This window comes from Notolepis coatsorum (assembly GCF_963971535.1).
Source record: "Notolepis coatsorum genome assembly, chromosome: 17".
Lineage (NCBI taxonomy): Eukaryota > Metazoa > Chordata > Actinopteri > Aulopiformes > Paralepididae > Notolepis > Notolepis coatsorum.
The window spans coordinates 56,062,377-56,186,927 of NC_140181.1; the positions used below are offsets into that span (position 1 = coordinate 56,062,377).

At 42.8% G+C, this 124,551-nt stretch overlaps 1 protein-coding gene across 2 annotated transcripts; it reads right to left on the reverse strand.

The window, feature by feature from the left end:
• Positions 1-30,370: 30,370 nt before the first annotated feature.
• Positions 30,371-119,031, reverse strand: mfn2 (mitofusin 2). 2 transcript variants are annotated; one of them, XM_084333324.1, is made up of 18 exons: positions 118,683-119,031; positions 93,525-93,706; positions 84,179-84,314; positions 81,296-81,458; positions 77,299-77,423; positions 74,740-74,848; positions 72,564-72,671; positions 69,975-70,128; positions 69,159-69,226; positions 68,736-68,857; positions 66,207-66,333; positions 57,386-57,490; positions 53,144-53,246; positions 52,772-52,992; positions 43,323-43,478; positions 39,735-39,931; positions 36,248-36,382; positions 30,371-32,535 (listed from the first exon to the last, which is right to left on the reverse strand). In XM_084333324.1, the coding sequence occupies exons 2-18, from the start codon at positions 93,700-93,702 to the stop codon at positions 32,466-32,468; spliced, it is 2,277 nt and encodes a 758-aa protein (XP_084189450.1). In that variant the 5' UTR covers positions 93,703-93,706; positions 118,683-119,031; the 3' UTR covers positions 30,371-32,465. The 2 variants fall into 2 exon arrangements, with proteins under 2 accessions (XP_084189450.1, XP_084189451.1); XM_084333325.1 differs by lacking the exon at positions 118,683-119,031 and adding an exon at positions 117,392-117,648.
• Positions 119,032-124,551: the final 5,520 nt, after the last annotated feature.

The following is a 124,551-nucleotide window of genomic DNA, read 5'->3' on the forward strand; positions in this document are numbered from 1 at the left end:
TTCAGATGGAAGAGAATGTGGCCCGAGACCGAGCAGACAGCCAGCGAGCAGCTGCTGGTGCTCTACGGGACGCAAAGCGCGACAGACAGCAAGCGCAACTAATAGAACAGCTGATCAGACGGACAACACCCTCTCCCTCCGCCAGAGGCTCCAGGAACTCGTCTAGACACACCTCCAGGGCGGCATCCCCTAGCCGAGTAAACAACCCTGAACTTGACCAACAGACGAGGTCTATACCCCCCACAGACCACCTCCCCCCACCGGTCCAAGCGAGACCTAGCAACCGGGAAGGAGCAGCATATCCTGTGGAGAGGCTAAACCAGAGACTACAAGCACTGGATGACCTAACTGAAGACGAAGAGGAAGAGGAGGAGAACCGCGCCCGAAGACAGCACAGTACTCTACCGGACCAGGAGGTCCGGTACAGCCCAGGCTATACTCCCGCGGAGCTGCGCTACAGACCCCCGACTCTATACACGGGTGAGCACGACGCACGACCCGCACCGAGGAACAGCACCTGGACAAGCGGGCCATGGTACACTGCCGGTACCAGCCCATACCAAGGAGCGGGAGGAGACTCGCCTAGGAGGCCTCTCCCCCAACGCTCGCCGATGTATCCACAGTCAGCGTCATACATTGGCACGCCTATGGTACCCGACTTCACCCAAGAGAACCGGGCCCAGTATACAGAACTCCGCATGTGTCTGGAGACCATGTTGGTGGATGTATTGGATGAACGCCACAAATACGCCATCCTACTGCAGCACTTAAAGGTGCCCCGCGCACATAATATAGCGCTCGCCTACGCGACTTCCACCACCCCATACACAGCAGCGCTGGTAGCATTGGACCAGAGGTATGGGCGCATATGGGATTACGTGATCCAGGAGATCCGACACATCGACCGCTTACCCCCAGCAATAGACAATCGAGCACTGGACGACCTGTCCATCAGAGTGCAGTCCCTGGTAGGGATGTTGGGAGCGCAAAGAGAGAAGGGGAAGTATGAACTTTACGCCAACTCAAATGTGGAAAGGATCCTGGAGAAGCTGCCGCCCGCTCGTCAGGAGCGCTTTAGGCGGCAGAGGGACCACAGAGACCCGAATGGCCCCGAACCGAACCTCCTCGATCTAGCAGACTTCCTGGCGAGAGAAGTCAGCAGCCTACGGCTAGATACATTCGGACGGAGCACCCCTGGCTCCAGAGAAGGAACCAGACGACTAAATGATGGAAGAAGATCGGTGACTGTGATGCACCAATCGGAGTCAGTACCGAGCAGCAGGAGCCACAGTACCCCCTCCAGAACGGAGAAGTGGAAGATAGTGTGCCCCTACTGTGAGAAAGAACACTGGCTAGCGCAATGTGACTCCTTCCCCAAGCTGAACGCGGAGGAAGCAGGTCAATGGATAAAGTCCAACAAGCGCTGTTTTCGCTGTGCGCGCTCACACATGGCAGCCGAATGCCGCTTAAAGAAAAGGTGCACCAAGTGCGATGGAGCCCATCTGGACATACTTCACGACAGTAACAGACGGCGCCCTTCACCTGCACCATCCAGCCGCAAAGCGAGCGTCATGTACATCGATCCCGCCAGCAGCAGTGGAGCCCGAGTACTCCTAAAAGTAGTGCGTGTGACACTAAGCTACCAGAATAAAGTCCTGGACACTTACGCCGTCCTCGATGACGGGTCAGAGAAGACCCTGCTGCTCGCCTCCGCTGCGGCCCAGCTAGGGCTGCGGGGAAGCGAAACCCGAATGACAATTCGGACAATAAGACGAGATTTGAAGACGATAAAGGGCGAGAATGTCTCATTCTCTATCGCAGCAAGCGGCCAGCCTGAGCGACGGTACCAGATTGCAGACGCTTTCACCAGCCAAGAAATAGGACTGTCGCGGTACACATACCCCGTCGCCAAGCTGATGGAGAAATATGCACATCTGCGCAAGTTACCGATCCCGCTCATAGACAATGCTATGCCGACCCTGTTGATAGGCTCCGACCATGCAGACCTCATTGTCCCGATAGACCAGGTTCATACCGGACCCCGAGGCTGTCCTGCAGCAGTCGAGACCCGTTTGGGATGGACTCTCCAAGGCCCGCTCGCCAAATCTCTCAACCGAAGTACAGCCACTAGATGTCTCCACTCCCGAGTCACAGAGGGAGAAACCGCACTCCTGCAACACGTAGAGCGGCTATGGAGCTTGGAACAAATGCCCTTTAAGAATGGAAAGAAAGACATTCGCTCTAAAGATGACATTTACGCCATTCACCTCCTCGAGACAGGGACCAAGAGAGTCCCGGTCAACGGCGTGTTGAGATACGCCACGCCACTCCTGCGGCGAGAAGGAATGCCTACTTTCCACGCCAAGACAGACGCCATAGAACGGTACCTGCTGAACACGGAGCGGCGCTTAGCCAAGAACCCCGCCCAAGAGAGTGTATACCGCGCTGAGATTGAGAAGCTCATCACAGCGGGACACGTCACAAAGATGGACATTAAAGAGGCTGACCAGACCACTGAATCGTGGTACGTGCCCCACCACAAGGTCCATCACAACGGTAAAGACCGCATAGTATTTAACTGCAGCTACCAGATCGGATCCCAAAATCTGAATAAAGAGTTACTGCCCGGTCCCACACTCGGCCCCTCCCTACTCGGCGTTCTACCCCGCTTCCGCCAGGAAAAGGTGGCCATCAGCGGGGACATTAAAGGAATGTTCCTGCAGGTGAGATTAGTAGAGGCGGACAAGCCCCTGTTACGGTTCCTATGGAGAGAGAAGCCAGGAGATGAGCACCCAGCCATCTACCAATGGGAAGTCCTCCCCTTCGGAACGACGTGCAGCCCCTGCTGTGCGACATTTGCACTACAGAAACATGTAGCAGAGGACCCAGCAGCGGACGAAGAGGTCCGACACAGCGTAAAGAACAGCTTCTACGTAGACAACTGTCTACAAAGCCTTTCAACCCAGGAAGAAGCCGAGGCTCTCCTGATTAAACTCCGCGCCTCATTGATCAAAGGCGGCTTTGATCTCAGACAGTGGGCCAGCAGCGATCCGCAAGTACTGCGCAGCCTCTCCTCCGAGGACAAGGCAGCCAGCAGCGAGACCTGGATGGCTACAATCCCGGGAGAAGCCCAGGAGATGACCCTGGGATTGGTGTGGCGATTCAAAACAGATTCGTTTCACTACAGACACAAGCCCCTGACTACGGAGCAGGGAAGGCCGGCGGCGGCGCCGACCACCAGACGGAGTGTGTACACAACACTCGCCCGACAATATGACCCGCTAGGATGTATTCTACCGTACACCACCAGGGCAAAAATGATTGTACGAGCATTGTGGGACAAGGACCAGGGCTGGGACGACCCCATTCCCGCACACCTTGCATCCACCTGGAGAGAGTGGGAGATGGAGCTCCACTCACTCCCAGGCGTTAATATGCGCCGAAGCTACTTCCCACCCAAGGTGAGGCCAGAGACATGTAAAATGGACTTACACGTCTTCAGTGACGCCTCAGAGGTCGCATACGGATCAGTAGCCTACTTGCGGGCCCAAGACCAAGGGGGAGAGATCTACACAGCATTTGTCCTCGCCCGCTCGAGAATAGCCCCACGCAAGCAACAATCTATCCCACGTCTAGAGCTCTGCGCAGCCCTAGCCGGAGCGCACCTAGCCACGCTCATCCAACGTGAGCTCACCATACCGGTGTCTAGAACAATCCTGTGGTCAGATTCCACGACGGTACTCGCCTGGATCAAATCGGACTCATGCAAGTACAAAGTCTTCGTGGGAGTCAGAGTCACCGAGATTCAAGACTTAACCGAAGAGTTAACCGGAGAAACAGAGTGGCGCTACGTTGATACAAAACAGAACCCAGCTGACGTCATCACCCGGGGGATGCCCCTGGATGACCTCACCCGTCGCAATGTCTACAGTGACGGCCCCGCATTCCTAAGACTCCCGGAAGGACAGTGGCCCATGCCTATCCCGAGGGAAGCAAGTCCAGAGGAGGTGGAAATTAAGAAGTCTGTGTTCTGTGGATTGAGCACCGTAGCCTCCACCGACCCTAACATAAACGATTGCACGTCCATAGAGAGTGCACAACAAAGAACATTCCTGCGGTACCACCCGGAGTGCAAGTCCCCCGCTGATATGTCAGCGGCTAACTACGAGGAAGCAGAATTGCTTCTACTGCAGCGAGCCCAGAGAGACTCGTTCCCCGATGAATTGGCCTGTCTACAGGGAGGAAAGCCCGTCCCATCCGACAGCAGATTAATTCACCTGGCCCCCGAGAGCGACGCTCACACCCTCATCAGAGTGGGTGGTCGCCTACGCAGAGCCCCCAATCTACCGGATGACATTAAATACCCGATCGTATTGAACAGCCGACACAAGGTCACAGAGCTGATTATAAAGAAATACGATGAGGATGTACATCACGCAGGAGCAGAAAGAGTCTTCGCGGAAATCAGACGTCGTTACTGGATCCTACAAGGAAGAGAGGCGGTACGACGCTTCCAACGAACATGTCTAGACTGCCGCAAGTGGCGCGCGCAGCCCAGCATACCAAGGATGGCTGACCTTCCTCCATGTCGCCTCCGAATCGGTGACAAGCCATTCCACTCAACGGGTATGGACTGCTTTGGCCCGCTGCACATAAAGAAAGGAAGAGGAACCGAGAAGCGGTGGGGTATTGTATTCAAATGCATGACCACCAGAGCGATACACATCGAGCTTCTCCCGACCATGAGCACAGACTCATTCCTTATGGCCTTCCGTAGATTCATATCACGGAAAGGAAGACCGTCTACCCTATTGTCCGATCATGGGACAAACTTTAAAGGCGGCGAAAGAGAGCTGAGAGAGAGCTTCCAAGCTATGGGCCCAGAACTTAAGACCCACCTCGCTCCAGCACAGGTTGATTTCCAATTCAACCCCCCAAACGCACCCCACTTCGGTGGCACTTGGGAACGAGAAGTGCGCTCCATAAAGACAGCCCTGTACGCAGTACTTGGGGCCCAGACTGTGGCGGAAGAAGTCCTAATGACAGTCCTCACGGAGATTGAGGGAGTACTTAACTCGAAGCCCCTCGGATATGTCTCCAGTGATGTGGCGGATATCGACCCAGTTACCCCCAACACACTCCTGATGGGGCGGCTAGATCCCACATTACCCCAGACAATGTACCGGCCTGAAGAAGCGAACGGCCGACGAATGTGGAGGTACAGCCAAGTATTAGCCGACAAGTTTTGGAACAGTTTCCTACTGCACTACCTACCGTCTCTACAGACCCGCCAGAAGTGGGTAAAGGAGAGAGACAATTTGACAGAAGGAACAGTCGTCATGATTATTGATCAATCACTGCCCAGAGCTATGTGGCCGGCCGGCCGCGAAAGCAAAGTGATCACCGGTGCCGACGGCAAGGTCCGAGCAGCTGAAGTGCTCGTCCAGGGTCGCACTTACACCCGTCCCGTGGCAAGGCTCATAGAACTGCCTCGACTCCCAGACACAATCGATGATGACCATGACCCTACAACCCTATAACTTTGTGAAGTTGACTGACCCCTACAGCAAACCCTTATGTGTAAATAGACAACGCGATTAATCTGTCTCCGTTTAACTGATTAGGTCTGGGACCTATTCAGGGGGTGGCTGTTGTGAAGGGCCAGATTAAACCGAATATATATATTTATTTATATATATATATTTAATTGTATTTGTATATTCTCTAATATTCCCTGATATCCCTTGTATATTCCTTGTACAATATGCATTGAATATCCATTCTAGCCTACTGAACATCCCATAATAGTCTCCATTCTACTATTGGTCGAGACCTTGGTGCCAGGCTGCCATACCCCTCAGACCCAGTTCAAACGTACCGCTCGACATGTACGAACAAGTCCTAGTTCCGCGTAGGAATTTGGCTACCGCACCACTAATGGGACTATTTGTTCATAGTGCGTATATATACTGCGCTACTAAAGTAGGACTTTCTTTTCAGTCCAGTTTCTTACCCTCCAATAGAGTCACAGACGTAAAGCCTCCCCGCGATGCCACGTGTGGGAGTAAGGCCAAGTTCGGCCTACCATCGGTATTGAGACATCGTGTATATTAATATTTGAATAGTCATATTTGGCACTATATCGTCGAGTTGGACGTAGTCTATTAAGCTAATAATAGTCTGTTAATATATAGTGCTTCGTGCGGTGAGAATACTACCGTAGTCAGTACCCCATCGTTTCGGGCAGAGAACTGGCTGCTTACCCAGGGTGGTTGACCCTATGTGAAGCTGCACCCGAGGAGCCCCAGAGCCGACGAGCGAGTGGACCTGTATACCGGATTATTCTACCGACGACAGCCCGCCTTCCCAGGCACGGATTATGCTTTGGATACTTTGATTATTCTATGGATAAAGACCCCCGACACTACCGTGTGTTGGAACCCCCCCCCCCTGGAGAGGACGCAAGGTGAGGAGACGCTCTGCAAGACGAGGTCTCTCCACATCTCTCCCCCGTGGACCGGAGAGAGCCGGCCCACAAAGAGTCCACCTGCTTTCATCTGTGGTCCAAGGATCGCCGGCGCATTGAACGGCACTACAGTGGGTTCTCCTGGGATACCCTTGGCCGGACGAGGCAGCTGGATTCTACCCCCCCCCCCCTCCTACTCCTGTCGGCTTACAAGCGACCGGATTAACCCCCTCTAGTGTATCCAGCCTATAATCATTAAAGTATCATTGCTGTTATTCCTTAACTATTCCAGGTCGTATATTTACCACCTGCGCCTTCAGAGATTGGACATTATCTATTGATATACCGACGAATACTCCTTGCCATAAAAGTGCATACTATTTCAATTCATAAATGTAATTAAGTGATTAAGTGCTTATTCTACACACCATCGCTGTGTAGGAAATAAAGACCTGTTTCTAATTCGTACATTTGTGTTGGATCCGTTTCATCTACGTGAGAGTGTTCATGATAATATATTTATGCCGTGTACTGGGTGGCCGAATATTAAGTACAAAGGTAGTGGTAGTAAGTATCATATCTAGTAATACAGTCAGGGAATTGTACCCCTCAGTTACAGTTAACGTAAACAATTTCAGACAAGATGATGACAACAACTATGTTTCACTATGCTCTGAAGACTTTCCCAAGCTTCCAAACAGAAATTATTGTTGAAAATAAAAAAGATTTGATAAAAAAAAATATGTATACTGTTTGTCCAGTGTTCAATACAGATGTTATTACATTTGGAGATTATAATATATTAAAATAAACATTTGTTTTGAAAATATGTGGTACTTGGGAAATGGACTGCACATATATAGCGCTTTCCTACCTGCACAAAGAGCTTTGAATGAATTAATGACTTTGATTTATATAGCACCCTTCACAGCACGAATGCACAGGGTGCTTTACACTACAGCTAGTATATAAAAACAAGAACAAAAATCAGAAATAAATGACAACAACAACAACAGACAGCAGTTAAAAACAGTGAAACCAAATAAAATAATAGAATAAAAGAATTTAAATAAAATCATCAGTCACTAATAAAAAAAAAAACTATAGGAACAGTGAGGACAAGAAAGAGTGCCTATGTATGACCATAGGCCTGTCTGAACACGTGTTTTTAGTTGTTTTTCAAAAGAGTTTTCAGAGGGGGCAGTTCACAGGTCCAGGGGGAGAGCATTCCAGAGCCTTGGTGCCGTCACCTCGAAGGCTCGATCACCCCTTGTTTTGAGCCTGGACCTGGGGACCACCAGGAGGTGCTGATCGGCAGATTTGAGTGAGCGGGTGTTGGTGTAGGGATGGATGAGTTCAGTGATGTAGATAGGGGCCTGACCGTGGAGTGCTCTGAAAGTAAAAGTGAGGACTTTGAAGTGACAAGTATATAGTGTACCGGGAGCCAGTGCAGGGATGCCAGAATGGGAGTATAATTGCCTCTCCTTCACCAATTCACACATGCACTCACAGAGCAATGGCAGCCAGATGCCATGCAAGGTGCTAGCCTGCTCATTGGGAGCAATTTAGGGTTCAGTGTCTTGCCCAAGGACACTTCGGCATGTGAACAGAAGGAGCTGGGATTCAAACCACTGACCAAACCATTGACCATATGATCATTAGTTGACCTGCTCTACCTCTGAGCCAGTATTTTGTGGTACATTGAGGTATTGGTATACTTTGTGGAACTTTGAGGTTCTTTGGAGGTATTTCGTGATACTTTGTGGTATTTTAGGGTATACTTTGGGGTACTTTGGGGTATTTTAGGGTATACTTTGGGGTACTTTGGGGTACTTTGGGGGTATTTTAGGGTACTTTGGGGTATTTTGGGGTATACTTTGGGGTATGTTGGGGTACTTTGGGGTATTTTGGGGTACTTTGGGGTATTTTAGGGTATTTTGGGGTATATTTTGGCGTACTTTGGGGTATTTTGGGGTATACTTTGGGGTATTTTGGGGTAGTTTGGGGTATTTTCTGGTACTTTGTGGTGATTAGTAGGACCCGTTTGGGGTTTGAAATGAAGCGAGTTAACGGTAGAATCTGTGATGTCGTCAAACAGTGCCCACTGCCGACTTTGATTGATTGATTGATTGATTGAAAACTTTATTAACAGATTGCAGAATGGGTACAATACAGTACAGCTCAATACACACAATTGTTAAGGGGATGCAGACCAGAGAAAGACTTTCGTCTTGTTTACATCAGGGTCCCCCAGGGTCCCCCATAGGCAAGAGATCCCCCCCGCCAAATATCAACCCAAAATAAAGAATGTAAACAAAGTGCAGTACCAAGTGGGTCTTTTTTATCTAGAGGGTACTGTTTGACGACATTACAGATTCTACCTTTAACAATCCTATAATAAATTATATTATATTATCGTTCCCCTCATATTTTCTTGTCTATTTTATAAATAAGAACCGAGAATGCCTTGTCTATTCACTGTGTCCATGGAAACACTGAAACACACACCATAAAGGTATGGTTTCCTTACGAAGAAAAAACATAGACTACATCACTGTATAACTAATAAATGGTTATTTGTGATACTCTGTATACACCCAATACACAATCAAACCTAATTCAACGTTATTATATATATATTTAGCTGCATTGTCTTTCAAACTAATTTGGTCGTGGATGTCCCTATTTGGTAAAAAGGTTTTGCTCTCTTGGGCAGAGAGTGACGTACAGGCGTAGAGGCGTAGAGACAGAGGTGTTTAGCAGGCTGTGACGTACAGGCGTAGAGACAGAGGTGTTTAGCAGGCTGTGATGTACAGGCGTAGAGACAGAGGTGTTTAGCAGGCTGTGACGTACAGGCGTAGAGACAGAGGTGTTTAGCAGGCTGTGATGTACAGGCGTAGAGACAGAGGTGTTTAGCAGGCTGTGACATACAGGCGTAGAGACAGAGGTGTTTAGCAGGCTGTGATGTACAGGCATAGAGACAGAGGTGTTTAGCAGGCTGTGACATACAGGCGTAGAGACAGGGGTGTTTAGCAGGCTGTGACGTACAGGCGTAGAGACAGAGGTGTTTAGCAGGCTGTGACATACAGGCGTAGAGATAGAGGTGTTTAGCAGGCTGGGACATACAGGCGTAGAGACAGAGGTGTTTAGCAGGCTGTGACATACAGGCGTAGAGACAGAGGTGTATGCAGGCTGTGATGTACAGGCGTAGAGACAGAGGTGTATGCAGGCTGTGATGTACAGGCGTAGAGAGAGGTGTACAGTATGCAGGCTGTGATATAGAGGCGTACAGACAGAGGTGTTTAGCAGGCTGTGACATACAGGCGTAGAGATAGAGGTGTTTAGCAGGCTGTGACATACAGGCGTAGAGACAGAGGTGTTTAGCAGGCTGTGACATACAGGCGTAGAGACAGAGGTGTTTAGCAGGCTGTGACATACAGGCGTAGAGACAGAGGTGTATGCAGGCTGTGACATACAGGCGTAGAGACAGAGGTGTATGCAGGCTGTGATGTACAGGCGTAGAGAGAGGTGTACAATATGCAGGCTGTGATGTAGAGGCATACAGACAGAGGTGTTTAGCAGGCTGTGACATACAGGTGTAGAGACAGTGCGGAATACATACACGTGTGCAAACGGAATATGACTCTGATATTTTGAGCTCTGAGCCTTGACATTTAGCCTTTGTCCTATTTTCATACTAGCGCTCATTTCCCTATGCTTTTTCTTTTGTTGTTGTTGTTCTTAGCTCTATTCTATTTAAATCTTTCAGAAATACCCAGTTGCTATTGCATGTACATATTTGTGTTTTATTACACGTATATGTACATACATACCAACTGTTTTATTCTCCACCCATCGATCATCCATAGCAACACTATTATCACCGACATCCAAGTAGGGGGATCCCCTCTTGAACGGCCCTTCTAAGGTTTCTCTCCTCCACACTGTGTGTGGTGCTTTTTTCCTATTGCTAGGTTTTTAGTGAGTTTTTCCTTACCTTTGCTGGGGTATGTCTGGGAGTGTTGCATTTATTTATTTACATTTATTTTGGATTTCATGGTGGGTTTTTTGTTCTTGATTTATTGTGATGTTTCTTCTTGACTTGTGATTTCGGGCTTTACAAATACATTTGATTAGAGGTGTTTATCAGGCTGTGACGTACAGGCGTAGAGAAAGAGGTGTTTAGCAGGCTGTTTCTGTGACCAGATTTATCACTAGTGATTATACCATGGTCTGGGTGAATACTCTTCTCTGATGGTCCGGCAGATGTGTGTTAAATGTTTAAGGCACTTCGCCTCCACATCGTGCTTTAAAAATGTTTAACGCACACCTGCTTCTTGCACTGTGTAGTATGTATTATCAAACTCTGTCCATCTGCACTGACATTATTTTACTACAAACGTTTCTTGTTATTAACCAATAGAAAATGCAGCTGTTACAATGTGACGTCATTGTAACCTAGTGAATTATTCGAATGCAAACAAGGCAGTGTGAGTGTGGAAGAGTTTGGTCGTGTCAGGTTTGTCTCCTCTGACCGACGCTCCAAGTTGTACATGCATGGAACAGATGGATGTATTACTCTGTTCTCTATAGCAATGCCCGCAGCTGCACTTCTAGTTTGAATAGGAAAAAGAAGCAGCTAATCTGATCACGTTGTTGCTCGTGTAGCAGTTTCTATATTATTGTGGTTACCAGTATAAGCACTCATGGGATGTCTTTCATCCAATCACAACAATTGGTCAGAATTATACAACGGCATGCAAATTTCTCGATTCTGATTGGCTGAAACAGTCCATTTACACGTCTTTATTGGCAACAATCCACGGTCCTGGGCTCAGGACCCGCCCACAACCGAATCACATATCACTCCGCCGGCTCACTCCGGGAGAAAACGAGATCGCGGACAACAAATGGATATGTTGATAGCGCCATAACGACTAAATATGAAGCGATTCTGTCACTGCGAATGTTTTAGTCCTTTAAACAATGTTGGATGATGTAATTGATGGGTCTTGAGTCATTCTAGAACAAAAGAAAAATCGTGATTTGATTGATTGATTAATTTGCATTTTTTTTTTTTTTTTCATTTTCCTTCTCTCTAGCTAGCTCTAGTCTCCACCCACCGCCCCCCCCCCCCCCCCCCCCCCCCACACACACACACACACACACACACTCCTGTCTGCAACGCGGGTCAGACTGAGAGAGAGCTGGGTGCTGCGCTGTTCTAAGTGAGCATGGCCTATTGAGTTGATTGATTGATTGATTGATTGCTAATTTTATTACTGTACGCTTGGTTTCCAACTGGTTAAGTTTAGGCCCTCTACAGTAGGTTTAAAAAAATAAATAAAAAAATAGGGCGAAGAAAAAGTTTTTTTCCTATAGGGCAAAGAAAACGTTTTAATTTGTTTTACCTACTTTCTATAGAAGCATCTAAGAATTAAGTTCTATGGAAAGTAGGTCTGCATTCCCTTAACACTTTGGCTGCCTAAGGTTAAATTCATGATATACCATAGATTGCCAGCGCTATTTGTCTATGGAGAAAGTCCCCTTCTTTGCAGGGCTATAACTTTTTAAATTCTATTGCTACATTGCCATTATTAGGGCCCATTCAAAGTCCTATATGTATTGTTCATTGTGTAGCAACGTTAAACGTTTTCATTCACATATTCATAGTAAAGTATGGTCTAATGTATAAGTATGTTTTCATCTCTTTCTGCAGCTTTCTCCAGAACGTGATATATAGCCCCAAATGCATTATATTGATGATGAAATACAGTTTGATGGCAATCAGCGCGATATAAAAAATTCCAACTAGACGTACTTCTAGAAGTTACTACACGTCATCTGATGTTGACCGGATGGGCGAGGGGGCGTTTATAATTCCGTGGGCAGCGTTATACCAATCATCTAATGTGGGTCAAATGTTGATAATAGCAGTTAGTATCGAAGACGGTAACGTTACACGCTGAAACTCACCCCAGTCTCCGCGCGCCGTTGGGCGATCATCGTAGAGTAGAAATCTTATCATTATGGGATATATTTTTACCCGGTCCATCTCCAGCTTGTATAATGGTATATACGTCCAAATCATGTTGTTTATCGAGTTATTGCCAATCGATCACCGTGTAGCGTGACGAGCCAGAGTCCCATGACCTATAGCGAGCGCCCGGAAGTACTACGGACGTCTAGGACAACCTCTATGCAACATCCTGTTTGGCGATTGCGCCGATCGGCCACCAGATGGCGCTCCTGAACCGCCAGAGAGCTCAGTGGGTCCTGCTGGTGGATCTCAGGCCAGCGGAGGGGACATATGAATCCGATCGCAGATTTTTGAAATATTGATATAAGGACGACGTAACGCATCCTCCGGCAACTTTAGCATGGCCAGCAAAGACGTCTAAAGACGGTTCCCGGCAGTCAAAGTGTTAACAATTGTGTGTATTGAGCCGTACTGTATTGTACCCATTCTGCATCTGGTAATAAAATTTTCAATCAATCATTCCAATAATACACAGTTGGATGTGTTAGTTGGTTGGATGCACTTCAAGCTGCTTCCACATGAGGCAACTTCTCTCAATCATTCCAATAATACACAGTTGGATGTGTTAGTTGGTTGGATGCACTTCCGATCTGCTTCCACATGGAGGCAAATTGTCTTTTTTGTAGTTGTGGGAACAACTTTTTCTGGCGGATGGTTTTTTCAATAAATCTTCGATTAATGTGTGTTTATTGTATAGAAATAAGGTTGGATGAATGTGGCAGTTGTATAAAAGCTTTACACCACTTGCAGTCGGCTGCGCCTCGGGCCTAACGACCACCCCTAGGCATGGTTTATTGTTCACAAACCACTCCTGCGCGTGATGTAATGCTTAAATAAATTAGGGCTGTCCCTTCTTTGGTCGATTGATTGATTAATCAATCCGTTTGGTCTTAGTCTACTTAGACGCTGTTAGTCCATTTCTGAATGCAGAACATTTCAGGTAAGCACTAGATTTATAGAGGTCTTTCCACATAATTGGATGTCAGAAACAAAATGTATAGATCTGTCAATTAAGTTAGAGTGTTGTGTTCATTCATAGTTAAAGGCAGTAGAGGTTGAGTACTGTATTATCTAAATATGCTAAGCCTGAGTGTTGTGGTCATTCATAGTTAAAGACAGTAGAGGTTGAGTACTTTATTATCTAAAGACGGTAATCTAGAGTGTTCTGTTCATTCATAGTTAAAGACAGTAGAGGCTGAGTATTTATTATCTAAAGATGGTGAGTTGGAGTGTGGATTGTGGAGTGCTAAAACTGCAATTTTTGGGCAGCGGTGGCCTAATGGTTAGAGAAGTGGGTTTGTGACCGGAAGGTTGCCGGTTCTATCCCCGGGACCGGCAGGAAAAATCTGCCGCTGAAGTGCCCTTGAGCAAGGCACTTAACCCCCAACTCCAGTGGAGTTGCTCAGTGGCCAATGGTGTCAGACTGTGGTTGTACTGGGCAGCTCCCAGGTATGAATGGAACTGTGTGAATGTGAAGCAGGGCGTAGCTGAAAAAGAGCATCTGTGCTCAGCGAACCTACCCTGGGTAAATAAAGGTTAAACAAAACATGAGCTGTCCAAAACATGGGCTGTCCAAAACATTTAAAACTGACTTATATGGTTCTTCAGTGCAAGAGTTCAATTAAATCAACAAATTGATGGGCCAAAAATATCCTATTATTCTTATTCAACATGTCAACTAAGAATGTCTTTAGTCAAGGACAGTCCTAAAATACATCTAGCATGAATCTACTTTAGGTCCCTCGTGGATTTCTGCAACAAACTGGAATTGCAACATCGCAAATTGACAGAGTGCCGTTTAAAATGACCCAATCCAAATCCTCACTGTATATTTCATATTGTGACCAAAAACATTCAGACACTCACTTTGTGTTTGTAATGAATGGAGGCCTTTGTGTCGGTATGAATGTGGACAGCAGATTATCAGTCAAGTTCCAACTAACTTGTTGTGTCTGATCAAAATATAGTCTGTCTGTATAGTTTTTAATATTTTATTTTTTTACTGAATAGTTCAAGTGTCAGTGAAACCCTAAAATGACATATTTGACAGTATATTACTCAATAATGACCAGTGGCGTCGCGTGGGTAAAATAACAGGGGAAGCCAAAAAAAAAATTTAAAAAAAATTATTAAATATTTTTATTAATTTTCTTTTTTTTTTAAGTCAAGCAGTCACCATGTACACTACAGTATGGCTCGGCGGCCAGTCAAACTGTATTTTTCTTTATTTAACAGATTGCAGAATGGGTACAATACAGTACGGCTCAATACACACAATTGTATAAGGGGATGCAGACCAGAGAAAGACGTTTGTCTTGTTTACATCAGGGTCATTAATACTGCTGGAGCATTGGTTCATTTTTGGTCCGATTTTTCCTTGCACTATTTTGCGCGCCGCGTGGGAGCAAATTCGAGACACATATTCGGTTGCAAAAAGGTGTCCCACGGTCTCCTCTATGGCCGTGAATATTTTCACGCGGATCGGAATCACTCCGTTTCGGCGAGTTTATTATTTATGCTTTCCTTTTCTAAGCATTTTCGGGGCTACATGTGAATGAGTAAAAGTTGCGGGACGCCCAGATGTTTCCACGATAGAAAGCTCGCGTGGATCCCATAATAGGCTCACTTAATACAGCGTTTTTAAAATCACGCGACATTTTCAGGGTCGCGAGCCGACCTTTTCCCCTCGTTTTCGATGATGGAAGTGATTTAGGAAAAGCTTCGGCACGCCGAGAGGTACCCGTGGATTTAATCTCGCGAGGATCGGGGCAATATTAGGCCCGTGGGAGCAGTCACGGGTTAATACAATGTTCAGAGTGCAGAGGGGAGGTGTGCAGAGGGGAATCCACACTCATGATTCTTCTCACAGCCCCGTTTTAAACTTTTAGGGTGTGGCAGTCAGCTCGAATCTGATCGGATCGGTTTTGGACTCTAGATACATGAATCACATGGTTGAGGCTGGAGAAAGAGACCTAACCCCTGCCTCCTCTCCTCTATAGCTGCAGTGAGCACAGTGAGTCTGACAGTGTGTTAGAGGGAGTGAGAAGGAGAAGAGGGAGACATTTAAAAAAAAAAATAATAATTATAACACAGATGCACAGATGAAAAAGAATGTAAACTATATTAAAAAAAAATTATATATATATATATTTTTTTTCTTTCTTTCATATTTCATATTTGATATTAATTCATATTTTAATAGGGAGGCCTGGCTTCCGTTGGCTTCCATAAGGATTCGCCACTGATAATTACACAGAACAATGTCATCAAGCAGGTCACACTAGAGCATATTGTAGTACTGATGACATGTGCCATGAAGGAGACAGTTATATAGAGCTATTTTGTGTTGGAACTTGTTGCCTTATATAGAATGCTAGGTTCAAGTACCTAGCATTCTAAGCTATAAGCTATATTTAGGTGTGGAGGTTTGTACCTTGTTTATTTTATTTTATTTTATTTAATTTTTCGCACAGTATAAAAACAAGATAAAAAAACACAATAACGACAACTGTAAAGTACAAAATATATACAGTTCAGGAAGAGGCAGAAAAGATCAGAAGGCTTATAAGAAACCTCCACTTATAATAATAAAAAACAAAATTATATTACATATAGCAAGTTGGAAAACAAGATCAATGTAAGGACCTTGTGGGAGTGTGTGAGAGTAAGAGGTAAGTGTGCGTGTGTGTGTGTGTGTGTGTGTGTGTGTGTGTGTGTGTGTGTGTGTGTGTGTGTGTGTGTGTGTGTGTGTGTGTGTGTGTGTGTGTGTGTGTGTGTGTGTGTGTGTGTGTGTGTGTGTGTGTGTGTGTGTGTGTGTGTGCGTGTGCGTGTGTGAGAGTGAGAGTGAGGCTGCGGTTACACTAATAATTTCACACCTATATTTAATAGAAAATGTACCTCTGCATGTAAGAAATTTAGGAAGATGAAGATTGACGAGTAGAGTATGAGTGGGACAAATAATTGTAGTCAAAAGTAGGTCAAATTGTACAGGAATGTTTCATTCATTAGAATGAATCTTATAAATAAAAACACATATTTGAAAAATATTTATATTATAGATAATTTAGAATCTGAAGTTTCTGAAATAGAGGGCCAGATGAGGCACGAGACTCAGATCGAGATGCGATCCTAACAAAACGTTTCTGGAGGACTAATATTTTGTGGAGACTAAAGTGCTTGCCCATACTAAATTACAGTAATAAAGATAAGGATAAATTAGGCTATAATATAGAGTAAGAAGTGGTAACAATTGGTGGCTAATTCTCCTTATTATGCCAATAGATTAAAAAAAGATTTATAAACTGTCGTAGAAAATATCATCATGTCATTATAGATCTGTGTTGAAATATCATACATATCGACTGTTCCTTTAAGGACTCCGGGCTCCAGAGAGAGGATGACTTTTGACCTACAGTAATCTTTTAAGGTTGCCGTGGAATATTTTCGCCTAAAATATATACCTAGGTAAATGGAATATTGCTCCACTTCTACAAGGTCCATTTGCATATTCTTGGTATCTAGGGACATCTATGGACCTCAGGGAATGTATTCACTGTCTCAGAAATATTGTGTTTTTTAATATTCAATTATAATTTACTGAGATTGAACCATGAGGCATATGTTATACTTGTTTTGTTCTGTTACTATGTTTCTAACTGTGTTTGGTTGTAGTTTGTTAGGGGTTTATGTTGTTAATGTGTAACTTTTTTGATACATTTTTTTTTGAGTTTGCGGGTGATACGTGGTGGGGGAGGGGTGATCCTGTGTTACCCATCCCCCCCTTATTTTTCTTTTAATGTTTAGCTTGAATTGATTTCAGTGTTTTATATTGTATTATTTTATTAGTTTTGTTGTTTTTATTATGAGTGGACCCTGGGAAGATTAGCTGACACCATTGTGGTAGCTAATGGGGAACCAAATAAACGAATAAACAAATGCCAGCGTCTGTGAATATGTTCATTAAACTGTAAAAATGAATCCAAATTTCAATCATAATTTCTATGAAGCCTCTGTCTATAGTGCCTTGCAATCATATAACACATTATAACATAATCGTAACACATTATACATTATAGTCATAATTACAATCCAGCATAGTTGAGTATAATGTTTTATAACAATATTCGTATATCTGTGCATTACGGATTGTTGTAAGGATTTCAGTTTCAGTATAAATGCAGGTACAGACCTGCCTATCTTCACATCATCAAGTAGTCACATGATGTTTCTCATTCTCCAACGGACTTAAGACAAAACATTTGCTCTTAGGGCCATTTAAGACATCTTAGGGCCGATTTTGGGATTCCCCAACCGTCCCTAAGCTTGGATTCGGACCTGACTAAGAGCAGGATTTAGGAGCAGTCTTAACTTGACAGACTGTTGTGCTCTGTGTTCTTAAGGGCTTTATTTGGGAGGAATCATAGTGATTCCTTCATGTCAACTCTACATGCCTCCTTGGAATTAATTAATCATAATTTAGATAAATATGACAATGTGTTATATTTATTTAAACCTTATATTTATTGTTGTGTTAGTAGGGACGGTTGGGGAATCCCAAAATCGGCCCTAAGATGTCTTAAATGGCCTTAAGAGCAATTTTTTTGTCTCAAATCTGTTGGAGAATGCATAGTTCTGATTGATGTTCCCCTAGCTAGCACAAGGGGTTCTCAAACTTTTTACCCATGACCCCACTTTGGGTCGCAACCCGTAGTTTGAGAACCGCTGCCCTAGCACTATTTCTTACTTTCCAGTGATACTGTTGATTGGTCCTTTTTCAGTAAAGAAGTGAAGATACTCTTACACAATACTCTGACAAGTAAAGACACTGACAAGTAAACAAGTGAAGATACTCTGACACAATACTCTGACAAGTAAAGAAGTAAAGATACTCTGACAAGTAAAGATTATCTGACAAGTAAAGATACTCTGACAAGTAAAGGTTCTCTGACAAGTAAAGATACTTTGGCAAGTAAAGATACTCTAACAAGTAAAGATACTCTGACAAGTAAATATGTTCTCATATGTAGTAAAGATACTCTGACAAGTAACGATACTCTGACAAGTAGCAAAGATACCCTGACAAGAAAAGATACTATGACATGTAGTAAAGATACACTGACATGTAATAGATATACTCTGACATGTAGAAAAGATACTCTGACAAGTAAAGATACTCTGACAAGTAAAGATACTCTAACAAGTAAAGATACTCTAACAAGTACTCTGACAACTAAAGATACTCTAACAAGTAAAGATTATCTGACAACTAAAGATACTATAACAACTAAAGATACTCTGTCAAGTAGCTTTTTTGAAGTATTATTTGTTTTCAGTGCTAGTTCAAACAGTTTGGTGGTTCTGTGTAACAGATGGTTCTGAGTGTTCTGTGTAACAGATGGTTCTGAGTGTTCTGTGTAATAGATGGTTCTGATGGTTAAAGAGGAACAGCATGGGTTGTGCTGAGAAAGGATTCTAATGAGCAACATCATCATTGCTAAAAATAAATATGGCTCTGGGTCCAAAACTCTGAACTATCTCTTTAACAAATAAATGACTCAAATGTGTAAATTAAAGGAGACATTAACTTAAATGTATTTAAGTTATAAAAGGTCACAACGTGCCAATTCTAATTGGTGCATCACACACCAATCCACCATGTTATATGTGAGATATAATCCATAGCACACAAAAAAGAGAAACAGACAGGAAATACAAAAGGGAGAACATTCACAATAAAACAGGAAACAGAATTACAGTATGACAGCATAACAAGATGAATTATAGTATGCCAGCATAACAAGATCACAAATAGACATGTGTCAGTAAATAAATGTAAGTCTGAGCCATAGTGTCGCATTGGTTTGTGGTTTTCAATATTGTTGCATTTCAGTGGGTTATCAATTGTTTTGACTGAAAGGGTCACACATCATGTAAAGCGACTGCTTATGATTTATTACAATTACACGTTTCTCAGCTAACCTGCATATCAACCACAACTAACTAACTGAGTCCTATACTCTATGTCTACATAGAGGGCAGCATCCTAGTGGAATTTTGCAATAGAATACTGCAAAGAAGTCCCTGTATGAAATACGTAAATTGTGTGTTCACACTGAATTGGGAAACGTGCTTTAAAATGTTCTGCCCCCTTTCCTTTATTTTTTGTGTTTTTTTGTATGGTTGTTTATGTATATGTTCTGGGCCCCTTTGGATTTGGGTCGGATGGTCGCAGGGTGGGGGGGGGGGGCCCTGGTTCGGGGCCTCGGCGGGTCGTGGTGTTAAAGAGGCTGATGCTTTGACTTGCTGGGGCACCGGACTCTGGGTCTTCGAGGGTTGAGGATCGTGGCTGATGGGGGGGGCTCGGGTTGGTCACTGTGCAATCTGTCTCAATTATTGTCTTGTCATGTTGTGTTAAGTTTTTTGTATGTCTTTGTTTCATGTTTGAATTTTTTTTATAAAAACATTTGATCACAAAAAAATCAAAAAAGATTATACATTATTCATTTATCAGTAGTTACTATGATTTAGAGTTATACATTATTAATCTATTAGTCTAGTTACTATGATTTAGAGTTATATATTATTTAGGGCTGTCAGTTTATCGCATTAATTAGATTAATTAATTACACAGCAAATTATTGCGTTATGAAAATGAACTCAAAATTAATAAAATTATAGGAGCGGCTGGGTGGCGCAGCGGAGATTGTGCTCGTCACCAATGCGAGAGACTCCGGTCTCGAATTCGGGATGTCAGCATTGCCTCCGGCTTGGGCCAGCCGTCATACTAACTCGTTTGGTTGAGTTAGCGGGAGGGAAGTCGATGGGGTGGTAATCTGGCGTTGTGGACAGCGACTCCTACAGGTCAGGTCAGGGCGCCTGCACAGCAAAAGACAGGAAGTGGTAAAGATTTGCATGTTCTTGGTATCTGATTCTAGGGACATCTATGGATCTCAGGGAATGTATTCCCAGTGTCAGAAATACTGTGTCTGTTACTAGGCTTGAGTAAATTGTAATGAACCAAATGAGAATATCAATTACATTTTTTTTTTTATCTTTGACTGTGAATAACACCATGCTAAAATTGACCAGACCTGAAAAATCTAAGTAAATGAATAAATGGAAGATGATTAAACAGAAGGTTTTGTAGATACAGTACTGAATTCTGCCATCCGGACACATGCAATTTGAAATATGATTATAGAATATAAAATATCAGCCTAGTTAAGTTCAAGTTTCAAGTTTCTTCAAGTTTCTTTAATAGTTGTCATACAGAAGTACAGAATACTTTTGTACAAAATGCTTCTTACTGTTGCGCTCCAGAGACTGTGCAAGACAAGATAAGTATGAAACAAAAACATAGTAAAATTAGAAGTAAAAAAAAAAGAGGTCACAGTGTTCAGTTTAGACATATGTACAATGTTCGATGCAGAATAGACGTAGTTACCATACAATATACAATACTGTGCAGTGTACTAATATACAATACTATATAGTGCAAGGCAGAAATGGAGAAATGGGACGAGGTGCAATTTAGGTACAATTCACAGTAGGTGTACGAGTTGTAGTGCAAATCCTTTATCAATAAATATAAAGTGTAAGTGTGTTTGTGTGATCTAAAGTGTGGAGAGTGGGTGCTGCAGTGTGTTGTTTGTTTGAGTGAGTGTGTGCGTGTGGGTGTGTGTGCTGTGTGCATTTGATGGTTGTTGCATAGTGATTATTGTTCGTTTAGCGATTATTGTTCGTTTAGCAGCCTGATGGCCTGGGGATAGAAGCTTCTTCTGAGTCTTTCTGTGCTCGCCTTAAGACTCCGGTATCGCTTGCCTGACCGCAGCAGTTCAAAGAGGCAGTTGTTCGGGTGGCTCGAGTCCTTAATAATTCTCTTAGCCTTCCCCTTGCACCGCTTGTTGTAAATGTTCTGGAGGGTGGGAAGCCCCCCTCCAATTGTGCGTTCGGCTGAACGTGTCACTCTTTGTAGTCTGCTACGGTCTTGTGCAGTGCTATTCCCAAACCAGGAGGTGATGTTGCCGGTCAGGATGCTCTCTATTGTACATGAGTAGAAGTTCCTAAGGATCTTCTGACTGACTTGGAACTTCCTTAGGCGCCTGAGGAAGTAGAGGCGTTGTCGTGCCTTCTTCACAACACTGTCAATGTGTGTGGTCCATGTCAAGTCCTCGGATATGTGGGCTCCGAGGTACTTGAAACTGTTCACTCTCTCAACCGGTGCCCCGTCGATGCTGAGGGGGCTGTAGTCCTTGACCCCCGACCTCCTGAAGTCCACAATCATCTATTTTGTTTTGCTGACGTTCAGGGAGAGGCAGTTCTCCTGACACCACTGTGACAGGTTCTCTACCTCTTCCAGGTAGGCCCTTTCGTCGTTGGCAGAGATCAGGCCCACCACTACTGTGTCATCAGCAAATTTGATGATGGTGTTGTTGTTCCGCTGTGCTACGCAGTCATGTGTGTACAGGGAGTAGAGGAGGGGGCTCAGAACACAGCCCTGGGGGGCCCCTATGTTGAGCGTGATGGATGAGGAGGTGCAGTTGCCGGCTCTTACCACCTGGGGTCTGCCCGTCAGGAAGTCCAAGACCCACTGGCACAGGTCATAGTTCAAGCCCAGGTCCCTGAGCTTGGCTATGAGTTTGGAGGGGACTATGGTATTGAATGCTGAGCTGTAGTCGATGAACAGCATTCTCACATAGTTCCCCTGCCTCTTGTCCAGGTGTGATGCTGCTGTGTTACTATGATTTAGTTATATATTATTCATCTATCAGTCTAGTTACTATGATTTAGTTATATATTATTCATCTATCAGCCTAGTTACTATGATTTACAGTTATACAATACTCATCTATCAGTCTAGTTACTATGATTTAGAGTTAGTTATATATTACTCATCTATCAGCCTAGTTACTATGATTTATTTTATTTTTTATATTTATATATTTATATTATATTTATATTATTTATACCATATAATATACAATACCGACGGAGCGCTACGACCGGCTGCCTGTCTGTGCGCTCCGTCGGTATTGTATATTATATGGTAACTCAGAACATTGTACATATGTCTATACCGAACACTGTGACCTCATTTTCTTCTTCTAAATTACATGCTATACTATGTTATTTGATACTATCTTGTCTAGCACAGTATCTGGAGCGTAACAGTAAGAAGCATTTTGTATGAAAGTATTCTGTACTTCTGTATGACAACTATTAAAGAAACTTGAAACTTTACAGTTATAGAATACTCATCTATCAGTCTAGTTACTATGATTTAGAGTTATATATTACTCATCTGTCAGTCTAGACCAGGGGTCAGCAACCTTTTTGACATGGAGTGCCTGTTTGAAATATAGTTGTAACTAGTGTGCCTCAACAATATTCCATGCATCGTAATTTTTTTTCTCATAATCAGGTATTTTTAATGATAATTTTTACATTATTACATCATTATTGTTAATATTAACAATATTATTATGATGGTTGTATCAACCCTAAATCTGAGTTGGGGGGGGGGGGTGCAATGCAGACAAACAGCTGCATACAGTGCGACCATTTCACTCACATTTGCCCATTCATTTTTGGACACATCACACACCATTGGTGTGTGTACTGTACGTGTGCTGTCATAGCTCCACCTACAGGCATAATGGAGAACACCAGGATGTGAATGGAGGGTGAATGTGAGGTATATCGTGTAAATAAGTTTTGATTGATCGCAAGACTATACACTGTAAAAAAATTTATAATAATAAGTTACCAGAACTTAAAAATATTGAGTTCAGTTACTGTGCATTAAGGTTTTCAGTTTTCAATCCATAATAAGTTAACAGAAAAATAAGTACACAACCACATTATTTCAGCCTAATAAAACTATGTTTATTGTCATTGTTTTAAGAACACAAGTTGACTTGGTAATACTCACATTTTGAGTAAAAAAAATGGCTTTTAACACTTTGGGTGCCGGAGGTTAAATTCATTATATACCATGGGTTGCCAGCTCTATTTGTCTATGGAGAAGTTCCCCTTCTTTGCAGGGCTATAACTTTTTAAATCCTATTGCTAGATTGCCATTATTAGGGCCCATTCAAAGTCCTATATGTATTGTTCAGGGTGAAGCAACGTTAAACTTTTTCATTCACATATTCATACTAAAATATGGTCTAATGTATAAGTATGTTTTCATCTCTTTCTGCAGCTTTCTCCAGAACGTGATTTATAGCTCCAAATGCATTATATTGATGATGAAATACAGTTTGGTAGCGATCTGTGCCAGATAATACATTTCAACGGCACGTACTTCTGGAAGTTACTACACGTCATCTGATGTTGACCGGATGGCCGAGGGGGCGTTTATAATTCCGTGGGCAGCGTTATACCATTCATCTAATGTGGGTCAAATGTTCATCATAGCAGTTAGTATCGAACACATTGCAATATAACCAGTGGCGGACTGGGACACAAATTCAGCCCGGGACATTCAGACGCACCAGCCCACACACCGGCCCACGCACCGGCCCCGAAACCGGCCCACACAACGGGCGTTATGAAACACTTGTCCAGTATTAAACAACCCAAGGCTGTGGCTAAGGAGTCAACATCAGGGAGACCAAATCTACACACCGCCCCTAGATGTGCACTCATGCACAGTGCACACACACACACACACACAGACACACACATACATATACCGTTACTTCCCGTCATTGGCATATGTTTTTTTTTTACTAACATCTTAGTGCCTCATTAGCCTAGGGATTAAGGATACATGAAGTATTAACTACACCATAATAATATTGACGTTTTGATCCATAGAAAGTAGGGATGTCCGATATTATCGGCCGATATCGGCATTAAAATGTGATATCGAAAAATATCGGTATCGGTTTTAAAGAAATAATATTTTATTTACATTTCTATAACCTTTATTTACCCAGGCAAGCAAGTAAGAACCAATTCTGATTTTATTTATTGTCAAAAGTATGCATAATGTTGTGTTAATTCCACAACAAGAGATATGTAATGGTAATTACCTGAAATGATTCCATTTCTTGGGGCGGGAAACCCTGCATATATTGGTATCGGTTGATATCGGTATCGGAAATTAAGAGTTGGACAATATCGGTATAGGTAAAAAAGCCAATATCGAGCATCCCTAATAGAAAGGTCTGTGCTACACAATTCCAGTTAGATTGGATTTATTGTCCTTTAATTTGGCACTCATGACATTAGTTGCTTGCCGTTTAATCAACATTGAAAGACCTCTCTCTCTCTCTCTCTCTCTCTCTCTCTCTCTCTCTCTCTCTCGCTCTCTCTCTGTGTGTGTGTGTCTCTCCCTCTCTCTGTGTGTCTCTCTCTCTGTGTGTCTCTCTCTCTGTCTCTCTCTCTGTCTCTCTCTCTGTGTGTCTGTCTGTCTGTCTGTCTGTCTGTCTGGACTGGGCTCTCTCTCTCCCCTCAGGGTCAGCTGTGCTGGACTGGGCACTCTCTCTCCCCTCAGGGTCAGCTGTGCTGGATTGGGCGCTCTCTCTTTCCTCAGAGTCAACTGCATAAGAAGAACATCAGCAATCAATAATAATGGCTTGAATTCATACAGCGTTTTTCAGCCTTTTGAAAACACCCAAAGTAGTAGTAGTAGTAGTAGTAGTAGTTTATTCAGTCATCATCTCACACAATACAATATACCCCATCATTTAACAATATTTGATTTTACAGTGACTGAAAAGGTACAGACTGAAGCATAATGCTTATATATGCCTGTCCTATATTCTTAACAAAAATTAAAAAAATTGGCGGCTACGTGGCGTAGTGGGCAAGGCGCTCGCCACAAATACTGGAGACGCTGGGCTCGCCTGTTCGAGCCCAGCGCTCCACATTGCTTTCAGTTTAGCTGGTCGTTCATACTAATACACATTGGCCGTATTAGGGGGTGGGAAACTGATGGGTGGGGATTGGGCGTTGTGGACAGCGACTCCTACAGGTCGGTTGGTGTGCCTGCGCAGTAGAATCAGGAAGTGTCGGGGGCAGCGTGAGCCTCCCACGCGTTACTCCTCGCCACTGAGAGATCGAGCTGCGCAGGTGAAAAGATGCGACTGCTGTTACCTCAAGTACCGGAGGGGACTTGTGCTATGTATGACTTAGTCCACATTGCAGCCGGCTTGTGGGAGGCAAGAAACAGCGTTCGTGACAGGGGAGGGTTGAATTGGATGATACGAAATTGGGATGGGAGAAAATGTAGAAAATGGGAGAAAAAGTGGATAAAAAAAAACAAACATTTAAAAAATTAAGACTCCAAAACAGTATTCTAAAAGAAAATAGCAAAAGAAAACAGTATTATTCACCCCTGTAGTTTTCAAAAATAGCTTTACAAATTTTTCTTAAAAACCAAAAGCGAATTACTCATTCTTAACTGTATATCAGCATTGTTCCACAAAGCGCTTCACAGAAACCATCAAGCATTCACACTCACACAGTCATACACTACTGGTGGTTGTGAGCAGCATCAGCAAACACAGCTGCCCTGTGGCAGACTGACGGAATCATGTCTGCTAATCAGCGCCAACCACCATCAACAACCTTCATAAATACATTCAACATTAATGGAATAGGCTAACTACCAACTTAGCTGTAGCAGTTAGCTGTTATATGCAATCACATATGTTTAACTACGGGGTAGTAGTTGACCTAGTTGTTAGCTTAAGCTAGTTAGCTGTGGTTATTTACAAACATGTAGATGAGACTAATCATATACAGATCGAGAACATGGCTAACAGTTGGGAATTCTAAGGTACATCTTATTTAAGCATGTAAAATGGCAACTAATCAATTCAATCAATTAGATTACCAATATTATATCAACATGAAAATTTGGAAGGGAACATAATAGTATTTTATTTTAGTATTTACTATTATAATATTAGTAGCCGATTAATTTGCAGCCCGTCCTAGGTTCTGATTGGCTCTCTAGGTTAGCACTTTAGCTTCTGATGCTGTGGTGGGCACTAGTCCTTACATTGCTAACTAAACTTTTAGTCAGAGAAAAAACGTCACGAGTCACAACTATTTACGTCCACGTGCTGTAAGGAATCAGGAATACGGAAAGCACATTGTCTTGTAATAGAATGACTGAAATCACTGCAAGAGCTAGTATAGGCTAGCTAGCCCTCATGAACCGGCAGACACCAACAGTAGAATATGCACTAGGCTACTGCATGCACCTGTCATGTTACTGTTGGTTCCTTCCACTTGAACTTCATCATCATTAGCAGCAGCAGCGGGTAAACATGTCTGTAATTTTAGAACATTGTTCTGCGTCTTTTACTAGCAATTTTTGTTTTTTAATTCTAGCTTTTTCAGCTCCACCCTTTCTTTTTTTGCATTCTCCATTTCTGCGCTTCTAGGCCTACTCGCGGTTGGGAGGAAACGTGAATCTCATTCACTGATGTCTCATGTCTCATTCAAGACTGGCTAACAAAAGCATGTCTTTCACTTAACACCAGCATGTCTTTCACTTAACACCAAGAAAACAGTGTGTATGATGTTCACAAAGTCACCAGTAGAGGTCACTCACTCTAATGTGTTTCTGGGAGAGGCAGAGCTGGACATTGTACATTAATTCAAGTATCTTGGGGTCACATTGGACTCTACATTGACCTTCAAAAAGTCATGTGAAGAAAGTGACAAACAGTCAAGTTTAACATCGAAAACTTCAGGCAGATCAGGCCCTGCCTGCCAGTTAATGCTGCAAGGATGTTTCTGCATTCAATGATTTTATCACACATCGAGTAGGCCTACTGTTTTATCAACTGGTCTCTTTTATATGTCACTACTCTTACACCAATATAATTACTTAGCCATAAAAGTATTTGATAGGAAACAAATTACATTTCATCACTTCCTGATGGCTTGTCGTACAGAACTTGTAAGTCGCTTTGGATAAAAGCATCAGCTAAATGACTAAATGTAAATGTAAATGTGAATGTAATGTTTTAGAAAAACATAACATGCTAAGTTTCGAGAATTTCCAAGTTTTCAAATATACTTGCTTCATGTACAAGGTTCTGCATGGACTTGCCCCTCCCCCATTGAATGAGTTCATCCAACAGAAAGCAGACACTGGCATTACCACCAGGGCCATCAGTAGAGGGGACTGTAAGGTGCCTTTTCGGTATACTACCATTGCAAAAACTGTGTTCTCTGTTAAAAGTGGTAACTACTGGAATAGCCTGCCAGTTGTGATTAGAGAGTGCCCTACATACTCCATGTTCAAGACCCATCTTAAACTGCATCTTAAGGCAAACCAGAACTGTGATCATTTTTAATCTGATTTAGTTTATGCAACTTGTTTATTGTTTTATTGCCGGCCCACACACTGGCCCACACACCGGCCCACATAATGGCCCACACACCGGCCCACATATGGCCCATACACTGGCCCACACACTACACCGGCCCACACACCGGCCCACATTAGTGGCCCACACACTGGCCCACACACCGGCCCACACACTGGCCCACATACTGGCCCACACACCGGCCCACATACTGGCCCACACACCGGCCCACACACTGGCCCACATTAGTGGCCCACACACCGGCCCACAGACTGGCCCACATACTGGCCCACACACCGGCCCACACACTGGCCCACATACTGGCCCACACACCGGCCCACACACTGGCCCACACACTGGCCCACATTAGTGGCCCACACACCGACTCACACACTGGCCCACACACCGGCCCACACACTGGCCCACATTAGTGGCCCACACACCGACTCACACACTGGCCCACACACTGGCCCACACATCGGCCCACATTAGTGGCCCACACACTGGCCCACACACTGGCCCAAAAAAAAAAAGTAAAAAAAAAAAAAAAAAAAAAGTATAATTTTTTTTTTTTTTGGCCCAGCCCACTTTGGTCCCGGCCCATCGGGATTCGTCCCGAACGTCCCGATGGCCAGTCCGCCACTGAATATAACGCTGAATCTTACCGTATCTTCCTCGCGCCGTTGGGCGATGAGCGTGGAACAGACATTTTCCTATTATGGGATGTAGAAATGTCCGGTCCATTTCCATGTTGTATAATAGTATATACGTCCAAATCATGTTGTTTATCGAGTTATTGGCAACGGGTCGCTATGTATTGTATCGAGCGCGAGTGCCGGGAGCTATAGAGAGTGCCCGGAAGTAATATGGGTGAACAGCACTTCACCCATATGGCTTCCTGTTTGGCGATTGCGCCGATCGGCCACCAGATGGCGCTCTTGAACCGCTAGAGAGTTCAGTGGGGCTTTTTGGTGGGTCTCAGGCCAGCGGATGGAAAATATGATTCCGATCACAGATTTTTGAAATATTGATATCAAAGACGAGTTACGGCGTCTTCGGCAACTTGAGCATGGCGGGGAAGGACGCCTAAACTCGTCTTCTGGCAGTTAAAGTGTTAACATGTGCAATGTTCAATGAAATAGAAAAATTTATAATAAAATTTGTTGATTAATCCCACTGGTCACAATGGTGACCGTAATAATGTTTTTGTTATAAGGCTCTGCAAATGTTACTGAATGATGTAGCAATGTATTTCCAGCTAAATTGAAATAATAAACAAATAAAGGGTCTCAATTAAATGTGGTAGTAAAAAGAACCTGTGGGAGGATTTCAACAAGATAAATGCGACAACAGTGCAAAATATTTCACTATAATATTTCAAAGCAACAAAAAAAAAAAAAAAAATGTTGCTGCCCCCGCGTGCCTAGGGTTGCCTACCCCTGGTCTAGACTCTAGAGTACAACCAACTCTTCAACTACTACTAGTCCTACATCACGGGTTGAGCCTGGTGGTGGATATTTTCATGCGATGCTGGTAGCATACTGCCATCTGCTGGTCAGATATATTACTAAATTATATTACTATAAGTTACTCCATACAGAAAGTTGTTCATGGACCCATAATGCACCATTGCAACCTGGATGGAAAGGGTTACTTTGTAATTTGTGGCCCTTTTCTCCTTAAAACATATTTTTTTAAATTTGTTTTATCTGTAGCCAAATATATAGTTTTTTTGCTCATTGGAAACAAGATTCAGAAAATGTAACCATATCCCAGTATATTCAACATGGGTCCTGTAATATCCTAGGAGTTGTTCCATTGTCTATGGGGCGGCTCCAGGTTTTGTTTCTTGGTGACATCATCACTAGTAGTTTCTTTCTGGTGTTGAGCTTAATCAGAGTTGTTGATCTTTACCAATTTTAAACAGAGCCGTACAAAACCATAAAAATTTAATTATATTTCCCTTTTTAAAGAGTAGATTAATGAATGGAGAGACTGAATGAGGATTGCACAGTATAGATGTACAATTTCTCCATTGTCAGAATGTCTGAAATCACAGAAGCCATTTGGTCAGAACATCCCTTTGAAGTACATGTAAATAAGGGTGTTTCTATTGTTCTAAGGAGACATATAATGATATCTCTCTCAGGAGAACAGATTTAACTGCACGCTGATGAATGGTAACTTATACAAGATGCCAGGTAGGTAGTGACATTCCATGCAGTCCAAAAGGCTAATTTAAAAATAAGATGTTAAAAATGTATGTTAAACAAGTTGGGAAAGCCTGATCAAGAGTGACAAAAATTAAAGGTGCTACAGATAACATTCAGGCACTAGAATTATTATCCAATCAGGTGCATTCCACATAGGAACAATGGGAAGTACGGAGGGGATTTATTTTGGACCCACCAAAATCTTTCTAATGAAATTCATTCATCAATAATTGTTTGATGATTATGGATGAATGATTACTAAACAAATATTTAAACAATACAAATGTAATAATTCTACTACAACAAATTTGTTGGCTGCATATAACCTTTATTATTTATTCACATTAACAGTTAACATGACAATACATTACAACAGTCACTGCATGCAGGTTTAAACATACAATCTTCCTCAAACCTCCTGATGTCTTGCCAAACATTTGATAAACTTTTTCTTTTTGCATTTAAAAAAAAGACAAGGAAAAGAGACAGCGAGTGTAAAAAAAAGAAAAAAAAAGAAAATTAACAAAACAAAAGCAGCAGAATATAAAGTGCACGTCTTCACTCTGAAGAAAATCTCCCACTAACTTTCCTGCTTGCTTGGCACATCCATAACCCGACATTATGCTCGTGGCTTTATTTTGCAGTCCGATTAAAGTACAAGCTTAACAACAGCAAGCACCTTATAATCACAAGTAGATTTGATTAGTGTCCCTTATCTAATAACTAATTAAATTTATTAATAATTCAACTATACCCAATAATATAGATATAGTTATAGGCACCCAGCATGGCACCCACCCACCATTCTGATAAAGAAATCCGACCCAAACCCTTGTGAACCGAACTGTAAAATAAAAGCATTATGACTTTTTATACAACAGAATATCAGCTGCGACTAGTGATTCTTCAGAAGACATTGAGGTTTTGAGAGGAGGCATTTACATGTGGATTAATAGGCCTTTTCAACTGTAGTGGTAATAATGCCTGGTATGTTAAAAAGGAACATTATTTGCAAAAAATAATGTTAGTAGATGGTTAATAGACTGGGTGGAGCAGAAGTTCTAGCACACTGGTTTGTGTGGTGGTTAAATATATAGACCGGGTGGAGCAGAAGTTCTAGCAGACTGGTTTGTGTGGTGGTTAAATATATAGACTGGGTGGAGCAGACTGGTTTGTGGGTTGGTTAAGAGTTTTAACGTTGAACTATCACACCTATCTGTCTGTCACTCCCCGTCTCAATGGCACCCTTACATACATGGACATCTGTAGCATAGCCGGTTTATTCCCACTTCCTTCCCTGGAATTCCATTTAGTGCAATGAGGAAGTGGAACCTATCCTACACAGGTGGCGCAAGCGGGCAATATTGAGCGCCGACCCACAACTCGGATTTGAGCCTCTCAAAACTATCCGCGGGGGAGTGTTTGTCTAGCTAGCTTCCTATGTCAAACCAACATGCGAGCGCTGTGTCAGATATCTTATAACCCACGACGGTTAGGCAAAGACGGTTGGGTTCTCCCCGACAACACGACATCCGACGAATAGTGCAGGATGATTAGGATTAAACCACCACGACTTTTGATCAACTGTGATCTCTCAGGAAGGTGATACAAGTTAACAGCTCGAAGGACAATGAGACAGTGATAAATATATAAATACTATTTCTTTCCTCCGTCAGACACTGATTAATAATGATAGCCTAGCCTAGCCCCCCCCCCCCCCCCCCACAAAAGAAAAGTTATTTCAAAATGGCTATCACTCCCCCTATACATCCAATATGTGGGGGGGGGGGGGGTCAGACTCGGAATAAGGGGACTAGATTCGCACCTAGCCGATAGTACGCTTGTAGGAATAAATACTTAGTTGTCCCTCAGTTGTTTATTGAAACCATTCACATAAAGACAAACGTCCTTTTTTTTCTTTTTCTTCCATCCCATCATATGGGCCGTCATTTCTTCAGTGGTGGCACTTATCGGCCCGTGTTGAAAAGGCATTACGTCGTCTCAGAATATACAAAAAAAACTAAAAGACCAAATCATCTACGCACGCTTTTTCTCACGACGAGTCAAATATGGCATGTGACGGATTCTTTTGGTATCAAATCCATTTTCTCCCCACCTTCCTTTCTCTATAGACTCATAAAAAAACGAGTTCTCCTTTAAACTGACAGAAGCTACGGCAAGGATCGTAAACCTACAGAGAGATGGCAGCAGGAGAAGAGACAGGAGGGGTGAGGGGTGGGATGGTTGTCTAGCTAACAAAGCTCTCCCTCTCTTTCTCTGGCGTACACAGAACGTGGTTGGTCTTTCCGCACGGGGAGGGGGTGTCTTCCTCTCCGTCCTTGTGTGTCCAGGGGTTGGTGTCAGAGAGGTACTGGCGTGCTAGGGTTGGAGGGGCGGTGTTTTTGTTGTTTTTACCGACCCTGCTGAAGGTACTGCTGTGTGAACATGTTGAGCTCGCTGTCCAACCAGCCCGCCTTGTTCCTAGAATACACAGAAAAACAACAACAACAACATCAGGTATAGCTAGCTTGATAAGATTAGAGAATATGTGGTTTAAAGTTAGTAGAGAGGACATCAGGCGTTTTGACAACGTTTTTTATTTATCTAATATTATATTAAATATACCCAACATATTTCATATAATATCTAATTACCAAAATATAAATATGAATTCACCATTAGTGAATTATATTCTATTATTTAGAATGGAATATAGAATAGAACATGCAATGCAAACTAGTTTGGTTCCAGCTCCCGGATACAGACCAGCTAGTGTCAAAAACACCTCTCCTGGGCCCTCATTCATCAACGTTGCGTACGCACAGATATGTGCTTAACCCGTGTGTACGACCATTTCTAAGCAAAGTGTGGGATTTATCTATTTGAACGTGAACTTGACTTTGTGCGTATGTCTATGCACAGCCCAGAGCATGCGTAGCTGGCGCCCGTTGGTAGAATATATTATTACAACAAGGAAATAAGCTTCTGTGCATTAGATTCAACACTGGCGTGTTCTGTATGAACCGTAATTCATTATAGTTCATTGTAAAATAGCAACAGTAGTGTAATTATGGTCAAAACCCTATAAATAGCATTTGGAATAATAGGTCTTTCTCTCCAAATGAATGCAGCATGGTTTATAGCGTTATCGGAATATACGGGGTGTACTGACTGCGCTCCGCGTAACTCAACTCATTATTTTGCGCACAGACCGCAGAAACGTTTTGATTATATTTAAAAGGCTTTACGTTAAACGAAACAAGTGGAATTTCGAAGCTGTAAGCAGAATACAAGTCTTATGAACACCCACGATATAATGTTCTTCCCCCTTCCTACTGTATAAGAAAGAATAAAAAACGCATTGCAATGAGGTGTATGTGTATTACAAAACCCTTGCAATAATGTGTCTTAAATGAATGAAAAGCATACATGCTCTGGACACAGAGCATATATCGTGTGGGTGATATGACTTGTATTATGCTTACAGAATTCCACGTATTTAGTTTTACAATGTCAAAGCCTTTTAATAATATAAATCAAAACGTTCCCGTATTTCTGCAATCTATGCGCGAAATAATAAGGAGTTGAGGTAGATACACACTCAGAACGTATTACATGCTGGTATGCTGATAGAGTTAACTATTATATGAATATGATATAAGGTATACACTGGTCCGTCGCATACACTGGTATGCGCAAGTTACTGTTGCATAATGTAGGCTATGGCTGCTATTATATGTAATTAATATAGGCTACCTAATAGTAGAGATGTTCCGATACCATTTTTCCCTTTCCGATCCGATTCCGATACCTAAGCTTTGGGTATCGGCCGATACCGATATTTATCCGATACCAGTGCATAAAAAAATAAAATAAAATAAAATTATATAAATTATACTTTTTTTTTTTTCAGATACTGTTATACTGTTTTTTAGTAATAACTAGAACGTATGGTATTTATTCAACAACAGGTGATTGTATAGATTTGTATTAGTATCATTAATCAATGAGTATGGGCTGCAGCACTGCAGATATACCCTACTCCAATGATCCACACGGACATTAAACGGTGTTGCACTCGCTACTCAGTGGCTCTGCAGATATACCCTATTCAGTCTGTAAGCTAGTGGCAGATAGAACGTTCATGTTGTGATTTTTGATGCAAAATAAATATTCAACATTCTCTTTTGAAACTCCGCCTCAGACTCTTATCCTTTGGCACTTGCTGTACTTTGCTTGCAGGTCTGCAGCCATTATTGCTGGATTATGTGAATAGCACCAACTTTAGACACGGTAACGTTATCAAGCTAAGCTAACTGACCTAGCTCGCCTTCCCGCATTGACATTAAGATAACGTTAGTAATAGTCAGCTAACGCTAGTCCGTAGCTACTTAACTTAAATACAATTCACCGTGGGTGCATTATTGTTGATAGACGGTCACGGACAGTGTTAGGTCCTGGAGAAAGGACAGGCGATCATCTGATTTGATGTAACGTTAAAAGCGGATGTTGTTCCAACTAGCTATCTTTCCAGCTAATGCTATCATAACACCAGCCAAACACATCCCGATTCCCGTCCGAGCTCCCCGTCACACTGCACTGTCGGGGACAATGGAATTTAAGAAAGTGTATCTGCTGTTAAAATGACACAGCATCACACTTTAAAACATGTTCATTTTATAATCCTCACTCTCCGCAGGACTCGGCAGGAGATAAATTACATCATGGGATCGGAGGCTAGAATTTACGTGTACTCGCCGATACCGATACCAGCATTTTAGGCAGTATCGGCGGCATTTCCGATACCGGTATCGGAACAACTCTACCTAATAGTATATGATTTTTAGAGGCATCTATTTTGTTGTCGGTATTAGGCTAATACCGACAACAACAGGGGGGGACCCTGATGTAAACAAGACAAAAGTCTTTCTCTGGTCTGCATCCCCTTAACAATTGTGTGTATTGAGCCGTACTGTATTGTACCCATTCTGCAATCTGTTAAATAAAGCTTTCATTCATTCATTCAAAATAGATGCCTCTAAAAATCATATTATAGCCAATCGAACACAACTAATAAAGGCATTCATATTACAGCACGGTTATAATGACACACACATGATGAATTGAAAATGGGGGACCCTGATGTAAACAAGACGAAAGTCTTTCTCTGGTCTGCATCCCCTTAACAATTGTATGTATTGAGCTGTACTGTACCCATTCTGCAATCTGTTAATAAACTTTTCAATCAATCAATCACACCACCAACGCCAAACAGTGGTCAACGAACGGTCTTTATTAGTATTTTGAGCTGTCCAGGCAGAATTGCAGCAATGGTCTTAGGGAGCCGTTGATATCTGACATCACCGTGTAAAAGTCAGCCTTTTATTTATCCCATAACACACGGTTGTGTCTTCTTGGTTCGGCAGCGCCTCAGTGAACAATCTCCCGTGAAGTTTCTCAGAGTTCCGCTCGGGTCAGTCCATTATTTCACATCCCATGGGGGGTGTTTCATGACCATATATGGATAATCATGCACGAGCATTGACGGTAGAACAAAGAGGTATTTATCAACACGGAAGAGCGTATGACCCGTGTACGTACGCACGGTTGATAAATCCCGTTTTTTTTTGTGCGTGCACACATTCTAAATTCTGTGCTTACGTATGAAAATAGAATTCTTTCAAAGAAAAATTGATAAATGAGGGCCCTGGAGTTTTTATGCTAGTGGTAAATGGCAGCGTTTTTATATAGCGCTTTACAATTTGTTACTCACATTTTACCCATTCACTCACACATTCACACGCCGACGGCGGAGGCAACCATGCAAGGTGCCAACCTGCTCATCGGGAGCAATTAGGGGTTAAGTGTCTTGCTCAAGGACACATCGACACGCTGCCCGGGAGGAGCGGGAACCGAACCGGGAACCTCCGGATTGCCAGACGACTGCTCTACCTCCCGAGCCACTGTCGCCCCATAGTGGTCCGTATCCACTTCCATTCCTTTGTGCTACGCTAGGCTAGCTTGCAGCCGCATAGCTTAGAGATGGAACAAGAAGATGGATATCTACTGAACGCACAGAGAGGAAATTGGTATATATCTTCTTGTCAGACTCTGGAGAAGACCGTAAGCGCATTTCCCATTAACATGCATTAATATCGACAGCCATAAATGGGTCCAGTGAGGGCCGACTTACCGGAGAAGCTTGGCCTTGCTCTGCAGAGAGTCCAGCAGCTCGATCTTACTATTCATGTCTGTGATCTCATCCTCCAGGTTCTGCCTCGTCACGTCCACCTGCTGGCACAGCTGGGCGAAAGTGCCCGCTAGCTCCCTGAAACAGACCAGATACAGGCAGGTTAGGTGGGAGATCATATTTGTCTGACAATCATTTCACTTTACAGGATGTCATGCCCAGTGTGCCCAAAAAAACAAGATGTCACTGATCAATATAAAACCAAGCATTTGTCGATATGAACTGTATAAATAAATAAACACATTTCTATAACGATCTAATTTTGTACATAGTATTTTTTATACATACTGAAACAATGTTAGCCCAGGATCCTGTGCTGCATCATTGTCACGTGCAGGTAACGTTACAAACAAACTAGAAATAATCATCAGTTGTTCATGTCGGCCCAGTTTTGCTCATCGGACCGATGCATGAAGAAAATCACTATCATCGGTTGATACCAATATGCTCACCGATATATATCAAGGAAGCTTTTAAAATCAAAGTTTTTAAATTAAAAGTGCCCCAGGGCCTGAGTGGCTCTCAGAGACGCAACACCCATGTTGCCCTTCAGTCAGGAACATGTAGGAGAACACGATGTAGGCAGAGAGGTCTCATTAAAATATTGTGACGGAGTGCACTTAGCTAGCACCCCCCACCTAGGGTAGACATGTCTGTCCTCATGGTCTTTACTATGTGCACACACCTCTGGCTAAAATGTTGACCTTGGACTGTGTCTTTGGATCTTGGACCATGTTGTTGGTGTTTGTGTGCGCTGCGCATGTGTGTAATGAATCAAAGGAAAAGGGGAAAATTACATTCGTAAGTATTTGTCAGCTCCCAATCTCACCACCAGGGGGAAATATTGAGCAGTACAGAGAAAAACATCACTTCCTATTTCTGTCAATCACCGCTTACATAGGTTGTGTGGCTGGCAGACAGTAGTAACTACTAACCAGCTAACTAACATTTGATAACACTGGTGGTTAAGCCAGCAAACAGGGCTGGTTTACAGGGAGCTGAGTGTGTGAGAGGCGCCAACAAGGCCATTCAGATGTACTGGGGAGATTACATCTGGTTCCAACATATAAATGGTAATGGTTGCATTTATATAGCAGCTTTTATCCAAAGCGCTTTACAATTAGGGTTAAGTGTCTCGCTCAAGGACACTTCAACACGCTGCCCGGGAGGAGCGGGAAGGGCTGGGCGATATGACGATATTATATAAATATCGGGTACAGTTCATTAACGATACACTTTTTCAACGTATCGTGGATATCGTGATGTTTTGCCCAAGAGGATTGTGTCGCGTCAATCTGTCCACACGTTACTCGTTCATATCTCAGCCTGTGCTGAGATATGCCCATTCCGCGGTCTGTTAATAAAGTTTTCAATCAGACAGATGTATGGAAAGGCTTTTATTATAACATTCGTTGTAGTAAAATCATTATGCCTCATTTAGTCATCCTGTGAAGCACTGGTCTCCTACTCGACGGCCGCGGGGAGCTAACGTTAGTAGCTTTGTTGATGTTCAGCACACGGGACATTCAGGAAGTCAAAAACTAATAACGCTTGCCGATTGGTGCTAAGAACAGCAGGGCGGGTGCAAGCGGTGTGACGTCATTGGCAGACTCGACTGTCAATCAAAATGATTATGTTTCCGTCAGAATGAATGAATGAAAACTGTATTAAAAGGTTGCAGAATGGGTACAATACAGTACAGGAGGATGAAGACCAGAAAAAGACTTTCGGCTTTTTTACATAAGGGTCCTCCATTTTCAATTCATCAAAACATTTAGAGACATACATATATACAGTAGTTTCATAAAAATGCTAAAATGCTATTTATTGATTGATTGATTTAAAACTTTAACATATTGCAGAATGGGTACAGTACAGCTCAATACATACAATTGTTAAGGGGATGCAGACCAGAGAAAGACTTTAGTCTTGTTTACATCAGGGTCCCCCATTTTCAATTCATCATATTTCATATCTAAATCATATAATATCTCATATGCAATATATAATCTAATAATCTAAATCTAATATAAAAATGCTAAATGCATGGGTATTTTATTTTGTCTTTAATGTTAGCTTGCAAACTCAAATACTGTCTTGGTAAGCCTCATAATGAATTGTTTGGGGTAAAAAAGAAAAACATCGTGATGTGTATCGTGTATCGCCGAAAGGTCAGAAAATATCGTGATATCATATTTAGGCCATATCGCCCAGCCCTAGCGGGAATCGAACCGGGAACCTCCGGATTACAAGACGACTGCTCTACATCCCGAGCCACTGTCGCCCCCCATCATATATAACCTTCTAGTGACACACGTGTTAAGGGCATAGGCCTGATAGATTAATAGACAGACATGAAACAAGACAGGGAGGGATGGAGAAATAAATAATAGAGAGAAGAGCTGGCAGATTACAGAGAAGATTAAGAGATGAGAATGAGTTTCAAGAGTGAGTTTACCTGCCCATCAGAAATGTAGCACGCCCTGCATCACTCTTCAAGCCTATTCACTCTTGTTAATTTCTCTGAAGTTGCCTACGGCAGCTTTATTCTGTTAACAAGATGATATTCTAGGTCCTTATGCAGTCAAGTCCAAGAACATAAATTGATGCAGTAAAGTCCAAGAACATAATTTGATGCAGTCAAGTCCAAGAACATAATTTGATGCAGTAAAGTCCAAGAACATAATTTGATGCAGTCAAGTCCAAGAACATAATTTGATGCAGTCAAGTCCAAGAACATTAGAAGCTGTTTCAGTGTGCAGGAAAGGTCACAGAGAGGTTAGATGCTGCTTCAGTGTGTAGTAAAGGTCACAGAGAGGTTAGATGCTGCTTCAGTGTGTAGGAGAGGTCACAGAGAGGTTAGATGATGTTTCAGTGTGCAGGAGAGGTCACAGAGAGGTTAGATGATGTTTCAGTGTGCATGAGAGGTCAGAGGTTAGATGATGTTTCAGTGTGCATGAGAGGTCAGAGGTTAGATGCTGTTTCAGTGTGCATGAGAGGTCACAGAGGTTAGTGTTGCCCACAAACCCTTTGAGGTTTACAGACGCTCGTTTCTTGCTCGGAAGTTATCATTGCAATGTAGCAGAGTGAGCGACGTGTGTCTTGTTTCAAAGTCACATAATGACCTCACTGATGCGGCCACACCTTGGATGTAAGACGAATGAGACGATTACATCGTTAATCGCAATTATATGCGAGACTATTCGCTGTTACAAAATGTCATGATTGCAGCATCTCTGCTTGGGAGTCTTCAAACTCCTGTCCCCATGTGAAATCCACCCCAAAGGTTATATTGTCTGTGTGTATGTGTATGTGTGTGTATGCGTGTATGTGTGTATGTGTGTGTGTGTGTGTGTGTGTGTGTGTGTGTATGTGTGTGTGTATGTGTGTGTGTGTGTGTATGTGTGTGTGTATGTGTGCGTCCACTCACTGCTGGACTTGGTGGCTGCAGTTGGATCCGGTGTAGCTGACTACGAGCTGCAGTTTCTCGCTGGCGTAGTCGACAAACTGCCTCTTGAAGGCCCTCTCCTTGGCCTTGGTGGTCCAGGTCAGACGCTCGTAGACGTACAGCAGGCCGTACAGGCCCACCGACAGGGCGATGAGACGCCAGCCCACCGCCTTCCAGACCTAGAGGGAAGAGGGGAGGTGGGTTAGATGGTTAGGTTCTGCCCGGTCGTTACAATATAATTGCGAAGAAAATTAACGTCCACATTTAATTGAGTCCAAATGAAAAGTGTTAATCAATTTAATGCTGTGAACCAATACTTACAGTGTAAGGTTTTAATAGCCATGTTAAAATATTGCTGAGTGAATCAGTCCCATCAAATTTGCCAATTATGATTTCATCTCAATTCATCCACCCAGGTAGTGATGAAGAAAACAACCATACAGGACTCTTTCAAGTACACTTTAATTCCTTTAACCATGGACAAAATGTAAGCCTTTGTGAAGAACCTGCCAAAATAACTGGAATCAATTTGTTGTTGGACTGAGCCGTTACTGTATGTATTACTGAATGCGGTCGGATCTGCAAAAAAAGAGGGGCCGACATGCCTTCCAGACAATTAACATCTTAGATTAGAAGAACCAGGTGTTTATCTAAGACAAGAGAGTAAGATGTTAGTCTCAGTACCAGTGTTGTATGAACACAGTCAGCCACACTAATGATGAGCAGTGATGTGTCCCTTACGTCTAACCTTGAACCCAGAGCATTAGTAAAGTTGCTGTTTATATGCGTTTACATTACACAATAATTCAGGGCGTCTTGAAAGCTCCTAGCCGGGTCAGTGTGTCTATGACTCCATGTAAAGGTAAAATATGACTTGGAAAGAAGAAATAACTTCAAGTGGGGGGAACAACTCTGGCAAACAACAAGCCCACACCACTGGAGGGTGCAGTATTACCAGGAGCCATCTCTAACCAGAGTCTAACCCAGGAGCGCTCTTTCACGTATTTATAGAACAAGAACAAGTCAATAGAACTAAGATTTCTATAATTTTTTTTGCTTGACAATCTCATTTTGCTGCAATAAAAATTATTGGAATGAGGTGAACAGACTGAAAATGTTATCTTATTAGATAAAACAAATTATGTATATATATTCTTATTGCAGATGTTGGTAAAGTTTTCCGTTGGTGACATAATCTGCAGTTGAAAAAAGGTAATAAATCACAATGTTACAATATGGTGACTAGTATGGTGATAATATGGTATCGTGGGGCCTCTGGTGATTCCCAGCCCTATTAACCCTTTATCTGCCAGGGATTATTCTGATCTTAATCACCTCTCTGCCACCACTGTAAGTCTATGGAGATGTTCCCCTTCTTTGCAGGGCTATAACTTTTTTAATTGTATTGCTAAATTGACATTACTATGGCCCATTCAACATCAAGCATCTATCGTTTAGGATGTAGCAATGTTCAACTTTTTCATTCACATATTCATACTAAAATACGGTCTAAAGTATAAATATGTTTTTATCGTATTCTGCAGCATTCTGCAGAACGTGAGTTATAGCCATAAATACATATATTAGATCATCAAATGTAGTTTGATACCGATTGATGTCAGATAAAAAATTTAAACGTCATGCCTCATCATCTGCTGGTGACCGGAGGGGGGGGGTTTATAAGTCCGTGGCCAACGTTAAATAATTTATGTAGTATGGGCGATATATAGATCAGAGCAGTTTATATGGATAATAATAATCAAACACGCTGAAACTCACCGCAGCTTCCTCGTAGCATTGGGCGATGCTACTGGAGCAAAAAGATCGTTATTATGGGATGTCGATCTAGTTGGTCCAGTTCCAGGTTGTATAATTCTATATATGTCCAAATAACGTTGTTTATTGAGTTAGGGCAACCGATCGATTATCCAGTGTGTCGAGAAAGAGCCCCGGGAGCGATAGCGAGTAGCCGGACGAAATATGGGTGAGCACCACTTCCGGCCGCTCACTTCCGGTTTTGGCGATTCGCTGATTGGCCACCAGATGGCGGTCTTGAACCGTTGGAGAGTTGAGAGGAGATCTGCAGCACCCGTCAAGTCTCCGTGGGTGAAATATGATTGCCATGACAGATTTTTGAAATATTGATCTCAAAGACGCTGTACGACATCATTGGCAGATTACGCATGGCGAGGAATGACATCTTAACACGTCATTGGTGATTAAAGGGTTAATTAATGCCTGAATAATATTGTACAAGTAAACACTCTTATTGTCCTCTCGTGACATGACATGCTTTAGATTGTCTAGGTCAGTGGTTCTCAAACTTTTTACACCAAGTACCACCTGAGAACGTAGCTGGCTCTCCAAGTACCACCATATGACCGGCGTTAAAATACAGTCTATTCAGCTATGCACAGTTCACGCAGGAGGCAAATGTATTCCTAATACCATTATTTATTGTTAACTTTTGTCAGACACAGCCACAATGTACAAAGCGATAGCACTAGAACTAGCAAACAATTCCACACAACTCATACAATGCAAGGGGCATTGAGAACATAATAACTAACATTCTCACATAGCAAGTGAGAAAATTAAGAACAACTGTATTTCAGAAAATGTACTTAATTCTCTCTCTCTCACACAGCAAAGCAATTGTCCGTCTTTCTCTCACACACACACACACACACACACACACACACACACACACACACACACACACACACACACACACACACACACACACACACACACACACACACACACACACACACACACACACACACACACACACACACACACACACACACACACACACACACACACACACACACACACACACACACACACACACACACACACACACACACACACACTTATTTGGTTACAAAAACTTAATTTCCTGCATTCTGGTGCAGGAATTTTTGAATTTTTACCCTTTAAATGTCAGTGTTTGTGATGGGCATCACAAATTATTGTAAAAAAGAAAAGAAAACACATTCAATACATTTTTGAATGTTTACCCTTTAAATGCCAGTTTGTGTGATGGCATCACAAATTATTGTTAAAATAAACACACAAAAAGTCAAATATTTACAATATATCAAATGCAAAGTACATTTTTCTGTCAATGATTAGCAGCAACACATATTTTGATGGATTTTTTGTAATGTCAGATTTAACACCAACTCTTTTCAGAAAAGTGGGAGTATTTCAATTTTTATCTGACATTACAAGAAATCTAAAAATAAATAGTTATGATCAGGGCTGAAGTTGAATTAAAGATTTATGACTGTTTAGACTGCATTACTCTCTGTCACAGTGATCTCCTGGTTGTTCCCCACTTAGATTATCTAACTATCGCGCTGCCGCAACCAGAAACACTGGCCTGGCCTGCTTCTAAGTTCAGTGGCCTGACTGAAAAAAATAATAATAATTTTTTGCTTTTTTGGAAATGTTTTCAAGTACCACCAGCAGTACCATCAAGTACCACTAGTGGTACGCGTACCACAGTTTGAGAACCACTGGTCTAGGTGAGTGTGTATGTGCGTGCTGTCTCCCTCTCCTCACCACGCCACCGACAACAATGATTCCCATGGAGGTGCGGGAGGTGAGTGAGGCCAGGCCGGTCACCATGGAGACCATCAGCTCCTCCTGGGTCACCGAGCCCCGGGGGAAGGGAGGCATGCTGGTGCTGATTGGGGTCAGGGCCATGGGCCGCGGCACCTGTGTGAAGGGGAGATGGGAGAACATGCATCAGCATCTAAAACAAATATATGACATCATAATGCATTAGGGGAAATCACAGGTAGCGGTCGGCGGTATAACCGTTGAACCGGTAGAAAGCTACTTTTAGGCTTTTTCACATACATGTAAACAAATGTAACACAAAGGTAGTGAACTGCGCGCTGCCGTTGAAATATAATAAGCTAGTTTGTGGGGAAATAAATGTAGTGTCGATGATTAATAAGGATGGTTGACAACGAGCATCACTGTAAGCCCCACAGCGGTGGGTGTTTTGCACTGTGTGGTGAAATTAGTTTGGTCAATTGTAAGTTGTTGGCATATAGTGTTTAATTGGCTCCATTGTCATGTCAGAAGATGCAACAATATGTTCCATCGGTGCGCCACACATGGCGTTGTTTGCAGTGTTAATTTTGTCAACGGAAATTATGACGAAAGATGTTAGTCAACGAAGCTTTTCCCCGCGACGACAACGAGACGTGACGTCACGTTAATGTTGATCATGTGACACTAACGTGACTAAATAATTAATTAAATATCGTTGACCACAACTGAGGACACGAAAATGTTGTTTACAAAAACCATGACGAATTCTCTCTTAATTTATGTTGACTAAAACAAGATGAGACAAAATAATTATAACTTTTTGAATAATTCACGTTATTATTTCAGCATTTCCCATTTCCGGGTTAAGCTCTGCAGCGTTTATGGCTAAAAGCCAAGCTACATAACATACGTGAGGCTAAAAACCGCGTCCCAAGTCTCTCGTGACTACAGCTTATACCAATAACCATGAACGGAATCTGCTACTCTCTCAACACTCTTGCGGCAGCCGAACAGTTCTACCAAAAGAACATAGCATTTAAGACGACGGAGGCTGAGAGGATGGCTAGGCTGCGACTGTGAGAAGAGCTAATAGCCTGGGAGTCGGGACCTATATCCCAGACAGACTTGCTCTCTTTCATCTGTGTACACCCACTACTATCAACATTACACATGGATACAACAAGGACAAGACCACGTTCACTTAAAAAGGTAATGTTGGTATGAAAAGAAAATAAACAGACGATTACTAACACTGAGATTGACCCTGCTATAAGTTGTTATAAATCCCTTTAGCGCTTGAAGCGCACTAAAACATCGTAATGACTTTTTATTTTTCATATAATGTTGGGTACATGCTCAGTAGTTAGAACGCTCCCAGTCTTAGGGGCTGTGATATTTTGTTACCACACTTTATGCACATAGAAGTGCTGTGGCAGGTTCGCTAAGCTAATGTTGTGTTAGCCGAATGCTCTGATGGGGGCCGCCATTTTAAGTTTCAAGTTTAAAGTGACGTCAGCGATCTACGGTACGACTCGACGGACAAAAGGGAATGTGTGTGTGACGTAGAGCTGCCGCGGTATCGGTATTACCGCGGTATCGCTGTTACATCATGCCCACCGCAGAGTTGGGCTGAATACCGCATCACCGCTGTTTTTTATAATAATAATAAAGTACCCTGCTCTCGTTGGGCTTGCGGCTCTGCAGATATACCCTACTTCTCTGTCGAGGTTCCAAGCGACCCTATTGGGTACCAGAAAAGTCACATGAAACACTGCAGACCACTGATTGGTCAGAAGAGATACGCGTCACACGTTGGAGCGTCTTGCAGTGCTTTTACTTCCTGAATGTCAGCCATTGATCAGAGCTCACAGTCACAACACGGCTAATACGTTAGCTCCCACCGGAGACCGGAGTGGATTACCGTCGCTCCTCAGGGAACGAGGCATAATGATTTTACTGCAACGAAATGTTATAATAAAAGCCCTTTGTTCTATACACTTGTCTGATTGAAAACTTTATTAACAGACCGCAGAATGGGTACAACTCGGCACGCTCTGAGCAAAGAAAGGAACTGTCATGTACAGAGGTCTATCGACCATACAAGATAGTAACTGGGCAGGTGGTACATGAGCAGAAACAACCCCCTCAGTAGAAAAATGCTTCTCAAACAGTCCCGGGTAGGCAGATAGTAAACAAAGACGTTTTCAAATGGTAAATTAGGTTTTATTGCAATGTGGGGGTTTCAACCCACTGCCTTTTCCCAAAGGGAAAAGGGGATGTCGTCGGTGGGGATTTCAACCCACAACACACACAAAGGGAAAAGGTATGGGAGGACAAACAAGACATACATATGAGACAACTCAAACAAACACTTAGTATTCACGATACTACCTTAGGCCCATCCCAGGCCACCACAGCTGTGGAGTCTAACTAGGGCTGGGCGATATGACGATATTATATAAATATCGGGTACAGTTCATTAACGATACACTTTTTTAACGTATCGTGGATATCGTGATGTTTTGCCCAAGAGGATTGTGTCGCGTCAATCTGGTCCACCCCGTTCAAACTTTTGAACAACGCCGCTCCCACACACACACTACTAGTACTGCATCAAAGTTAGTACTTATGATTAACAAAGGCATTCGTTTTGTGGCATTAACGTTATATAGTTACACGTTATATAGTTACACATCAGCGTATTTACCCAAACATAGCAACGTCCGATGACGACATAGATAGCAAGCGTTACTGTTCATATCTCAGTCCGTGCCGAGTTGTGCGTGCCCATTCTGCGGTCTGTTAATAAAGTTTTCAATCAGACAGATGTATGGAAAGGCTTTTATTATAACATTTGTTGCAGTAAAATCATTATGCCTCGTTGTCATGCTGCGGTGCGCTAGTAATCACTCGTCCGCCGCGGTGAGCTGTTGTTGTTGTCGTTGAGCTGAGCTGCTCTCGTTAAAATCAATGGAGGGCATTCAGGAATGTAAAAAAATAATAGCGCTTGCCGATTGGTGCTAAGAACAGCAGGGCGGGTACAAGCGGTGTGACGTAATTGGCAGACTCTACTGTCAATCAAAATTATTCTGTTGCCGGCTGAATGATTGATGAATGAAAACGTTATTAACGATTGCAGAATGGGTACAATACAGTACAGCTCAATACAACAACAGTGGACTGACTGGAGGATGAAGACCAGAAAAAGACTTTCGGCTTTTTTACATAAGGGTCCTCCATTTTCAATTAATCAAACATTTAGAGACATACAAATATACAGTAGTTTCATAAAAATGCTAAAATTCTATTGATTGATTGATTTAAAACTTTATTAACATATTGCAGAATGGGTACAGTACAGCTCAATACATACAATTGTTAAGGGGATGCAGACCAGAGAAAGACTTTCGTCTTGTTTACATCAGGGTCCCCCATTTTCAATTCATCATATTTCATATCTAAATCATATAATATCTCATTGCTAAATATATGCAATATATAATCTAATAATCCAATAATCTAAATCTAATATATAATATAAAAATGCTAAATGCATGGGTATTTTATTTTGTCTTTAATGTTAGCTTGCAAACTCAAATACTGTCTTGGTAAGCCTCATAATGAACTGTTTGGGGAAAAAAAGAAAAACATTGTGATGCGTATCGTGTATCGCCGAAAGGTCAGAAAATATCGTGATATCATATTTAGGCCATATCGCCCAGCCCTAAGTCTAACCCACACTCCATGCAAATAAGATGGCACCGTGCCACACAGTGTTGTGCTTAGGCCATAGATAAGCGAGACAGCAGCCTCCCCACTATACCACAAGGCAAGTGACTCCAGCAACGAGACTCCCGTGTGTGTATACCAGTTGGATACCATCTGGTGTCAGGTAAGGACTCTATGTTGTCAGTGGTAGGATAATCAGAGTAAGTTTGATGAAGTTATAAGCTGTTTTGTGAAATGTCTTCTTTCGGTTTCACTGTAAAAGTCTGTGAGGAAATCAACGGAGCGATTATCAGTGCGCGGCCGTAATGTGCGTGCGTGCACGTATAATATTGATCATCTAGCGTTTATTTGAAAACGATTCATAAAAAGGCAGACGAATATCAACGTTGTGGAATATTCCACTAAAAGACGATTTTCATAGAATGCTCCAGAATGAGCTGTTTTTTATATCAAAACGGGGGCTTTTCTAACTGCTCTGAAACGGCAACGACGCGATAAAAAAACAATCTGCCTTCACAGCACTGACTGGAAAATAGTCTTTGATAATGCGATGGGCAGATTAGACACATAGCCATAATTTAAAACATAGATTAGGCGATATTAACGTTAACATTGGCGCCGATGGTGGCATTCAAGCGGTAAAACTGAAAACCAGGCGTGGCGCTGAAAGTGTTAATGAGGCGGAACCAGTACCCCTCGTCAGTCACTGTCTGTGTTGGGAGGCGGGCCGCTGGCTTTACTACAGAGCACAGCACAGGAGCTCCGTGGGGCAACCCCACATAGCTTAACTACATTTCTCAATAGTGTTGCTCCTTTTAACCAAGTAGCGTTATTTATAGTGTAACGTTAGCTATTTTTAGACCCAAGTAGTTACTCGCTACTGCCCGGAGAAACTGGACTGCTAAATAAAGATGAAAGATCAAGTGTTGATTCTCATTCAATGCTAACAACATTAGCTAAATAGCTAACAAACGAAATACAACGTATAGCATAGCTACAACACAGAATAACGTTAATACAATTACATGCATCATTGTTTACAATGAACGGGTGGGGCTAGTCAAAGGACTGGACACGGGGACAAGTTAAACATGAATTCATTTATTATAACGTAGTAGGTAGTTTCGAGTCGTGCTGCAGTGCCTACGCACCACAGCTATTCTATTATATACTGCTTTGACGCTTCCTCCTCATCGTTGATTGCCTGTAGTAGCTGCATCTAACGTTAGTAGCTAACGTTAAAACTAACCTAAAGTTAGTTGTTCACCAACAATCTCAATATTTGTTTTATCATTAGCTCAAAAACACAGAACCGGACGAGACAAGTTGGCTGCTAGGATAATAACAACAATACTTCCGGTCCGGTCGGTGGGCTTCAAAATAAAAGTCTAAAACACCGGAAAAGACGGAGCGGTGGGCTTCAAAATGTTTTGGGAAATAAATTTCTCAAAGAAAAATTCTCTAACCGGTCGCAATAATATCGCTTATCGCGATATTTTCGGGGGCAATTAATCGCCCAGCAAAATGTGTTATCGTGGCAGGCCTAGCGCTGTGTGAAGCTGTCAGACGCTTCATGGAGCTGACTATGACATACTCTCTTTTTGTCATTACATCGTATCATGGGTGTGGGGTCGTAAAGGGGTGAACTGGTAACCTTTCCTCCCCCCTTTTTTCTGTTGGTCAGGGGTAAACCCCCTGTCCTTCAAGGTCCCTGTCACGTTGCGGTTCGGCACGTTACAGGGTGAGGGGGGGGGGGGGAGGGAGTTTCCTGGTCCCACGGCCTGGAATATTGGGCGTGTGCACCGCAGAAATTCCCCCGCCATAGAGTACGTCACCGTGCGCGTCTCTGTTGGTAGGACTTCCGTGTGCTGTTCAGGTCCATGTGATGGATCTGTTTTGGGGGGGTGGTCAGGGCTCCTCCTCACCAAGCTCCTATTCGGGCCTTCTGTGAGTTGGGACTCGTCCTTCCATGTGAGGGAGCCTCCTTCAGAGTACAGAGCCTCCTCCTCAGATTGTCAAGGTGAGTGGACCCTCAAGAAGGAGTCCTACTCTATTGTGTATGTATTCGATTCAATTCGATTATTGAGTGTGTATGGGTTCAGTGCCTCCTCCCGGAGAGCCCTAAAACCAATTTTTTACATGGCTCAAGGTGCAATATATTCTTTTCAATCTGTACAGCTCGCGTGGGAAGTCTCTCTGGGGATTCCCGTCTCCTTCCTATGGGAGGGTGGTGGGATGTAAAAATGTGAATTTTTTTTACCCCCGGCTGTGTAGACTGGGATACATACTGTTGGTGCTTCCTGCTTTTCTATTAAAAAGAGTTGGAGTTAGGAAGTGTCACACCCCTCTTGTCGTTCCCGTGGGCGCCTTGGGGATTCAATGACAGGTCTAAATAGCCTGTTCATTGATGTGGGTGTGTCCCGACGCACGTATAGTGCTAGCTCGGGGTGTTCTGTAAACAGGCGACTGACTGGCACGCCTTGGTTGCTTGAGGTTAAAACGGCGTTTTTATAAAGCAACTGGGATGGAGGTTTTTCCTCTTCCGACGACCAAATCCGACTACCTGGTTTGGTTATCGACGGATTCTCGTTCATATCTGGGGGATGATGACGGAATGGATCTGAACATATGTAGAGGGGTCTCACGCCCTGGGGGTGGGCCACCGGGCGCGGTTCGCCCGAACGTCTGGGTGGCGCCTTCTTTTCATGTTTAAGATCAACACGCATATCTGCCCCTTCTCCTGGAGTAGGCATGTCGGCGTGGTTAGGGCACGGGACTGGTTCTGGTCACGCTGGTCCGGATCAGTTGAACCCGTTGTCCGCCGGGGATGCAGATCTGCTGTTCTGGTACCCTGAGGGACTTGGGCTTTTTTCAGGGGGGGAAATGCCAGGTCGGTACGGGTGTCACAGGGTTAAGCACTATGGAGACCCTGGTTGGGTACGTTTTTTTACTCAGCACTGTCGTAATGGCTTACGGCCATGCCAACCTGTACACGCTCGATCTCGTCAGATCTCGGCCGCTACACAGGTTGGTCCTGGTTAGTACTTGGTTGGGAGACCACCTGGGAATACCAAGTACGTGTGCTTGGGGCTGGTTCTCCATTCTTTTTCGCTCCTCTCTCACGCATGGCGAAGAGGGGCCTGTTGGGGTGGTCTTTGACCTCCTCTGGTGACCCTGTGCTTCCCGTATCGCCGGGCCCGGTCCGAAGTAATGTTTCGTCGACCCGTAGGCCTGGGTTAACCCTTTTTTGAAAAACTGAAACACTTGTACTGCGGTATAGCCGGTGTATACCCGCACTTGTGTTTGAGTTTTTTCTTGAGGGGTTATAGGAACAACCACCGCATTGAGTAACACCAAGGTGGTTGATTCCCTGGTGTGTTGGAGCAGTGTCAACTCCCGGGTTCACCGGTTGAGGGTGCCCCTGCAAGTTCATGACGTCTGCCAATCGTGTCAGCCTTCTCTGCCTCAACCCCTCTGGGTGGGTTTTTTTTTTAAATGGAGGCTTGGTCATGCAACAACGCCAGCTTACGCCCCTTCCGCCGGGGCGGCTGTGTTCAGCTGTCCCCTCTGGCGCCTGTCTCGTCCGCAGTCTCCAGGCTAGGGTTAACAGCCTGTTGCCTGGTTTTTCCCCGGTGCGCTGCCTGCTTCCGTTGGTTAACCTTTTTTGTGTGCTTACGGCCATGCTGACTGCCTGTTCTGCAGGGTCAGTGTGCCAGGCGGTGTACTATTGGGGGGACAGGGCCCGCTCGGCTGAGGGGCCTTTGTCCGAATACGCTGGCGATGTGGGGGGCGGGGTCACCAAGTGTCCACCTGGTGGGGTCTTGATGCTGGCATCATGGACTTCTCCGGGCCCCCGTTCCAGGGGGTCCAGTCCCTTTGGTGGGTCTGGGTCTTCCTTCGCGCTCCGCTGCTACGGCCTTGCCACGGGGTTGGGTTTACCCTTGACCCCGTGATTCTAGGGGGCAGTAACGAGGTTGTTCCCTCCGTTCGTTCCCGGGTGGCATGCGGGTTGTGCGTGTGTGTAGTCGTGGGGTCAGGCCACGGTCTGCTCACCCTGTGCGTTGAGTGCTTGAGTGCCTCTTCGCACGGTCGGGTCCGTCGCCCTCCCGGGAATCCTCTAATAGGGGGGGTGCCCTCCATTAGGGGGGGTCGGGGGGGCTCGGCCCTCCCTGTTCTGATGGTTGTGGGGGGCCTTCAGCGGGGTGTATTTGTCGAGCTTCTAGCTCCCACTCAGCTCCTATTATGCAATGAGACGCTGAGCGGGAGCTAGTGTGATACAGAACGTTAGGTTATGACTATAACCAAGTTCTGTTAACACTAGTGGACGCTCAGCGTCTAGACGCCGCTGCGGCCCTTGATTTTTCATTGTGGTGAAATTTGGTGGGAAGGAGATGAGTGTGTGGCACCACCCCTGCTTATATAGGTAAGCGGATGGGGGTGTGGCCAGATGAATGCTGGCATTTAAAGGTACATTTTGAAATGTATTCAGTGTATATATGCTGAAGCGAGATATATGCAATGAGACGCTGAGCGTCCACTAGTGTTAACAGAACTTGGTTATAGTCATAACCTAACGTTGTTTGGTGTGGAAGCAAGAGTGTCTGCGCCATCATTTTCACAATCTCTGTCTCCGCCTGGTGTCTGTACTGTGGACAAGTGTTGCTACTAATGGTGAGTCAATTACAGTTAGCGTGCAGGTGTGCTGTATTTTTGCTTTGTAATTATGCTTTAGCAAGCATTGTTGAGATTATGAGCAGCAGCGTTAACTCATGGATGATCGCTGTGTGTAGCCTATGTTGTAGGATATCGCCTGGTAACATTAGATATACTGTATGTGTATTGTCTTGGGGGGAGAGAGAGAGGGACGGGGAGAGAGAGCGAGAGAGAGAGAGAGAGAGAGAATCAGAATGTGAAATGGGCAGATTGTGCACATGGCAGACCACTTGGAACCATGTTAAGTAAAAGAGAAAGAAATTATAATCACAGGCCAACTGTCCCATAAACCAGAGTGTAGACGTTACACATTTGGTGTGGAAACCATCAGGACAGAAAAACATTCTGCTTTTTAGTTTTACAGGGCGAGTGAGGGTGATGTCATCATTGCGTGCCAGTAAAGAATCGAATAGAAATAACATGGAGTAAAACCAATCCTGTTGGAGTTCACATTCCTGAGTTTCCAGACAGGAAGGATGTTGTTCTGACTCACAGTACATTTGGAACAAGAAAACCGCTACATCCTTGCTTAACTATTGTTTTAATTGTTATTGTGGGTGGCACAGTAGTTGCACATGTATCCATTCCTTTTTACCTTGCTTCGACTGTCATAGATTTGATTTGCAGCTTCGACTGTCATAGATTTGATTTGCAGCATTGTTGTGTTTGTGCTTCAGGCTGTGGATTTGGTGGTGAAATCTTATCAGGTGCCATTTGATACGAGACAAACTCACTACACCCTTGTAATTATAATAAATTACACAACTTATTATAGTATAATAATAACCTATAATTATACTTTAATAACCTATAATTATTCTGAAGAGTATCTTTAAGAGTGATTGAAGAGAGTGAAAGGAGACACTGGAGGTGGCTAGCCTCATGAGAAGCCCTATTAATATTCATTAACAGCTTATAGAGGAACCACCATGGAGCAGCCTGCCCGACCGAGGACAGTGAGGGGAAACCACACAGTGTTTGGCCCAGTCGGGGGAGGGGATAGTCACCTGGTCGCTGTAGCCCATGAGCGCACGGCGGGTGTTCTTGGGGCCCAGGAAGCGGTTGACCACCATGGTCCAGCCCAGGGAGAAGTGGAAGCCCACATCCTCCTGGAAGTCGGAGCACAGCTTGTCACAAGCCAGGTCGTAGCTCAGGCTGAAACACTGACGAGGAACCAGCTTGTCTACCTGGTCCCTAACAAGGCATGGCAGCAAGGGCTTCAGACCCTCTGGAGAGGAGGGCAGAGAGAGAGAGGGGGTGGTGGAAAGAGAGGAGGGAGAGAGAGATGTGAACAAGATCTCCAACATTCCGGTTAGTCATTGATTACCTCTATGGATGTGGTTAGTGTATTGATCATGTTGGAGTGGCAGAGGTCCTACCGATCATGTCAGTCTGTGTAGTCTGCAGGGCGCTGGTGATGGCTGTTGAACACCTCTCAGACATGTTCCTGCCCAGTCCCTCCTCAATGTGCCTGTGGAGCTCCTGAGACACAAAGCACAACACATTGTCATCCAAATATAGCATTTTATTTTTTACAGATATTGCGATTGTGATACAGGTTTGCTAAATATATTTTTAAGCTCTAGTCTTAAGTTAAGAATCTACATGTCCTTTTCTTGTTTCTGGAGTATAATGTGAAGAGCCAGACTGAAATATTGATTGGCCGATATTGGCTTATTGCCAATATCAAGTTTCAAGTTTCTTTAATAGTTGTCATACAGAAGTACAGAATACTTTTATACAAAATGCTTCTTACTGTTACGCTACAGAGACTGTGCTAGACAAGATAAGTATCAAATAACATAGTATAGCATGTAAATTAGAAGTAGAAAATGAGGTCACAGTGTTCAATATAGACATATGTACAATGTTCGATGCAGAATAGACGTAACTGAGTTACCATATAATATACAATACTATGCAGTGTACTAATATACAATACTATATAGTGCAAAGCAGAAATGGGATGAGGTACAATTTACAGTAAGGTGTACGAGTTGTAGTGCAATCCTTTATCAATAAATATAAAGTGTGGGGAGTGGGTGCTACAGTGTGTTTGTATCGGCGTGTATGTTACCGATATCCTGCCAGTTAATGAGCTCTCTTTTAACACTTTGAGTGCCAGCAACGTGTATTGTCGTCTTATCATGCCCCCCCGTTGAGTGCCGACAACGCGAATTGTCGTTTCTTTTTTTTATTAGCGATCTGAATTCATATTTCATCAACCAAGTCTCCCGTTGGTACAGCAGAGCCTCTAGGAGCTCAGATGGGAAAATACCGCGCCCTATCGTCTATCCCTGTGTAACTGCAGGCCATTCGATTATACTGCTGGATCCCTGTGGGTGGAGCCAACTGGCTCCATTATGCTGGTGAGGGATCTGATGAGGGAAGTGATCGCGAGTTGGAAAGCAGCGTGGAATATATATTTACAGCAGCCAATAATCAATCAATAAACACGATCGATATTTGGAATGGCGATCAGGAATTGGAATAATCTTTTTGGAGAACATCTGATCTGAGGTAAGGAGTCTATGTTACCAGTTTTAGGATAATCAGAGCTGTATTCACTGAGATATCAGCATGTGCCGTGTGTGTGTATGTGATGTTGAGGAAATGAGAATAGATTTTTCAGCCCGCTTCTATAGCGTGCATAAGTACACATATACTATCGATAATCTAGCGTTTATTTGAAAACGATTCATAAATAGGCCGACAAATGACAACGTGTCTAGTGTATTCGAGAATATTCCAATAAATGCCATTTATGGGGGAATCTTTCTATTTTCCGGAAATTTTCGAGAGAACGGTAGCTTTTCGAAATGCTATAAAAAGGATATGAACCGATCAAAAAACAATCCGTTTCGACAATGTTGACTGCAAACAAGTCATTGATAAGCGACGGGCAGATTAGACAGATAGCCATAATTTAAAACATAGATTATGCGTTTTTAACGCTAACATTGAAGTGGGTGGCGGCATTCAAAGGGGTAAAAAGGAAAACACGGCCGGCATCGAAAGTGTTAAGGGCTCTAGTGGGATAACACATTTTAAGCTAGCACAAAGATCCTGATATTATGAAACATGTCATGTCATGCTAGCTCACTGACAAAGAGGGGAGATGTTGTTCCAAAAGCTATATTAAAGCTAGCTTAATTTAGATTTGTGTGGTGATGGTGGCATGGCCATTTTTAAAGGGGTCCAATGTTAAGTTGTGCATTTTGAAATGAATAAATGCATAAAAATGTCCATATTGCAATGTGTGCACTGTCGATATTACATGCTTTCACACAGCAATAATATGCATGAGAAATTCAATATATTGCTCAGTCTATCTATATACAGATCAGTTTACTCAATAGTAGATTTGAATGGACTAGGAGTGAACCTGGCCTGTGTTCATGGTGCTCCGATAAGCATGCAAGGTTGAACAAGGTGACTCTCCCTGGCCTGAATCAATCTGCCAGTCTCTTCTTACATAACACATCAAATGGAGCAACAGAGTTGAGCAACAGGAATAACCTTGGCAGGAATGTGATTAGAGGCTTTTGAAGGTTGCAGGTCAGAGAGAACACTAATATATAGACACCTACAAGTATAATACAACATTTTGAAGGTGGCAGGTCAGAGGGAACACTAATATATAGACACCTACTAGTATAATACACATTTTGAAGGTGGCAGGTCAGAGGGAACACTAATATATAGACACCTACAAGTATAATACACATTTTGTAGGTGGCAGGTCAGAGGGAACACTAATATATAGACACCTACATGTATAATAAACATTTTGAAGGTGGCAGGTCAGAGAGAACACTAATATAAATGGCTGCTTTTTTATATAGCGCTTTTATCCAAAGCGCTTTACAATTTGTTACTCTCATTTTACCCATTCACTCACACACTGACGGCGGAGGCAACCATGCAAGGTGCCAACCTGCTCATCGGGAGCAATTAGGGGTTAAGTGTCTTGCTCAAGGACGCATCGAGACGCTGCCCGGGAGGACCGGGAATCGAACTGGGAACCTCTGGATTGCCAGACGACTGCTCTACCTCCCGAGCTAGTCGCCCCTAATATATATAGACACCTACAAGTATAATACACATTTTTAAAGGTAGCAGGTCAGAGGGAACACTAATATATAGACACCTACATGTATAATAATAACACATTTTGAAGGGAGCAGGTCAGAGGGAACACTAATATATCTACCTACAGGTTTAGGTTTGTTGTTCTGTCATATTTCTTCTGTTCCATCTCACACTGAACAGATACATGTCGGCATGTGAGATAGGAAGGAATTTCATGTATGGAGTGCATTTAGAACAGAGGGGAGAGGTTTCAGACACTGGCCCATTTAAAGCACCACCAACAGCAAAGTAAAGAACCAACACATATACCGTCACACAGAGAACACTGCAGTGTTCCTATTGGAAAAGGACCCATTTGTTCCATAACAAGAGCTAAGTAGGCTAAGGTGCTAGTGGCGTGGAAAAAGAAAACCAATGTACCGCAGTGCATCGATCTGTTGGGCCCTATTGTAGTAGGTTATTTGTGGCGGTGGCAAGATGGAGAGAGGAGTGGATAGAACTGAGTACGTGCCACACAAGAAGCATTGTTAAAAGGAACATGCCAACATTATTATATTTTTTTTTAACTTGAACTTGAGGACTGCATACTCTTTTTGCAAAGCTTAGCTTTATACTTATAGCTTAGCACATGCATGAGCCTGGTCTCTTTGGAAAGATAACATTCTGAAGTTATTAATGCAAAAAAGGAAAATCACTTTTAGTGCTAATGAAATAGAGTAACAGAGGTCTGAACTTGAGTTTAACTTGAACTTGTGTATTCACATTTTTCTGTAGTGGTTGCAAGATTCCATATTCCAATATTCCAGCATAGAGGTATAAGCTGGAAAATACAGCGTTTCCATAGCCTGAAGTTTTATGTAGTACAGGTCAACATTTTATAAAAATCCATTCAGAAATGGGTCTTTGAGAAACGTCAGAGTAAAACAGACAAAAAAAAAGCTTTCCAAAATACATTTCCTCATCCACCGCCATCGCTAGACGCTCGCAAAGTGCCGTGACTTGCGTGCAAGTGCTCGTGAGCATGTATACATCCCGGTGCACTTTATGTGGTTATGGTATCAGAATGTATCAACAACTTTCAAACTGTTTAATGAGAAGCATTTATTTATTTTCTCCAGCCTGGCAGATAATTTTATGGAAGAGATAATTTGAACATGGCTTGATTATATTCAGAAAAGCAGGTGGCATGTATAAATTAGGAAGAATGTATTGGGGTGTAACGGTACACAGAAGCCACGGTTCGGTACGTACCTCGTACAAATGAGAGCTTTGTCAAATGTGTAACCCTAGTTTCACCTAGTCGTATGAGACGTATTCTTCGTATGGCTGGATGTACCGCACTGTGACGCCCGTACCGTAAATTTGCGGGACGAATACACGTACCGTTACACCCCTAATAATGAATGATTCTTTTGTTCAGCAAAGTATCAGGGAAAAATCTACCGTTTTAGAACCTTGTGGAAATCAAAGCATCAAAACCAATGGAACATTATGAAACAATATCCTGGTGTGTGTGTTTTAACACGTACGTTCTTGTAGACCTTGAGCACCACTGGTGAGGGGTGGAAGTCCATGTTGAAGTCGTCCACCAGCACAAACAGTCTCCTGATCTCCTCCGCCATGGCATTGGACACCTACACGCACATAGAGGAATTCAGAACGTAAGAACACACAGTGTGTCATAGACGCAAAGCTACACTGGTCTGCCACAAAGTGCATTGTCTGTGAGCCACCACTATGGGCAGAGTGGCTAAACTGACTGGATTACTGCCTGAGTGAGTTAGTGACATTGCCAGTCAGAGGTACTTCACATCTACAAAAATTATATTTTTTTAATATATTATATTGTGAATTTTTTGCCGTGGCTGGACAATATGGAACAACAAACTATCCAAACATGTTGTTTTTTCACTAGTGGTGAAATCTGCCCCAGCTACATTCCCACAGCCTCCTGCGCTTCCAAAATGACTCATACATTTATGTATATACTATACTATAATTAATAGCGCTTTACAATTTTGTTCCTCGCATTCACTCACACATTCACACACAGACGACGGAGGCAACCATGCAAGGTGCTGCCAACCTGCTCACCGGGAACCTTCAGATCAACAGGCTATTGCTCTACCTCCTGAGCCACTGTCTCCCAGGACCAACTCTAAACATTGGCCCTATGTCAATTTCTCTACTAAGGGGTCGATGTCACTTTTGTCACAGATGTTATTCTTCTCAGTTCCAAAAGTGTGTGAAAGCAGTTGCAAGTTATGCAGATAAAACTGGAGGGTGCTTTTTTATCAATACTGCTCCTGAAGGAATATAGTGATGGACGCAGTGTATTTGAGTGTATGAGTCAGTGTGAAGATGTGAGCTGGTAAAGCCTGCAGACAGGGTTGTGTGTGCGTGTGCTGTTAAGTTGTTATTTAGTGTTCATTTATACACCAGTATTTACGGTATATATTGCTTTTTAATGTGGTCTGTGTCTCTAATTATCATCATCAGTCTAGTCTCAAGTTCACGAGATCTTCCCTCACTCAACTAAGCCGTTCTGATTTGACAGTATTGCTGACGTGAATAAGGTACTGATTTGCAGTAACGCCCCCTCTATGGTTGTAGCGCATAGTGTAACCCGACACTTCCTCAAACGGGTTTTGACAGAGAAGCAGAGAACGAGCGAGCGAGAGATAGAGAGGGACAGCACGCAGGAGTGTGTGTAAAAATGTGTGTGCGCCGCGGGGATGGGTCTTCACACACGCACGGAGCATTTTATACACAACCTCCCGACCGCGCGGGGCAGGAGCTTCTCTCTCATGTGTGTGTGAGAGAAGACCCCCGCGGCGCACACACATTTTTACACACACTCCTGCGCGCGGTCCCCCTCTCTCTCTCCCCCTCGCAGTCGGGAGCACTCGCATATCACTGTCAAAATATCTTTGCGCATGCTCCCACGCGCACGCCCGCATTCCGATCCATGCAATAATATTCACAGAGGTATATATTGTCATTTGAAACAAGTTACCAATGAAGGGAAGGAGAAGGAAAGAGTGAGGAAGAGCAAGCAAGAGCATATGTATTGTATTTATTATGTGTATATCTTTTAATCTACATTTATTTTGATTCAAGTACTGGACAGTCATTGTTATTATTATGTCGGTCATAGTCCTGTGATTTATTGTATTTTTTTTTTTTTTTTAAACAAACACAAACAAACATGACAACACACGATAAGATATACAAGCATTAATTGTCAGAGCACATCCAATGAAATCACATTTTAGTTAATTGTCTTATATAAGATATACCCCTAATACCTGTTATCTAAAAACCTACACACATATGCTCCAGCTCGAACCCCCCCCTCCCGGACCCCACCTTGGGAAGTACCTCCATTATCCCTCGCACCTAACCAGACACTACCATTATAAGCTAGCTTTTATTCTCTCCACCACTTCTAACCACATTGACATTTTGGATTCATTGAGACCCAGAATTCTTGCTGTAGATATTTCTTGATAAATCACATCGAGATATGTAAAAAACCAAACTTTCCGGCACATTTTTTCCGGTTGAAACCAGCGTGATGCGATCAGCTTTTTAGCTACTGTGATACCCGATAAAACCAATCTCTTTAGCTGTGGATTTACTGCAAACTCAAAAACATCATTCAATAGTAATACCGAGGGGTGTACAGGTATATTCCAAGATAAGAGTTTTGATAATTGTTGGGTCACATCTTTCCAGAATGCCTTAACTGGTGGGCAGTCCCAATACATGTGCATAAATGTCCCTTCGTCCCCATTTGTACATTGGGAGCATTTGGAGTCTTGTTTAAGACCCATTCTGCACAGTCTTATAGGAGTCAAGTATGTCCTGTGAATATAGTTAAGATTGATTTGTTGATGATCCGGGTTCCTTGATGTAAGTCGGACATTTGCCCAGGCTCCTTGCCAATCAAATTTTCCAGGTCTGGTATATCCCTCCTCCAGACAGTCTAGTTGGAGGGTTTCATACGAGGACGTTAGTAATTGATGATAAAAATCTGAAACAAAACCTCTCGATGTCTCTCTTTCATAGAAGAATTTGTGGTATCTGTGGTGTTCAATTGGTATGTCTAATGGAACACCGTGAGACTTCAAACATAGCTGTAACTGTATGTAAAAAAGCCATGTGGACTTGGTGAGATTACATTTTTTGCGTATTTCTTTATCACTACAAAAACCCTGTTTGTTAAAAACATCCCCTAATGAGTGTATGCCTTGCTCTTCCCATATAGGGAATCTTATAGGTCGTTTTTCAATTAAGAGTGCATTGTTATTGAATAAGGGAGTATGATTGTGCCATTTATGTGGGTTAGGATTTTTTTTTTGTGATTCACGCCATATCCGGATCGCATGATTAATTATGGGGCCAAATTTCCGTTCACAGTGCTTGATTGGTAGTTTAGTGTATGCTATGTCCTTCAGTCTATGTGGGGCTACTATGTTTTCTTCTAATTTTCTCCAGGATACTAATGCTTGGGGGTCAAACCATGTTGTCAATGGTCTTAATGTGTACGCCTTAAAATATTGGAAAAAATCTGGAAATGCCATGCCACCATCTGCTTTATTTCTCTGTGCGGTGGATCTTTTTATACGTGGTGGTTTGTTATTCCAAATAAATTTGTATGTGGAGGAGTGTAATCTTTTCCAGTAACCCTCTGGAGGGGGTAACGGTAGCATTGAACTGAAGAAGTTGATTCTAGGTAGTACATCCATCTTAACTATTGATATCCGTGCTTGTACTGTGTTTTTAAGTTTTGCCCATCTATCAAGGTCGTCTTTGATTTTGTTTTGGATTTTTGTGTAATTGTGCTTCACCGTTTGTCTTATGGTGGGGAATATTTCCACTCCCAAGCATCTAAAATGTTTTACCATCGGTATCTCTCCTGGGAGGGTTATATCTTTTTTTGCAGGGGTGTTAAGTGGAAGGAAAGCCGACTTCGGCCAATTTATCTTAAATCCCGATAAATCACCAAAGTTCTCAATCAACTTGAGCAGATGAGGCAATGTGGTGTTGGGGTTTTGCATGAACAATATTACGTCGTCCGCATATAAACTAATTTTTTGTTGTGTGCCCTTGATTACGATTGGTTCTATGGATTGGGATTGTCTTATATATTGTGCTAAAGGCTCTAATGATAGATTGAATAGTCCGGGACTAAGAGGGCAACCCTGTCTGGCAGAGCGTGATACCGGAAAGATTTTGGAGATGATTGTGCCTGTTGTAATCATGGCCGATGGGTCTTTGTATAATACTTTAATCATATCAATGAATCCTTTTCCTAACCCCATCCTTTCTAATACTGCCCATAGATATGACCATTCCAGCCTGTCAAAGGCTTTCATAGCATCCAGGGACAGCATCGCCTTAGGTATGGTGTCATCCTTGTCGGCATCTAGTACGTGCAGTATTCGTCTTATGTTATCAGTGATCAGGCGGCCTCTTATGAAGCCAGTTTGGTCCGGGTGAACTAAAGACGTCATATGCTTTTGTAATCTGATGGCTAATACCTTAGAGTACAGTTTGATATCGGTTCCGAGGAGGCTTAAAGGTCTATAACTACCGCACTCGTTGGGGTCTTTGTCTTTTTTAAGGAGGACTGTTATGAGTGCAATATTGTCATTCTTATGGAAGTTCCCCTCCTTGACTGAGTATAAGATCATATTTAGTAATAAGGGTCCAATTATGTCCCAACAAGAAAGGTACATTTCTGATGGGATACCGTCTCTTCCAGGAGCCTTACCACTTTGCATTGCGGTTATGGCCTTCTTGAGTTCCTCTAGTGTGATCGGTGTTTCTAACTGTTTAGCGTCATCCTCTGAAAGTTTAGTGAGAATAATTTGATTAAGATATGTGTCCATTTTGTTTTGATCGAAGGTCGTTTCTGATTTATATAAGTCGGAGTAGAATTCTTTGAATGTATCGTTTATTTTTACAGGGTCTGTTTCAAGTACTTGTTGTGCTCTAATGGTAGTTATATCTGCAAATTTTGCATTGATTCTCAATCGCATGGCTAATAGGTGACTAGGATTAGAACCTTGGGAGTACTGCTGTTGTCTTGTGCTGCGTATTTGTATTTCCGATTGTTGTCTGTATATGGCATTGATCTCTATTTTTAGTATGTTAACTTGATTCTCTAGTCGAGTTGAGTTGTATTTTAGAGAATTAAATAACGTTGAGTAAAGCGTTTCCAGCTCAGCCAGTATTGTGCATTGATTCTTGCGCATTTTGGAGGAAAAGCTATCAGTGAAATCTTTGATCATTCCCTTTACCGACATCCATAATATTCTGGGGTCTTGCACCGAGTTTGCATTCTCCCGTTGGAATACTATAAGAGCTTCTTTGAGTTGTGTAATGAATTCCTTGTTATTAAGCAGCATCGAGTTAAATCGCCATCTTGGGGCTCGGGAGGATAGTATACCAAATGTTCCTTTAAGGAGTAAATAACAGTGATCTGATAGTGCGTTGGGTATCATTTCCACTTCATAATTATCAAATAGTCTCTGTGATGCAAAGACATAATCTATTCTGGATAATGTGTTATGTCTCGCAGATCGACAAGAGTACTTTCGGGTCGTGGGATTAAGTAATCGCCATAAGTCATTTACACCTGTAATCTTCAACCAATCCTTTAATGCCTTAGATGAATTATTTTGTTCGCTGGAAAAGGCGAGGTAAGATTTGTCCATCCTTGGGTTCCAGATGGCATTAAAATCCGCACCTATTATAAATGAGTAATCGGGAATGTCTAACATTGCATTGTTAGTGTAGTGAAGAAATCCTCTTCGTACAAATTTGGGGCGTATACCGCTACCAACGCTATTTTCCTGTTCTTATGTACAATCTTAGCTATAGTTATCCGACCTTCTACATCAGACCATACTCCCTTTAATACAATATTCAACTTACGTTTAACGACTATGGCTACACCCCGAGTTCTCGTACCAATAGAAGAGTGACTAATATTATGATACCGTAATTCCTCTAATAGTGGCCGGTATTCAATTACAAACCGGGTCTCTATTAATGGCCGGGTGCGCTAATATACTGAGCTGCATACTGAGCTGCTACGGTAAAGTTACTTGATTTCACTTTGAAAACGTTGAAATGACCAGTGACCACCTGTAATTGCACTGTTTACTATTTCATACAGTACTTGGTTTCAATAAATGAACCCAGTACATTTTACTGGGTTCAAACTGACACAAAATGTTGATTTATTCATTATGATCCGTTTGAAAATGAGAAATATAGGCCTCTCTCTTATACATGCCTCCTCCTAATACAAGCCTGGTATCCGCTACAGTTTAAGCAAATACAAGCCGGGGTTACTATTAGAGGAATTACGGTATGTATTGTCCGCTAATTTATCTATGTCTTTCTCTAGAATGTGCGTTTCGCTTAGCAGAGCAATGTCCACATGTTCTTTTTTCATCAGTGTGAGCACGCTTTTGCGTTTGAGTTGGTTATTTATTCCCCCGGTGTTCCATATAATTATATTCAAACTAGCCATAATCTATACATGTTGTATTGTAGTTTTTGGTAATGCTTCTGGAGTGCGAGGCAATAATAGATATACATCCAACTAGTGAGGTCCCGTTGAGAGCCGAGCTTAAAAACATACATATATACAAATAAAAATCCCCTTCCCTCCCCTCCCACCGAGAGTCGTACATGATTGTGTTCCATGAACACAACCTTTGCGTATGACTCCCTCCCTTGCACCACCGGATATCCCAGAATGATCCAATTATCCTTAACATTCCTATGTATACCATAGGATCTAACACTCTAAATTCTACCATAAGTACTTTCCCGTTAAATAAAAATTTTAATAAGATAAAACTAAAAATAAAGACCAAAAATAAGCTTCAATTATCATGCCCTAATCACTTACATTTTATATGAACTTGTGTAATTTATAGTAATCCATGAATAATATGGAGGTATTGAACTGAAATGAGAGCCTCAATAAATCAGAGAAAACCGAAAAAAAAAAACAAGTATAAGGAAGAGAACATTAACTTAGATCTTAAAAGAGCTTTGCTATGCTTAAACATCTAAAGTATAAATTGGAGAAGTAGTGGAAATATTTCCAATTAATAAAAAGCAGTTTTTAAATACGTATATGCAGCATTTCCCCTGGCCAGGGGTGGGCGATGATCCGTTGTGTAGAATGTTATTCCAGCCGGCCGCTGCTATGATGGTTCTGTGGTTCTGCAGCTAGATGCTGTTGATTATTCCCCCGAAGGGCTTCTGATAGTATGTCTGGCCACGTATTGCTGTTATTCCAGAATGTTCCCTATATCAAAGAATGCTTTAGATGTTCTAGATTATTCCAATATGTCGTTTTTACAGTGGAATGTTCCAGTATGTTCTGGAGTGTTCCAATTTTGAATCCAATATGTCCGCAATAATAGAATCCCGACGGGGAAAGCATTCAATAACTCTGAGCTCGTAGGTCTCTCTGTCCCAAATCATCGGTTCATTTAAGTTTATACTATATGGTGACCATGCATAGCAGAGATTAAAAGGCTATTTATACACTATCCTGCGTGTTGTGCAGACATGTATTTGGCTGCATCTTCAGGCGATTTGAGGAAAACCCTTGCTCCTTGTTTATCGACGATGCGAAGTATTGCAGGGTATATTAGTAGGGGTCTGTATTTCTCCAGATAGAGTTGAGACATCACCGTCTTGAACTTGGCACGCAGGTCCACTACCTCACAACAATAATCTTCAAAGCAGTGTATTGGTATATCCTTGTATTTCAGATTGCCTTTCATCCTGCGAGTTTCACGAATAATAATTTCTTTTATTCTGACTTGGCGCAGGATAACCAATATCACTCTGGGCTTAACGTTATTGTCATTGGATCGGGTCCCCAATCTGTAGCACTGTTCCACCTCTGGTACTTTAGGAAGGATCTCTGTTCCCAAGATTTTCTGTAATTCTGTGGCAAACTCTTCAGGGCGTGCGCAGCTCACCGACTCGTCCAGACCGACTATACGAATATTCAGCTTGCGTTTTTGATATTCCATCTCGAATATTTTGGCTTTCTGTTCTTCATTGATTCGCTTAAGCTCCATCGTTATATCGCTGAGCTCCGTATTGAGTTCTTTGTAGTTTCCCTTCATCTCAGCAGTTAGGTTAACGTTGATATCATCTACTTCTTTGTCGATTCGAACAAAATTTTGTTGGTGGACTTCCATACCTGTTTCCAGAGCCTCCGTGTTTAATATGTGCATCGGCGTCCGCTCTCAGCGCTTCTATTTTGCCTTCGATAGATTCTTTAATAGCATCTACTTTTTGGGTTATTGTCTTCTCCATTTTATCCATTCTCCGGATGATTTGTTCTGTGTCCGCGGAGGTATTTGAAGGGGTTGAACTTGAAGCGGCCACTGTCACGTCAATATTCTCTGCTATTTGCCGCACGAATCCTGCTTCCTTAGGCGGGTCATCTGCGACTGATTTTGGTCTCGTTGTGTCTTTCCTTGTTGTTGGCATCTCGATTCTTTTGGTCAATATAGTTAGTTGATAATCTCAGTTGATATATGCGTCAAGTTTTAAACGCATTAATGGTGTATAAATATGTTTTTAAAACGGAAAAAAAAATAACGGGAGAGCAGCTGTGTCACATGCGAATTACTCCATTCTAACGCTAAACCGGAAGTCAGTCCTGTGATTTATTGTGGATTTCTACTGTTAATGTATTGTGTGTCTAGTTTTATGTTAAAAAAGGGAAAATAAAAAACATTTGTTCAAAAAAAAAGAAACAAGTTACCAATGCATTGTCCCGTGGGATTATGCCCCCCCCGTGGCAAAATGTATTAGTATCCCCCTCAGTCTCTCTCTATCTCTCTCTGTCTGCCACTCGCAGACTGTGTGGGTGACTGTCACTCAAAGCGCTTATGGGTGGAGCCCATCCAATAACAGCCTGAAATCCTGAGGTAGAAAAATTATGCTTTTGAGTACTTGATTAGAAATATAAAACAATGAATCTTTTTGAAAAAAGAACTTACAGATGTGTTCCATAGACTCACAGGAATTGTGTAAAGTTGCCCAAATAGTGCAAGGAATAGCAATGCATGTCCCCTTTAAGTAAAATTATATGGTACCCCTCCTACTTCAGTATTTATACATGCTCTCCATTGTATACATGCAGAGTGGGTTGTTATTGAGCTCAAGGCTATGGTGAACGACACCTGTACAGATGGTGTGTTGACAGTAAAGTTGTGTTTGAACGATATAGAAAGTATTTTCCTTTATGATTAACAGGTGTGTGTGTGTGTGTGTGTGTGGTGAGATTGTTACCTGTCTCTCCACCTCCTCAGTGATCTTCTTGATCTTGCTCTTACAGTCCATGGTCAGCAGGTCCAGCTGTTTGTCTATAAACTCCATGCGGTCCTGCCGGTCCTCCCTCGTCTCTAGACAGTGGATCCTGCAAAACACACACCTCATTAGCATTTAGGGCTGGTCAATACCCATATCGAATGAATGAATAGTTTATTTCTGTCTTTGTTTACAACAAATCAAAAACACACTTGTGTGGACTTACAAAAAGAAAAAAAATCACAAATGTACATATTCAAAGTAAGCTCACACACAAAATCCAAACTCAGTGACCAAAAAAAGGAATAGGCTGAAGCACATGCTTATTTTTTGCCTATCCTTTACAATTCTTAAACAAAATATATTTTCATATTTAAAAGAAAACGTAAAATATGCTGCAAGATAACTTTACTTTTTTGAAGAAAAAAACAAATGCTTGATGTTTTACTCAAAACTGTACTTGTGAATTATTTTACTTTTAAAGATTTTTTTTTTTAAATCTCCCCTGAGAAGTACACAATTTGAACCAGTCACTAATCCTATTCCATAGTTTAAGTCCCAAAATTTAAAACACATCTAGCGTTTACATTAGTTCTTGTGGAATTCTTCTGGAATTTTAAAACAGCACAATTAAGGTATAAAGCTAAAGGTAATGTACTTCCAGGAAACATTCAAGAACTGTTCTTTGATAGAGAGGGGGGTTATAATCTGAGGGGAGAACTCAATTTAAAAGTTCTTAGTGTACGCACTACCAGGAGAAGACACTGCATTTTTATATGTGGAGTGAAACTATGGAACATTCTGAATGTGGTGCTAAAGCAATGTCCAAATATGAGACAATTCAAACTGAATTATACGGAAATGATGTTCCCAAGGTACAGGGATGAGGAAGGGACTTGACATTCATGGGTGTTTACATTTTTATTTTATTTCTTTCATGTTTTACATATATAATTATTTTTGTTTTGCATATATATATATATATATATATTTGTTTTGTAAGGTTTTAAATTAGTACACTTATTTGAGTAGTGGAAAATGGGTAGGATTAAATAAGTGTATACTTCTTCCTACTCCTTTTTGAACATGTAAATTGAGTTATGTTTTGCTTTTGTTTATTTTTTTCATTTAATTTCTTGAGATCAATGATTTGTTTAGATTTTATATTGTTTGTATTTATTTACATGTTTGAAATAAAGATTTCAAATTAAAAAAATCAAATCTTACTTTTTTACAAACTATACAAACTGGTAGGCTTTCACTCTTAGCAAGAAAAATGATATCCATTGTTTATTGTCTATATTGTCTATTAACACTTTGATCGCCATGGTTAAATTCATAATTTACCATCCCTAGCCAGCTCTATTTGTCTATGGAGAAGTTCCCCTTCTTTGCAGGGCTATAACTTTTTAAATTCTATTGCTAAATTGACATTATTATGGCCCATTCAATGTCCTATATCCATTGTTCAGGGTGTAGCAACGATATACCTTTTCATTCACATATTGATACTAAAATATGGTCTAAAGTATAAGTATGTTTTTATCGTTTTCTGCAGCTTTCTTCAGCACTTGATTTATAGCCCCAAATGCATTATATTGATGATCAAATACAGTTTGGTAGCGATTGGTGCCAGATGAAAAAGTTCAACTGGAGGTACTTCTGGAAGTTACTACGTATCATCTGATATTGACCGGATGGGCGAGGGGGCGTTTATAATTCCGTGGGCAACGTTATACCATTCATCTAGTGTGGGTCATATGATCATCAGATCAGTTAGTATAGAATACGTTAGAAAATAACGTTGAAACTCACCATATCTTCCTCGCGCCGTTGGACGATCAGCGTGGAGTAGACAGTTTTCGATTATGGGATGTTGATCCTGATGAACAATTTCCAGCTTGTATAATACTATATACGTCCAAATAACATTATTTATTGAGTTAGGGCGAGCGATTGATTATCCAGTGTGTTGAGATAGAGTCCTGCTAATGATCGCGAGTGCCCGGACGATTTATGGATGAGCACTTCCTGTTTGACGAGTCACTTCCTGTTGGCGATCTGCCGATCGGCCACCAGATGGCGCTCTTGAACCGCTAGAGAGTTGAGTGGAGATCAGCAGTATATCTCAGGACCCCGGAGGAGAAATATGATTTCGATCACAGATTTTTGAAATATTGACATCAAAGACGAGTTACGGCGTCTTCGGCAGAATGAGCATGGCTAGGAATGACGTCTAAACACGTCATCTGCGATTAAAGTGTTAATTAAAAGAGAATGTTGAAATTTACAGTTTTACAGAGGAGGGACACGACCAGTACCATCTCATTTCTAAAGCATGACATTAAACGTAAACCAGTGGCCAAAGTTACTGTGCTTGAAGAAAAGCCTTTTTGATGCCATTTTCTTGTATCATCCATGTATAAACAAGGTGCAGTTACCTCTCATGGTCACAGGGTGCAGTGTTAATGAATATAATATTTCTGAGAAGATTCTAGAAGCCTCCCTCACCTCTGCTCCTGTGCGGCTATGTGGACAGAGTCCATGATGAGGCGCAGGGCTTCGGAGATCTGCTTGGCCCTCACGGTGTGCTGCTCAAACTTGGTCTTCACGGCAGACTGGGAGATACACTCCTACCAGCAGGCCAAACAGAGGAGCATTGAGACAGGGGGAAATACACTCCTACCAGCAGGCCAAACAGAGGAGCATTGAGACGGGGGGAAATACACTCCTACCAGCAGGCCAAACAGAGGAGCATTGAGACAGGGGGAAATACACTCCTACCAGCAGGCCAAACAGAGGAGCATTGAGACAGGGGGAAATACACTCCTACCAGCAGGCCAAACAGAGGAGCATTGAGACAGGGGTAAGATAAAGGAGTTATCAAAGTGACGGACGAGAATACAACAGTTAGAATTTCACGGATGGTATTACCTCGAAGCGCCTCTCAAAGTTCTGGAACTCGAACATTCGGGCCTGGAATCCCTCCGCAAGGGCGCCACCTGAAAGGTGGACCTGAAAGTCAGATCATGTGTGTATGTCTTTGTATGCAGTGAGTTTGTGTGAGTTTGTGTGTCTATATGTGTATTTATCAATCTTTGTGTGTGTGTGTGTGTCTGCCTGTATGTATATATATATCTTTGTGAATTTATGTGTGTGTGTGTCAGCGTCTTTGTGGATGTATGTCCGTCTTTATGAGTCTGTGCATCTCTGTCTTTTTATCCATCCATCCATCCCTCCCTCCCTACCTGCTTCAGACATGCTCGGTTACCTTCTGTACCCTCCCTCCCTCCTCACCTGCTTCAGACATGCTCGGTTACCTTCTGTACCCTCCCTCCCTCCTCACCTGCTTCAGACATGCCCGGTTACCTTCTGTACCCTCCCTCCCTCCTCACCTGCTTCAGACATGCCCGGTTACTTTCTGTAACCTCCCTCCCTCCTCACCTGCTTCAGACATGCCCGGTTACTTTCTGTACCCTCCCTCCCTCCTCACCTGCTTCAGACATGCCCGGTTACCTTCTGTACCCTCCCTCACTCCCTCCTCACCTGCTTCAGACATGCCCGGTTACCTTCTGTACCCTCCCTCCCTCCCTCCTCACCTGCTTCAGACATGCCCGGTTACCTTCTGTACCCTCCCTCCCTCCTCACCTGCTTCAGACATGCCCGGTTACCTTCTGTACCCTCCCTACCTCCTCACCTGCTTCAGACATGCCCCGTTACCTTCTGTACCCTCCCTCCCTCCATCCTCACCTGCTTCAGGCATGCCCTGGGCTTTCTGTATCCGTGCCTGCAGGACCTCTTTGGCTGAGACAAAGAAGATGCGGTCGCTGGCCTGCGCTCGGTCCACAACGCCCAGCTCCTCTACCAGGAAGCTGCTGCAACGGTCCATGTGCTGCCTACGCACCTGAGAGAGAAGAGGAGAGAATGAGGAGAGGGTGAGATTTTGTACAGGCCGACCTCCTTGAGCTAAAGAAAGCAAATACACAGAGGGGAAACCATATGCATACTGGTGTGTATTTTATGGTATATGACATGAAGATTAGTCTGCGAACAAAATCTACTTCATTGGATATTCCAAATTGTAAGTGAGGTAAACAAATACACGGTGACTGTGTGCCTAAAACACTGTACCAGCAAAAAAGAGATAACTGAACATGGTAGAATGTGATCTACGTTAAAAGGGAATCCACTCTCTTGCAGAATTAGCGATGTACAAGTAAAGTTTGGTGGAATAACCCTGTGACCCTGGTACAGTGGTTAGCAGTGTTGCCTCATAGCAAGACGGTTAGAACCCCAGCAGGTGGCCTTCTCCCTGTGTTTGAGTGAGTTTCCTCCAGGTACTCTGGTTTACTCCCACCATAAAAGACACTCATGCGGGGCGCCAGGGTGGCGCACCACGTACAGCACTGCGGTGCAACACGGCCATCCCGGGTTCGACTCCCGGACGCGGCAACCTTTGCCGAATGTCTTCCCCCCTCTATCCTCCCATACTTCCTCTCTTTCTATACCGGACTGCCCGGAAAAAAACAACAAAACATCTACCAAAAACATAATAAAAAAATTATTTAAAAAAGACACACATGCAAGGTACATACTCCTGACATTACCCTTGACCACGGTACTGACATTACAACTGGACTTGGCCCAGGCTCTGCAATGTGGCTGCTAACGGCTCTTAAATAATTAGGATGGGTCAAATGCAGAGGACAAACTTCCACATGGGGATTGGGGATAATAAAGTATAACTTTACTAGTAGATTAACAACTGGCATAGGTAGGTCCCAAGTTAGGTTCCACAGCCCAGACAGTAAAGGTTCAGATCAGGAGAACCATCAGACAGTCTGTTAAGCTGCCCACAGGGCTGTCTAATCTACTGCTGTGTCATCACCACTAAGCCAAGAGCCTATTAGAGCTATCTCTCACTCTCTCTCGCTGCGTGCGTGTAAAGAGTGAGCGAAAGGACAGAGAAAAGAAAAGGAGAGACTGATTGAGGATTGGATGCAATGAACCAGACATACAGATAGTAGGGTTGAGTGCAACCAGCTGACCAACCTGTGCCATTAAATGGCCTTTGTGGTAAGTGTTGTTGGGGAAATATAGGCCTAATTGGCAGAAGATTTAAAAATGGGGTTTAAAGCCTGTGCTTTAAATGTGCAGCGCACTGTGACTTATTTGCCTCCCTTAATAACATAGTAAGAGAGAGAGAGTAAGAGAGAGTAAGAAATAGATGAGGAAATGAAGACTGAGTGAGAGAGAGTGAGCAAGCAAGGCTCAAGAGAGTGTATATATCCTGGCTGACGGGGGTGAGACCACGATCATAGCTCCCCTGGTGTCAACTACACAGCGGGCCCCTGGGTGTCCCAGCGCCAACCTTGGCCTACTGGGTCCACGTGAGCAGCAACCCAACACCAGACACCAACACTAAAGACACAGAACCATCTCCTGAGTGATGACCAGCACACTTATCTAAAGGCACACTATTGCCTTTAGACAATAATCAGCCTGCTGGTAATGTCTTTGTTCTTAATGTCAACACCATGTAAAAGTGACGTGCCAACTATGTAGTTTAACTGGCGTCACCTAGTCCACATGCTAAGAATAGACTGACTGGGTCACGACGACACTCAAAACTCATTGGTGCGACCAGTCAGTTAGTCTGGCCGACGCTAAATCCTCTCACCGTACCAATGCACTGCAGTAGCCCTCATCAACGAAGAGTTCCCACGGAACTTGAAGCCAATAGCTCATAGTGAAGTCAACTTGTATTATGACAGTGAGAGTGTTCTGCAATCCCAGACAGAACTGGTTCAATACCAATTGTGTTGCAAATGTTGCATGCAAAAGTCTCCCATCACGCAGCTCAAAGCATCTACAATGAGGAACACGAATGTAGCAGCTGTGTACAACTCTGTCTACTATCCTCAGGCTCAGAACACGCTCCAGTCTATTTGATCACGTCACGTTTTCTTGGTGTCGTTTCACTGTAGCGTCAGCCACAGACCCTGTGTCTTTTCATTTCAAACAGTAAGTAAGTAAAACTTTTATTCTATAGCACCCTTCCCAGCACGGATGCACAGAGTGCTTCACAAGTTGAAAAACATAAAAACAGGGCAATTCATAAAAACATTACAAAAAGAACATACAATATAAAGACAGGCGATGACAATTTCAGGGAAACTAAATCAACATTTCAAGTTTGTACATGGCCAAAAAAGGCCAACCTGAACAAGTGGGTTTTCAACAATCCTCTCTCCACACCGACAGTCCCTAGTTTGGTCGTGTGTCGGGCCGTCGTTTAGGTTGTCTTAAAGAGCACAGCCAATGCTTCAGCCAACTCACTTCTTCCATGTATTCGGGCTCCGAGGCAGAAGCGTCCCAGCGGTTGTTCAGGATGAAAATGTTGGGGCTGGAGAGGCGTTCGTTGACTTTGTGGAAGAAGGACTTCTCCTGCATGAACACATTCAAACCAGAAGCGTGTTTAGACTAGAAGGACTTCTCCTGCAGGAACACATTCAGACCAGAAGCGTGTTTAGACTAGAAGGACTTCTCCTGCAGGAAGACATTCAGACCAGAAGCGTGTTTAGACTAAAGGACTTCTCCTGCAGGAACACACATTCAAACCAGAAGCGTGTTTAGACTAGAAGGACTTCTCCTGCAGGAAGACACATTCAGACCAGAAACGTGTTTAGACTAAAGGACTTCTCCTGCAGGAACACATTCAAACCAGAAGCGTGTTTAGACTAGAAGGACTTCTCCTGCAGGAACACATTCAGACCAGAAACGTGTTTAGACTAGAAGGACTTCTCCTGCAGGAAGACACATTCAGACCAGAAGCGTGTTTAGACTAAAGGACTTCTCCTGCAGGAAGACACATTCAGACGAGAAGCGTGTTTAGACTAGAAGGACTTCTCCTGCAGGAAGACACATTCAGACCAGAAGCGTGTTTAGACTAGAAGGACTTCTCCTGCAGGAACACATTCAGACCAGAAGCGTGTTTAGACTAGAAGGACTTCTCCTGCAGGAACACATTCAGACGAGAAGCGTGTTTAGACTAGAAGGACTTCTCCTGCAGGAAGACACATTCAGACCAGAAGCGTGTTTAGACTAGAAGGACTTCTCCTGCAGGAAGACATTCAGACCAGAAGCGTGTGTTTAGACTAGAAGGACTTCTCCTGCAGGAACACATTCAGACCAGAAGCGTGTTTAGACTAGAAGGACTTCTCCTGCAGGAAGACACATTCAGACCAGAAGCGTGTTTAGACTAGAAGGACTTCTCCTGCAGGAAGACATTCAGACCAGAAGCGTGTGTTTAGACTAGAATGACTTCTCCTGCAGGAACACATTCAGACCAGAAGCGTGTTTAGACTAGAAGGACTTGTCCTGCAGGAAGACATTCAGACCAGAAGCGTGTTTAGACTAGCAAGCCACGCGCCAGAAGTAATACATTTTTTTTAGATATACAAATACATTTTTGTATTACTTTTGTTGTTTATATGGTCTATGTCTATATATCTTTATATACACCGTGTCAATGAGGGAAATGTAATTTCAACTTTCTGTATGTCTTGCACAATAGGAAATGTACAATAAAGATGACTTCGATAACTTCTCAAACTTCTTGTCTGTAGCTATGCCTTTGTTTCAGTCCAATACCCAATGTCAGAACTGAAGTCCAACTGAGATGTGATATAGATTAGCAATATTATTCTTTAGAACATGTCTATGTAATATTCTTCTTTAGAACGTGTCTATGTAATACTATTTTTAGAACGTGTTCTTTACAACATCATGTCTATGTATAGCTTGCTAACCAATGCATTTTCTCTTTCCTCAAAAGAAAGTAGGGGTGTAAAGGTACACGTATCCGTACCGAACGGTTTCAGTGTGTACCGTACCGAACGGCTGTGTACCAAACGAATACAACGGTATGTTAACCACTAACGCCCGCCCACCGGGGGCTGTTTCTTTCACAATATAATTATTATAATTTTCTTTTTTACAAGTCGATTATTAATTTCAATATAGAATATTCGTTGACAGCCCTACAAGTACAATTAGTTACTGCACACTACATCACCCCTGAGTGGAACATGGAAAGCCAAACTTTCGGAACCTCGACTTCAAAACCGAGGTACGTATCGTACCGTGGTTTTGGTGTACAGTTACACCCCTAAAAGAAAGCAATTCATATTTTGCAATTATTATATTTGAAATGGAGATTTCACCTCAAGAATGTGTCAAGAGAGAATAACAGGTATTTGCTATTCACTTTCCCCACTGACAGTTGATTACCGGTAGCTAAAATGCAAGTGATGCCGCATCCGGTAACATCACTGGAGAAACATTCCACACCTGCATCATCACATGACAGACAGGGGGCTGTTTTCAGAGTGGCAATAACTCAAAGATCACCGGAGGATTACCTTTTGAATAAGACCATTTTCCCTGCACTGACTTGAGTATAAGTCATGACCAGTAGTTAAAGTCTAGATGCTTCTTATAAGAGATATCCCACCGTCTGCATGAGGGTGGACTCCGAGTTGGCAACCAGGACAAACACGTCAGCGTCCAGGCAGAACTTGTCGATCCAGCTGTCTAGCTCTGTGGTGACATCGATACCTGGGCTGTGGGGGAGGTGAGAGAGTAAAGACCGGGTCAGTTTGCCTGGGAGGGGGAGTTTCTGGAAAGCCTTCATGCAGAATTTTTTCCAGACGAAGGGCCTTTCAACCATGTAGTCAATATAAGAGTAAAAGCATCAACCAAATGGCAGTTGTTAGGTTGTCTTGTGTGTAGGAATTAGCAGAGCTCATGTAGCTCAATGGGTAGAACATGGCACCAATACTGCCGGGTTATGGGTTACATTCCCTGTGTAGCTCAGGCAGAATCTAATTTTCCCTAGTTTATGCTAGGGATGTCCGATATTATCGGCCGATATTGGCATTAAAATGTGATATCGGAAAATATCGGTATCCAAATCATTTTATTTATTTTTTACATTTCTATAACCCAGGCAAGCAAGTACGGTAAGAACAAATTCAGATTTAATTTATTGTCAAAAGTATGCATAATGTTGTGTTAATTTCACAACAAGAGATATGTAATGTTAATTACCTGAAATTATTCTGTTTTGGGGGGGGGGGGGGGGGGGAGAAGCCCTGCATATATCGGTATCGGTTGATATCGGTATCGGTTGATATCGGTATCGGAAATTAAGAGTTGGACAATATCGGTATAGGTAAAAAAGCCAACATCGAGCATCCCTAGTTTATGCAACTATCATTTTGTCTTACAAATGTCTGTTACACTGCTGGGTACAGCTCAATAGCTAGCCATGTAGCATAACTGTCTGTTAACAGCTGGGAGAGGCGCCGTCGCTACAGTACATTCAAGAACAGGAAAGATGAGTTTTGTATCGTGTTTCACTAAGCTCACACATTTCAAGCATCAGTGATGTAACCTTCGGATAGGAATGCTTTTGCTCTTCGATTGGCAGTCTAATAATTCCCAGTGACTATCGAACAGCAAATATGTGATAGTCCCATCTTGCCCATCCCTAATCTACACAGGGTTATATGTGTGTAGTGTAGGGGTGTAACGATTAATCAATTAATCGAAATGCATCGATTCTAATGTGACGATTCAACTGCATCGATTTTAAAATGTTAGAATCGATTATAATAGAACTTTAAAAAATTATATATTTAAAATTTTTATGTTTTAATTTTTTTGTGTATTGTTTTTATTGACCTATAGTCAATTCATGCTGAGTGAATCAGTTCCCCCAGCCACATTTATTGAAAAAAAAATTGGGGAATTAACTAATAGAAAATGTATAGAAAATGTATCGAATCGAATCAAATCGTGGTCAAATGAAGAGATTTCATGATGCATTGAATCGTTTCCTGAATAATCGTAATCAAAATTAATCGTTGTGAGGTCGCATCGTTACACCCCTAGTGTAGTGTGTATAGCAGCGTTTCCGTTAGCCGGTAATTACCGGTATTTGACCGGCAAAATCTGTTGAAGTCCGACATATTTAATCTCTCCGGTCTTAATGTCCGGTGAAAATAATTCCCTGAGTCTAAGCACAATTTGATTATTTGAATTGTATTAAAATAGGCTAAAATTAAATAGCCTATGCGATGAACGAAACAATCATTACATTTGTTTCATCGTTGCTTCTAATAATGACAACGACGTTGTCAGCGAGAGCTTAGTGCTGGGTGTGCGAACTTTTGTGAAGCTGCAGAGCCGGAGCAGCAGCAGCACAGTGCAGTACTCCAGCAGTACTCCAATTCAGCCATTTTCAATTCATTCATTCATTCAATCTTTATTTATACTCGATAATACACTGAGTAATTAAACTCATTTACAGTGCCGTCGAGATGTTACATACACAAGTGTCACAGTGTGTTCATAAATATAAAGACATCAGACAATCAGAATAATTGAGAGCACATTTTAAAATACATTAATTCAATGTTGGGTGGGGGGCGCTGCTGTGCGGTCCCCAGAAAAGAGCCAATAACAGCTGAATCTGCTGCTCTGCATCGACATACTCTCGCAAATAAGTCATTGGGAGGTGGAGAGAGAGAGCGTCGTCACGCAAACCCACGATAATGTTGCCATCTCTCTCTGCCAAATTTCTCAGTTCTTCGCTTGATATAATTAATACAAATGTCCAATATAACGGAATTCGTTAGCTCATAAAAATGTGATTATAACAGACTGTTGTTTATTAATGTCGGGCGATTGCCCACAGAGGTCTATTTGATTTAAAGTCGGCAGCAGCAAGGAGTCTCGGGACTTATTTTATTTGGAATATAATGACTTTATACGCAAAAGTAGCCTAGTTTTAAGTAAAAATATTATAAATCTACATGCCTTGATGATGTCATTCTTTTGCCTATCAATTGTTTTTAAGCTCAATAAACTCTGACCGGAATTTCTCTCATTTGACCGGTAGATTGAAATCTACCGGACACTGAGGCCGGCAACAATTTTTTCTAACGGAAACCCTGGTGTATAGTGTGAGTGTTTCTGCACAGTGCACACGCACACGTGACCAACTCACCTGTCCACGAGGACCAGGTCATCCCTGAGCAGGGCACACTTGGCTTTGGGCCACATGACACAGACCAGGCTGCCTGCGTCCAGGTCCTCGTCCTGGTGGAGGGCATGGGCCAGGTGGTTCACCGTCTGCAGTATGGAGAGGGAGGGGGCATGGAGACAGGGTCAAAGAACGGACGGATTCATTCCACCCAAAACATGGACAGAAAGCTGGTGGAGAGTATTGCTGCCCACTAGTTTGATTTACCAACAGCTCATATGACCATAATACTCCTAACTTAACCGTCAACATTATAATTACTACAACAACGTGCCAGGCTCTCATATTTTGCACCGCTTTATGATTTAATTAATTTATTCGTTAACATGCACCACTCTTTTCTAAAGCTAACATTTTAAGGTTTTTCTAACCCTCCACAAATTCAAAGTCATTATGCCAATTGCCCGGTTTGTTGCGCTGCACTACTCTCAGACTGGGGATGGTGTAGACTAACACGTGCCTCCTGCGATACATGTGGAGTCACCAGCTGCTTCTTTTCACCTGACAGCTAGGAGTTTCACTGGGAGAGCGTAACGTATGCAGAGGTTCACGCCATCTCCCCCAGATCCTTTACCCAGCCACCACCCACAGAAAAATCATTTGTAAGGTCATCTGGATGTAAAATCTGGGGTTGTTCCATAGACTAGAATGAATGCGGGTCCATAACATTTTAGTGAGAGCTCTTACACCCAAATGAGGTTTAAATTGTAGTTCAGAACGGTCAGCAGTATTAGAATATAAACCTCTTTGGTTGTGAAAATACAATTATCAATTTATGACCTCAGAAAATCAATGGCATGCCCGATTCATGTCTACGGTACAGCACTGTAGTGTACACGACTGAAGCTAAAACCATGCAAGTCTAGGTTTCACAGCTAAAAGGGAACCGTAGGCACATGTGTGCTACTACTATATATACTATTATTATTGATAGAATATACTACCATTCCACTATTATCATAGTCTACTCTATTATTATTATCACTATTTCTATTATTATCTTTTTCCATTATTACCTCCCCCACCCCCATGCTGCTGCTATGACACCTGCATTTCCCCAAGGGGATTAATAAAGGAACACTTGACTTGAAAATGCAAGTGTGTATGAGGCAAAACACACACTTCTATGATGCAATGACTATGAATCCACACCGGACTGGACTTTGGCTCTGTGTCTCTCTCTGGGTGTTATCATGAACCCAGTGGGGTGGGCAGAATGAGCAGTATTTACAGGTGCATGCAACAGATTAAAAAAAGAAGGGATAAATCGTTCCAATTTAAGACACCGAAGTAGATTACCGCCCAGTGTACTGGACAGAATCCATCATATCTGGTTTATAGCAGTGCCAAATAAAATAAATTAAATATTACAATTCTAGGGAATTTTTTTAAGTAAAAACCACTGCCACCAAGGAATGAAATATGGGCGTATCATTAGCTAGCCACTAGGACAACTAAACATCAAGTAGATGTGCACTATTCTCTGGTTTATTCTGATAGCAGGAGAGGGAGATGGGAAATACACACACACCTAACCTACTGGACAGAATCTGGCATAGACACACACACAGATAAGAGCTGAGATTTCTCCTAGCTTCTGTTACTATGTTTGGAACATGGCTTGTATGTGTGTGCGTGTATTTAAGTCCGTCTGGTGCGTTTGTTGATGACTCACAGGCCACATGGCAACATATGAGACATGGGCCATATCTAGGTCATAGGTGTGCCATTACTGCATGGAAACATGACACTTTTAACCCCCTATTGGGGTGGCAGCTATGCTGTATGCATGTTAAAGGTCAACATGGAAGAGGCATCATTTTCTGACACCACTGACACCGTTAACACATCCGGGGCCAGACCCGAGATATCTCGGGTTAACTCGCCATGCGCTGGGCACCAAACCCGAGATATCTCGGGTTTTAATCGTCATTTCTTTTATTCGCTATTGCCATTCATAATTCATCGGGGCAGGCTGTGCATACTGTTCTGAATGTGTCTGAGCTGGCAAACGGTCAATACCGCCCCCTCTAACGCCTTCGGCCGCTATTGTAGTTTCTTTTCTGGGCCGATCTGAGCCATGCGGGTGGGGTTTAAATACTCCGGCAGGACGAGCGTTTACTGCGAGGCTGCCCCCCCCCCTTCAAATGCAGTGCCGGACAACATGAGACGGACCTCCGCAAGCAGTATTTGGAATGGCGATCAGATAATTGGATTATTTTTTTTGCATTACATCAGAGACAAGGTAAGAACACTATATATCAAATCTTGCGTTGATCTGATATTTCTTTCTCCCGCGATTGAAGCGGTCTGTGTGTGTGTTGTGCTTTTTACCGTTGGTGGCAAGAGAGGGGGGGGGCCGCGCTCCAAGGCCCATTTCATTCTTGCATGCGGAAGGATAATAACGATAATCTAGCGTTGATTTCAGGAAGATTCGATAATCAGGGGAAAAATTACAACGCGTTAACTGGATTCCACTAAAACGCTATTATCGCGTCTTTTCCTGGGATTACTAAGAATCACCAAAACTATACTCATATTCAAAACGGTATAAAACGGAAATGTACGGATGAAAAAACGATCTGTTTTTTTGCATGTTGACCAGAAGCAACTCACTGACAATTGACGGTGTTATTAGACCCATAGCTATAATATAAGATATATTTTAAGCACTCGCAAATTTCACAGTCTCCCCATTGATTAAAGCGATGGCGTTCTAGCCAGAAGGTAGACAGCGACCCCTGGCGCTGAATGAGTTAAAGGGATAGCTCACAAATTGGAACCCTAGCCCTATGTCCTCATTTGTCTTGCTTACGAATGATGTTGTCAATCAGTAACGTCCTTTCTCAGCACAAACCATGCTGTTCTTCATACGGGATAGCTACAAGCTGAGCTGAAACTAACTGAAATCAATTGTGTGTGGACTGGTTTCAGTCAGCTTGTACACACAGGAGCTTGTCCGCATTTACTTTACATTTGTTTTGTGGCTAATTAAGCAGAGCTGCGGGTATCCAGTATGCAGAACAAACTACCAATCAACATCACCATTGGCAAGTAGGAAATAGGACCAGCGTTGTGAGGAACTATCACTAAAACAAATGCTAAGAATTTCTGCTTCCTAAAATGTCAAAAGCCAAAACGCTGGTACGTTGGTACTTTGGATGGATTGTAAGAGCCCCATTCACTCACACATTCACACACAGATGGTGGAGGCAACCATGCAAGGTGAAACCTGCTCATCGGGAGCAATTAGGGGTTAAGTGTCTTGTTCAAGGACACTTCGACAGGGTGCCTGGGAGGAGCGGGAACCTCCGGATTACCAGACAACTGCTCTACCTCCCGAGCCACTCTTGCCCCATGCCTGGGGTACTGGCTACGGCTATGGCATTTGACATTACTACGGTGGAAAAGACACAGTCTAAAATAGCCTGACAAGCCTGGTGGTTTTAGCAGTGGCCAGACACCTCAGGATAATCCTCCCCTTGAATAAATGCACGTGGAAGGCATAGGTGTCCCAATGTCAATTAAGTCCATATATTGGGGCTATACTGGGAAACTATAGTTAGTGCTGTTCAGTGTTGGTAATGACAACATCTAACCAGACAGGGGATTGGGAGGTGTGGTAGCATAGCAGTAATTTGAGACAATTCAGGGACAAAGTCAACCCCCGTTTAGACCATCAGTCACTTTTTACGGATGTTGACATGCTGAATAAGATGTGAATTAACTGAGAAATCTCTGGTAAGCACTATTCTTATAAGATGTCCGCATGATTGCATGTGGGAAACACAATTTTACAGATTTAAATCAACTATCATCTATTTGTGGACTAAACTAAGGCGGTCCTCGACTGAAGAACTTCTTAGAGTACTTTGAATTAGCCGGAATCTATCGTATCGTTGTCCAAATAATCTATATAATATGGTATTCTGATGAAACTTTAAACGCTGTCCTTACTGACCGTGATGCTCTTCCTCTCCTCCGAGCCATCGGTGAGGAGGAAGGCCTCGTTGCCGTCGGTGCCCTCCACACGGAGGAAGCAGTTGGTGGTGTGTCCGATCCCCGACGGCAGAACCTTGTCACACAACATGGCGTTGATCACGGAGCTCTTTCCGTTACTGGTCCTGAGGAGCCCAGAGGAGAGAGAAGCCTTGTTAAAATGCTTCTTAACCCCCTTAAACCAGACAGGATTTAATATCACGTCATGAATAGATCAATACAGTCGGTATTAATTAATGTCGTGTTTTTTCCCTCAAATGTAGCCAAGAGTAAAGACCCTAACCCTAAAACAGCATTCAAAGTGTATATTTTCAGCACTACGTTTGTTTACCAATGATTTTAAGTGTTGAGTTCATAAATATCTCCGCGCATCCCGGCGGAAACCGGATGAATTAGACGCGAGGAAATACTGCATCATGAAAGTATTGTAGTCCTAAAACAGAGGAGACCCAGGGCTTTCAATGGACATCGAAATTCCATGAAACGACACTACCCAGCTCACACCAGCCTGTGAAAGCTGATGAAAATATTCCTTGTGAAAAAGTACATGTTATTTTTGTGATTATATCTCACGGGTCGAACAAACCTGAACGTTATTGCCATAAAATACAATGTAGATTGTTTCTTTACCTTTCTGTGAACGTCTAAAAAAGAAAAGAAAAAACACGTCTCAATCTGCTGAAAAATGCCGGAACTATTTACATTATAAAAAAGTAACTGTACTTACAGTAGATTTAATTCACAGTCTTTGCTGCCCCGTTACGGGTGCCTGGTGGTACTAAATCCAGATTGAACTCTGCCATTGGAAAGAGGAGATTTGGCCCGATCCATAGATGTATGACTTGGCCATAATCAGTGTTGGGCAAGTTACTTTAAAAAAGTAACTAGTTACAGTTACTAGTTACTTCTTCCAAAAAGTAACTAAATTACTTACTCAGTTACAAATTATAAAAGTAACTAGTTACTTCAGAAAGTAACTATTGCGTTACTTCAAGATTTTTTTTTACATAAACAACATACACAAATCTAAACTATTTTAATGTTGCTGTGGGACAAAGTGAGACTAGCCTCCAATCAAATGCCATGTAGGCTATGTAGATATTATAATTACTATGTTTATATAGTGGATCATACAAATACAAACAGAATAGATGTTTTGGAACTTTTGATATGTATTGCCCCTCAACAGGCCACAACTGGGCAACATTAAATTATGCTTGTTAAGCACTATACCAAAAATAAATAACAAATATATACTGATTGATTGAACATTTTAATTAACAGATTGCAGAATGGGTACAATACAGTACGGCTCAATACACACAATTGTTAAGGGGATGCAGACCAGAGAAAGAGTTTCGTCTTGTTTACATCAGGGTCCCCCATTTTCAATTCATGACATTTATGACGAAAGTCTTTCTCTGGTCTGCATCCCCTTAACAATTGTATGTATTGAGCTGTACTGTACTGTACCCATTCTGCAATCTGTTAATAAACTTTTCAATCAATCAATCAATGACATACACAACATACAGATATAAGAATCTAATCGAATCATCTAAACTAATCTAATCATTACATTTAAGACATGCATGACATACAGATATATATATATCTCTGAGCACCTGAAGCCTGTGCTATTAAACCAGGAAGTGCAGCACTGTTGATAAGGCTGTCAGCACTGCAGTAGAGCCACTCAGTGCCCTGCGCTGCAAAGAGTGAACACAAAACGCTCATGGACCCGCGGTCTCATGTTGACTGAGTCGCTTGTGTTGTTCGTTGGATTCGTTTTTGAGCTCAAAACGTACACTACACGGACCGCGGTCTCATGCTGACTGATCAGTGATTGCTTGTCTTGTCGCGCTGTGTGTCAGACTCTGGATGCTTTAGACACCCGCCCACCTCCACCTCTGATTGGCTTACCATGACATTGTATTCAACCTCATGTATGCTTGGCTCGCGCACTGTCCACTAAACAAGGAAGAACATATTATTGCCTCTCGGGGCAGAGATATGTCTGATGAAAGAAACAGGTTCATTCATAGTAACGCGCCGCATTTTTTTGCAGTAACTGTAATGACGTTATTAAGATTGGAAGAGTAATCCGTTAGATTACTTGTTACTGAAAAAACGAACGCCGTTAGTAACGAAGTTACTTATAGTGCCGTTATTCCTATCACTGGCCATAATAAGGTAATTTATAGGCCTGATATTCTATATTCATATTTCAAATTGCATGTGTCCGGATGGCAGAATTCAGTACTGTATCTACAAAAAACCCTGTATATCATCTGCCCTTTATTAATTTGCTTAGATATTTTGTACACTTGATCTCAAGAAGGTGCTGAATGAGCTCAGTGGCAGTTTTTCATGTCTGGTCATTTATAGCATGGTGTTATTCACCGTCAAAGTAAAACAAAATAAAAAAATATAATTGATATTCTCCTTTGGTTCATTACAATTTACTCAAGCATAGTAACAGACACAATATTTCTGACACTGTGAATACATTCCCTGAGGTCCATAGATGTCGCTGGATACCAAGAACATGGTAAAAAAATTTATGGAATCTCAAAACTTTGTTACACTCGAAATGTTTAAATATCAAGCTGATCTTGTAAGGTCAATCACAGCTCGCAGGCAAGCACTGTAGTTTTCACAGTGTCGTCAGTGCCATCCAAGAGATACTGGAAACCATTTTTATTTAAAAATAAAGCAAACATGTTAATTTTAGTTCGACTGAGATTTTTACCAAAAGCGACGCCATATCAATATGAGGGGACCCTACGTGGGACCCCCAAAGTTGTGAAAGCCTGATCCAGCCTGCGGACAAGAGGAGACGTACCTTCCGAAGAAGACCACCTTCATGTGCCTGCGGGCCAGCACCTCTCCGATCCCCGCCACCTTGGACAGGTACCCCCGCACCTCCTGCACCTGCTCCTCCGTGGTGACTGGGTCCAGATCGTCATTCTTATGAGTGTCTGACAAGCCAAGGAGAACGGGACAGAGAAAAGGAGACACACCAATGTTATTGGAACAACAGAAGACGTGGAAGGCCTACAGGCAAATACTGTATAGTGTTTTAGGTGACCCTCTCTGAGCACAGCCAACTGAGTGGTGAGCACCACTCAGCAAGGTGCGACTGATGGGCCAATCAGAGTAACCTGGAGCCCTGGTGAAGCTGAGACGCCGAGCCACAAGACCCACACTGTCTAGCATCCTACTGGCGAACATCCAGTCCTTAGAGAACAAGTTGGACGAATTGAGAGCAAGAATCGCCTTCCAACAGGAAACTAGGGACTGTAACATCATCTGCCTCACAGAGACCTGGCTGAAAGAAGAGGTTCCAGACCACGCCATCACCCCGGCCGGCTACTCCATTCACCGGAGGGACAGAACAAAGGATCTCTCGGGGGAAAGGCAAGGGTGGGGGTGTTTGTCTTCTGGTCAACAACAACTGGTGTGGACCGGAGAATACGCATCCCCATGACTCGTCATGCTCGCCAGACAGACTTGGAATAAACATCCACCCTGTGTCGACCATTCTGGCTACCACGGGAGCTAACAGCCGTGATTGTGTGTACGCGGTGTATATTCCTCCGTCTGCCAATGCGGTCTCGGCACTTCAAGATCTGCACGAGAACATCAGCAACACGGAGATGAAGCACCCGGATGGGGCCCTCATCTTAGCAGGCAATTTCAATCACGCCTCCCTGAAGAAAGTCCTGCCGAAATGTTATCATTATGAGCCTGGTCTACAAGATACACTACACGACTAAGTAGGGGTGGGGGAAAAATCGATACGTAGTAGTATCGCGATACTTTGCGTGGCGATACTGTATCGATACAGGGACGCAAAGTATCGATATTTAATTATTCATAACACATTCTTATTTTTTTAAGACATTTGTATAAGGAAGTTGCATTGTTCATTTCAATACCTGTAATAGTAAAGTAGTACACACACACATGTGCATTCAGTTAAGTTGGAATATGACTGTAATACAAACAGTTCAGTTTGTCAGGTACATGCAACACAGATTACGGTTTGATGTGTTTACATCAATCTGTCTGCTTGAGAAAATACCATGTTCTGCAATAAAAATGATTGAAGTGAGATGAACAGACTGAACTTTATTTTATTAGATAAAACATGTTGACAGTTTTACTTTGCAATTGAAATAAGGTAATAAATGAAATTTGATAAAAAATTATTTAAAAAAAATCGCAATACTCAGCGTATTGCGATATATTTAGTATCTCGATACTATCGTATCGCGACGCAAGTATCACAATAGTATCGTATCGTGAGGTCTCTGGCGATTCCCACCCCTACGACTAAGGTACCCATGTACATGTCAAAATACTTCCCAAAGGTCAGTGAATACCACGACCACAACACCAGAGGAAGCTCCACAAATCATGTTAAACCCAGATTCGGCTCAAACAAGGGACTATACACATTTCGCAATTATGCCACATCAATGTGTAATGCCCTACCCACAGCTGTAAAGGAATGTGAATCACTACCCACTTTCAAAACCACTCTCAAAGAGCACCTACGGGAGACTGCAATTCGAAACTGGCCCCTGTAAATGTCCTAACCCAACCCCCTCCAATGTACTTATGTCCTAACCCAATAATACCCTCTTCTTGGGAGCAAGTAAGGTTTCGTCGATAATCCAATGTACAGTTACCCCCCGCCACCCTGCCTACTAGGGGTGGGAATCACCAGTTTCATCATGATACGATACGATATCGATTCTTTGGACAACGATACGATATTTGCCGATATCACAAAGTCTCTCACGATACAATACGATACGATTAGATTCAGGTGCCTGCGATCGATACGAGATGATATCATATGCCCATTTAACACAATCAGTAACATTTAGATCAACAAAAAAAAGGTAATGAAAATATCATTTGACATTTGTATTTTTGAGCTCTTCCAGACATTTAAAGGAAAACCAATCTATTGTTTTTAATACAAATAGACCTCCTGTTCACTGTAAAGTGCCACGTTTTTATATATTGAGCTTTAAACTTTAAGCTACATTTTTTGGAACTCAAAACTCACAACCTCCCTCTCCCAAACCGTTCCTACAACAATTTGTTGATGTTGCATGATCATGTATAGGCCTACATTTATTATGTATTATATTGTTTATGTTTAAATAACATTTAAACATCAAACTCCTCTGACCTCATCTGGTCTTTCCAAAGACGCGCGCACACACACACACACACACAGAAAGGGAGAATGCTATGCTGTAACATCTACACACACGGAGCTACTGCTGTTGTTCTTGGGCGGATATGAGACTCGCCACAGGATTTTCAAAATAAGTATCGATATGAATCGATCTTATTACATCGCATCGATCCGATTCGATTGTTGATAATTACATCGATGTATCGATCTGGATCGATGTATCGTCCCACCCCTACTGCCTACCCAACCCCCCCACGGCCCACCCCACCCACCTCCAATGTACAGTCCCCCCCCCCCCCCCCCCCACCCCACCTGTAAATCTGGTATGTCATAAATGTATAGATGTAGCAGTACTGTCTATCTGTATGTCATGATGTATGTCATATATGTTATGATGAATTGAAAATGAGAGACCCTGATGTAAACAAGACGAAAGTCTCTCTGTTCTGCATCCCCTTAACAATTGTGTGTATTGAGCTGTACTGTATTGTACCCATTCTGCAATCTGTTAATAAACTTTTCAATCAATCAATCAACACATTGATAAACAAACCCGCGGGTCCGCCATCTTGGATCATGCCTACAGCGGTTTCTGCAATGGGTACAAGGCCCTCCTCCGCCCAGCGTTCGGCAAATCAGACCACTCCTATGTCTTGCTGCTGCCCACCTACAAGCAGAAGCTGAAGCAGGCCCCGCCCACCGAGAAGGAAGTACTTCGGTGGGACGACGAATCAGAGGCCACGCTTTCAGCCTGCTTTGCATGCACAGACTGGAGTGTGTTTGAGGAGCCAGAGAACATCGATGGATACTAGGGCTGTCCCCGACTAAGGATTTGGATGGTCTGTACATTGGAGGAGGGGGGGGGGGGGGGTTGGGGGGGTTGGGGGGGGGGGGGACACTGTACACTGTACATTGGAATACTGACAAAGCCATACTTGGTAATTTACTGTACAACTGGGTTAAGACATTTGTAGGGGCCAGTTTCGAATTGCAGTCTCCCGTAGGTGTTCTTTTGAGAGTGTTTTTGAAAGTGGGTAGTGATTCACATTCCTTTACAGCTTTGGGTAGGGCGTTCCACATTGATGTGGCATAATTGCAAAACGTGTTTAGTCCCTTGTTTGAGCCGAATCTGGGTTTAACATGATTTGTGGAGCTCCCTCTGGTGTTGTGATCGTGGTATTCACTGACCTTTGGGAAGTATTTTGACATGTACATGGGTACCTTGGTCGCGTAGTGTATCTTGTAGACCAGGCCCATTGCAAGTTGCTGTACTCTGTCGTCTACTCTAAGCCATCCTAGGTTGTCAAATTGGGCCGGGGTGAGGTGGGTTCTAGGAGTCAGGTCAAGCAGTAGTCTGACTAGCTTGTTTTGAGATGTTTGTAATTTGTTTTTTAGTGCCTTTGAGGTGCTTTGGTACCATGAGGTGCAAGCATAGTCGTAGTACCCTTGAATGAGTGCTCCTGCCAGAGTCTTCAGGGTATTCTTGTTTACCAGAGAGGAGATCCGGTACAAGAATCGAGTTTGTTGGTTGACTTTTTTTATTACATTGGATGCCATTTTGTCACAGGAAAGATTAGCCTCTAGGATGGAACCTAGGTAGGTAATTTCATCTTTCCTTGTGACAATATTGTCACCCACTGTAACCGAGAAGCCGTCGGTCTTGCTGAGTTTGTTATTTGAACCGAAGAGTATGGACTCTGTTTTGCCCATGTGTAATGATAGTTTGTTGTCGGCGAGCCATATGCAGATTTTGCCTAGTTCCGAGCTGAGGGCTTTTTCAACCTGTAACTTGTTCTTGTCAGAGACCAGCAGGGCTGAGTCGTCCGCAAACAGGAACAAGTTGCAGTCACAAGCTGACGACATGTAATTTGCATAATTAGAAATAGTAGCGGTCCTAGTATGCTTCCTTGTGGTACACCACAGCTCACTTGTATTAACGTTATATATCCGGCTAGCAGTAGCTACAGATAGCTCCTGATATCAATGTCTTATAACACTGATTCGATGCGTATTCGAGCTGAGGGCATGTTGAATGTGATATGACCACAGTAACGTTATACCAATAGGGTCCATCTGCAGCGCAGGAGAATCCTTGCCGTAGCTCGAGGCTACTCGAGTATAGGGTCCAGGTGCAGCTCCGGAGAATCCTGGCCGTAGCTGGAGGCTACTAGAGTACACACAGACAGTGGAGCTTGTTGCGTGATGGCGATGTCTCGCAGATAATACAAGTACAAGTCTAATTATATAATATATATATTTTATAAAAAAAAATTATAAAAAAATTATATAAAATTAAAAAAAAAAAAATTATTTAATCAAAAACGATCGGTATCGGATCGGTATCGGCCGATATGGCTCACGACGATCGGTGATCGGTGGCAAAAAACATGATCGGGGCATCCCTAATATATTCGACTAAGAGGTTGGCCAGTCGACTACGGCTCCTTTCGAACAATTAGTCGACTAATCGACTAATAGGGGTGAGCCCTAATGGATACACAGAAACGGTCTGTGGATTCATCCAAAAATGCACAGAGGTTGTACCTAAAAAGACAATCCGGATTTATCCCAACCAAAAGCCCTGGATAAACACTGCAGTTCGAGTGGCCCTCAAGGAAGGAGACGAAGCCTTCGAATCTTAAGACATGGACAAAATAAAAAATAACAAAATACAATCTCAGGAGAGAAATAAAAACTGCAAAAAAGAAATACAAGGAGAAGATAGAAGAGCAGCAACGACACAAGGAGTGTCTGGAGAGGCCTACAGAATAGCACAGACTTAAAGGGGAGGAACAACCACACAGCCACCATTGCTGCCTCCCTACCGGATGAACTTAACATGTTGTACACCCGGTTTGAGGTCAACAACCCCTCCCCCGCCCGCCTCGCCCCCATCATGCCTGTCCCCACCACAGTCATCACTGAGGTGGAAGTGCACAAGGAGTTCCAGCGCATTAACATCAGAAAAGCAGCTGGCCCAGATGTAATTCCAGGCAGAGTGCTCCGGGCAGAGCTAGCGGGGGTGTTCACCAGGATATTCAACCTCTCCCTCACCACATGCAAAGTTCCAGCCTGCTTCAAATCCTCCACCATCATCCCAGTGCCCAAGAAAAGTAAGGTCACTTGTTTGAACGACTGTCTCACTCCCATAGTGAGCAAAAGCCTGGAGAGGATTGTGAAGAAGTCCATCCTCAAAGAGATCCCACCCACCCTAGACCCCCACCAATTTGCCTGCCGGCAAAACCGTTCCACAGACGACGCAATACACTGCCCTCCACCACGCCCTCATGCACATGGACAAACCCAACACCTATGTGAGAAAGCTGTTCATAGACTTCAGTTCAGCTTTCAACACCATAGTCCCCTCCATACTGGACACCAAGCTCAGAGACCTGGGCCTCAACCCCAACCTGTGCAGCTGGATCCTGGACTTCCTGTCGGATCGGCGCCAGGTGGTGAGGATGGGCTCCAACATCTCTGACCCCCTAACCCTCAACACAGGAGCCCCTCAAGGCTGCGTCCTGAGCCCCCTCCTCTACTCCCTGTACACCCACGACTGTGTAGCCACACACAGCTCCAACCTGGTGATCAAGTTCGCAGACGACACGACGGTCGTTGGCTTGATCACCAACGGCGATGAGACAGCCTACAGGAGTGAGGTTGTGAACCTGGAAAAGTGGTGCCAGGAAAACAACCTCACGCTCAACGTCGACAAGACGAAGGAGCTGATCATCGACTACAGGTGGGGAGGAGCGGGACACAACCCCATCCACATCAACAGGGTCGCAGTGGAGAGGGTCGCCAGCTTCAAGTTCCTCGGGGTCCACATCACCGAGAAGCTGGACTGAGGAGTGCACACTGGCCATGTGGTGAAGAAGGCCCAAAAATGCCTCTACCACGACTAAAGAAATTTGGCATGGGGCCACAGATCCTTAGGGCCTTCTACAGAGGCACCACGGAGAGCATATGGATGCACCACTGCATGGTTTGGAAATGCCAGCCAAAGCGACCGCAGAGCACTGGAGAGAGTAGTGCAAACGGCCGAGAAGATCTGTGGAAGCAAACTACCCTCCATAGACAATATCTTCACCGAGCGGTGCGTCAGCAAGGCACACAGGATTCTGAAAGACCCCAGCCACCCCAACCACAAACTGTTTTGAGCTCATGCCATCTGGCAGACGGTACCGGAGTCTCAGATCCACCTCCAAAAGAACTCTGAACAGCTACTTCCACCGGGCCAACAGGCTACTGGCTGAGAGACTCTGAACCATCAGGGACACATGAAGCACCTTAGATGACTTGCACACCACACGCACACAATGCTGCTACCTCATGTACAAAATGTATTTTTTTATTTCCCAAAAACTTTCAAGATATGTCTATTTATCATCCACTGCTCTTTAACTTCACTGTTTAACTTGACCTTAACTTCACTGTTAAAATCTTGTATAGTAATATAGCTTAGCATAGGATTGTATAGCATAGATTATAAGAGTATAGATAGTATATGGATAGCATAGCAACATAGCATAGGGTACCATAGTAAAGTTATATTGTATAGTATAGGATTATTTAAGTCTATTTGTTGTATTGCACACTACTACGGTTGAGGAGCCAAGGAAAACAAGCATCTCACGTTTTCGGAATGTATGTACATTTTAAAAGCTGTGACAATAAAGGAATCTGAATCTGAATCTGTGTGTATTGTGCTATATTTCAGAGGAAGCAGATTGGATATCTGAAATCCACAGAATGTACCAACCACTAATAGGCCTTTCACATCGTCCGGAGCCGGTTCGCGAACGTAATCTCGAACCGGCCGGCGCGTTCACACCGGGAATAATTGGTTCGGAACATGACAGAGGCTTTAGTTCGGATTTTTCATGTTCCGAAGCAATTATTCCCGGTGTGAACGCGCCGGCCGGTTCGAGATTACGTTCGGGAACCGGCTCCGGCACCAATACCGGTACCTGTAAAACCAAACTAAAGTCTAAACACCTCAATTTCAACATTGTTATCACACCACACAAACTAAAACCCCTCCCTACCTCCCTCTCCCAAACCGTTCCTATATGATCATGTAAATACTAGGGCTGACCCCTATTAGTCGATTAGTCGACTAATCGGTCGAAAGGAGCCATAGTCGACTGGCCAACCTCTTAGTCGAATATAAAAAATAAAATAAAATAATAATAATAATTATATGTATATATATATATTTTTTTTTTTATCATTCTTTCCAAAAGAAAAGAGGCCTAGAAGCGTGGCTAACGCTAATGGCACGCATACCAGAGGCTAACTGCCTACGAAAACAGGCACAGAGGCACTGAAAGAGGATTCCACCCATCTAATGAACACACTAGACTAGACAAATATCAAGATGTATCCATCAGTGGACCAATTGCATGCTTTTGCAGAGGACAAGAAGCATTCAGTCGACTCCTTCAGACATTAAGCACCCCCCACAGCCCAAATGGAATGATAAAAAAAACATTTAATACTTTACTTTTATTTTTTAATAAAAAATATTATATATATATATTTTTTTTACCAATAGTCGGCTAACTGCAAATTTTGGCCAATCATAGTCGACGATCCAAATCCTTAGTTGGGGACAGCCCTAGTAAATACTATCCAACTCCTCTGACACGCACACACACAGAAAAGGAGAATGGCTTATAGCAGACTTAATGATTTTAGAATATTTCAGCTAATGAAGTTAAATGTTTATTATCACCAACTATCTAGTTCGTTTTTATAGTGTAACATTTGGATATTTAAAGTAATTGAACGTATAGAGAGAGAGAGAGAGAGAGAGAGAGAGAGAGAGAAAAGGGCTCAGCCCGAAACTCGAAACTGAAGTCAAGGGGGGACTGTACAATCCCTTTCAAAAAAAGTGTATTTGGCCAGGCCGTCTTCTCATACAGAGCATCCCACCAATGGAACTCAATTCCTCAAACAATTAGAGTGTCCACATCATACCATTCATTCAAGTGCAGGGTTAGGGAATGGCTCATTGAAAACCAGAACTGTCAACACTGAGGTGTCTGTATGTGTATATGTGTGTGTGGATATGGATATGGTGCGTCTGTCTATGTCTGGGTCTCTTAATATGTCATGATGTGCTCCGTCCTTGTGTCCATGACTGTATTGTGACCTGTATCCCTACTATGTCTATGTGCTTTTGTTGTGTTTTTATTCTAATGTATTTATCTTGATTTGATTCTGTTTTTATTGCTAACCCTTTTTTTACACAGGATTTTAGCCTGTACCTTCTGGCAGGGGGACTACCAATGGAAATTAGCCTTTTGGCTAAAATTGGGTGCATTTACATTTGTAAAATGTTTTATTAATGTACACTGTCCCCCTTGAACAAATAAAGTAAACCTAAACCTAAACCTAAGTCAAGTGTGAGCGTTTCCAGGGTTAGCTTAGCAGCTAACGTTTGTTAAGGTTTTACCGCGACATGGGCATAAAGGAATGGCGAGGATGCAAAGCATGTTAGGCACATTGGACCCGTTGCTCAAAGTTTTCACTGCACATAGAAACAGCGCGACTCGTGAGAGGAGTCGTCACAGGGCTGATAATGCAGGGCTAGATGCCATTGCTTCTAAAATGTAAGGTCCGCGCTGGTCTGTGTCTATTATGAAATGACAATTGTGTGTCATTGAAGGTCCGTGCTGGTCTGTGTCTATTATGAAATGACAATTGCGTGTCATTGAAGGTCTGCGTCTATTATGAAATGACAATTGTGCATCATTGGAATTCTGATTATTTTCTAAATGGGCGGGTCTTAGGTACTGAAATGTGGCACCGATTGATCGTGAATCGGTATTCAGTAGTACAGAGTTCGGTACCCAACCCTACCACCAAGTCAACCTAACACGAGCGAGCGAGCGAGCGAGCGAGCGAGCGAGAGAGAGAGAGAGAGAGAGAGAGAGAGAGAGAGAGAGAGAGAGAGAGAGAGACTAACCTTCAAGGAAGGAGGAGCTCTCCTTGATGTAGGCGCCGAGCTGCTCGAAGATGCCATTGATCTTCTTCTTGGCCGTGACAAAGTGCTTGAGCGGTGACGCGTTCACCTCCGCCATCAGTCTCTTGTCCTTCTTTCCGTGGATCACGTTGGTGTTGGGGCGCGTGAAAACCAGAGACATGGCACTGGAATGAACAGAAAGACCATCAACACACCATCAAATGAGTTACAGAGTTAGAAGAACAGAGCCTTCATTTTCACCTAAGACTGAGGAGTGAGGTGAAACGATGTTAAACACCAAATGAGATAGTGAAAGAAAATGTATATGGGGCATAAACTATATATATATACTGTATATCATAACGACCACTAGATAATGGTGAGTGGTGACTGCAACAGACGAATGGCCGACCACTACAAAAACAAGCAACTTCCTCAGAAACATCAGAATTGTCCAAAATGAGACAGAACAGCAACAACAAAAACAACACCACACCACTCTTCAAAATGGCTTACCTTTGATTCTCAGACCCTTAAGTGTCAATTTAAATCTGTGCTTATATTTGCTCATTGAGTAGACCTCTAGATATGGTCTGTTAAGTGTAAACTGCTGATATGCCAAACAGTGACGGATGAAAGCCAGGCCTACGCTGCAACAATACACATTCACTACCCCATAGACTCCCACAGGAGCGTAAAGGGACGACGGTTCCAGATCCCTCCTTAACAACAGCCTAATACTACACAGACACTGCCCTTGCTTTAAGAAGGCTCTTATTCACCATATAAATGCAATATAATTCACTATCAATGTCAACTCAATATTAATGTAGACCACCTATGGGCTAGGGGCCAAATTACTTGATTTACCCAAACATTTTAATCTCTTTTATGTTTGATTTTAATACCTGACAATCCTCAATGTAGTGTTACTTTGATATTGCCAAACAAGTCGACAAGACAACATTTAACCTACTCAAACTCGCACTGAGCAAATAGTATTGTATGGATATAGGATTCGGCACAATTACCAGGTTAAATGACTTGGTAGGTACTACCAATGAAGCCTGCTTTGTTCTATTAGGTGAAATGAACAACGTTTTAAATACACAAGTCTTTACAAAGTCTCTGAACACCAACAACCTCAGTATTGGAGAGTATTCCTGACTTGTGATTGGTCAGCAAACGATGGTGTTGGCGCTCCGCACGCCTACCTCAAAACAACTCCCAAGTCTTCAGGACAAAGGGACTCTCCTACGTGCAGCAGCTGGTAATTATCGTGTCAAATGAGCACCGTCCGGTGAGTGAGTGTTTAGCTTCGGAGGCGTGTCAGGTGTCGGCCCAGCGTGTGTGTTACTGTGAGCCTGTAGGGCCGTAGACACCTACATCAAACAGGCTCCTGTCACTTACCACTGTATGGGTCTCTGTTAACAAAACCTTGTGATGGTGGGCATGTAGGGAGATATTAATAGACCACCAGCTGGTTCAACTTCCAATGTCCACCCAACGGTAGGGCTGGGGGGGGTAAAAGAAAATGGTGCCTTCCATACCGATTTCTGGTATTGACATCAAATTTAAGGCATCAAAGCCACAGTACTGAAATACGTTAATATGTTTAAATTCTTTTAAAAGATTTTTTATGGAGTCTCTGATCTGAAAGGTACATAGCATGAGCTAGGGCTGGGTGATTAAACAAGTTTCAATTTCAATTATGATTTTGGCTTCCCATGATCATGAAAACAAGATAATTGAGATAAAGCGATTATTGTGCCGCATGCCATGTTGCTCTTTTTTGTCTTGTGTTGTAAATGCAGCGCACCCTTCCTGCACAGCAGTGCACAAACAGTAGTTTCAGCTCATGTCGAGAGGGAGGAGGGAGCCACGGCACGTTTCTCCAGTTATTTTGAAATGTCATTGGTAACTTGTGGAAGATGACAGAAAGGCAGCCTTTGGTCAAGAAGAAAGGTAAAACAAACTCAGTCATCATCATATGATGTTCTCAAATCAATGAGTAATCATGTTTAACTCATTCACGGCCACGCTGTTTTCCCATCCTTGTACTCAATGGGCCACTGCTGTAAGAGATAGGGATTTTCACTGTGCGTCGCTGTGTTTGCAGGGCTATATCTATATTTTATTACATGGCGTTTTAACATTCGCCAAAATGCTTGATTGTGATTGGTCAATAGCGCTCCGTTGCCCCTAGCAGCGGTCAATTATTTCTCGATAATTCACCGCTGCTATGGGCAACGCGCAATAATGACCGCTGTTAGGGGAAAGATAGCCTCGCAGCCGGACTCTCGCAGCGTTATACCATGCACAGCCTGTGGAGCACGGCTGTGCAGCGCCTGTCCGAGGCAGGTCTCGACAGTACACCAATCAGGTGTAATCAAGCCCATTGTGATATTTCCTCCAAAGTCAGAGGAGCAACAGAACAACCGCGTCTGCATTTGATCTCGTCTTGTCGATGGTGTAAAATGAATTACGTATATTGTTAGTAAGTTAGCCCTGTAATAAGCGGGATAATGTATAGCTATTAGGGCTGTCTTAAATACTTCGAAGCTTCGTTCGATGGCACAAGCTTTGAACATAAAAAAGAAAATCTAAGTTTAAAAAAAAATTAAAATAACAGATTTGCCTCCAAAATCTTGCGCCTCCATTCCAATGAAACGAAAGTAAGCGGCGCCTCGACTCCACCTCTCTACAACAAGCACGTGGAGATTATCCATGTTGAAAACAACAAGGACATGTGCAGCAGACATGTCGACGAAGAAGTCATCAGACGTGTGGTTACACTTTAAAATATGCAAAGACAATGCCCAAAAAGCAGAGTGCCAGATATGCCAGAAGAAAATGGCATATCACAACTCTACAACAACTTTGTCAAATCACCTAAAAAACGTAAGTATGGTTGTACACGACGGCGACGCCACACAAAACATTAATAAGGCTATGCCTATGCTGCTATGACTAATGTGTTACCAAGTTGGCTAATTTAATTGTAATCATCTGCTTTTGTAGGTGCATTGTCTGATATAATTATAAATTAAATATAATATAATAGTTTGCTTGATAGACGAAGGTTGCAACATAATTATGTAATGTCATGTCGTTGGCTGTGAGAGCAGCCCCACTGCACCCAGGCAGCGCAGCCGAGTGAAACCTTGTTGGCTGCGTCACAGTCACGAAAAGGGGCTACTTAATTCATTAATCCAATCCACTTTATTTATAGAGCACAAAACAACAAAGTTTACCAAAGTGCTGTACAAGTCCCACAACATAAGATAAAAAATATATATATATATATTATAAAAAAAATTATAATTTGAAGCTTCGAATTAAAATCGAAGGTCGGCCCCGAAGCTTCGATTGCCAAAAAAAGCTTCGAAGGTCAGCCCTAATAGCTATACTCGGTCATTGTCGCAAAATAATTGACCTTCACTGCGTTTAGAACAGTGTCTGTCAATTATTTTGCGACAATGACCTCGTAGCTATACATTATTATCCCTTACCTATATTATAGCTATGGAGACAATACTATGGCTCATTTGACATTAACTATCTATCGTTCAACATGTGAAAAATAATAAAAATGTTCATGTATACGTTCTAGGGATGGGCGGGAGTAATCGATTACTCATTAGCTATGAGAAAAATCAATCTTAAATTATTAATAATATTTATGATTTTTTTTTCTTTTTTTTACATATTTGTTTCACATGTATGTGTAAGATTATAACTATTTGTTCGTTTCCTTAAACATATACGTGAAGTTAAAAAATAAAAATACAAATATTTTTTAAAAAGCCAGTATTGCACTCTAGGGATCTCAGAATTATTTCCTATGGTAACACAGAGGTCCGTGACATTGCATAGAATAAAAAAAATCGAATAAAAGAAAAAACGATGAAAACCCGACTATACTCGGGTATGGCGCTAGAGCTGCCGCGGTATTGATGTTTTCCTTACCGCACACATTTGCAAAATATTTCCTACCGCCGCGGTATTACCGCACACACACACACAAAAAAAAAAAGTTTGAATGCATTTTTTTTGTAGTCTACTCTTTATATAGCATATAGCCTGCCTCTAGTCTAAATGTCTATCTTTAGAGGATGACTTTGCAGCATGAATATTGTTTGGGATTCGGCATGCACGCATTCGTTATTAAAAGTGAAACACTGATTCGAAGTCTCCCCTCGGTGTCGCGCCCGCCGGTTACCCCCCCGACCCTTTCTTCTTCTTCTTATTATAACGTTACTACTTATGATTACAAAGGCATTCGATTTGTGGCATTAACGTTAGTATAGTTACACGTTCGTATTTACCGGACCACATAGCAAGGCAAGCGTTACTCAATTAATATCTAAGTTCCTTTCTTTGCTCAGAGCGTGCCGAGTTGTACCCATTCTGCGGTCTGTTAATAAAGTTTTCAATCAGACAAGTGTATAGAACGAAGGGCTTTTATTATAACATTTCGTTGCAGTAAAATCATTATGCCTCGTTCCCTGAGGAGCGACGGCGTCGGTAATCCACTCTGGTCTCCGGTGGGAGCTAACGTACTATTAGCCGTGTTGTGATGGGCCTGGCTGAGATTCAGGAAGTAAACGCACTGCAAGATGCTCCAAGCATGTGACGCGTATCTCTTCTGACCAATCAGTGGTCTGCAGTGTTTCATGTGACTTTTCTGGTACCCAATAGGGTCGCTTGGAATCTCGACAGAGAAGTAGGGTATATCTGCAGAGCCGCAAGCCCAACGAGAGCGTAATAATAATAATAATATAATAAAAAACAGCGGTGATGCCGGTATTCAGCCCAACGCTGCGGTGGGCATGATGTAACAGCGATACCGCGGTAATACCGATACCGCGGCAGCTCTATATGGCGCTCAACCACTGGTGAGATAACCCGACTTTACTCTGGTCTGGCGCCCAATGAGTTAACAATCATGATTAGGGATGTCCCGATCACGTTTTTTGCCACCGATACCGATCACAGGTCGTCTTGAGCCATATCGGCCGATACCGATCAGATACCGATCGTTTTTGGTTTTATATAAAAAGGAAATATTTTTGAATATATATATAATTTTTTTTTTATAAAATATATATATTATATAATTATACTTGTAGTCGTATTATCTGCGAGACATCGCCACCACGCAACAAGTCAAAATGCTCGCTATCTCCACTGTCTGTGTGTATACTCTGCTTTGGTCAAATCACATTCAGCATGGCCTCAGCAGGGTATCTGCGGCTCTGCAGATATACCCTACTCCCTCAGCTAGCCCCTTTCGATGCTATTGGACTGCGATGCAAGCCAGGGGCTCGAATACGCATCGAATCAATGTTATAAGACATTGATATCAGGAGCTATCTGTAGCTACTGCTAGCCGGCTACATAACGTTAAGACAACGCCTCAGTGAACTATTTAGTTAAATGGGACATTTCGTTTTGAACAGTGAGCTAACGTGAGCTAACGGAGGTATCAACATGCACTACTAGACTATTGCTGGAGCATTTGTTGATATCAGGAGCTATCAGTAGCTAGCCGGCTAGATACCGTTAGACAATGCCTCATGTATTAAACTACAAGTGAATAGTTGACTGGGTCATTCTGTTTAAACAGTAACGATAGCTAGGTAGCTAATGTTAGCTCACGGTCCCATGCACTGTAGACTAGAGCGGAGCCTCCTCTGTGTTTACACGGGTAAGGGAGGGGCAGGGGAGGAGGAGCGGCAGTTTGCAGCTCCGTGTGTCTGAGACAGAACTCAGCGAGTGAGATCTCCGCTAAGAATTGGATCATCGGTTTTCACGATCGGCGAAAATAAAGCATTATCGGAATTCACCAATCTCATATTTATACAGAATATCGGCCGATGCCGATCGCTGGCCGATCGATCTGGGCATCTCTAATCATGATTTCAATATCAATCAAAATAAAATGATTATGATTTGCCATAATCGATCAGCCCTAGCATGAGCAAATGTGACAATAAACCAAAATATTACACAAAACAAATGTACTTTTGATCTACATAAGTAAGTAAAGAGAAACAGGTATTATTTTAACTGACTGTGGCTGGTATCAAATTGGAAATAGCCTACTAGCAGGCCTGTACAGTGAGAGATATATCTCGCACGTGCTACAGCAACAGCGGTCTGTGCGATGAATGGATTTACTTCACTAGCACTGGTGCGATAGGGATTCGGTTCATATAGATACTCTTATTTTGAAAATCCTGTAGCGGGTCTCATTTCTGCCCACGCGCAGCTCCAGCTATAATAACTAGGCTCGACAGCTAGCAACATTCAGGTGCATATGATACTCTTATTTTGAAAAAACTCCGTGACAACTCGACGAGTCATATCCGCCCTATCCGTGCTTGCAAGCAGAGCAGCGTGTTGGTGCGCACTGCTGCTGCGTAAAGGCCTCTACATGCTACAGCAAATTCAAAGCAACTTCAACACAACATCGGCGCGATTTCAGCGCGCTTGTTGCAGACAGTCTTGTAGACTGTGTTGCGAGGACGTTGCGTACCTGTCTCCAAAATCTAATCTAAAGACCCGTTGCGTTGGTATTGCGTAGCAGTGATTGGTTGGTAGTGAATTGGGGCGGGGCTGTCTGTCACTTCTAGTGTTTTCCTGGCTCGAGACCAAAAGAAAACTTTCTGACAGGAGCTCGAGACCAAAAGAAAACTTTCTGACAGGAGCTCGATAGCTAGTGTATTGTTTCATTACACTTGTTTAATTGTTTGTTTAAAATGAATCAAATGCAGGAACGTATTGCAGAGGAGGTCCGAAAGTACCAACATTTATATAATAGCGGGTCTAAAGACTACAAGGATAGCATTATGACGATGAATCCGTGGAAGGAGATTGGGGAAACAATGGGGATGGACTGGGTTGATGTGGCGATATAACTATATTACACTATATACAAGAACACAAGCGAAAACAAACATAAACAGGGCTATTATTATACTAACGATGTATGGTTGAGAAGGGAAATCCGTTTGTAATTGCTAGAGTGCGCACCTTCGGCTGCCCAAAGTATTCAGGCGGGCTGGGCGCGCTCGAGCCGCACATCCGGGGTACATTTTGTTGCATCATAGGCTGCGCGTTGATTTTGCAGAAGCATAAAGGTAATGTGTCTGCAACACCGTTGCTTTGTCGATGTTGTGTTGAAGTTGCTTTGAAGTTTCTGTAGCATGCAGAGGCCTTAACACAGCAGTGCGCCTACACGTCCCGAAATAAGTCTGTGGTGTTTTTTTTTTCTCGCAACGGGTCAAATGCATCTACATGCTTTGCACCGTCGCCATTCCTTTATGCGCACATCGCCCGAAATTAACGTTTATGTACCATTACAATCACTACAACGTTAGCAAGCTAACAAGCTAATCCTGATCACAGGCAGAGCCAGCAGACACAGTGTGGAAAGGGAAATGGGGGGGCACTCTCTCCCCTTCCCTGTGTGTGTGTGTGCGTGCGTGCGTTTGGAAAGACGATGAAGTCACTAGTCAGGACTCAGGACAGGAGTATATTATAGTAAACTGAGGATGGACAGATAATGTTGATATTCAAATATAAAAAATGTCGAGAGGAGTGGAAGTTTGAAGACAGACTAGACTACAATATGATGCAGGGGTGGTGAGTTGAAACAGTGTGTGTGAATGAATGAATGTAAACTTTATTTAACAGATTGCAGAATGGGTACAATACAGTACGGCTCAATACACACAATTGTTAAGGGGATGCAGACCAGAGAAAGACGTTTGTCTTGTTTACATCAGGGTCCCCCATTGTGTGTGTGTGTCCCAACCGACCCCACTTCTATGTTTCAATAAATTATTTGCATTTAAAACTATTAACGCTGACTCATTCCTTCAGTCCACTCAAAATTATGCTAATATTCCTTATGTTGTTTATGATATTAATTGAAAATAGCATATGAGAGTATTACTATTATAGTAATAATAACACATGGCGATATACTAAATGACAGCCAAACATGGCACTGCAACTAAATAACACAAATACAATAGGCACATTTGTGACTGTTACAAATATAACATGTTTTATACTTGTGCTACAAGATTTTGGCCTGTGCTACAAAACTATCAACCTCTGTAGCACCAGTGCTATGTGCAAAAAAAGTTAACGTACAGCCCTGCTACTAGTATTAATTTGAAAATGTTCCAACCTCACCCCAGGCCCTATAGGCAATAAGCCAACCGGAAGGTAGGTAAGTTGTAACACAGGATGGTCACACCTTGGTGAGTCACCTTCAAAACACAGCGAGAGTGTAAATGCCTTTCACATGACAGTCGTCTTAGATTTAGACAACATGACAGGATATTTCTGCCACAACTTAAACTAAAGTCATCGCCAGCCCAGAACATAAAGCCAGCCACAGAATTTAATATTTGTACGACTAGTACAAAACGATACATTCATACCATGATATACTACGATACTGCAATATATACCGTATACTATTATTATTATTGATAATGATAATAATGTGAATTCTGCCATTCAACTATTATTACTATGTTCTACTATACCTTCCAGCGGTGTTGTGGGTTTAACATGACGAAAGACCAGTGAAGGGAGGTGCCCACTTGATAACCCTGGTGATATGATGGTTCTCGCTGCCTATCTATCTACACATTGGGTTGTGGGGGCCATGTGGTGGGGTGTGTACTGTAGCATCGGCATTGTTGATACCTGGAGCTCACATCAAAAGGGCACAATTGAAGTTGGCAATGCTGTTTGGGGGCCATTATGGGCCACGTAAAACATTGTAGTGTGTAATTCCATAGTGTTACAAAGGGTCAGATTAAACCGAATATATATATTTATTACTTGAGATATATTGTATAGTATTTGTATATCGTCTGATATCCCTTGTATATTCTTTGTACATATACACGGAATATCCCTTTACCTAGTACAGGCCAGACCATAATATTCGTTCTCCTATTGGACAGCGATCCCCTAGGCGCCACGGCCATACCCCCAATGTCTAGTTCAAAGTCACCGCTAAGACATGCCTGAACATGCCCGGTTCTGCGCAGTAATATGAGACAGAAATAAGGCTGGTACTAGATTGTTCACCTTACGTATAAATACGGTGCAGGTGGATACAGCAGTAGTCTAATGTTACCGTAACAAGTTGAAGCCTCACACCACGATACAACGTGCTGTGAAGTGGGCCCGTTTTGCCCCGAAATAGAGCCTTGAGACCGCGTGCGAATTGATAGCTGAAGTGTCAGAGTTTAACGCTGTATCGTCGAATTCGACCTATTCTATTATTAAGTAATAGTCTATTATGTATAGTGTATCGTGCGGCTACCGTTCTACAGTGACCAGCATTACCAACGTTTCATCGTACCGAGCTAGTGTGCTTATCCAGGCTGGGCGGCCTAACCTTGTGCCGTCTTCCGAGGAGCCCTAGACGAGAACCGTGTGGATATGTACACTGGATAACCTACACCGACGACTACAGAGCCCTTTTCGGCTGGATTATAATGCTTTGGTCCTGTGGCTGTTGGAGCAGAGAATCGTCTACACCCACTACCGTGTGGGATTTACCCTGTGAGGAGCACCGTCGAGCCCGCCTCTAGGACTCTGAGGCTGGCTAGCTTTCCTCCATGCGGCACTGCACACCGGAGAATAGCTGTTGCTTTGTCTACGGATCAAGGGATTATTGCACTGTCTCCTGTACCTGGAGTCTCCTTATTCCTCGTTGATCCAGACTTTTGCTACCGACAAATCCTCTCCCCTGCTGGCTTACAACCGGAGGGAACCCCCTTAGTATCTCCAGCTGACCTACTAGTGTACCATATATAATTCTTATGCTACAGGTGGTATTAATTATCCCCTTCGTAATATGCTCATGGACTTACGCTCTTGACCTATTCATGCACATTCTTCGCCTTACAAGCGCAACTCTCAATCTTAATAAATGTAAGATAATCTTGGTGCTCTTCTAATAAATATTATTATAAACAGTACTTTCTTGTTAAGCCGTGTTATTGTGTGGGTGTTCATCTCATATACATGTGTACTGTATGGCCAGTAGTAATGTACATAACTCAGTAGTGGTTTAATGATACCATACTTATTCAATACAGTCAGGGAATTGTACCCCTCAGTTCATCATCATCATTAGGTGGCTTCTTCGTTCCGAAGGTTGCCTATCACTCTCCAACCCATTCTGTCCCCACTTCTTCTCTCCAACTCTGTGACTCCGCCTCTCACTCCACTCCAATCACAGACATCGTCTACCCAGCCTCTTCTTGGTCTTCCACTTCCTCTCTTTCCATCCACCTTCCCCATCACCACCTTCTTGAACATCTCCCCGCTGGATCCTCTCAGAACATGCCCGCACAACTCCATCTTTCTCTTTTTCAACCTCTCCAGCAGCTGTCCTCCTTGCATATCCGCTCTTCTCAGTACCTCCTCATTCTTGATCTTATCCTTCCATGTTATCTTCAGCATCTTCCTCAGTGTCCACATTTCAAAAGAGTCTATCATCCTCTTTGCCTCTTCATTCAGCGTCCTTCTGCTCCGTATGAAAAGACTGACATAACATACGTTTCCAAAATCCTGGTCTTCGTTTTCCAACTTATGTTTCTTCTCAATAATTCTTTATGGTTCCAGAATGCGCCCTTTGCAATTTCGGTTCTTCTCTTAATGTCCATGTTAGCTCTTCCACCTTCACTGATCCAGCTTCCAAGGTACATGTACTCCTTCACTTGTTCAAGTTTTTCTCCATCCACCTGTATTTTACAAACAGTTCCTGGTGTTTTTTCAATGATCATTACTTTAGTTTTCTTTGTGTTTAGTTACACATAGTATAAGTATTTATAGGCATGTTAGACTTGCTTTTGTCAATGGGAGTGTTTCTTCATTGAGTGCTTATCCTTATCATTAGGGCACAAATATCACTTGTTGTGTTTTGTTTATAATAAAAAACGTATTAATTTATTACTATTTATTTATATTATTATCTTATCCATCTGTACCCCCCTTCCCCTGTGCTGCTATGACGCCTGCATTTCCCCAAGGGGATTAATAAAGGAACATCTGACTTGACTAAAGAGTTGATAATTGAGAGATAGCACTTGTTTTTCATATGTGTATATAATAACCTATAGATATTAGATATTATAACTATAAATGCTGAGGAGGACAGCTGCCATGTATGTATGTGTGTGTCTCCAGTCAGACGGCGCAGACAGGGGCCTTTATCAGCTGCGCTCTCAACCCTCAAAGATAAGACATTGTCCAGGGTCATCCACAGAGGCGCTTTATATTCATTCTGGAACCACACACTCTCCAGAGGGGGGGGGGGGGGGCAGAACACTGGCTGGCGTCGTGTCGCATAGTAACGAGAGAAAGTAGTGCGTGGCCATCTTTCCATCTTGTACGAGTCTATGTTTATGGAATGGAAACATCAACATCAAGGAAAGAGACAACGTTTTCGAGTTAATTCTTTGTACGGATGCATTAACGGGGTGAAAGTGTTACAGTCAGTACGGGGAGGTCGATTTCCAAGTAAGATAACCATCATTCAACAAAAAACGAAAAAAACACAGCGCAGAGACTTCACGGAATGGCAGATGATTGATAAGGCTGTAAACACTGATATCTAACAATAAGCAAAGATATATTTTCAGATACAGGTTTTATGTGTCACTAGCCAACCTCAAACTCAAATTAGGGATGCCCCGATCGATCGGCCACCGATCGTTATCGGCCGATAATCAGTATAAATATGCGATCGGTGAATTCCGATAATGAGTCATATTCGCAGATCGCGGAAACCGATCAAGCGGAGATCTCACTCGCTGTCTGTCTCAGGCACACAGGACCTGCAAACTGCCGCTGCTCCTCCTCCCTAGCTCCTCCTCCCTAGCCCCGCCCGCACCCGTGTACAGTTTGTAAACACAGAGGAGGAGGCTCCTCTGCTCAGTCTATAGTGCATTCGACCTGAGCTAACGTTAGCTACCTAGCTATCGTTACTGTTTAAACAAAATTACCCAGTCAACTATTCACTTTTAGTTTAATACATGAGGCATTGTCTAACGGTATTTAGCCGGCTAGCTACTGATAGCTCCTGATATCAACAAATGCTCCAGCAAGTCTTGTAGTGCATGTTGATACCTCCGTTAGCTGGCGTTAGCTGACGTTAGTTCACTGTTCAAAACTAAATGTCCCATTCAACTAAATAGTTCACCGAGGTGTCGTCTTAACGTTATATATCCGGCTAGCAGTAGCTACAGATAGCTCCTGATATCAATGTCTTATAACATTGACTCGATGCGTATTCGAGCTGAGGACTTGCTGAATGTGATTTAACGTTATACCAATACTGGGTTCCAGCTGCAGCGCCGGAGGGTCCAGCTGCAGCGCCGGAGAATCCTGGCCGTAGCTGGAGGCTACTAGTACACATGTTGCGTGGTGGCAATGTCTCGCAGATAATACAAGTACAAGTCTAATTATATAATATATATATTTTATAAAAGAAAATTATATAAAATAATTTTTAATTTTCTTTTAATCAAAAATGATCGGTATCGGATAGGGTATCGGCCGATATGGCTCACGACGATCGGTGATCGGTATCGGTGGCAAAAAACGTGATCGGGGCATCCCTAACTCAAATAGATCCAACAAACAGTAATAACATATCAGTATAATGTGTTGTACTGCAGTTTTTTCTGTTCAACCTGTCAAAACATCAAATTACCCCAGCCTGTCAAAACATCAAATGACCCCAGCCTGTCAAAACATCAAATGACCCCAGCCTGTCAAAACATCAAATGACCCCAGCCTGTCAAAACATCAAATGACCCCAGTCTGTCAAAACAACAAAGGACCACAGAACAGGTGGGAACCACTGCCAGGTGTTTCACATGGTTTCTATTAGAGCACCTAAATTAGGGTGACCATATTTTGATTTCCAAAAAAGAGGACATGCTGGCCCCAGCCTCGAGATACTTAATGATACTTTGCACAATCGAAGCGGGCATGGCCACCTTCATTTCACTATGTCTTGTGTATGTACTGTATGTGATGAATAAACCTCTTGAATCTTGAATCTCTACTCAAAGTTTAAAGTTTACTCAAAGATGCCTTTATTGTTTTAACATATGATTGGAAACATGCACCCAGAAAAGCGGTAATTTTTTTTATACTTGAACTTTAGGACTGCATACTTTTTTTTGCAAAGCTTATCTTTATACATTATGCTTATAGCACATGCATAAGCCTGGTCTCTTTTGAAAGATAACATTCTGAAGTTACTAATGCAAAAAAGGAAAATCACTTTTAGTGCTAATGAAATAGAGTAGCATATAGGTCTGAACTTGAGTTGAACGTGAACTTGTGTACTCACATTTTTCTGCAGTGGTTGCAATATCCCAAATGTAACCACATAACATGCGCCCAGAAAAGTGGCAATTTTTTTTTACTTGAACTTGAGGACTGCATACTTTTTTGCAAAGCTTATCTTTATACTTATAGCACATGCTTGAAAGATAACATTCTGAAGTTTCGTACACAATAAAGAAAAATCACTTTTAGTGCTAATGAGTAACATAGGGCTGAACATGAGTTGAACTTGTGTACTCACGTTTGTGTAGTATAGTTGCAATATTCCAAAATAATATATATATTTTTTGTATAAGCTGGAAAACACCGCAAATCCATAGCCTGAAGGGACATTAACGTGTGTTGTCGGGCCTTACAAATACATTTGATTTTGATTTGATTATCAATAAGGTAGGATATCTGGAACACACAAACACACTATTTTTTAAATCACATGCCATGAAACTCTGGGACCTGGCTGAATTTAAGACTGCACAAATCATGTTTAAAGCACGAAACAATTCACTCCCGGGTAACATCCAAAAATTCTGTTATAGAGAGGGGGGGTTACAATTTAGAGGAGAGTCTAAGGGCGTTTTCACACCTGTAGTTCGTTTGCTTTGTTCCGATTCAGGGAACACAGGGACTATTATGATACAATTGTTGCACTTGACCCTTAGTTCGTTTGTGTTCACACGGACCAAAACAAACGCACGCGCGAGCAAACTGTCACTCATTGGTCAGATTTTGGGGTGTGCCCCCCCCCCCCCCCAACCCTGAATCTCTGCGTTACATTGAAATCAAGGAGGAGAGAGCGGGGGAGCAAATGATGAATGTGGATGAGAGCCGTGATGTAAGTGGTTGCAGATACGGCTGTGGGGGTGCTAGAGACATGATCGAATAGTCTTTTATGCGCCTCAATCTCCTGAACACGGGCGCGAGCCATTCCTAATCGATCAGAACTAAATCGGCAGTGAAAAAGCCCATTTTAAAGCACCTATTACCCATGCACATGCGCAGATTGCCCACAGAGTCTGGACGACGCGAGATGACGCACGAATGAATGTGGACTGTTCCAGAGGGGGGAGCTTCGGTGGCCAGTGTCCTTTCAGCCGACCAGGATAATGAAACAATGATCCCACTAAATGGCCAGAAGCGTCTTATGGCGACATCTACAATTACCTCATTGAGTCTCCAGGTAGACTAATGTTTATATTTAAGTGCAGCGGTCTGTAGCCACTCACATTACCACCGAAGCTCCCCGATGGAACAGTCCACATTCATTCTCTCGGTGAGAGAGAGAGCGCCGCTGGCTCTGCGGCTGCATGCTTCTCCGGGAGTAATCTGGCGCGCCATGTAAAAAGTCGCACACCTGACATATCGGCATGTAACTCGAGAACCAAGGCACGGATTTTGGCGATTCAGATGGCATTCGAACGGCAACGAATAGGGATGGGTATCGTTAGGATTTTATCGATACTACTACTCCTATCGATACTGCTTAACGGTTCGGTACTTTATCGATACTCTTATCGGTTCTTTTTGATAATTTTTTTATGATTTTTATATTTGCAGTTGAGAGCATTGGTCATCTCCCTACAGTAAAGATTAGAAATGATTGAATTATTGTAAATGTGTGTGGAGTGGTGGGAATAGCTGCTTCAATAATAACTTATAACAACAGACAAGTTAGACAACTATGTATACAAAAAAAACGATATACACTGAATGATTAGTTGTTACCTAAAGTCCTTGGACTCCACTGTAGAGCAGGGGTTCCCAAACTTTTCAGGCCGGGGCCCAGAAAATAAGGCGTCAGAGAGCCGCGGCCCAATGCACATCGTCTGGCCTTTTTTTTTTTTTTTTTGCCAGGCGACCGATTTTTTAAGCCAAATATCACTTCAATCCTATTAAGTTAGTTCAAGTTAGTTATTCATTTATATGTGCTATTTATGAGAGGGCTAACTTGTTGCAAAATAATAATGATAATAATAATAGCCTCATTAAAATACTATTGTTGCTTTGGTTGTTTTCAGCGTTTTATGTGCATAATCTGTTATTTAGTTTGAAATGTTCGTTGAAATAAGTCGATTTTTCGTTTTTGTTTATTTATTAAGTTAATATAAAACCATATAGTCACATTTTAGAATACAATAGAATAGAATGTTAGAATACAACTAGAAACACTGTCCTGGCCTGCTTCTAAGTTCAGTGACCTGACAAAAAATAAAAAAAATAAAAAAAAAAATAAAAAAAAATGTTTTTATTTTTATTTATTTTTAATTTTTTTTTAATTTTTTTTTAAATCATCTCGCGGCCCATCCGTGGCTGCTCGCGGCCCACCTTTGGGTCGCGACCCCGACTTTGGGAACCACTGCTGTAGAGAACGGGTGCAGGCCTTTGACAACAAACTTTGTCACAGCCCTGTGACACTCGTTCACCCTATCCTCTGTCATCTTTCCTCTAGCTGCTAGGGAGAAAGGACTTTGGGTGGTGGAGGTAGAGGGAGGATGACGATCTATAAAAAGTTTTTAGATTGTAGTATTTGTAGCTAAACAATTATTTTGTTTATTAGCCTATTTGTAATAATTCGTTATTAGCCTAGGAAACTCCGTATCTTGGCTTACCGGCTGCAGTGGACGTGGATGCAGATGGACCACTGCGCGCAAGGCAGTCGAATACGGCGCATTTCTGCACACTAATATAGTGTTTTGCAAACAAATGTTTTGATAGATTGCTCGTATTGCCACCCTTACTGGCAAATGTTTTGTTGCACTTGTGAACGCTTCGCTCTATCCGCCATCACGAGTCACGGTGCATGCAGAGCTGTCTGTGTCTGTGTGCAGCGCGCGTCGGCACGGAGACAGCGCTGAGATGCTTCCAGCTGCAGCACATCAGGTGTGCGGGGCTTGTATGTGCGGGGCTTGTAAGCGCTGCTGTCTGACGTGCTGCAGCTGCATACTATTGACAGCGCTTTCATTAAGGAGTACCCGTATGTATGTGTAGCGCGACTCGCGAGGAGTGTGTGTAATAATGACTCGCTGCTTCTCGTGCAGAGACAGAGAGAGGAGAGATCGTTCGCAACTTTTAAATAATAATAATAATAATAATAATAATAATAATAATTTCTCTAGAGTATCGATAGCAGTACCGAGGACGTCGGAGCTTATAAATACTCCGGTATTTTCTAATATAGTACCGGTTCCCGTTTAAAACCGGGGTCGGGGGGCATCCCTAGCAACGAATATCGCTTTAATTCGGTAATTTATATGTTCGGCGAAAAATGCAGTCCCGAGCGTTCAGATGCTCGCAAAGGGCCGTGAAACTGAAACTGAAAAAGAAAAACAATGAAAGCCTGGACATTCCCATGAATTTATAAACCCCCCCGGACGCCCCGGACAGGGCGTGAAAAGAGGACATGTCCGGGCAAAAGAGGATGTTTGGTCACCCTACCTAAATTGCATTTCCCCACACTTCTCTCTCACACCTTTATAAAACCACTCCTCTTCAAAATTTTAAAAGCTATCCTTATAGCCTAATGTTCAGTACCTGTATTCTCCCCAAATATTGAGGTGAAACTCAAAAAACACATCGGTCTTCTTAAAAAGGAGCATCCTTCTCCTTAACACTTTGAGTGCCAACGACGAGATTTCTCGTTAGTTCATGCCAACCGTTCAGTGCCAGCCGACGAGAGATCGTTTTTAAATCGTTTTTTTTTTATTATCGATTTCCATACATTTTTCATCAATCTAGCCTTACGTTACCAGTGGGGATCTGTCTGAACTCGAACAGGGAAAATACCGCCCCCTATCGTCTCTCCAGATGGTACTGCACCCCTTTGGATTGGATTGAATGAAACGCATGAAAAATAAAAAAGCCCTGCTTCCACATTTTACTTGTCAGACATGTAACCGGAGACGATCGAAGTCATCGCCCACCTAGGGCTGGGCGATATAACGATAACGATAATTATCGCGATATATATTTTTTTTGTGACCTGCAACAGGGCAGTTTTAAAACCAGAGACAGTGGACAGACTTGTCTTTCTTGCCTGCAACTTAAGTAATGGCTTTGCTTGTCCAAATGACAATACTGACCAAATTGAGATTTATTTCTCTCTTGTCCATTTATTTTGTTTGCTTTCTAATTTAAAATACAGTTTGAAACCATCTGTACACAGTAGGCTATGTGTGCTAGCAGAGCTAGACTCCAGTTTGGTTTGTCCACCAAAAAAGCGGCAAAAGATAGAAAAGAAACTAGCTGAGCCAGAACTGTTCAACTCCCCTGGAGGCAGGGAACAAAATAACTGGGCGCCCATCGCCAAATGCGTGTAGATTTACCGTCTGGCGTCTAAAAATAATAGTCTGCCCGCCAGCTGGCGTGTAATTCATATCGATACTCTTATTTTTAAAATCCTGTGCGGGTCTCATTGCCCCCCCAAGCGCAGCTCCAGTCATAATATCTGGGCTCCGGCAGCTAGCAACGTTCAGGTTAATATGATACTCTTATTTTGAAAACCCTCTAGCAACTCCGCGAGTCATATGATATCCGCCCAGTCCATGTTGTTTCTTGAAAACAGAGCAGCGTTGTAAACAGAGCAGCGTTAACACAGCAGTGAGCATACAGACGCGAAATAAGTCAGTGATGTTTTTTTTTCTTCTCACGAGTCCAATGCAGCTACATGCTTTGCACCGTCGCCATTCCTTTATGCCCACATCGCCCGAAATGAACGTTTATGTACCAATCACTACAACGTTAACGTCAGCTAACAAGCTAATCCTGATGATCAGACGAGGCAGAGCCACAGTAAACAGCACTGAGGAAAGGGAAATGGGGGGGGGGGGGGGGCACTCTCCCCTTCCCTGTGTGTGTGTGTCAGGGTTTCCGTTAGAAAAAATTGTTGCCGGCCTCAGTGTCAATCTACCGGTCAAATGAGAGAAATTCCGGTCAGAGTTTATTGAGCTTAAAAACAATTGATAGGCAAAAGAATGACAACAAAACAAAAGAATGACATCATCAAGGCATGTAGATTTATAATATTTTTACTTAAAACTAGGCTACTTTTGCGTATAAAGCCATTATATTCCAAATAAAACAAGTCCCGAGACTCGTGCTGCTGCCGACTTTAAATCAAATAGGTGTCTGTGGGCAGTCGCCCGACAATAATAAACAGCAGTCTGTTATAATCACATTTTTATGAGCTAACGAATTCCGTTATATTGGACATTTGTATTAATTATATCAAGCGAAGAACTGAGAAATTTGGCAGAGAGAGACGGCAACATTATCGTGGGTTTGCGTGACGACTCTCTCTCTCTCTCCACCTCCCAACGACTTATTTGCGAGAGTATGTCGATGCAGAGCAGCAGATTCAGCTGTTATTGGCTCTTTTCTGGCTCTATCTGGGGACCGCACAGCAGCGCCCTCCACCCAACATTGAATTGCCAATGGCTGAATTGGAGTACTGCAATGGCCGCTGTAATGGCCGCTGCTGCTCCGGCTCTGCAGCTACACATGCACTCGCAAAACCCAGCACTAAGCTCTCGCTGACAACATTATTATACCTGCTTGGTGAAGCAACGATGAAACAAATGTAATGATTGTTTCGTTCATCGCATAGGCTATTTAATTTTAGCCTATTTTAATACAATTCAAATAATCAAATTGTGCTTAGACTCAGGGAATTATTTTCACCGGACATTAAGACCGGAGAGATTAAATATGTCGGACTTCAACAGATTTTGCCGGTCAAATACCGGTAATTACCGGCTAACGGAAACGCTGGTGTGTGTGTGCGTGCGTTTGGAAAGACGACGGAGTCACTAGTCAGGACGCCTATTGCTTAATGACATGTCATGAGTGCTGCTTTTGCTTCCGCGTTTTCCCTGATTGGCTGCGCCATGCCCCGCGGCAGGCGCGGCAACCGCAGAGCAGAGCGGCAGAGCGAGCGGAGCGGCAGAGCGAGCGGAGCGGAATTAGGTAACCGCCGCAGGAATCCGCCATGATTTTCATTCGGCGCTTCAGCTCACCTGGCATAGCAGCGGTCCGCGGTCCTGCGGTTCGTTGTTGACGAGTTCGAATCCCATGCATTTTTTTTTTAACATGATTTTTTTTTTAACGTGTATTCTTTCGCCGGTTAAGGTTAGGCATGGTTAAGGTTAAGGTTAGGCATTGTTTCGGAGTTGGTTAAGGTTAGAACGGTTAAGTTTAGGCGCTGTTAAGGAGCTGGTTAAGGTTAGAGTTTGTCAAAGAGAATGGCAATATTCTTTCTATGGTTAAGGTTAGGCATGGTTAAGGTTAAGGTTAAGGTTAGGCAATGTTTCGGAGTTGGTTAAGGTTAGAACGGTTAAGTTTAGGCGCTGTTAAGGAGCTGGTTAAGGTTAGAGTTTGTCTTAGAGACAGCCTATTTCCGCACTGCCGCTCTCCCGCGGTCACATGGTCAAATTGTCACATTCTTGCACTCATGACCTGTCATAAAGCAACACGCAGTCAGGACAGGAGTATATTATAGTAAACTGAGGATTACTGAGGATGGACAGATAATGTTGATATTCAAATATAAAAAATTTTGAGAGGAGTGGAAGTTTGAAGACAGACTACAATATGATGCGGGGGTGGTGAGTTGAAACACAGTGTGTGTGTGTGTGTCCCAACCCCACTTCTATGTTTCAATAAATTATTTGCATTTAAAACTATTAACGCTGACTCATTCCTTCAGTCCACTCAAAATTATGCTAATATTCCTTATGTTGTTTATGATATTAATTGAAAATAGCATATGAGAGTATTATATGTAATAATAACACATGGCGATATACTAAAAAGCTATTTATAATTTTTGGCTAGTAAAAAATCTGCCCGGCTGGTACTTTTAAAAATCTACCAGCCAAATGGCTGGTAAGTCAAAAAGTTAAGTTTGTTCCCTGCCTGGAGGCATGTATGCTTTTACCAACGCGTTCGTGTTTCCGGGTTCCCGTTTTGCCACCGATTGGCCACTGACCTACGTGCGTACGCCCCCCCTCGCTATGAGCGGCTGTGTCTGTGCGGCGCGCTATTGTTTATTATTATCCGGCCACAGTGTGGCTTCCCTGGTCGGTGATGATGAGCTCAAATAGGTTATTATAATAAACACTGAATGGAGCAATATATCCTTGTTGTTAGTTAGACAGCAGGCTATACGGTCTTCTTCAGTTGAGTTACACTTTGAAACATTTATAGCGAGTCTTGCTCTAGCGATGCATCATCACAACAACACGGGCGGCTCTACAACAACAATGGCTTATTTATCTATAAAGAAGACAATCCCATCGCTGACAACAAGTACTATAGTCACACACAGGCCTGCCGTGTTTTATGAATGAAGTAGATTTTCATTTAATCGCCTTTGGGGACATGAGGTTATTATAGGATGATGCGTGTCTGGTCTATTCTCCTGGTCACAATTCACTGAATTGAAATGGGGGACCCTGATGTAAACAAGACAAAAGTCTTTCTCTGGTCTGCACCCCCTTAACAATTGTGTAGAGCCATATGAAATCCGTTTTATTTTTTTCCAAATTCCATTTTATTTTTTTCCAAATTCCGTTTTTTCCGTTTTAATATTTCAGAATTCTGTATTTTGCTTTGTACGCTCATTTTACCATCACAAATAGTGTCTAATAAGTGGGAATGAATAAATGTCCACAATTTAATAAGATATAACAGTCCATTTAATAGGGCTGTCTTAAATACTTCGAAGCTTCATTCATTTATTTCATTCGAATATGAAAATAAAATTCGATTATTAAAAAAATTAAAAAGGTATATATATTTTTGCAAAATCAACTCTGCCTCTCTTTGTTAACTACAACAAGCAATGCCGTTTGTTATTTAAGATGAGGTCGGACTCGGCACTGACAGATTTGTGTTCATTGTGCTGCTTTTATAAAGCCTCAAATGACTGCTTACAATATTTCATGAAAGCAAAGTGTTTTGTTTGTCTAAGATTTAAAAAGGTTTAAACTTTACAGCACTGACAAAGTTGAACAAAGTGCTGTACAAGTCCCACAACATAAAAAAAAAAAAGGTAAAAAAAAAAAAAAAAAAAAAAAAAAAAAAAAAAAAAAATCTTTTTTTTTTAGTTGATTCCATTTTTATTGCTCAATTCCGCGATTCCGTCCGCGATTCCGTGATCGCGGATTCCATATGGCTCTACAATTGTGTGTATTGAGCCGTACTGTATTGTACCCATTCTGCAATGTGTTAAATAAAGTTTTCATTCATTCATTCATTCATTCTCCTCCCGAGTCCCGATGTGTTCGTTCAACTCGCATCTCTGCGACCAGCCGCTCTATCGGAGATAGGATCACATTGTGTCATGTTTTGCTAGAGGGTGTATATGTTTATTATTCCGAATAGATCTACACAGGCTTATAGCCTATAATACGTGACATTTGAAGCAGGCACCACTGCTCTTGTAATTGTCTGGTAATAGCTGTTTCAAGTGTATTATTGGGTTGTTGTCGCAGACTCACTGCATGTTCAATTTGCAACTCGTATGGTACTTCCTTCCTATACCCAGTTAAATCTGTTCTTCATATCTCACGCCCCAAAGGCGATTAAATGAAAATCTACTTCATTCATAAAACACGGCAGGCCTGTCTGTGTGTGACTAACTGACTATAGTACTTGTTGTCAGCGATGGGATTGTCTTCTTTATAGATAAATAAGCCATTGTTGTTGTAGAGCCGCCCGTGTTGTTGTGATGATGCATCGCTAGAGCAAGACTCGCTATAAATGTTTCAAAGTGTAACTCAAGTGAAGAAGACCGTATAGCCTGCTGTCTAACTAACAACAAGGCTATATTGCTCCATTCAGTGTTTATAATAACCTATTTGAGCTCATCATCACCGACCAGGGAACCCACACTGTGGCCGGATAATAATAAACAATAGCGCACAGACACAGCCGCTCATAGCGAGGGGGGCGTACGCGTGTAGTCAGTGGCCAATCAGAGCGCAAAACGGGAAGAGTCTATGCCAAATACAACGCGGTTGGGATTCCGGGTTCCTCTGATTGGCCACGACGCCCACGTGACCCCGCGCTAGCACGCCCCCTTATCCACGCCTGCCGCTACGCCGCGCCAAGCTCCTCTGTGTGTTGCAGCGTGCGGCAGAGCGGCAGAGGTCCCTGTGTGTTCTGGCTTCCTCAATTTATACGCATGGAAGTATTGACTACGCCGTAACGAATCATTAAAAAAATATACCGTTAACTGGAATATGTTGTCGTGGCCAATCAGAGGAACGCGGAAACCGAACAGCATTGTATTTGGCATAGACGCAAAAGGGAACCCGGAAACACGAACGCGTTGGTAAAAGCATACACGCCCCCCTGGAGCCACAGCCAGCAGAGAAGCCGGTTTACTTTCGCTTTCAAACCAGCTGGAGCTTGAGAACTGGAGTGTGAGGGGATGTAACACTAAAGATGGCGGCAACGACAAAGAATTGCTGCAAAATAAACATACATCTGTTGTTTAAAAAAAGAATATATATATATATATTTTTTATACTTATAACAATATCGATAATATCGAATATCGAGTGATATTATATTGTTATCGATATCGCGATATAATTTTTGGCCATATCGCCCAGCCCTAGCCCACCCTCAGAACAGCGGAAATTGTGTGTTTCCAGTACCCAGCGTTGGATCAATAAACGCGATAAGGAATTGGAATAATCTTTTTGGAGAACATCTGATCTGAGGTAAGGAATCTATTTTACCAGTCTTGGGATAATAAGAGCTATTTTCACCTATATATCAGTGTGTGCCATATGTGTGTATGTGTGTGTGCGATCAGGAAATAAGAGAATGGATTTTTCAGCCCGCTTCTATAGTGTGCATAAGTACACATATACTATTAATAATATAGCGTTTATTTGAAAACGATTCATAAATAGGCCGAAAAATTACAACGTGTTTTGTGTATTCCAGTGTATTCCTGTAAAGGGCGATTATCACAGAATCTTCTGAAATCTTCTGGAAGTTTCAAGAAACGAGCGTTTTTCTAAATGGTATAAAACGGAAATGAACCGATTAAAAAACAATCCATTTCGACAATGATGACTGCCACATAGCCATAATTTAATATATAGTTTATGCGTTCGCAAATATGAGAGCTACATCATTGAAGTGGGTGGTGGCACGCAACGGGGTTCCGGGGCACCGGACCCGTGGCACTCAACGTGTTAATGTTACCAGTGACACAAAACTATGACCTTGAGTTTTAGTAAATTACAGCAGATTTCAGCAGAGAAGTCAAGTCAAGAGATTTATTTGTCACGGCATACAAGTATACAATGAAATGCGGGTGGTCAGATTGTAGTCAGATTGTAGTCTTGACAGCTGAACTGGAATGAGGTACTACAATCTGAACATATCTCTCTCTTTTAAATCCGACAATTCACCCAATGACAGCTATAACAGAATACGAAAAAACGCAATCTTACCTTCACTTATATGAGCACGGTCCAGGAAGAAATCAAATGACTCGGGAGAGACTGGAGCAAAATACCGGGTGGCTACGTTACTCGGTCAGCTTGGCCATATTCACGTAACTCTACACTCTCAACCTGCTGTCACTTGGCCGCGACCTTCACACAATGTCCCCAGGTTGCAGTCCGACACACACACACAATACTATAACACCAATTGTAACGCTATTAGCTCCGCGCTTGATGGAAAACGTGGATATTTCCACGAGTGACTCCGCATTCCCAAGGAGGACAACACGACCAGTAGAGTAGCAGGGGGAAGGTGCAGCCCCTTTCGTGACTGTGATGCACCGAGTGAATCCACTGTCACTTGCTCCTCAATAGGAAACCAACCTAGATTTACCATGAAGGACTGGTTCTGGCCGAACCGTTCGTTATACAACTATCACAGCTAAATGTCAAAGGTACGCACAGTTGCACGAGGGTTTCACACACACAACCGGGGTGGTTTGAAAGCTCGGCGTTGCTAATAAACATTTTAAATATTTTTTATAAACTGGTCAACACTGCTCAAAACTGCGTTATTTCCGTATTTGGCTGCCTGGTGCGCCTGCGCTGTGAGCACAGCGCATGCGCATCATGCACCCAACGCCGGAAATAATGCAGTGTTGACCAGTTTATAAAAAATATTTAAAATGTTTATTAGCAACGCCGAGCTTTCAAACCACCCCGGTGTTGTGTGTGAAACCCTCGTGCAACTGTGCGTACCTTTGACATTTAGCTGTGATAGTTGTATAACGAACGGTTCGGCCAGAACCAGTCCTTCATGGTAAATCTAGGTTGGTTTCCTATTGAGGAGCAAGTGACTGTGGATTCACTCGGTGCATCACAGTCACGAAAGCAGCAGGGGGAAGGTGCAGCTGAGGTGACATGAGAACAGAAAAGCTTCACGCGACAGTCACGCTTCACCGGGTGGACTGGACATTAAACAAAGGGCACGCGGACAGACGGACACCGGCAACTCAACCGGAGGCTAGCAACCATAGTCTGAATGTCGTCAGTTCTCTAAGCTCGAGCAGCAATGGCCTTGAATCATAGCTCATTACTAACAACCGTCAATTAAAATTGGATCCCAATTTGGTGTAATCGGGTAGATAACGTCCTGGCGCCACTATAACTGAGGATCGACTAGCCACTAAACTGCTAACGGTTGGCCAAGCTAGCCGCCCACACTGGCTACTTTCGGCTGCTAACGTTAGCTAACTAGCTAATGTGTTGTTATTATGACAAACTGCAGCCGACTTACCGTGAATTGAGGACTGACTTATAACCAGTCTCCTTGCATCTTGGGTCCTTCCGATTATGGAATTGTTCGAGGCTAATACTGGACTAGTATTTAGTGAAACTAGACTAAATACCCCCACATTTACCGAACGAAGGGGGCGTTCGCTGCAGCACACAAGGCTAGCGTTTAGTATGATGGTTGTATTGTAACCAAAGAGAGGTTGCTTGTCACCGATGCTGGACACCACTGACAAAACAATAAGCCAGACGGACGAGCCGACTATTAAAAAAATAAAGCTAACTTGTAATTAGTAGCCTTGAAAATTCGACCCTACAGTTTAGGGGTCTTCTGTTGTCTTCTTCGTGCTGCCTGCCACTGACTGTGCTGCGCGACTTCCTAGAATGGCGCACGACTGCCATCAAGTGGATACTGTTGGTGGTGAAATTCTGTGTTGAAGGGAGTAGGGTATATCTGCAGAGCCGCAAGCCCAACGTATGGCAGTTGTTCAATAAACAACTGAAAATGGCATAAATTCTCTACACATTACCCCCATTGAAAATGCAAGGATCTATGAATATGCAATTTGGCAACAAGCACGCATTGATATTTACTGGAGAGCCTGGACTGGTCAGATGAGCTCAATGGTATACTGGTTGAAGAAACCTGGCTTGGCTTCAAAACCAAATTCTCAACAATACTAAACAACATGGCCCCCCTAAGAACCACCAGGTTAAAAAATCGCGCTGAGCCGTGGATGCACACTGAAATACTGACCGCTATGAAAGCCAGAGACAAAAAATGCTCTGAGTTTCGTAAAAGTCAGTCAAAGCTTACCAAAAGCACGAGCAGTGAACTCCAAGCCCACGTGACTGAACTCAAACTAGAAAGAAACAGACTAAGAAATGACATAAACTCCATGATAAAAACTGCTAAGGAACTAACTGCTAGGAAAACAAAAATAAACCACATGAACGTTGGAAATTACTCAATAATCAACTAGGCTGCAGTAAAAAACTCAAAACCAGGTTCTCAAACATAAACATAAAGACGGACAACACGCTCATCACAGACAAACTGGATGTAGCCAATTACTTAAACACTTTCTTCACAAACATAGCCACAACACTGGTAAACAAACTACCCTCCCATTCAGGGCAGTATGGGGTAGAACACATAGTAGCATACTACAAGAACCTAGGCGTCCACAGAGACGATTTCAAACTGGAAATGGTAACTACAGATGAGGTACTCAAAAAACTGAGCGCCCTCCAACCGAACAAGGCCACTGGCCATGACAACATCCCCTCCAAATTCCTCAGAGACTCAGCAGCCGCCATCACCCCAGTCATCACACACATAATAAACCTCTCCATAAAACAGGGACACGTCCCCAAGGACTTCAAAATTGCGAGAGTAACACCCCTGCACAAAAAGGGCAGCAAATTAGACCCGGGCAACTACCGCCCTGTTTCTATCCTTACATCCATCTCGAAAGTCATGGAAAAAATAGTATACGAACAGGTCGAAAAGTACCTTGCGGAAAAAAAACTAATCTACGAATTCCAATCTGGCTTCAGAACATCCAACTCCACTGACACATGCCTTCTCTATTTGAACGACCACATCAAGCAAGAGGTGGACGCGGGCAAATACTGCGGCATGGTCATGCTAGACCTACAAAAGGCCTTCGACACTGTCAATCACACCATTCTGATTGACAAGCTAAAAGCAATTGGTTTTGATAGTTTATCAGTGAGCTGGATACAATCCTACCTGGAGGGGAGAGAACAGATGGTGGAGGTAAACGGTACCCTACCCCCCCCCCCCCCCCCCTCACGGTGAACTGTGGTGTTCCACAAGGAAGCATACTAGGACCGTTACTGTTCCTAATTTATGCAAATGACATGTTGTCAGCTTGTGACTGCAACTTGTTCCTGTTTGCGGACGACTCAGCCTTGCTGACAAGAACAAGTTACAGGTTGAAAAAACCCTCAGCTCGGAACTAGGCAAAATCTGCATATGGCTCGCCGACAACAAACTATCATTACACATGGGCAAAACAGAGTCCATTCTCTTCGGTTAAAATAACAAACTCAGCAAGACCAACGGCTTCTTGCGAGAGTGACCCCTCTACACAAAAAGGGCAGCAAATTAGACCCAGGCAACTACCGCCCTGTTTCTATTCTTACCTCCATCTCGAAAGTCATGGAGAAAATAGTCTACGAACAGGTCGAAAAGTACCTGGCGGAAAAAAACCTAATCTACGAATTCCAATCTGGCTTCAGAACGTCCCACTCCACTGACACATGCCTCCTCTATTTGAACGACCACATCAAACAAGAGGTGGACGCTGGCAAATACTGCGGCATGGTCATGCTGGACCTACAAAAGGCCTTCGACACTGTCAATCACTCCATTCTAATGGACAAGCTAAAAGCAATTGGTTTTGATAGCCTATCAGTGAGCTGGATGCAATCCTACCTGGAGGGGAGAGAACAGATGGTAGAGGTAAACGGTACTCTATCCCCCCCCCTCACAGTGAGCTGTGGTGTTCCACAAGGAAGCATACTAGGACCGCTACTCTTCCTAATTTATGCAAATAACATGTCGTCAGCCTGTGACTGCAACTTGTTCCTGTTTGCGGACGACTCAGCCCTGCTGGTCTCTGACAAGAACAAATTGCAGGTTGAAAAAACCCTCAGCACGGAACTAGGCAAAATCTGCATATGGCTCGCTGATAACAAACTATCATTACACATGGGCAAAACAGAGTCCATTCTCTTCGGTTCAAATAACAAACTCAGCAAGACCGACGGCTTCTCAGTTACAGTGGGTGACAATATTGTCACAAGGAAAGACGAAATTACCTACCTGGGTTCCATCCTAGAGGCAAATCTTTCCTGTGACAAAATGGCATCCAATGTAATAAAAAAAGTCAACCAACGAACTAGATTCTTGTACCGGATCTCCTCTCTGGTAAACAAGAATACCCTGAGGACTCTGGCAGGAGCACTCATTCAAGGGTACTATGACTATGCGTGCACCTCATGGTACCAAAGCACCTCAAAGGCGCTTAAAACAAAATTACAAACATCACAAAACAAACTGGTCAGACTACTACTTGACCTGAACCCCAGAACCCACCTCACCCCTGCCCACTTTGCCAACCTAGGATGGCTTAGAGTAGACGACAGAGTACAGCAACTTGCAATGGGCCTGGTCTACAAGATACACTATACGACCGGGGTGCCCATGTACATGTCAAAATACTTCCCAAAGGTCAGTGAATACCACAACCACTACACCAGAGGAAGCTCAACAAATCATGTTAAACCCAGATTCGGCTCAAACAAGGGACTAAACACGTTTCGCAATTATGCCACAACAATGTGGAACGCCCTACCCAAAGCTGTAAAGGAATGTGAATCCCTGCCCACATTCAAAACCGCCCTTAAAGAGCACCTACGGGAGGCTGCAATTCGAAACTGGCCACCGTAAATGCCCAAAACCCCCACCACCTCCTAATAGACAGTCTCCTCACCACCGCATGTATATATTCCCTCCCCGCCGTATGTATATTCCCCTCCCACCCACCCACCCCCTCCTAATGTACAGTCCCCTCCCCATCATATGTATATACTCTGTCAGGATCTAGGGGTAACAGTACTGTATATTTGAATACCGCCTATGTCACAAATGTATCAGTACTAAATACCTATATGTCCCTATGCCATAAATGTCATGTATGTTATGTATGTCATAAATGTCTATATGAATTGAAAATGGGGGACCCTGATGGAAACAAGACAAACGTCTTTCTCAGGTCTGCATCCCCTTAACAATTGTATGTATTGAGCCGTACTGTATTGTACCCATTCTGCAATCTGTTAAATAAAGTTTTCATTCATTCATTCATTCTCAGTTACAGTGGGTGACAATATTGTCACAAGGAAAGATGAAATTACCTACCTGGGTTCCATCCTAGAGGCTAATCTTTCCCGTGACAAAATGGCATCCAATGTAATAAAAAAGGTCAACCAACGAACTCGATTCTTGTACCGGATCTCCTCTCTGGTAAACAAGAATACCCTGAAGACTCTGGCAGGAGCACTCATTCAAGGGTACTACGACTATGCTTGCACCTCATGGTACCAAAGCACCTCAAAGGCACTAAAAACCAAATTACAAACATCTCAAAACAAACTAGTCAGACTACTGCTTGACCTGACTCCTAGAACCCACCTCACCCCTGCCCACTTTGCCAACCTAGGATGGCTTAGAGTAGACGACAGAGTACAGCAACTTGCAATGGGCCTGGTCTACAAGATACACTACACGACCAAGGTACCCATGTACATGTCAAAATACTTCCCAAAGGTCAGTGAATACCACAATCACAACACCAGAGGGAGCTCCACAAATCATGTAAAACCCAGATTCGGCTCAAACAAGGGACTAAACACGTTTCGCAATTATGCCACATCAATGTGGAACGCACTACCCAAAGCTGTAAAGGAATGTGAATCACTACCCACTTTCAAAAACACTCTCAAAGAACACCTACAGGAGACTGCAATTCGAAACTGGCCCCTACAAATGTCCTAACCCAGTTATACAGTAAAGACCAAGTATGGCCATTTCAGTATTCCAATGTACAGTGCCCCCTACCTCCAATGTACAGCCCCAACCAACCCCACCTACCCAACCTCCTCCAATGTACAGTTTCTATGTCAAAGGTATGTCAGTATTCCAATGTACAGTGTACAGTGTGTGTGTCCCCTACCCACCCCCACCTCCAATGTACAGCCCCACCCAACCCCACCCCACCTACCCAACCTCCTCCAATGTACAGTTTCTATGTCAAATGTATATACACTCTTTTTCTGGATTTTTTTAGTATCACAAACTCTCCTCTTTTTACTGTATTTGCAAATCTGGTATGTCATAAATGTATAGATGTAGCAGTACTGTCTATCTGTATGTCGTGTGTGTCATATGATGAATTGAAAATGGGGGACCCTGATGTAAACAAGACGAAAGTCTTTCTCTGGTCTGCATCCCCTTAACAATTGTATGTATTGAGCTGTACTGTACTGTACCCATTCTGCAATCTGTTAATACACTTTTCAATCAATCAAAACCAGGAATTCCAAGTCAGAAGCTTATATTGTTAATACTCTGTGGTTAATACTGAATGGTGTCTCATTGGATAAAAGCGCTATATAAATGCAGCCATTTACAATTTATTTACATATTGGACCATGATAGGTTCGACCTATTACATCACATATGCAACTCAGATTCCAGGGAAGTACAGATAAGCTCTCCCTTTCCGGTGGCAGAATGTGAAAAAGGCACGCAAGTTCTGCACAAATAACAATCTGACTTGTCAACGTCAGACCACCAAGAGGAGGTTCCCATAAAAACATATGTTTTTGAGTGGAGGGGATCTTTAAAAGATGGTTTCACTCTTTTTTTTAACCCATCCCCTGTTTAAACATTGTCTGGCATGATGTTGACTAGTATACGCCATTTTTTCACTGATCGCTTTAGTGTTGAGAAACTTAGCTCTGTGTTGCATCCTCCCACCAGGCTCCAATACAATCCAATGTGGAAAGTGTTTTGGTAAATGGCTGCATTTATATAGCGCTTTTATCCAAAGCGTTTTACAACTTTTTCCTCACATTTGACCCATTCACTCACCGACGGCAGAGGCAACCATGCAAAGTGCCAATCTGCTCATCGGGAGCAATTAGCATTAGGGGTTAAGTGTCTTGCTCAAGGACACTTCGACAGGCTGCCTGGGAGCGGGAACCTCCGGATTACCAGATGACTGCTCTACCTCCCGAGCCACTGTCACCCCCACTGTTTTAGCTTCAAACACCATGAT

Excerpts from the sequence above, each read along its gene's own strand:
- mfn2 (XM_084333324.1), bottom strand. The coding sequence starts at position 93,702 with ATGTCTCTGGTTTTCACGCGCCCCAACACCAACGTGATCCACGGAAAG. Across the intron at positions 68,858-69,158 it reads ACTTTGAGAGGCGCTTCGAG|GAGTGTATCTCCCAGTCTGC; the intron begins GTAATACCATCC and ends GCCTGCTGGTAG. Across the intron at positions 43,479-52,771 it reads TCATGGGCTACAGCGACCAG|GTGCCGCGGCCCATGGCCCT; the intron begins GTGACTATCCCC and ends CCCTTCACACAG.